This window comes from Bubalus bubalis, chromosome 3 (assembly GCF_019923935.1).
Source record: "Bubalus bubalis isolate 160015118507 breed Murrah chromosome 3, NDDB_SH_1, whole genome shotgun sequence".
In the NCBI taxonomy this organism is placed as follows: domain Eukaryota; kingdom Metazoa; phylum Chordata; class Mammalia; order Artiodactyla; family Bovidae; genus Bubalus; species Bubalus bubalis.
The window spans coordinates 157,268,528-157,412,706 of NC_059159.1; the positions used below are offsets into that span (position 1 = coordinate 157,268,528).

Sequence of the window (144,179 nt, forward strand, 5' to 3'; positions counted from 1 at the left end):
GGACTGGTAACCATAGACACCTGGCAGCCATGGCACCAGTGGCTGACTGCAGTTTTGGCCCTGGTGGCTCAGACAGTAAAGCATCTGCCTACAATGCGGGAGACCCCGGTTCAATCCCTGGGTCAGGAACATCTCCTGGAGAAGGAAATGGCAACCCACTCCAATGTTCTTGCCTGGAGAATCCCAGGGATGGGGGAGCCTGGTGGGCTGCCGTCTATGGGGTCACACAGAGTCGGACACTACTGAAGTGACTTAGCAGTAGCAGCAAAGAGCCTGGGGGTTGCAGGCCATAGGGTCCCAAAGAGTTGGATTCAACTGATCGAGTGGCACACACACATACACATACATATACCTTTGTGGTGCTGGGTTTTGAGATGTTTTCAACTTGATCCAGGGGATAAATGATCAAATTATGCAGAATTAACTTGATGATTAATATTAGATGCATATTGATAATGTTTGTATATGCATTATGGAACATGCTGTCCAAAATTTATTTTTTTATAAAGTAATTCTGAACTAGGGATTTTTTGCTCTTCCCCCACCCCCTGCCTCAGGGACATTTGGCAATTCTGGAGACATTTTTGGTTGTCACAGTGTGTGTGTGTGTGTGTGCTACTGGCATTTATTAATAGTGGGTAGAGGACAGGGATGCTGTTAAACATTCCATAAGACATCCCACAGGACTATAAATTATTCAGTCCAAAATATCAAGAGCATTGCTGTTGAAAGACTTGGTGTATGACAATTAGTTTCACATGTTTTTGTACTAAAAATGCTTCAAATATGTTTAGTCAAAACTCTTTTCCAGATTTCATATGGTTAGGCCAGTTTTGCATTCTATTATATAACCAATACTTTTATAATTTGGATTTCTTTTATCTGCAATAATTATGTAACTTTGTAAACTGCTTCTAAAAGTCAGGGAAGGTTTTAATTTTCATGAATAATTTCCCCAAATCTTGCCTTTCCCTGTTACCAATTTAAAGTCTCCCCTCTTTTCATTGCCTGATTCATTCTGTTCGGCCCATTTCATTAGAACAACTGAAAGCACTGACCAGAAGCACATACCGTGAGCACAGTTAAAATGTAGATAGAAGGTGTCTTTTTGTGAGGTTATGATTTCGTTTCTCTTAGATTAAAAAAAATTCTTTAGGCTCTAGGCAAAAGGTGGGGGGGCATCTAACTTATTTTTGATTTTGAAATGAAACAAGTTTCAGATTACTTGTAGAGTCTGAAATGATCCGTTCTTTTCTGTTGGAATTAATATGTTTAGGGTAAGCAAAATGTTTGATATATCTTTATATATATATCAAACATTTTGATATATCTTTAAAAAAAAAACAAAACTCTAGGGCTTTTCACTCTTGCCCTATTGGTGTTAGTAATGAATTTAATTATGCCTCAGAGTGATGTTGGCATAGACATATGATTTAGAGATATTATAGTATTTTAAGTCCAAGGACAAAACACATACTTTGTGGGGTTTAAGACATTAAAACTAGATTTTTGGGAAATAACATCAAAGTTCTGCCCCTAAATTCACAATACTAAAATTCCAAAGATAAAGAAATGTATAAAAATTGTGGAAAGAACATACTGAAACATCAAAATGTAAATAATCACGAGTTGCTTTTTTTCCTTAGTTTGGTACAAAGTCATCTGGTAAGATTAGTAGTAAAGAACCAGTCTGCCCGTGCAGGAGGCATAAGAGAGCGGGTGTGACTCCTGGATGGGGAAGATCCCCTGGAGGAGGGCTGGTGACCCACGCCTGTATTCTTGCCTGGAGAATCCCATGGCCAGAGAAGCCTGGTGGGCTCCGGTTAATGGGGTCACATACAGTCGGATACGACTGAAGTGACTTAGCACGCACAACTCTGAGCGTCTCCTCTTGTGGACTGCGTTTATCCAAAATTATAGAACGTTATACTAAAAAGGCTGAATAAAATGTATGTAAACTAAACCTTTAAAAAAAAGCTGCCTTAAAAAAAAATTGTAAAGGATCCCAGAGTCCTGAGACTTTTTGTGGCTTTAATTTATCAGTATTTAGCATATTAGAAATAACTAAGCAACATTTTAAATAGTTCTTTATTCGTTTAAAAAAAACAAACGAATTAAATGTTGACAGAAATAAAGCATTTTTTATTCATTACTTATGTTGCATTCATCTGCCTATTCTCCAGATCTGGCACAACCCCCTGCACCGAGAAGATGCTGGACCCTTATTAGGAGAACAATGTTCGGCTGTGGCGGGGGCAGCCGGCTCATCCCGCTCACCCGCCAACCGCCCGCGCGCCCGAGGCTCCCGAGACACGCGGCCCCGCCCCTCCGCGCGCCAGCCTCTCGAGCCAGGGCGCACGCGCAGGGCTCCCGGAGGCGCGTCGAGGAGCGCGCGGCCGTGGCCGTCCCCTCCCCCCACCCGTCGCCGCGCACGCCGGGAACCCGTCTCCGCGGCTGCTTCGGCTGCGGCGGTCGGTAGTCGCGATGGAGTCTCCGTGGAATGAGCTGACTCTTGCGTTTTCTCGCACTTCCATGTTCCCCTTTTTTGATATCGCCCACTACCTGGTGTCAGTGATGGCGTTGAAGCATCAGCCGGGTGAGTGTTGGGCGCCGAGGATCGTCCCCCTCAGGGACCACTCACCGCGGGGACGGCCTGAGCTGGGTGAGCGGCCGAGCTGCCTCGCTCCGGGAGTCCTGTAGTCAAGCTAGAGGGGCGCAGGGGAGAGGGGGCCCGTCCGACCGCCGTATAGAAGGGGAAGCTGAGGCCGCGGAGGAAGGTGGCCCCGGACCCCGCCAAAGGAGTTACGGGGGAGAGTGCGGGGCCGTCCCACTGCCGCGGGCGGGACTGACGGGACAGGTGACAGGGCGGCCGCAGCCACTTTTGGCAGTTCAGCTCTGCCCTCGTTCGCCCTGGGGTGGCGCCGTCTCGCGGCGGTGCCCCCTCTTCCTTGGGAAATATTTTAAAAGGACCTGGGAACCGAGCTCCCGCAGATAGCGGGTCTGACTTCGTCGCTTGGACTAGTAACTGGTTCTGGACTGCTCTCCGGTTGTGAAAGTTGTGTAAACACTGAAATAAAAAGCCTCAAGTAGGCACCCCCTACATTCCCCGTAACGCACAGGTCTCCCACCTTGCTTAGCATGTTAGACGCAGAGATTGCTGAGAGGAGAGTGGATTCCCATTGCGGGTCATATGAGTGACATTGCACAAGGAGAGCCGTTTGGTGTAGTTTCACTGCCAGTAGAATGGGGATGTGGTCTTAAAACAGTTTTGAGTTCCTTTAAGTGTGCATACAGGGAGCAATGTTTATTTTTTCTTGTGTTTTTCATTCAGGATATGTTTGCTCCTGTATTGCTTGACTTTTGCAGTTGTTTTGCCTGCCTTTTCGTTTTGTGCTCTCTTCTTTTTTCCGGAGGTTAGGTGTTTTCTTTGCCTTACTTTCTCCATGTTTATGCTGCCTTTGATGTGCCTTGTCCTACAGTCAGTGAGTGAAGGCTCCAGGATGATGCTGTGCCTCTTATGGGCTGATTTTTCTTTTTAAAACATTTTAAAATTAATTTTAAAAATTTTGGCCGAACCAGCATGGCATGTGGGATCTTAGTTCCCCAAACAGGGATGGAACCCACACCCCCTGCATTTTGAAGCCTGGACTCCTAACCACTGGACCACTAGGGAAGTCTCTGGTAGTTTTTTTTTTTTTTTTTTTTTAACTCATGGACCTCTGAAATGTTTTTAATTTAAATTGAGATTGGTAGCTCAGTCTAAATCATTGTTTGATAGAAGTTTTGACCTGGATAAAGGGAATATTAGTATATTAAATTGGAATGGATAATCATAAGAGACACTTTACATGATTTGAAAATAAATATATTTTATCACTTTACCGTATTTAATACTTGATCTTTTCTTATATAGGTTAGATCAAAGGTTCTCCAAGTATGGTCCAGGAGCCCTGGGGTTCCTGACATTTCCAGCTGAAAATTATTTTTGTAATAATATGCACGTGTTGTCTTTTCACACTCATTTTCTTACAAGTGTACAGTGGAGTTTTCCGGAGGCCAAATGACCTTTCATACTGTAACAGGTTGAATGCAGAAGCAGGTATGAGAATCCAGCTGATTCCTATTTGAAGGCAGACATTAAAGAGATTGACTCAAAAAATGTGACTTTTCTCACTAAATATTTTTTGCTTTGGAAAATAGTTATTTTTCATGAAGAATACATTATTTGTTAACATTCAGTGCATTTATTATTTAAAAAATGAATACATAAAAAACTATTTAGAGATTTTCTCATTTAAAATTTTTTTGATAGTTTTATTTATTTATTTTTGGGTATGCTTGGTCTTTATTGCTGCATGAGCTTTCTCTAGTTGCAGCAACCCGGGGCTACTCTCCAGTTGCAGTGTGGGTTTCTCTGCAGTTACTGCTCTCGTTGCAGAGCACAGGCTGTAGCGCTCAAGGGCTTCAGTAGTTGTGGCTCCCAGGCTCTAGAGCACAGTTTCAATAGTTGTGGCAAATGGGCTTAGATGCTCTGCAGCATGTGGGATCTTCCCTGATGAGGGATCAACCTGTGTTTCCTGGATTGGTAAGCAAATTCTTCATCACTGAGCAACCAGGGAATCCCTGATTTTTCTCATTTATAATTTCTAATATGCTAGATATTGATACCTTGAATAAACAGAAGCTCTTTGGGATTTTCAAGAATTTTTTTTTTGAGTCAGACTTTTGGAAAGTTTAATTTACATATATTCACTCCTTTAAATATAAAATTCTGTTATTTTGGACAAACATACAGTCATGTACCTACCACCACAGTCAAGATATAGAACAGTTTCATCATCCATCCCAGATTCCTTCCTACCCCTTTATAGTCAGCCCTCCCCAAACCCCTGGCAACCATTCATCTACTCACTATTTTGGGGGGCTGTAGAGGAGTCCTGCGGAGAAGGCGATGGCACCCCACTCCAGTGCTCTTGCCTGGAAAATCCCATGGACAGAGGAGCCTGGTGGGCTGCAGTCCATGGGATCGCACAGAGTCGGACACGACTGAAGCAACTTAACACAGAGGAGTCCTGAAACCAAAATCTTTAAGGACCACTGGACTAACTGGACACTGATACAGTATTCCACCTGGTGTAAAAATGTTATATTCTAGTACTAGTACTTGTGAACATATAAAAAGTATAGAATTCACACTAGCGTGTGAGATGAGTGCAATTTGTGTCGTAGTTTGAACGTTCTTTGGCATTGTCTTTCTTTGGGATTGGAATAAAAACTGACCTTTTCCAGTCCTGTGGCCTCTGCTGAGTTTTCCAAATTTGCTGACGAATTGAATGCAGCACTTTAACAACATTATCTTTTAGGATTAGAAATAGCTCACCTGGAATTCCATCACCTCCACTAGCTTTGTCTTAGTAATGCTTCCTGAGGCCCACTTGACTTCACACTCCAGGATGTCTGGCTCTAGGTGAGTGATCACACCATTGTGGTTATCTGGGTCATTAAGACCTTTTCTGTACAGTTCTTCTGTGTATTCTTGCCACCTCTTCTTAATATCTTTCTTTTGCTTCTGTTAGGTCCATACTGTTTCTGTCCTTTAGTGTTTCCATCTTTGCATGAAATATTCCCTTGTAAGTTTCATTGAGTTACACAAAACTGTGATCCACATGATCATTTTGGTTAGCATGAGGGCGATGTAGAAGGACGTGCACTCATCTGCTGTGAGTATTTGGGAGTGTCTGGCAGAGGCTTGGGTTGACAGCGGCCTGCTGTGAAGTCAGAGGCACTGGCAGCAGCAGTCCTGGGAGGTGCAGCATGCTGCCATAAGTCCTTTTGGAGAAGATTGGTATTACCCCTTTAGTTTTGACTAATAGTATAGGGTTTTTTTTCATTTATTTTTTCTGTTTTCCTGGGTATCTTATTGGGCTTCCCTGGTGACTCAGCTGGTAAAGAATCTGCCTGCAATGAAGGAGACCTGGGTTCACTCCCTGGGTTGTGAAGATCCCCTGGAAAACGATGATGCTGTGAAAGTGCTGCACTCAATATGTCAGCAAATTTGGAAGACTCAGCAGTGGCCACAGGACTGGAAAAAGTCAGTTTTCATTCCAATCCCAAAGAAAGGTAATGCCAAAGAATTCTCAAACTACCACACAATTGCATTCATCTTACATGCTAGTAAAGTAATGCTCAAAATTCTCCAAGCCAGGCTTCAGCAATACATGAACCGTGAATTTCCAGATGTTCAAGCTGGTTTTAGAAAAGACAGAGGAGCCAGAGATCAAATTGCCAACATCCACTGGATCATTGAAAAAGCAAGAGAGTTCCAGAAAAACATCTATTTCTGCTTTATTGACTATGCCAAAGCCTTTGACTGTGTGGATCCCAATAAACTGTGGAAAATTCTTCAAGAGATGGGAATACCAGACCACCTGACCTGCCTCTTGAGAAACCTGTATGCAGGTCAGGAAGCAACAGTTAGAACTGGACATGGAACAACAGACTGGTTCCAAATAGGAAAAGGAGTACATCAAGGCTGTATATTGTCACCCTGCTTATTTAACGTATATGCAGAGTACATCATGAGAAACGCTGGGCTGGAAGAAGCACAAGCTAGAATCAAGATTGCTGGGAGAAATCTCAATAACCTCAGATATGCAGATGACACCACCCTCATGGCAGAAAGTGAAGAGGAACTCAAAAGCCTCTTGATGAAAGTGAAAGAGGAGAGTGAAAAAGTTGGCTTAAAGCTCAACATTCAGAAAACGAAGATCATGGCATCTGGTCCCATCACTTCATGGGAAATAGATGGGGAAACAGTGGAAACAGTGTCAGGCTTTATTTTTCTGGGCTCCAAAATCACTGCAGATGGTGATTGCAGCCATGAAATTAAAAGACACTTGCTCCTTGGAAGGAAAGTTATGACCAACCTAGATAGCATGTTGAAAAGCAGAAGCATTACTTTGTCAACAAAGGTTCGTCTAATCAAGGCTATGGTTTTTCCAGTAGCCCTCTATGGACGTGAGAGTTGGACTATAAAGAAAGCTGAGCACTGCAGAATTGATGCTTTTGAACTGTAGTGTTGGAGAAGACTCTTGAGAGTCCCTTGGACTGCAAGGAGATCCAACCAGTCCATTCCAAAGGAGATCAGTCCTGGAGTGTTCATTGGTAGGACTGATGTTGAAGCTGAAACTCCAGTACTTTGGCCACCTGATGCAGAGAGCTGACTCATTTGAAAAGACCCTGATTCTGGGAAAGATTGAGGGCAGGGGAGAAGGGGACGACAGAGGATGAGATGGTTGGATGGCATCACTGACACAATGGACATGGGTTTGAGTGAACTCTGGGAGTTGGTGATGAACAGGAATGCCTGGTGTGGTGCGGTTCATGGGGTCTCAAAGAGTTGGACACGACTGAGCGACTGAACTGACCTGAACTGAACCCACTCCAGTGTTCTGGCCTGGAGAATTCCATGGACTGTATAGCCCATGAGGTTGCAAAGAGTCGGGTATTTTATTAGGAAGTTGGAAAATGCTGTTTTAGGAGCTGTTTGTTAGAAACCATTTTTGCAGAATATTTTTGTCACTAACTTTAATTTCTTATGCTTTTAATCTGTCCTCTTTTTTTCTTATTTAAATTTTCATTAAAATAAGCACATTTCTTCAATCCTGCACTGATATTGATCTGAAATTACTCAGATTGCTATTTTCTGTTAGACATCCTGAATATTTAATCTACAATGATTTTTACTTGATTTTTCAGACAAAATCTCTTATAATTTTTTTAATTCTCTGACCACTATTTTGCTAACTTCCCTCAAATCATATGTAATTCATTAAGCAGCTATTCAATTTATTAGGTACTATGTTAGATGTTGAGGATACTAGAATGAAAGATGTTCTTACATCCCTAGAAGAACTTGATTGTGCTGTTGTCATTGTCATCTTTTCCCCTTCCCCTGCTCATCCTCCCTTTCCTACTCTTTCCTTACAGTGTCACATAAGGTTGTAGTACCTTTCTTTTTTTTTTAATATTTACTTTATTTTTGGCTGCACTGGGTCTCTGTTACTGTGCGCTGACTTTCTCTAGTTGCAGAGAGTGGAGGCTACTGTCCAGTAGCAGTGTGTAGGCTTCTCCTTGCAATGGCTTCTCTTGTTTTAGAGCACAGGCTCTAGGCCTGTGGACTTCAGTAATTGTAGCACATGGGCTACATTGTGATGCACAGGCTTAGTTGCCCCACAGCATGTGAGAGCTTCCCAAACCAGGGGTCGAACCCATGTCGTTTGCATTGGCAGGTGGATTCTTAACCACTGGACCCCCAGGGAAGCCCCTACGACTGCCTTTCTTACACAATAACAATATTCATTTCTGATAACATGCAAAACATTTCAGTATCTTAATTCTAATCCTCATATATCTCTTTAGGTAGGTAGTATCGAACTCATTTTACAGATGAGGAATACTTTTATAGGAATGAAATAACTTTACTTGGCTCAGAGGTTAAAGCATCTGCCTGCATTATGGGAGACCTGGGTTCAATCCCTGGGTCAGGAATATTCCACTGGAGACAGAAATGGCAACCCACTCCAGTATTTTTGCCTGGAGAATCCCATGGATGGAGGATCCTGGTGGGCTACAGTCCATGGGGACACAAAGAGTCAGACATGACTGAGTGACTTAACTTTTCTTTCTTTCTTTCTAAGTCACATAGTTTAGTTAATTATAGAGCTAGTTCTTGGGCTCATTTCAAAGTTCTTAACTTTTCTCTAACTCTCTCTTTGCAGATTCTGGTTTCTCAACATTTAACCATTTCTCAATAAGTTGTCATTTGACATGGTTGTTTTCTCCCATGGTTGTGGTGGTTTCTACATCACCAATCAGTTTCTCATTTGCTTTCAGGAATTAAATCCAGAAATAATGTTTGTCGTTGTTCCTTCACATAATCTGTGAGAGATGAAAAGATAAATAAGATAGGAATTTATCAGTTTTTAGGATTCTGGGAAGGTGGCAGCATAATTTTGCTATCTTTATGAATTCCCATGTAAAAACATGCAGAAAAGTGCAAAAATAATTGTAAAGAACAGCTTAGTGAATTTTCAGAATACGCACAACTAAATTAAGCAACATTCAGAGAAAATAGAACATCTGTGATATCCTCAATAGAACATCCATGCCCCCTTTGTTATACCCTGCTTTATAAAGCCAGAGCAGATTCTGCCCAATGCGGGGTAGAAAAGGATGTTTCAGAAATGATAGTCCATAATTTACTTCTTTGAGTTCAGAGAATCTTACTTAAATATCTTTAATATTTTTTAATCTAAAGGAAAGTTAGAATATTTAAGTGACTTGACCAAATATTAATCAAGAAGTGTTCTGTAGTAGAAAGAGTTCATAAAGTCAGAAGTCAGAAGACCAGTGTTTAGTTCAAACTCTACCACTGTCGAGGTAGCTTGGGATGAGAACTTAAAACTCAGTAGCTTATGCAGTGAGTGAGCTGGACCAGAACACCAGCTGAGCAGTGTGTCCTCCTCAGGAATCTCAGTTTTGACTCTAAAAAGCGCTTTGTCCAAGCTTCTAAGTTTTAATAATTTGAGCCTATCCTTTGTTCCCCCAGGAGTGGTAATATATTTCTGTATTTATACCTCTATGACACCACAGTATTTACTTTTTACCTTTTCAGATCTTTTGATTTTGTGCCCACTTCTTTATATTAAGTTCTCTTTATATTTTCTGTTTCCTGACTGGACTCTGACTGGTGCAGAAACTTAAGGGTAAGGTTTAACTTCATGCTTGCTGGTTGTCATTATGTTGTGTTAAAATAGCTAAAGTGCTGGCTACTACCTGTTTGTAGATCCAGTCAGCATAATGCCTTCAGTGTAGTGGGCAGTTGTGACGTTCTGTGGACTCTTAGTAAGATCAAAGTCTCTGTGGACTTTTTTGGAGAGCAGGAGCATTGACAGAAATCTGTGACAAGAGTGTGATAGTGTACTGTTAAACTTGCCAGGTAAAAGCAAAGTGCTTTTGGGATTCTTTGCAAATTAATATGGAGAAAAAAGCATTTCTTTACCAGGTTACAGGGATTAATACTAATTTGTTCCAGTAAAAATACTGTATTTTGAATACCAGCTGCAGTTGGAGTTACTACCTGTCTGCATTTATTTATAATTCAGTTATTTTTCAAGACCCATCTGCTTTTCACATAGTCTAAACAGACAAGTTGTTAAATGGAATGTGATAGCTATCATCATCTTTCATGTTTTTTGATCATGGCACTCATCTCTAATACTGCTTTTTAAAAATATCTTGATGAGAAGGAGAAGAAACTCTAGTGGCTTCTACTTGATTGTGCGTGTGTGCTCAGTTGCTCAATTGTGTCCTAGTCTTTGCAACTCTGTGGACTATAGCCCGCCATGCTCCTCTCTGTCCATGGAATTTTCCAGGCAAGAGTACTGGAGTGGGTTGTAATTTCTTCCTCCAAGGGATCTTCCCCAGGGATCGAACTTATGTCTCCTGCATTGATGTATACTTGAAAGTCACTTAGTCATGTCCAACTCTTTGGGACCCCATGGACTATATAGTCCATGGAATTCTCCAGGCCAGAATACTGGAGTGGGTAACCTTTCCCTTCTCCAGGGGATCGTCCCAACCCAGGGATCGAACTCAGGTCTCCTACATTGCAGGCAGATTCTTTATCAGTTGAGCCACAAGGGAAGCCCAAGAATACTGGAGTGAGTAACCTTTCCCTTCTCCAAGGGATCTTTCTGACCCAGGAATCGAACTGGGTTCTCCTGGTATGAGAAAGACCCTCCCTTCAACTCTTTTTTCTTTTCTTTTTTGGTCTAATAAAACCTTAGTTTCATTGATTTAAGACCGTTGGGGTTACAAGTACCTTTTCAGTGCTGTGATGTGTCACTCTCATCCCAGCCTTGCAGTAAGAACTCAAAAGAATTATATCTTGGGCTCAGAGAATTGAGTCAGAAGTAGCCCAAGAGTTGCATTTTCCTGGCCTCTTTTCTCTGTTGTTCTCTGATTCTTTACCAACTGAACTATCAGGGTAGTGGATTCTTTACCACTGAGCCACCAGCGAAGCCCTGTGCTTGATCATTCCTACCATAATGATTCTTACTCTGTGGATTAGAGAATCAATATGGTGAGTGTGCCAGTTGCTAAGTATGTCTGTTCTAGTTACACAGTGGGGAACTGGGGGACAGGGTGAATCTGTGGATTTACTTGGCCCACTATGATTTAATCTGAAACTCCTTAAATTGTGTCACAGATAATCTGTAAACCTCTGTTGCCTACATGATTATTTTTAAATAATTTTGATGAAAAAATGTACTTGAGGCATATAAGATATATTATGTTACTTTTTCTTTTTTTTTAAAAGAGATAAATCTATAAATGGGAAAGACTAGGACAGTTTAATATGCAATTTAAAAATACTGAACATCTGGCGATAAGGCTTTAAGATGGCTAGAACATTCCCCTGCTCTCTGGAAGTCACATCAACTACCAGCAAGCTTAATGATGTTTGAAAATAGCTACAGTGCAACTAATTCTTAAAAATAGAGATATATTAGACTGAGTATTTTACTGGAGTAAAATTAGACTGAGAATATCAAAATAAAGAAATCATGTGTGCAGTACATTAAAAAATGTCCTCCTAAGCTTTGTTTTAACCGAGTTAATAAAACTATTTTAAACATAGTCTAATAATTCATTTGGCCACAGAATGGGATTATTTTGTGGGTGTGATTTTAAGTGAATTTAACAGAATAAAATGTGACTTTATTTCTCAGCTTTCATTTCATAATGAAACTATTTTGATGTTAAAGTCCTTTGGTGGTTGTATGTTTAAATGTCTTATACTTTGAATTAGATTCAGGTTTCAGTGTGACAAATTTTGCTAAGAGTTTGGGGGAAATAATTCTACTGATAATGTATCACAAACATCTTAAGGTAGGACAGATAATTTTTTTTTCTCTTTTGAATGTCAGTATGTTAAAAATAATGTGTCTAACATAGCTTATTTCTTAGCTAAAAGGATACACCTTTGTTAAAAACTGAGGAGAAATTAGCGATATAGTAACATTTTTTCTCCTAAAAATTATTTATATGCCCTAAAGATACACAGCTGTTTCTTTTTTTTCCTGTATTTTCTTTTTCTTTGTAAGCTAAATTTTGAAAGCATTATATTTTTATTTTGGCCATGTCATGTGGCATGCAGGATCCCCTGACCATTGATCAAATCTGCACCCCTTGCAGTAGAAGCACAGTGTTAGCCACTGGACCACCAGGAAAGTCCTTGTATTTTCATAGTTTAAGTTCACATTAAACTAACTCTGGTGCCAGTAGGGTATATATATACAAAGGAACATAATACCCAAATACTTTATTGTGAGATTGTCTCATGGTGAAAAATGTATTACCACAATGTTTGTACTGAAGAAAGATTTAAAGAAAAACCTGTTTGAGTTAGAGAAATTTTTCTGGCTGACATAATTTTGAAAATTAGGCATAAAAGACTGGTATGAGAAAGACCCTCCCTTCAACTCTTTTTTCTTTTTTGGTCTAATAAAACCTTAGTTTCATTGATTTAAGACCGTTGGGGTTACAAGTACCTTTTCAGTGCCGTGATGTGTCACTCTCATCCCAGCCTTGCAGTAAGAACTCAAAAGAATTATATCTTGGGCTCAGAGAATTAAGTCAGAAGCAGCCCAGGAGTTGCATTTTCCTGGCTGCTTTTCTCTGTTGTCAGTAATCAACCCATCAGCACTTAAATCAACACGGTGTTGGACGTGTACTGGGTAGTATATATGTGTTTTTATGCATATTCTCTCATTTTAAATTCTTATAAGTTATGTATTATTTTCACTTTATGAAACTTGAAGTTTAAGCAAAGACAGGTTAAAGGTCCTACAAAGAGTCACAGAACTGGTACATAATTACAGCTGTCTCTCTTTGTGACTTATGATAAAACTAAGGGACACTAATGGTAGTAAAATTGTCATTCTTATATTTTTGAAATATTGCATATACATTTTTCTGTAGTACAGTAAACATTTATAGAGCATCTACTCTATACAAAGTTTCATAAGTGTCTCAAGGGGTAAGAGTCTTACAGTGGAACTAACATTTGTGAACAAATCTAGAAAATGATATGTTTCAGCAGGAAAGGATAAAATACTGGTAAGTTGAGGGAAAAGGAAAGTTATTTTGACAGACTAAACTGGAAATGAATATTACATGAGTAAATAATTTATGTGAAAGCATCAAATATAGTTAACTTGATTTGGATTGTTTTAATAGTCAAAGGAAAATGTTTTGGATCTCTTTGAATTTGTCTCCAGTGGTCCCCTAACCATTTTGGCACCAGGAACTGGTTTCATGGAAGACAATTTTTCCTTGGATTGGGGTGCAGGGGGATGGTTTCCAGATGATTCAAGCAAATTGCATTTACTGTGCACTTTTTTCTATTATTTCTTATTTAGCTCCACCTCAGATCTCAGACATTAATTAGATCCTGAAGGTTGGAGACCTCTGGTCTAAGCCAAATTGTTAGTGTCAAATGGATGATAGTAATGGGGATAGAGACATATTTCCTAATAGTATATTTACCAAAAGTAATCATTTATTTTGGAATGTGCCTTCATAGTACTGTGCAGTGATGGACCCATTGTATTAATAGCTCTCATCAGTTAAGAGCTCCCATTTCCAGAATGTGTCTGCAGAGCTAATCTGGGTATATCTGAGAGAGGAAGACACACACAAGGCAAGGTTGAGGGAGAAGAAGGTCTTGAGGGGGAGAAGGAGTGTATATGTGTAAATAAGCATAGGAAAAAAGACTCGAAGTTGTCACTATAGAAAATGAGTATGATTAAAGAGTAGAAGTAGAGAAGAAAGGGTAATTTTATTTCTGTTTACTTCCATAGTATCTCTCTTCCCAAGTGACGCTAGTAGTAAAGAACCTGCCTGCCAATGCAGGAGTTGTAAGAGACTTGGGCTCAATCCCTGGGTTGGGAGGATCCCTTGCAGTAAGAAATGGCAACCCACTCCAATATTCTTGCCTGGAGAATCCCATGGACAGAGGAGTCTGGCAGGCTGTGGTCCATGGAGTCACAAAGAGTCAGACATGACTGAAGAGACTTAGCACACACTTCTATGATAGTGATAGCTAATACTTGTTGCTTACTATCTGCTAGGTCCCCATTCTAAGTTTTTAAAATGTACTCACTCATAGTCAGTACATGGGGAAACAGTGGAAACAGTGAGAGACTTTATTTTGGGGGGCTCCAAAATCACTGCAGATGGTAACTGCAGCCATGAAATTAAAAGATGCTTACTCCTTGGAAGAAAAGTTGTGACCAACCTAGACAGCATATTAAAAGGCAGAGACATTACTTTGCCAACAAAGGTCTGTCTAGTCAAAGCTATGGGTTTTCCAGTAGTCATGTATGTGAGAGTTGGACTATAAAGAAACCTGAGCGCTGAAGAATTGATGCTTTTGAACTGTGGTGTTGGAGAACACTCTTGAGAGTTCGTTGGACTGCAAGGAGATCCAGCCAGTCCATCCTAAAGGAAATCAGTCCTGAATATTCATTGGAAGGACTGATATTGAAGCTGAAGCTCCAATAATGTGGCCACCTGATGTGAAGAATCGACTCATTAGAAAAGACCTTGATGCTGGGAAAGACTGAGGGCAGGAGGAGAAGGGGACGACAGAGGATGAGATGGTTGGATGGCATCATCGACTCAATGGACCTGAGTTAAGTAAACTCTAGGAGTTGATGATGGACAGGGAGGTCTGGTGTGCTGCAGTTTACGGGGTTGCAAAGAGCTGGACACGACTTAGCGACTGAAAAATAACTAGTCAAAAGCAAAAACTATAGACACTAAGATGCTGAAGTTCAGTTCTGGCTCCATCTCTTCATTCTTTCTGTAATTATTTCTCCACTGATTTCCAGTAGCAATTGGGCATCTACCTACCTGGGGAGTTTACCATTCAGTGTTGTATCTTTTTGCCTTTTCATACTGTTCATGGAGTTTTCAAGTCAAGAATACTGAAGTGGTTTGCCATTCTCTTCTCCAGTGGACCACATTTTGTCAGAACTCTCCACCATGACCCGTCCATCTTGGGTGGCCCTACATGGCATGGCTCATAATTTCATTGAGTTAGACAAGGCTGTGGTCCATGTGATCAGATTGGTTAGTTTCCTTTGATTGTGGTTTTCAGTCTGTCTGCCCTCTGATGGAGAAGGATAAGAGGCTTATGGAAGCTTCCTGATGGGAGAGACTGAGTGGGAAATTGGGTCTTATTCTGATGAGTGGGGCCATGTTCAGTAAATCTTGAATCCAATTTTCTGTTGATGGGTGTGGCTATGTTCCCTCCCTGTTATTTACCTGGGGCCAAACTATGGTGGGGCCAAGCCTATGCCCCAACCAGTAATGCTGAAGAAGCTGAAGTTGAACAGTTCTATGAAGACATACAAGACCTTTTAGAACTAACACCCAAAAAAGATGTCCTTTTCATGATAGGAGACTGGAATGCAAAAGTAGGAAGTCAAGAAACACCTGGAGTACAGGCAAATTTGACTTTGGAGTACGGAATGAAGCAGGGCAAAGGCTAATAAGAGTTTCGCCAAGAGAACGCACTGGTCATAGCAAACACCCTCTTCCAACAGCACAAGAGAAGACTCTACACATGGACATCACCAGATAGTCAACACCAAAATCAGATTGATTATATTCTTTGCAGCCAAAGATGGAGAAGCTCTATACAGTCAGCAAAAACAAGACTGGGAGCTGACTGTGGCTCAGATCATGAACTCCTTATTGCCAAATTTAGACTTAAATTGAAGAATGTAGGGAGAACCACTACACCATTCAGGTATGACCTAAATCAAATCCCTTATGATTATACAGTGGAAGCAAGAAATAGATTTAAGGGACTAGATCTGATAGACAGAGTACCTGATGAACTATGGACGGAAGTTCGTGACATTGTACAGGAGACAGATCAAGACCATCCCCAAGAAAAAGAAATGCAAAAAAGCAAAATGGCTGCCTGGGGAGGCCTTACAAATAGCTGTGAAAAGAAGAGAAGTGAAAAGCAAAGGAGAGAAAGATACAAGCATATGAATGCAGAGTTCCAAAGAATAGCAAGGAGAGATAAGAAAGCCTCAGCGATCAATGCAAAGAAATAGAGGAAAGCAACAGAATGGGAAAGACTAGAGATCTCTTCAAGAAAATTAGAGATACCAAGGGAACATTTCCTGCAAAGATGGGCTCGATAAAGGACAGAAATGGTATGGATCTAACAGAAGCAGTAGATATTAAGAAGAGGTGGCAAGAATACACAGAGGAACGGTACAAAAAATATCTTCACGACCCAGATAATCATGATGGTGTGACCACTCACCTAGAGCCAGACATCCTGGAATGTGAAGTCAAGTGGGCCTTAGAAAGCATCACTACAAACAAAGCTAGTGGAGGTGATGGAATTCCAGTTGAGCTATTTCAAATCCTGAAAGATGATGCTGTGAAAGTGCTGCACTCAATATGCCAGCAAATTTGGAAAACTCAGCAGTGGCCACAGGACTGGAAAAGGTCAGTTTTCATTCCAATCCCTAAGAAAGGCAATGCCACAGAATGCTCAAACTACTGCACAGTTGCACTCATGCTACTAACGTAATGCTCAAAATGCCAAGCCAGGCTTCAGCAATACGTGAACTGTGAACTTCCAGATGTTCAAGCTGGTTTTAGAAAAAACAGAGGAACCAGAGATCAAATTGCCAACATCCACTGGATCATTGAAAAAGCAAGAGAGTTCCAGAAAAACATCTATTTCTGTTTATTGACTATGCCAAAGCCTTTGACTGTGTTCAGTTCAGTCGCTCAGTTGTGTCTGACTCTTTGCGACCCCATGAATCACAGCACGCCAGGCCTCCCTGTCCATCACCAACTCCCGGAGTTCACTCAGACTCATGTCCATCGAGTCAGTGATGCCATCCAGCCATCTCATCCTCTGTCATCCCCTTCTCCTCCTGCCCCCAATCCCTCCCAGCATCAGAGTCTTTTCCAATGAGTCAACTCTTCTCATGAGGTGGCCAAAGTACTGGAGTTTCAGCGTTAGCATCATTCCTTCCAAAGAAATCCCAGGGCTGATCTCCTTCAGAATGGACTGGTTGGACCTCCTTGCAGTCCAAGGGACTCTCAAGAGTCTTCTCCAACACCACAGTTCAAAAGCATCAATTCTTTGGCGCTCAGCCTTCTTCATAGTCCAACTCTCACATCCATACATGACCACAGGAAAAACCATAGCCTTGACTAGATGGACCTTTGTTGGCAAAGTTAATGTCTCTGCTTTTCAATATGCTATCTAGTTGGTCATGACTTTCCTTCCAAGGAGTAAGCGTCTTTTACTTTCATGGCTGCAGTCACCATCTGCAGTGATTTTGGAGCCCCCAAAAATAAAAGTCTAGACTTGGATTACTGTGATATTGAATGGTTTGCCTTGGAAATGAACAGAGATCATTCTGTTGTTTTTGAGATTGCATCCATGTACTGCATTACGGACTCTTTTGTTGACCATGATGGCTTACTCCATTTCTTCTGAGGGATTTCTGTCCGCAGTAGTAGATATAATGGTCATCTGAGTTAAATAGACAGCAAAAGAGACACTGATGTATAGAACAGTCTTATGGACTCTGTGAGAGAGGGAGAGGGTGGGAAGATTTGGGAGAATGGCATTGAAACATGTAAAATATCATGTATGAAATGAGTTGCCAGTCCAGATTCGATGCACGATACTGGATGCTTGGGGCTGGTGCACTGGGACGACCCAGAGGGATAGAATGGGGAGGGAAGAGGGAGGAGGGTTCAGGATGAGGAACACATGTATACCTGTGGTGGATTCATTTTGATATTTGGCAAAACTAATACAATTATGTAAAGTTTAAAAATAAAATTAAAATAAATAAATAAAAAAAAGTCTTTCTACTTAAAAAAAAAAAAAATTCACCCATTCCAGTCCATTTGAGTTTGCTGATATCTAGAATGTCGACATTCACTCTTGCCATCTCTTGTTTGACCACTTCTAATTTGCCTTGATTCATGGACATTCCAGGTTCCTATGCAATATTGCTCTTTACAGCATCTGACCTTGCTTCTATCACCAGTCACATCCACAGCTGGGTATTGTTTTTGCTTTGGCTCCATCCCTTCATTCTTTCTGGAGTTATTTCTCCACTGATCTCCAGTAGCATATTGGGCACCTACTGACCTGGGGAGTTCCTCTTTCAGTATCCTGTCATTTTGCCTTTTCATACTGTTCATGGGGTTCTCAAGGCAAGAATACTGAAGTGGTTTGCCATTCCCTTCTCCAGTAGACCACATTCTGTCAGATCTGTCCACCATGACGCGCCTGTCTTGGGTTGCCCCATGGGCTTGGCTTAGTTTCACTGAGTTAGACAAGGCTGTGGTCCTAGTGTGATTAGATTGACTAGTTTCCTCTGAGTATGGTTTCAGTGTGTCTGCCCTCTGATGCCCTCTTGCAACACCCACCATCTTACTTTGGTTTCTCTTACCTTGGGCGTGGAGTATCTCTTCACAGCTGCTCCAGCAAAGTGTAGCCGCTACTCCTTACCTTGGATGAGGGGTATCTCCTCACCGCCGCCCTTCTTGACGTTCAACGTGAGGATCCCAATAAACTTTGGAAAACTCAGAAAGTGATGGGAATACCAGACCACGTGACCTGCCACTTGAGAAACCTATATGCAGGTCAGGAAGCAACAGTTAAAACTAGACATGGAACAACAGACTGGTTCCAAATAGGAAAAGGAGTACATCAAGGCTGTATATTGTCACTCTGCTTATTTAACTTATATGCAGAGTACATCATGAGAAACGCTGGACTGGAAGAAACACAAGCTGGAATCAAGATTGCTGGGAGAAATATCAATAACCTCCGATATGCAGATGACACCACCCTTATGGCAGAAAGTGAAGAAGAACTAAAAAGCCTCTTGATGAAAGTGAAAGTGGAGAGTGAAAAAGTTGGCTTAATGCTCAACATTCAGAAAACGAAGATCATGGCATCTGGTCCCATCACTTCATGGCAAATAAATGGGGAAACAGAAGGAACAGTGTCAGACTTTATTTTTCTGGGCTCCAGAATCACTGCAGATGGTGACTGCAGCCATGAAATTAAAAGATTCTTACTCCTTGGAAGGAAAGTTATGACCAACCTAGATAGCATATTGAAAAGCAGAGACATTACTTTGCCAACAAAGGTCCATCTAGTCAAGGCTATGGTTTCTCCAATAGTCATGTATGGATGTGAGAGTTGGACTGTGAAGAAAGCTGAGCACTGAAGAATTGATGCTTTTGATCTGTGGTGTTGAAGACTCTTGAGGGTCCCTTGGACTGCAAGGAGATCAGTCCTGGGTGTTCATTGGAAGGACTGATGCTAAAGCTGAAACTCCAGTACTTTGGCCATCTCATGTGAAGAGTTGACTCATTGGAAAAGACTCTGATGTTGGGAGGGAATGGGGGCAGGAGGAGAAGGGGACGACAGAGGATGAGATGGCTGGATGGCATCACCGACTCAATGGACATGAGTTTGAGTAAACTCCGGGAGTTGGTGATGGACAGGGAGGCCTGGCGTGCTGTGGTTCATGGGGTCGCAAAGAGTTGGACACGACTGAGCGACTGAACTGAAACTATGGTGGAAGTAATGAGGATAATGGTGACCTCTTTCAAAAGGTCCCATGCATGCACTGCTACGCTTGTGCCCTCAGCCCTGCAGCAGGCCGCAACCGACCCATGCCTCTGCCGGAGACTCCTGGACACTTATAGGCAAATCTGGGTCAGTCTGTTGTGGGGCCACTGATTCTTTCTCCTGGGTCCTGGTGCACACGAGGTTTTGTTTGTGCCCACCAAGAGTTTATTTCCCAGTCCTGTGTAAGTTTTGGCGGCTCTATGGTGGTGTTAATGGCGACCTCCTCCAAGAGGGCTTATGCCTACCCAGGTCTGTTGTACTCAGAGCCCCTGCCCCTGTGGCAGTCCACTGCTGACTCGTACCTCCACAGGAGACACTCACAGTTCTCTCTCAGGCTTTATGGGGACTCTGGAATTTGCCTTATTGGTTAAAAAATATTTTATCCTAGTATTTTGTTATATAGAGGTTAAAAAAATTTTTTTAACAAGTTGTCTTTTTATGACTGTGCTGGGTCTTCCTTGATGGGGGTGGGTTTTCTGGCATTGCAGTGAGTGGGGGCTATTCTCTAGGTGTGGTGCACGAGCTTCTCATTGAGGTGGCTGTGCTTTTTGCAGAGCATGGGCTCTGGGTCTCATCGGCTCAGTAGTTGTGGTGCACAGGCTTAGTTGCCCTGTGACGTGGAATCTTTGTGGACCAGGGATTGAACCCATGTCCCGTGCATTGGCGGGTAGAGTCTTAACCACTGGACCACCAGGTCACTGGACCACCAGGAAGTTCAGAAGTTTTAAATTTTGATGGTGTCAAACTTATAAATCTTTTTCTTCATGGCTTCCCCCCCCCCCCCCGTTCTTAGATTACTAGATTAAAAAAAAATGAATGTTAAAATTTTTATCAAGTGATTTTTTAATGTCTGTCTAAAGGCATCATCATGTTAATTTGTTAGTATAGTGAATGATTTTAATGAATTTGTGTTAAACCTTCCTTAAATTCTTTGGATAAAAATCTACCTGGTTATGATTTGTGATCCTTTTGAAAAACTACTAATTTTAATTTGTTATGGATATATTTGTGTACTGTATATGTTAAAATTATAGTGTGCCTTACAGTGTCTTCTTTTTTTTCTTCCCTCCTGCTTTTCCCTCCTCCCTTTTTCCTGACCCCCATCCTCCTTCCTCTCTCAGTCTCTCTTCTTTATTTTTCTTTACAGTTTTTTTTATGTTGGAGTTATGTTGTTTCACAGAATATATTAAGTTTTTCTAAACTCTATAATGGATATATAATATAAAAATGAGTAATAAGAAATTATTTGGTATTTGTCCATTAGTTTATCTGGGTCTAACACCTTTCCTAGGATAGATCTTGGACTACCCTGTAATTTTTTTTCATAGTTATTTGTGTGTTCAAGTTTCTACCTATTCTTAAGGGGATTTTGCAGTATATAGTTTTTTAGGAAAATTGTCCATTTCAATTTCCATTTCAACTATATGTTCACCTTTATTAGATTAAATGTTTTCTTATAATAAAAAAAATCTCAAATTATTTCCATTTTTTGCTTCTAATATTATACATTATTTTCATTCCTTCCCCTCTCCACACCCATTTTTCAGACTTACTGAACAATATTCTGTTTTATTTGTCTTTTCCAAGAAAAGCTTTGGGTTGGCTTTATTGCTTGCCTGTCTGTAGCATCTATTTAATTTCTATTTTCTTTTATTTTTTTTTTATTTTTTAAATTTTATTTTATTTTTAAACTTTACATAATTGTATTAGTTTTTCATTTTTATAATTTGCTTTTATTTTTCTGTCTGGGTAAAAAAAAGTTTTTGTATTGTTTCCTGTAATAATTTTGCTTATAGAAAGTTGCTGGACTAGGTCAAGGAACTCCCATGTACTTTACCCAGAATCACCAACTGACATTTAGCCCCATTTATTTAATTTTTCTCCCAGCTTTATTGACCTATAATTGACAAAATTATATATATTTAAAGTGTACAATGTGATGATTTGATATACATAGTACATTGTGTGGAGAAGGCAATGGCACCCCACTCCAGTACTCTTGCCTGGAAAATCCCATGGACGAAGGAGCCTGGTGGGCTGCAGTCCATGGGGTCGCTAAGAGTCGGGCACGACTGAGCGACTTCACTTTCACTTTTCACTTTCCTGCATTGGAGAAGGAAATGGCAACCCACTCCAGTGTTCTTGCCTGGAGAATCCCAGGGACGGGGTAGCCTGGTGGGCTGCCGTCTATGGGGTCGCACAGAGTCGGACACGACTGATGCGACTTAGCAGCAGCAGCACATTGTGAAGTACCACAATGAAGTGATTAACACGTTTATCATCTCACATAGTTACCTTTTGAGTGTGTGTATGTGTGTGTGTGGTGACAACACTTAAAATCTACTCTTTTAGCAAATTTCAAGGATATAATGTAGTATTATATAGTAGTATTAACTACAGTCATTATGCTGTATATTAGATCCCAAAACTTATTCATGTATGATTAAAAGTTTGTACCTTACCATTTCTCTGAATGTTTTTATCTCTGTAGAGTATTTTTGCAGAACCACTTGAGTGTAAATTGGAGCATTTTGCCCAGTTACTTTTGACTGCTTAAGTGTGTTGATTTTAAGAGTCACAATACAGTTACCAAAATCAGGAAGTTTTAACAGTGATACAATACTATTATTAAAGCCACAGTCCATGTTTAAATTTTATCAATTTGTTGTCCATAAAGTTCTTTTATAAATGTTCTTTCTCATTCTGAAATATGATCTAGGGAAATGAATTGCATTGCATTTGGTTGTCTCTTTAATGTCATTTAATCTGAAACATTTAATCAGCCTTTTTCGTGTGTGTTCTTAGACCTTTATGTTGTTAAAATATAGGCCAAGTGTTTGTTAGTTTTTTTTTTTTTTTTTTTTAGAATAGCCCTCAATTTGAGTTTGTATAATTAAACTAGTTGAGGTTATACATTTTTGGTATAGTAGAAATACTACAGTAGCAATGATGTGTCCTTAGTGCATAGTATCAGAGATCACTTGAAATTGTCTGTTTATAGTGATGTCTGCAAGGTTTGCCCAGTCTAAAGTTACTGTTTCTCTCTGTAATAAATAATCTGTTAGGAGACATTTGAGATGGTGTAAATACCTATTTCTCATCAGCCTTTCACCTCTGAGTTTATTTTGTCATTCTGTTTCAAGTCTGTCATATTGAAACTTTAGTTTTCCAGCTTTATTTTCTAAAGTACTTAAGATTATAAATTTTTCTTAATATATCACTTGGACATATTAACTGACGTACTTACAGTAGGTTTGGAAATGAAAGGAGACAGTAGATGGGGAGATTGTCTATATAATAATGTACTACTAGGAAACTGGCAATAAGATCCTGAAGTGAAGTTGCTCAGTCATGTCCGACTGTTTGCGACCCCATGGACTGTAGCCTACCAGGCTCCTCCGTCCATGGGATTTTCCAGGAAAGAGTACTGGAGTGGGTTGCCATTGCCTTCTCCAGGAGATCTTCCTGACCCAGGGATTGAACCTGGGTCTCCCTCATTGTAGGCAGTCACTTTACCATCTGAGCCACCAGGTAAGTCCAATAAGATCCTAAAGAGGTATTTTAAAGATTCCCCACGTCACCCATGTCTTAACAAAAGTTTCCAGTGTTGATTTAAATAACAGGAGATACAGTTTATGATGATCATGATTGTCATACTTACGAGTAATAGTAAGTTCTAGAAAATTATGAAATTAAGAAGTGTGTTTCTTTAGTGCCACTGGTACCTCAGGACTTGTTTAGTGTACAGTATCTCAAACATTTACTTTATCATTTCAGGAGCTGCAGCGCTGGCATGGAAAAATCCTCTGTCAAGCTGGTTTACTGCTATGCTCCACTGCTTTGGTGGAGGAATTTTATCCTGTGTACTGCTTGCAGAGCCTCCACTTAGGTTTCTTGCAAACAACACTAATATATTACTGGCATCTTCAATCTGGTAAGCTGTCATTGTGGTGAACTATTTAAAAAATTGTTCTGTAAATTGTTAGTAAATGGTATTTTTTTCTTTAAAAAATATTTTATGTTCTTAGAAATTAATACATTTGCAAGGGAAGGCACCCAAATTATGCCAAAGGTTTTAAATGCAAAGTATATCTCTTTCTCACCCTTCTCCCCTCTTCTCTCTCAGAGGTAGGTATTGTTACCATTTTCTTATGTCTCTTTAGTGGAAGCATTTCAAGTATGAAAGGACATCAAATATTTGACCCCCAAAAGTTGATCTTGTGAACCTAACCTATGCTCATAGTTATACAACTTAATAATCAAGAGTGTGACCAACTACACAAAAAGTCCAAGTGATTATGATATTTCTGTTAATTGTTCTTGTCATACTCTGATTTTTCAGAGCCTTATGAAATTTAACATTACTTTTGTTTTGAAGTGAAGAAAAAAACGTTAATAGGAATTGCTTTGGATTCTTGCAAATTAAACTTCAGTTATCTTTAAGAGGAGTGATCTTCCAAGTTAAAAAAAAGTATAGTACCAATCAGAGAGCTTTGTCAAACCTAAAGCAGAAACTTTTGATTAAAAATCAAATCAATGAAATATGTAACATTAGGAACATTTGAAGTCAATTTTTATTGTGATAAATTTTTTTTAATTTTTAAAAACTTATTTATTTTGCTGAGTTGGGTCTTAGTTGCAGCATGAGAGATCTTCATTGCATCTTGTGGGAGCTTTTTATTGTGGCACATGGATTCTCTAGTTGTGGCAGTTGGCCTTCTGTAATTTTGACACAGGGGCTTCAGTTACTCCATGGCTTGTGGGATCTTAGTTCCCTGACCAGGTATAGAACTACCTCCCCTGTATTGCAAGGCAGATTTTTAACCACTGGACCACCGGGGAAGTCCCTATTGTGGTAATTTTAAATATGTGCTCAGTTGCTAAGTGATGCCTGACTCTTTGCGACCCCATGGACTGTAGCCCACTAGTCTCAGACTTTGTCCATGGGATTTCCTAGGCTAGAATACCGGAGTGGATTGCCATTTCCTTCTCCATTTAAATATGTAACCAGTTATAAAAGGGGATATTATAAATAGTGGTAGCAATGGAAAAAATAGTGGGAACGTGTAGCCATAGAAACTGTTTGGAGTAGAACAGTAAGTTTGATAGCAAATACATATTGAGCTGTTACCATGTGTCAGCTAAAATTCTTTATATTCATTGTCATATCACAAGGGTCTAATGAAGTAGCTCCTATTATTTCCATTTGAAAAATAAGAAAACTGAGGCAAAGAGAAACTTCGCTGTTACTTTCATGTTTAGTAAGTGATTGAGCTAGGATCAAAACCAGGAAGCTTGCCTATAGAGCCCTGACACTTAACAACCACTGTCTCTCATTTATTTGCTTAACTATTTCTTTAAGTATAATCCTCCAGTTACTGTGTGTTTTAAAACACTTTCTCAAGGACTTTTATTTCTATAGCTATGTTTTAAAAGGATATTAACACTTTGGGGAATTTTTTTTTTTAATGTGTCTCGATGCTGAAACTATATGAAAGTAGGATATCCAGACTCTGACACTTTTCATCACTTTCACTTCTACTCCTGTATACTAACTACCCCTATTGCCTGGACAGTTGCTGTAGCTTCCTAAGTGGTCTAGCTGCTTCTTCCATTATCCCCCCCTGAGTCTTGTCTTTATTTTTGCTGCTGTTTATTAGTTGCTGTCGTATCCAGCTCTTTTCGACATAGTAGATAAAAGTGATTATTTAAAAATAATGTATTAGAACATATTACTTCTATGATCAGTATTTTCTTATCTTATTAAGAGGAAAATTCAAAACTCTTAGCGTACCCTGTAAGACTGTAAAATCTTCCTTTCCACTCTGTGTTGTAATGTCTTTCTAGTCTATTCTTGCTCAGTCTGTTCTAGTCACTTCGGCTTTGCCATTTTTTTTGAGCACAAAGATATTGCTCTATCTCAGTGCCCTTGTGCTTGCTCTCTTTTCTCTGCGATGTTTTTTTCCCAGGAGGCTCGTATTTTCTTTTTTTGGAGAGGTCTTCTCTAAAAAACATACCTCCTCTCCCGTGACTATCTCATCATACTTCTTTTTTTTCCTTCCTAGATTTATTACTGTCTGATATGTTATCTGTTTATTTCTTTTTATGATGGTTTGTCTCACTCCACTGGAATAGCAGCCTATCAGAGCAGGGACTTTGTTTTGTTGATTGTGTGCCAAGTACTACTGTTCCAGGCTCAGTAAGTACATTGCTAAAGGAATGGACTGCTTGTGTTACATGGGAGTTCTGTAATTGAGTGGCAAGAAATTACAGATCTTGATTAGTGGTTCATTAAATGAAATAAAATTGCTTGTCTATAAATATATACTTTCTTGGCTGAAATTATGTTAGAAATGGAAAATAAATGTATTTTTTGTAGTTAACTAATAGTATAGTATTTAGTTGTTAACTTGAAATCTTTTATTATTCCCATTTAATATAAGAGGAAATTGATGCTTGATATATTGATAAATGACAGGGTCTCAATTTCAAATTAGCATAATCTTAACCAAGAAGAACTTTCATTATAAACAATATGTGTTTTTTAATTTAAAAGTTTCAGTTAATATTGAGTAGGTGCAAAGGAATATTTATAATATATGCAGAGGACAAAGAATAATGACACAATAAAAACTTTTATATCCATTATTTACATTAAAAAAATATTCAGTTCAGTTCAGTTGCTCAGTCATGTCTGACTCTTTGTGACCCCATGAACTGCAGCATGCCAGGCCTCCCTGACCATCTGGAGTTTACTCAAACTCATATCCATTGAGTCGGTGATGCCATCCAATCATCTCATCCTCTGTTGTCTTATAAAAATATTTTATTAAAAGTAAAAATTCAGAAATCCAAGTATATCACCCAATGAATTATTGCTGTGTATATCCTTGAAACCATGACCCAAGTCAAGAAATAAAGAACTTTGTCATCTGTCCCAGAAGTTCCTTCTGGGTGTCACAGTCCAATCACTACTCCCTTTCCACCATAAATAAAAAAAGAAGAAAAGACTGACTATTTCCATTTTGAAATTCTCAGTTAGTTATCAGACGAAAAGTCATTAAGAGTGCTAACGTCAGCAAAAAAAAAAGCTTATCAGACATTTTGGGTCTCTCCTGGTCTTGCTAAATAAAGGGATCTAACCTGAATTTGATTTGGATTCTTTCTTCCAGAAGAAAGTACAAGATGAATCTTATATTAACTAGCAAGGAAGCTAATCAGTCTCAAGAGCCAATCTGAAGAAATTCCCCCTGGTCAATGAAGGGACAGTTTGAGGTTTAATAATAAAATTGCAGTTTATTGAAACCCATAAAATATGCTTAATCCATGAGCTCATACTTACTTAAAATTTCTTTTTAAATAACAGGAACAAAAAGAACTGGAAACTTTTGGAGAACAGCAGGGGACGAGTTCATATCCTGAAAACTGTAAACAAAGAGCAAGAATCAAGTATATATCCTTCCTTTCCTATATGAAGTATACAACTAGGTAACCAAATAATAGATGATAGCACACCATTATCCTGACTTTTATGTTTTACTTTTATGTTATGTTTCTTTGCATACAAAATTTTATCATCCAGATGTTCATTCCAAGACACTATAATTTAGTTACTCATTAAAAATTTTAATGTCTCTTAAGTCTGTTTGATTTTATCAGTTTTCCTTCCATTCCGTTTTTCCTTATAGTTATCTCATGAAGAACCAGAGCTATTTGAAATGTAGACTTTTCTATACTAGTGAGTTTGCTGATTGCATACTCATGGTGCAGATCATTATATTCTTCTATTCTCTGTGTTTCCTGATAATTGGCAGATTGATCCAGAATCCAGAGTGGATTCATATTCAGTTCAGTTCAGTTCAGTTACTCAGTCGTGTCCGACTCTTTGCGACCCCATGAACCGCAGGATGCCAGACATCCCTGTCCATCACCAACTCCTGGAGTCCACGCAAACCTATGTCCATTGTGTCGGTGATGCCATCCAAACATCTCATCCTCTGTCGTCCCCTTCTCCTCAGTTCAGTTCAGTTCAGTTGCTCAGTCGTGTCCGACTCTTTGCGACCCTGTGAATCGCAGCACACCAGGCCTCCCTGTCCATCACCAACTCCCGGAGTTCACTCAGACTCATGTCCATTGAGTCAGTGATGCCATCCAGCCATCTCATCCTCTGTTGTCCCCTTCTCCTCCTGCCCCCAATTCCTACCAGCATCAGAGTCTTTTCCAATGAGTCAACTCTTCTCATGAGGTGGCCAAAATATTGGAGTTTCAGCTTTATCATCATTCCTTCCAAAGAACACGCAGGACTGATCGCCTTTAGAATGGACTGGTTGGATCTCCTTGCAGTCCAAGGGACTCTCAAGAGTCTTCTCCAACACCACAGATCAAAAGCATCGATTCTTCGGCGCTCAGCCTTCTTCACAGTCCAATTCTCACATCCATACATGACCACAGGAAAAACCATAGCCTTGACTAGATGGACCTTTGTTGGCAAAGTAATGTCTCTGCTTTTCAATATGCTATCTAGGTTGGTCATAACTTTCCTTCCAAGGAGTAAGCGTCTTTTAATTTCATGGCTGCAGTCACCATCTGCAGTGATTTTGGAGCCCCAAAAAATAAAGTCTGACACTGTTTCCACTGTTTCCCCATCTATTTGCCATGAAGTGATGGGACCAAATGCCATGATCTTCGTTTTCTGAATGTTGAGTTTTAAACCAACTTTTTCACTCTCCTCTTTCACTTTCATCAAGAGGCTTTTTAGTTCCTCTTCACTTTCTGCCATAAGGGTGGTGTTACCTGCATATCTGAGGTTATTGATATTTCTTCCAGCAATCTTGATTCCAGCTTGTGCTTCTTCCAGCCCAGCGTTTCTCATGATGTTCTCTGAATATAAGTTAAATAAGCAGGGTGACAATATACAGCCTTGATGTACTCCTTTTCCTATTTGGAACCAGTCTGTTGTTCCATGTCCAGTTCTAACTGTTGCTTCCTGACCTGCGTACAAATGTCTCAAGAGGCAGGTCAGGTGATCTGGTATTTCCATCTCTTTCAGCCTTTTCTTCTCCTAGATCCCTTTAATTAACAAGACCATGAGAGACCAAAATGTGTGATAAGCTTCTTTTTTTTATTGATGTTAGTACTCTTTTAATGACTTTCATCTGATAACTAATGGCAATAGTCTGTCTTTTCTTCTGTATATTAATTGAAGTAGTAGTATAAATAAATACTTCCCACTAATCATCCATTATTTGTTTACCCAAGTTGTATAGTTCATAAAGGAAAGGAAGGATAAATACTTGATTCTTGCCTTTTATTTACAGTTTTCAGGATTATGAATTGGTCCCCTGCTGTTCTTCAGAAGTGACCAGTATTTTTTTGTTGTTGCTGTTGTAATTTAAAAAATTTTTAAGTAAGTATGAGCTCATGGATTAAGTGTATTTTATGGGTTTCAATAAATTAGAATTTTCTTATTATTAAAGCTCAAATTGACCCTTTGTTGACTAGTGGGAATTTCTTCGGATTGGCTTATAAGACTTTGATTAGCTTCCTTGCTACTTAATTAATACAAGATTCACCTTGTACGTTCTTCTGGAATTCACTGATTTCGGTAGGAAACTCTGGTTCCTTTTAGGAGAAAAGGTATTTCAAGGTCACAGTCTGAACGCTGCTGCTGCTGCTGCTAAGTCGCTTCAGTCGTGTCCGATTCTGTGCGACCCCAGAGACGGCAACCCACCAGGCTCCCCTGTCCCTGGGATTCTCCAGGCAAGAACACTGGAGTAGGTTGCCATTTCCTTCTCCAATGCATGAAAGTGAAAAGTGAAAGGGAAGTAGTTCAGTCATGTCCGACCCTTAGCGACCCCATGGACTGCAGCCCACCAGGCTCCTCTGTCCATGGGATTTTCCAGGCAAGAGTACTGGAGTGGGTTGCCATTGCCTTCTCCGAACTATTTATGTATTCTAGGTCTTTTCAGTGCACAGAGCTAGGAAAAATAAGGATAAAATAACTCACGAGTTCATTGATACTTCTAACTGAAATTAAGGATCATAGAATTTATGTAACTTTTCTCTGTTACATATGTATCTTCTTTCTTCTACACTAAGAATTTTGAATTAAGAATTCAGTATCATGGTAATACAAGTCTATGCCCCGACCAGTAATGCTGAAGAAGCTGAAGTTGAATGGTTCTATGAGATCTATAAGACCTTCTAGAACTAACACACAAAAAGATGTCCTTTTCATTATAGGGGACTGGAATGCAGAAGGAGGAAGTCAAGAAACATCTGGAGTAACAGGCAGATTTGGCCTTAGAGTACAGAATGAAGCAGGGCAAAGGCTAATAGAGTTTTGCTAAGAGAATGCACTGGTCATAGAAAACACCCTCTTCCAACAACATAAGAGAAGACTCTCCACATGGACATCACCAGATGGTCAATACCGAATCAGACTGATTATATTCTTTACAGTCAAAGATGGAGAAGCTCTGTACAGTCAGACAAAAACAAGACTGGGATCTGACTGAGGTTCAGATCATGAACTCCTTATTGCCAAATTTAAATTGAAGAAAGTAGGAAAAACCATAGACCATTCAGGTATGACCTAAATCAAATCCCTTACGATTATACAATGAAAGTGACAAATAGATTCAAGAGATTAGATCTGATAGAGTGCCTGATGAACTATGGACGGAGGTTGGTGACATTGTACAGGAGACAGGGATCAAGACCATCCCCAAGAAAAGAAATGCAAAAAAGCAGAATGGCTGTCTAGGGAAGCCTTACAAATAGCTGTGAAAAGAAGAGAAGCAAAAAACAAAGGAGAAAAGGAAAGATATACCCATTTGAGTGCAGAGTTCCAAAGAATAGCAAGGAGAGATAAGAAAGCTTTCCTCAGAGATCAGTGCAGAGAAATAGAGGAAAACAATAGAATGGGAAAGACTAGAGATCTCTTTAAGAAAATTAGAGATACCAAGGGAACATTTCATGCAAAGATGGGCTCGATAAAGGACAGAAATGGTATGGACCTAACAGAAGCAGAAGATATTAAGAAGAGGTGGCAAGAGTACACAGAAGAACTGTACAAAAAAGATCTTCATGACCCAGATAATCACGATGGTATGATCATTCACCAGGATCCAGACATCCTGGAATGTGAAGTCAAGTGGGCCTTAGGAAGCATCACTACGAACAAAGCTAATGGAGGTGATGGAATTCCAGTTGAAGTATTTCAAATCCTAAAAGATGATGCTGTGAAAGTGTTGCACTCAATATGCCAGCAAATTTGGAAAACTCAGCAGTGGCCATAGGACTGGAAAAGGTCAGTTTTCGTTCCAATGCCTAAGAAAGGCAATGCCAAAGAATGCTCGAACTACTGCACAGTTGCACTCATCTCACATCCTAGTAAAGCAATGCTCAAAATTCTCCAAAGCAAGCTTCAACAGTACTTGAACTGTGAACTTCCTGATGTTCAAGCTGGTTTTAAAAAAGGCAGAGGAACCAGAGATCAAATTGCCAACATCTGCTGGATCATCAAAAAAGCAAAGGTTTCAGAAAAACATCTATTTCTGCTTTATTGACTGTGCCAAAGCCTTTGACTGTTTCTGTCACCACAAATTGTGGAAAATTCTTAAAAGAGATGGGAATACCAGACCACCTGACCTGCCTCTTGAGAAGTCTGTGTGCAGGTCAGGAAGCAACAGTTAGAACTGGACATGGAACAACAGACTGGTTCCTAAGAGGGAAAGGAGTTGGTCAAGGCTGTATATTGTCACCCTGCTTATTTAACTTATATGCAGAGTACATCATGAGAAACGCTGGGCTGGAGGAAGCGCAAGCTGGAATCAAGATTGCTGGGAGAAATATCAATAACCTCAGATATGCAGATGTCACCACCCTTACGGCAGAAAGTGAAGAAGAACTAAAGAGCCTCTTGATGAAAATGAAAGAGGAGAGTGAAAAGTTGGCTTAAAGCTCAACATTCAGAAAACGATCATGGCGTTTGTTCCCATCACTTCATGGCAAATAGAAGGGGAAATAGTGGAAACAGTAAGAGACTATTTTTCTGGGCTCCAAAATCACTGCAGATGGTGACTGCAGCCATGAAATTAAAAGATGCTTGCTCCTGGAAGAAAAGCTATGATCCACCTAGACAGCATATTAAAAAGCAGAGACATTATTTTGTCAACAAAGGTCTGTCTAGTCAAAGCTATGGTTTTTCCGGTGGTCATGTATGGATGTGGGAGTTGGACTATAACGAAAGTTGAGCACCAAAGAATTGATACTTTTAAACTGTGGTGTTGGAGAAGACTCATGAGAGTCCCTTGGACAGCAAGGAGATCCAGGCAGTCCATCCTAAAGGAGATCAGTCCTGAAAATTCATTGGAAGGACTGATGCTAAAGTTGAAACTCCAATACTTTGGCCACCTGATGCAAAGAATTGACTCATTTGAAAAGACCCTGATGCTAGGAAAGATAGAAGGCTGGAGGAGAAGGGGACGACAGAGGATGAGATAGTTGGATGGCATCATTGACTCAGTGGACCCGAGTTTGAGTAAACTCCGTGAGTTGGTGACGGACAGGGAGGCCTGGCGTGCTGCAGTCCATGGGGTAGCAAAGAGTCAGACACGACTGAGCCACTGAACTGAACTGAAATGAAGAATTTTGATTCTTAAGGGCACAAGACATGATAGAATTAGGATATTTCAACACTGCCCATTTATTCTGTATCATTCACGTATTAACATAACAGTTGTGGAGTAATCATATGAATACCACCACTGATATTACTGAAAATATAATTTTTTTGCATATACTCTTTTCATTATCTTCTTATTTTTAAAATAGATGTACTATTCTACACTGTCATAGTAATAGTTTTTATGTACTATACTCTTCCCTTCTTAATTCTTTTTCAGTCTTTGTTTTATAGCTAACTGTATATTTAATGTTATTTTATCAGTCCTTATGTCTGTGTCTGTAGTAATTTTGGTTTTCTGAAGGTTTTTTCTCTTAATTCATTCATCTGGAATACTAGTCCCCAACTTCTCATGTGTTGATAAGTTTCTGCTTTTTGTACCTGAAAGTCAGTTTTATTGGATATAGGATCATACTTTCTAGGTCTGAGTATTGTAAATATGTTACTCAGTTTTCTTGTTTATGAAGCATTCTGTGAAAAACTGATGATTTAATTTTCTTTCTCTTATAAATCACATGCTCTTCTTTTCTAAATGCTCCAAAGTTTTTTTTCTGGCATAAAAGTCTAGTAATTTAAATTAAATGTTACTAGATATTGGTCATTTTGGGGTCAATATTTTTAGGTATGTGGTCTGTCCTTTTTAGTAGCTGTGTGTGTGTGTGTGTGTGTGTGTTTTAAATTGAGAAAACTTTTATTATATGTACTCTTCTCTTGCTTTGAATTTCTCCAGAAACTCCTGTTGGCTCTTTTTTGCCTTTCTTCAATGAACCTTTTTATGTCTTTAAAATTCTTTTTAAATTTTCTTTTTTACCTACTCTTTTTTTAGAAGGCACTTTGGTTTTCCTTCTAGTTTGGTCGTCATTACTGAAATAATTTTTTAATCTTTTTTCTTACTCTTTGTGAGTATTTTATCTCCAGTTCTCAGTTTCTCTATTTTTGATGTGCATTGTTCTTTTATGTGTTGTATCGCTTTCTTAATGTCTTTACCTTGTTTTGAAATAGGTTGCAGTTTTGATCTGTTTTGTGAGCACATTTACCTGAGTACTTTCTTTATAGGGATTTTTTTTCTCTTATAATAATAAATTTATATAGGGTTTGACCTTGATAATTTTCTGTTGGTCATTTTTATGTGGAATCAAGTTTCTTGAACTTTTAAGATAAAGTAAAATTCATGAAAGATTCTCTGACTTCATAGAGCTCCTGCATTGGTTGTTGTTATATAGTATTCAAAAGATGATGACTTGCTTTCTGAGATTTCACCAGTCTTTTCCTCCTCCCCAGTTTGGTCTGTACCTTCCCCTGCTTTTGTTGTTCTGTCCTGCTCAGTTTTTTTTTTTTTTTTCTTTTTGACCACAGCCCGTGACATGTTTAACTTCCCTGACGGTTGTCAAACCTGAGGCCTCTGCAGTGGGAGCTCAGAGTCTTAACCACTGGGCCACCAGGGAAGTCCATACTCAGTTTTGATTCTCATTATGGCACTTGTTCCAGAAGGGAGCCTAGGTGGATCAGTTTTCAGAGTTCATGGGGGCTACGTTGGTTGAACCCCTGTGGACCTTATCATGGACTCGTTGTCTCACCTAGTATTGGAAATGTCAGCATCCTTCCAGTTTCAGCTGTTGTTGTTTTCCAAGTTGGCCTGCTGTGTTTTCTAGTGAATACCCATTAGTTATTTTGAAGCTGTTTTGTTCTTAGGTCCATTAGTTGCCACTTACTTTGTTCTTCCTGTCAAGCAGTTTAGGTCTGTGGGTGCTGGTGATTTGCCTCTACCCCTTTACACTTTGGGATTTGAAGGGATACCTTGTCACATAGTTTTGTTGCAAGTCCTGTGGACGGGATTTTGGCTTTGCTCTCTAGTTGCCCTGTCTGTTTTTACATGGGGATTTGAAGAGATCTAAATCTGTGTGACTACTGCTGCCACCATCTTCCCAGAACACTTGTCATTAGTTTTGATGTCCCTTGTGTGAGCTTCCACGCTCAGCCCAATCCCACCTCCTTTCTTCCGTCAGTTCAGTTCAGTTCAGTCGCTCAGTCATGTCCGACTCTTTGTGACCCCATGAGCTGCAGCACGCCAGGCCTCCCTGTCCATCACCAACTCCCGGAGTTCACTCAAACTCATGTCCATTGAGTCGGTGATGCCATCCAACCATCTCATCCTCTGTCGTCCCCTTCTCCTCCTGCCCCCAATCCCTCCCAGCATCACAGTCTTTTCCAATGAGTCAACTCTTTGCAGGAGGTGGCCAAAGTATTGGAGTTTCAGCTTTAGCATCATTCCTTCCAAAGAACACCCAGGACTGATCTCCTTTAGAATGGATGACTGATCTCCTTTAGGATGGACTGGTTGGATCTCCTTGCAGTCCAAGGGTCTCTCAAGAGTCTTCTCCAGTGCCACAGTTCAAATGTTGTACCTGTCATTTCTTTACTTTTCTGTGTAGTTCTGGCATATATTATTTCTAAACAATGTATTTCGTGACAGTTTTATAAATGGAATCATATATATGTATTTTTCATTGACATGCTTTTTTTGTTCAGCCTTTGTTCCTGAGATTCAGCTTTATGGTATATGGTTATAATTTACTAATTTTCTCTCCTGTATAGCTTATCAGAATGAATTGTGGTCATATTTCATCCATTTCTTTGTTGACAGAATTATTTCAAGGTTTTTTTCTATTACAATGTTGTTAGGAACATGATACACATGATATACCAAGAGATTTTTCTCTTGGTATAACTTAAGAATATATTTATTGAGTTATAGGGAAAGTGATTTTTAAGCTCTACTAGATAATGACAAATCATTTCTCAAATGATTATGCTAATTTACATCTCCACTGTAGTGCACTTAAATCTAAGAACTGAACTGCACCAATAACTTAAATACTCATATTTCTCTCATCCCATCTCCCTGGACTTTTCATACAGATAATTTCTACCTTGTTTGTGTTTATCTTACTTTTTTAGAAAAAGGTGTATATCTTACATATGAATATCTAAACAGTATATCTTTTTAGTTTTATTTGTTTTTTGCCCTGTTTTAAAATGGAGTGTTATACTTTATATAGTTCTCTAGGGCTTTTTTCACTCAGCATTATGTTACTTAGATTCATCTGTGTTTTGTTTGTAGCTGTGGTACATTCCTTCTCATTGCTGTATAATCTATTATATTAATATCTATATTCATTCTTTTTCTGATGACCTTTTTTATTGGTTCTAGTTGTTTTGTTGGGTACTACTAAACAACAACAATAGCAGCCACTGATGTAGTATTTACTGTTTCAGACACTTTTCTAAGTGCTTTACATTTGTGCTCTCATTTAACCTCATAGGAAATCAGTGAGGCAAGTTCCGTTTTATTTTCATTTGGTAGATAAGGGATTTGAGACAACGTGCCAAGGAATGTCTAGTAGCTGGAGTCAGGATTCAGACCTAACCTACCTAGTCCTTTAGTCTGCACTTGCACAGCATTTTGTTTTGGATTTGGGAAATACATTGTCTTTGTGTTCACAGACCCTTAAATACAAAAAAAATGGTGCTTGCTTAAAGACACAGTGTGTTTTAATGTTTTCTTTCTTCAGGTTTTAATGTTGAGAACAAGTTTGTAATCTTTGCTTCATTTGATTTTAATTTGAGAGATTAAAATGTTTGTGATTTACTTTTAACTCTAGCAAACTAAACTAAGGGAGTATGTGAATACACTTATCCGGAAGGTCATCTTTAGTATAATAGCTCATAGTGCTCATATCTGGAAATTAGCACCATCTGCTGGCAAAGGGAAACAGTAACTTGGTATGTCATGGTATGTTTAGTGTTGTTTGGAAAACAGTATAGCCTTTCATGGGATTTTTCCTTTTGAAAACTGTTAATGGGAGGAAGTAAATATTTTATAATTCTTCTGTGTATTGATTTTTATGCCCCAGTTTATTTTCCTTTAACTTCTAAGTATCAGTTGTTATATATTGCACATTTACATAACTGAGACTGCATTTTTATGAGGAAAAAATACAACAAAAAGTATAGTTATATAAGTCTTGTCATTCTGTAATAGTCTTTTTCAGAGAATATACATAAAGTTATTAATTTGTTAGAGTAATGAGAGCAAGAGAAAAGCTATCTTATTGGACTAACATGAATTGCATTTAGTTTATTGCTCTCTTTTGACTTGGTGAAGTTATCCTGGTTTTGGTAGTCAGAGGAGGGGAATTAAGGGAAAATGAAGGCTGAGTTCTCAGTGATTAACCATGGGAAGCTCAACTCTTGGTATTAAACTAAATTCTCATTTCATCTTCCTATTTTTTAACTGTTTCAACTTTCATTTGTCAGTGGCCTCGCATCCTGTTTGTATCCTATTTTAGACTAACTTGTTATTTAGCACTATTCCTTGTCTTTTTTTTCTTTCTGTTAATCTAAGTGACTTAAAAATATATGAGAAATAAATTGCGTTCTTGTTCCATTTCATGTTATGTTGCAGTCCTTCTTTTCTGATATGTTTTCTTTAAGTGCTTTAAAGTTAAAAGTTCCTTAGATGCTACAGTTTTAATTAAAGGTGAAATTATAATCTTTACAGAAGGAGGAACATGATGATTCCTTAATGAGTGTTGGTTGAGTGAGTCATCCAAGAAATTTTAAAAAGCTAACGTGTTATAGAGCGGGAATGGCTGTTTAGGGAGCCTCTGGTCTGATTTCCTTACTTGTAAGTCTATGGAGCACAATAAACAATTCTTCTTTTGCCCTGTGGCTATTTAACACTTGAAATGAGAACTATTTTTGTTTGAAATACTAGTGTGTTATAGGTATACTTTAGAAATATCTGAAATGCAATAAAGACTTATTTATTAGAAATAGCAATAATTATAGATTTTTAGACCATATGCCAAAATGTCACATAGCTGGATATAAAAACTCCAAGATTGGAACTTCCTTGGTGGTCCAGTGGTTAAGATGCAGTGCTTTCACTGCAGGGGGCATGGGTTTGATCCCTAGTTAGGGGGAAAAAAATGTCAAGATTGCTCTTGTAGTTTAGGCTTTTGACTCATGTTGAAGATAGTTTCTGTGTGGAGAATGAAAATGGGGTCATTTGTATTATTTTTGTTTTGTTGTGTTTTTGTTTGAGTATTTTGAGCATACATTATTTTTATTTTATTTAAAAATATACTTTAAAAAATTGCTTAAGTGTAACTCTTTTCTTTTTCTGGCACCTAACCTACTTCCTGGAAATTTGTTCTACCTTTAAAGAGAGAATTTAAAGAGAGGCTTTCAAAATATTTTATAAACATGTAAAGTTTTTATATCATACCAGTCATTTTCAAGGAGAAGGCAATGGCACCCCATTCCAGTACTCTTGCCTGGAAAATCCCATGGACGGATGAGCCTGGAAGGCTGCAGTCCATGGGGTCGCTGAGGGTCGGGCATGACTGAGCGACTTCAATTTCACTTTTCACTTTCATGCATTGGAGAAGGAAATGGCAACCCACTCCAGTGTTCTTGCCTAGAGAATCCCAGGGACGTGGGAGCCTGGTGGGCTACCTTCTATGGGGTCGCACAGAGTCAGACACGACTGAAGTAATTTAGCAAGTCATTTTCAAAAAGCTTTTAACTATTCTTAGGTAATTTCTTTCTTTCTTTAAAGCTCTTTAATTATCAGATGGTTTTTTGATATATTTTGTGTTTTGCCTCCTGCTAATTTATTAACAAGAATACACAGAAGAACTGTACAAAAAAGATCTTCACGACCCAGATAATCATGATGGTGTGATCACTCACCTAGAGCCAGACATCCTGGAATGTGAAGTCAAGTGGGCCTTAGAAAACATCACTACAAACAAAGCTAGTGGAGGTGATGGAATTCCAGTTGAGCTATTTCAAATCCTGAAAGATGATGCTGTGAAAGTGCTGCACTCAGTATGCCAGCAAATTTGGAAAACTGAGCAGTGGCCACAGGACTGGAAAAGGTCAGTTTTCATTCCAATCCCAAAGAAAGGCAATGCCAAAGAATGCTCGAACTACCGCACAATTGCACTCATCTCATATGCTAGTAAAGTAATGCTCAAAATTCTCCAAGCCAGGCTTCAGCAATACGTGAACCGTGAACTTCCAGATGTTCAAGCTGGTTTTAGAAAAGGCAGAGGAACCAGAGATCAAATTGCCAACATCCACTGGATCATGGAAAAAGCAAGAGAGTTCCAGAAAAACATCTATTTCTGCTTTATTGACTATGCCAAAGCCTTTGACTGTGTGGATCACAATAAACTGTGGAAAATTCTGAAAGAGATGGGAGTACCAGACCACCTGACCTGCCTCTTGAGAAATCGGTATGCAGGTCACGAAGCAACAGTTAGAACTGGACATGGAACAACAGACTGGTTCCAAATAGGAAAAGGAGTACGTCAAGGCTGTATATTATCACCCTGCTTATTTAACTTACATGCAGAGTACATCATGAGAAACGCTGGGCTGGGAGTAGCACAAGCTGGAATCAAGATTGCTGGGAGAACTATCAATAACCTCCGATATGCAGATGACACCACCCTTATGGCAGAAAGTGAAGAGGATCTAAAAAGCCTCTTGATGAAAGTGAAAGTGGAGAGTGAAAAATTTGGCTTAAAGCTCAACATTCAGAAAACGAAGATCATGGCATTTGGTCCGATCACTTCATGGCAAATAGATGGGGAAACAGTGGAAACAGTGTCAGACTTTATTTTTTGGGGCTCCAAAATCACTGCAGATGGTGACTGCAGCCATGAAATTAAAAGATGCTTACTCCTTGGAAGAAAAGTTATGACCAATCTAGACAGCATATTGAAAAGCAGAGACATTACTTTGCCAACAAAGGTTTGTCTAGTCAAGGCTATGGTTTTTCCTGTGGTCATGTATGGATGTGAGAGTTGGACTGTGAAGAAGGCTGAGCACCGAAGAATTGATGCTTTTGAACTGTGGTGTTGGAGAAGACTCTTGAGAGTCCCTTGGACTGCAAGGAGATCCAACCAGTCCATTCTGAAGGAGATCAGCCTGGGATTTCTTTGGAAGGAATGATGCTAAAGCTGAAACTGCAGTACTTTGGCCACCTCATGAAGAGTTGACTCATTGGAAAAGACTCTGATGCCAGTAGGTATTGGCGGCAGGAGGAGAAGGGGACGACAGAGGATGAGATGGCTGGATGGCATCACTGACTCGATGGACATGAGTCTGAGTGAACTCCGGGAGTTGGTGATGGACAGGGATGCGTGGCATGCTGCGATTCATGGGGTTGCAAAGACTCGGACACGACTGAGCAACTCAACTGAACTGAACTGAATTTATTAACTGTTAATAAATGATTTAATTCAGGGCTACTTTTTTTTATGCTCTGTTTTAGGTGAGGGGGTAACACAGTGAATGATTCCTGTCATTAAGGACTGTTATAATTTATTATAAAGAAAAGGTATAGAAGAGCTATGTTGTATATAGGAACCATCAGAATTTAGTCTGAACTGAGACTATTAAATAAAACTCCCAAAGTCAATGTATATGGTAGTATTTGAGTGCAATCTTCAAGAAAAGGAAGAATTGGTAAGTGGAGTTGAAGAGAGGGTGCTTCAGGCCTAACAAATCATTGCATCTTATACTTGGTCTCTGAAGTAATGTTTTGGGGAACCGGTTTCATATTCCATGAGTACTTTTGGGAATTTTGATTTATGAACCATGAATTAAAATAAGATTAACAACTTCTTTTAGAAAAGATAGAGTACCTCTTTTAAGCAGTATATTCCTCATTGCTTCCAGATAAATATTCTGCTTTAAGCACAAAATTGTCTGCCAGAGAGTATTAGGAATATGGGGGTGGGGGAGTGCTATGTCTTCCTATCAATAGTACTGTTAAATTGTTGAACAGATGCTTAGAACAAATGAAGCTGCAGAAAATAATTCACTTGAGGAGTGAATTATTCTTAAACTAATATCACAATTTAATTGGTTGAAACTTAAACTTACTCAACTGAGGTGAAGAACAAGCTTCATATTCTTTTAACTGTATGAAAATGTGTTTTTCCTTAACATGAATGAATCTGTCTTGTTGAGAGCTATGACCTTTCTCTGTATAGGTTGCAGTTTATACACAAAGGGGCACAGGTAAAGATGTAAGTGGGGTTGAAATGCTGCTCCTTGCTCAGCTACCAAAGGCTCTTTTCTAATTCCAAAGACACTCTACCTAGAGAGGGCTTCCCTTGTGGCTCAGCTGGTAAAGAATCCACCTGCCATGTGGGAGACCTGGGTTTGATCCCTGGGTTGGGAAGATCCCCTGGAGAAGGGAAAAGCTGCCCACTCCAGTATTCTGGCTTGAAGAATTCCATAGACTGTATAGTCCATGGGGTCACAAAGAGTCGGACATGACTGAGTGCCTTTCACTTTGTATCTAGAGATACTCCAAAGCAGAAGTGATTATCAAGTTCAAGTTCAGTTGTTCAGTCGTGTCTGACTCTTTGCGACTCCATGGACTGCAGCACGCCAGGCCTCCCTGTCCATCACCAACTCCCAGAGTCTACTCAAACTCATGTCCATTGAGTTGGTGATGCCATCCAACCATCTCATCCTCTGTCGTCCCCTTCTCCTACCACCTTCCATCTTTCCCAGCATCAGGGTCTTTTCCAGTGAGTCAGCTCTTCACATCAGGTGGCCAAAGTATTGAAGTTTCAGCTTCAACATCAGTCCTTCCAGTGAATATTCAGGACTGATCTCCTTTAGGATGGACTGCTTGGATCTCCTTGCTGTCCAAGGGACTCTCAAGAGTCTTCTCCAACACTACAGTTCAAAAGCATCAATTCTTTGGTGCTCAGCATTCTTTGTAGTCCAACTCTCACATCCATACATGACTAATGGAAAAAGCATAGCTTTGACTAGACCTTTGTTGGAAAAGTAATGTCTCTGCTTTTTAATATGGTGTCTAGTTTGGTCATAACTTTTCTTCCAAGGAGCAGTCTTTTTTTAATTTTAAGTCTGCAGTCACCATCTGCAGTGATTTTGGAGCTCCCAAAAAAATAAAGCCTCTCGCTGTTTCCATTGTTTCCCCATCTATTTGCTATGAAGTGATGGGACCAGATGTCATGATCTTAGTTTTCTGAATGTTGAGTTTTAAGCCAACTTTTTGACTCTCCTCTTTCACTTTCATCAAGAGGCTCTTTAGTTCTTCGCTTTCTGCCATAATGGTGATTACACACTTGCTTTATATTGTTGGTGCATTCAGTACTTAGCTTCTAGAGTAGTACAGACACAGATTAGGAACTTACTGCATATATAGAGTACTCAGAAGTACAAAATTTATATTCCTCTTTCGTTATGAGTTTTTGGCAGATTTTTTTATGTGCTTCATGTGATTTAAAAAATTCACTTTGGAACTTCCCTGGCAGTCCAGTGGTTAACACTCTGTGCTTTCCTGCAGGGAGCATGGATTGTTCCCTGGTTGGGGAACTAAGATCCCACTTGCCTCATGAAGCAGCCAAGAAAAAAAAAACCGACTTAATTCTGATCATTTGTGGTCTTCTTGCAGTCAAATTCCATGTTTATTTGGATAATTCCATTTGTTGTGTTTTATCAGATTGTTATTGCTGATACGCTAGATTTTTTTGTTCTGATTACAGTCATATTAAAATATTTAAATTTTAATTTCAGGTATATTGCATTTTTTTGCCCATGTGACCTAATTTCCCAGGCATACTCATTCCTACCTGTTCAACTCTTGGCTGCGGGAATGAAGGAAGTGACCAGAACTTGGAAAATAGTAGGTGGAGTCACACATGCTAATAGCTATTACAAAAATGGCTGGATAGTCATGATAGCTATTGGATGGGCCCGAGGTAATATTAACAACGTATGTTCATAAATATTCTGTTATTGGTGTACTACAAGTACTGAATAGTTCTTTGGTTACATTAATGGGGACTACATACTTTAGTAACAGAAACTTCTTTGGAAGATGAAAGCTTTGTTTCTGTTGGCTGGTTAATTTAATTCAAAACTGGCACTCTTAACTATTACTAGTCATCAGCCATTATTTTACAGCTGATTGTCTTAAAATATACAATATATATTATTGGTTTGATTAATAGCTGTAACCAGAGAGATTCATAGTTAATTAAGGTGTAGCTGTCACCATATAAAAAACAAGTTTACATAAGAAATTATGTGGTTTCTCTAATTAAAGAAATTTTGCTCTTTGTTTTTTCTGTATTTTTTTTCCATCTTGAATAATCTGAAATAGTAAATGTGATTGATTATGGGTTTATGTTCACCCTATATTATCTACCTTTATTGTTCTTTTGTAAGTTGAAATTAAATTTTAAGTGTGTTGTTACAGTTATTGCACCTAAAACTAAAATCAGAGAAGGAAATGATAAAGCAGAGGAGTTTATTTTTTCAGGTCAGAAACAAACCTCAAGTTACATCTCTGTCTGAGACCCCAGTTTTAACCTTAATTGTAGTACAATAGACAGCTGCCATGAAAGAATTGCAGTTGTCTTGGTACCATAAATGTACAAAGCAACTTTTTTCTTCCTACCTACAATTATAGCTTGGAATTTTAAGTCAGGAGACAGAATTATGGCTTCATTTCATATATTTTCTCAAGAATATTTGGTTAAGTATTCTTGTTTTTGGAGAAGGCAATGGCACCCCACTCCATACTTTTGCCTAGAAAATCCCATGGACGGAGGGGCCTGGTAGGCTGCAGTCCATGGGGTCGCTAAGAGTCGGACACGACTGAGCGACTTCACTTTCACTTTTCACTTTCATGCATTGGAGAAGGAAATGGCAACCCACTCCAGTGTTCTTGCCTGGAGAATCCCAGGGATGGGAAGCCTGGTAGGCTGCCGTCTATGGGGTTGCACAGAGTCGGACACGACTGAAGCGACTTAGCAGCAGCAGCATTCTTGTTTTGGTGGCTCAGATGGTAAAGTATCAGCCTGCAGTGCAGGAGACCTGGGTTGCATTCCTGGCTCAGGAATATCCCTTGGAAAAGGGAATGGCTACTCACTCCAGTATCCTTTCCTGGAGAAGTCCATTGACAGAGGAAACTAGTGGGCTATAGTCCATGGGCTTGCAAAGAGTCTGCATGACTGAACAACTAACACATTCCTATCTTATCTTGGCCTTTTTAGGTGCAGGTGGTAGCATTATCACGAATTTTGAGCAGTTGGTAAAAGGATGTTGGAAACCAGAAGCCGAGGAATGGCTGAAGATGTCCTAGTGAGTTTGTATAGACTGTACTGAGACGTGGTCTTTTATCTTTAGATTTTACCAAATTTATTTTTAAAACATTTTGGACTCTAAATGTGAATGAAACAAACAGAAAGACAAATAAAATGATAATGGGGAGAAAACCAGGAAACCTATTTTTTTTTTTTTTCAGAAAGTCTACTGTCTTAAATGTAGCTTTAAAAATAAATATTGATTACTTTTTCTGTGGGTTCCTCCTCTTAGAAAATAAAACCAAACAAAAGCTCTTGGATTGTTGTAGGATTGTGGGAAGAGAGTGTATTTATGAACTGAGAACAGGAGCAGACTTCTCTGGAATCAGTGGCAGGCTCTTGGCATTTTCATTAATGGCTACATCATTGCCCAGATTCCAAATTATTCATAGTTCTGGTAATAAAATGTCAAACTTATGTGAATAGTCAATACATTATCATAAAGCTCTGTTAGTTACTTTAAAAATGAGAGTTGAGTAACTACATACAAAAAATAATAAAAAGAGGACATAACCCATTCTGTGTTTGTACAATTCATACTACCTTTTGCACCCATTTAGGAGAATCTAATTGTTAGATTTCTCTACAGACATTGACCCAATCAAATAAGTCACGAATGTATTCCTGATGCAACTGAAAATGAAATAGAGAAATATAGTTACCATTTGCACAATTCAGTAAGGAAAGACTTAGGCTTTAATGGCCATAATAAGCAAGGTGAGGAAGACTTAATGTAAAATAAACTCATTAGAATGGATTAAAAATGAAGGTTGAGAAGTAGTATGAATGATGAAGTATGTGTTTGAATGAACCAGTAGATTTCAGGATGTTTAACTTAGAATGTATCCCTTAAAGCTTGAATGAAGTAATTTAGAAATGGAACAAAGGAAGCTTTGATTGATAAATAAGTAAATAAGTTATAAATAAGACATTAGTGAAAGGGGACATTTTTCTCATTTTGAGTGTATGCCTTGAAATTTCTTCCATGAAACATTTCTCAAGGCTGTAAAACTGAAATCAAATTGTGATTCTCCTGTTTTTAAAACCCTGTGGTGTCCGCCCAGCTGGTCTCTGAGACCCTCCAAGATATGTGTCTCCACCACACCCAATTTGCTTTGACTTCAGCTCTCACTGTTCTCTCCCTTGCTCACTGCACTGTATCCTTGAACAAGCCAGGTGTTGTCTGTTTTAAAACTAACTTCTCTCTCTGTCTAGATATTTTTCCTTAGGTGGCTAGCTCCCTTATCTACTTTGCTCAAAGTACTTTTTCAGAGCTTAACTTCTCAATGAAAACTACCTTACTTAAAATTGAAACACTTCCCTCTATTCCCCCCACCTAGCATTTATCATATTTTATAATTTACTTATCCATTATGTTTGTTTTTCTCTCCCCTTGGCTTTCCCTCATGCTTCAAAGAATACCAGAGGCCAAGTACAGGGATTTTCTCTCTTTTGATTGCTTTTATATCTGAAGCACCTACCACATAGTAGATAGTCAGTAAATGCTATGTGAATGATTGAATGATTTAACAACTAGTTTGTCAAGTGAAATCATGGGGTCCATTATGATATTTTATGTATGCATGTATGTGTGTGTGTGTGAAACTTGGAAAATAGTAGTTCTGTGTGTGTGTGTGTGTGAGAAAGTGGAAGTGTTAGCTGTTCAGTTGTGTCCGACTCTTTTGCTACTCCCATAGACAGTAGCCCGCCAGGCTTCTGTGTCCATGGAATTTCCCAGGCAAGAATACTGGAGTGGGTTGCCATTCCTTTCTCCAGGGTATCTTCCTAACGAGGGATCGAACCCATGTCTCCTGCATTGGCAGGTGGATTCTTTTACCACTGAGCCACCAGGGAAGGCCATGTGTGTACTTATGTATACAGTCCATGGGATCACGAAGAGTTGGGCATGACTGAGCAACTGAGCACGCATGCACACAAATATGACACGGGATCCATGCCATTAGTCTAGATGATCCTCCACAGACTTTTCCTGGATAATCTCATCTTTATTCCTGGCTTCTGCTGTGAGAGCTGAATGGGTCTGTGAATTACACACTGAATCTCTTAACACTAGCAAAAGTTGCCTAGCCACACCCATAACTTTCTCTCCACAGCTAGCTTTTCCTAAGAATAACTCTCCTAATTTTGTCATTTTTTACAGACTGGATAGGCTGATAATTTCCCAAATCATCAAGTCTTGTTTTTTTTGTTTAGCAGTTATTCCCTCAATTCAAAACTTTCCTCTCACACTTCATTGTAAGAAGCAAGAAGAAACCAACTCAGACCATCAGCAGTTTGCTTCCAAATCTCAACTAAATATCCAAGTTCACAGATTATGCTTTCCACAAAACTGTAGCACATATAACTAAATACCTTTCTTTCCGTTTCCAGTATCATGTTCCTCATTTCCTTCTGAGACCTCACCAGCACCTCTAATGTTTGTATTTCTACCAACATTCTGTTTATTCCAACACACATATTCTCTAAGACCATAAAGGGTTTCTCCACTATGCAAAAGTATTTGGTAATAAATATATGGATATATATATATGTATGTGTTGTTTAGTCACTGAGTTGTGTCCGACTCTTTGTGACTCCATGGATTGTAGCCTGCCAGGCTCTTCTGTCCATGGGATTTCCCCAGCAAGAATACTGGAGTGGGTTGCCATTTCCTACTCCAGGGTATCTTCCTGACGCAGGGATTGAACCTGTGTCTCTGTGTCTCCTGCAATGGCAGGCAGATTCTTGACCAACTCTACCACCTGGGAAGCCCATGTGTCACACTTGCTGCTGCTGCTGCTAAGTTGCTTCAGTCGTGTCTGACTCTGTGTGACCCCATAGATGGCAGCCCACCAGGCTCCCCCATCCCTGGGATTCGCCAGGCAAAAGTACTGGAGTGGGTTGCCATTGCCTTCTCTGTGTGTCACACATAGGAAGCCCTAAAGATTTTTGAAGATGTTATATCAACAGAATCACTGTCAGGTTGGACTGAAAAGGACAGAGATAAGATGAAATAAAAGAATTCAGACTGTCAAAATTCTATGGTTAGTAACAGGCTGATAAAACTTCTTAGCTGTACACATAGGCTACCATTCAGGGAAAAGGAAGTATGGCTTTAAGGTGGGAATTGTGGTCTTAGAAACCAAGGTTAGACCCATAGGCTGGAGTCACAGGTGAATAAGCCAGAGTCATGAGTGCAGAGATTAGAGCTGCAGACTCGGAGGATGGACTCCTTTAAGCCATGGAGAGTTAGTCCTGGGCCTTGAAATCTAATGGAATTTGACCTGCTGAATTTTGAAATTGCATAGGTCTGTGATCACTTTCTTCTTTACATTTTCTTCCTTTTGGAATGGCAGTGTCTGTAGCTGTTATCCTTGCCTGTTCCACCGTTGTATTTTGGAAGCAGATAGCTATTTACTAGATTCACAGGAAATTAATAAGCATAAGAATTTTCTGAACGCATTCTGATCTTCCTAACTAATCTCACTGTCTTCTAAATCTTAATGCTGCTTCAACCACCTGCTCCAATTTATTGTTTTCACGATCCTTGCTCCTCCAATTCATTGCTTGTGAATTTATGCTCTAAGAGAACACCATCCAAAATACAGTGTGTGTATGCTGAGATGCCTTTGATGAGGCACTCTGTTACAGAAACTGAACTATTAGAAACAGAGTAGCAAAATGACATTAAGACAATGTCTTAGTGGAATTAACAAATTTTTAAATCTCATCCTTTTAAAAAAGTCAGTTTGGTGTACATTTTATGATACAATTGTATAGGTACATAATTATAAAATAATTGATATATATTAAGGAGTGTCTTAAACACTTTTACCATTAGAGACGCACAGTCAAAAAGCTTGTGGACCACTGTCCTAAAACAGGAACGCTGCCCAGTTATTGGTAAGCAAGATCCAAATCCTGTTACCCCAGCCTAATTCTGTTTTGAACTCAATCCTTAGTTTGTACTAATTAAAGAAAGAACTTATTTTTCACAGAGTTACTTATAGGGACTTTTACATTCGTCATATTTTACAGTATGGCTTTCTGAGAGTTTATTATTTATCTTTTTCTAGTTGTAAGCATAAACAGCTAGAAAATGATGTTACTGAGATATACTTTAAGTGTGTGGCAAATATATGACATGAAAATAGTACTTCTTATTTGTAGATTAATATCTTATTATAGACTTTAAATTTAAGATATTGGCTAATGCTAATGTTTTGTACAGGAGTTAGCTAAGTAATGTGCTGGTGCTGGCTCATGCTGTTTTATGAAACCGATTATGCACAGCAGCCTGAAATGGGCTCTGGGAGTACAGTTGGCCCTGTATATCCAAGGTTTCTGCCTTTGTGTATTAACCAACTGTGGACCAAAAATATTTGTTAAAAATTCCAGAAAGTTTCTGAAAGCAAACTGAATTTTTCATATGCTGAGAGCTGTTTATGTAGTATTCATATTGTATTTACAACTGTTTACATGGCGTTTATATTGGTATTATAAATATTCTGGAGATTATTTACAGTTTGTGGGAGGATGTGCATAGATTATATGCAATTACATCAGTATATATAAGGGACTTGAGCATCAATGAGTTTTGATATTTGTGGGGGGGTCCTGCCAGGAGAAAATATCAATAACCTCAGATATGCAGATGACACCACCCTTATGGCAGAAAGTGAAGAGGAACTAAAAAGCCTCTTGATGAAGATGAAAGAAGAGAGTGAAAAAGTTGGCTTAAAACTCAACATTCAGAAAACGAAGATCATGGCATCTGGTCCCATCACTTCATGGGAAATAGATGGGGAAACAGTGGAAACAGTGTCAGACTTTATTTTTGGGGGCTCCAAAATCACTGCAGATGGTGACGGCAGCCATGAAATTAAAAGACGCTTACTTCTTGGAAGAAAAGTTATGACCAACCTAGATAGCATGTTGAAAAGCAGAGACATTACTTTGCCAACAAAGGTCCGTCTAGTCAAGGCTATGGTTTTTCCAGTGGTCATGTATGAATGTGAGAGTTGGACTATGAAGAAGGCTGAGTGCCAAAGAATTGATGCTTTTGAACTGTGGTGTTGGAGAAGACTCTTGAGAGTCCCTTGGACTGCAGGGAGATCCAACCAGTCCATTCTAAAGGAGATCAGCCCTGGGATTTCTTTGGAAGGAATGATGCTGAAGCTGAAACTCCAGTACTTTGGCCACCTCATGAGAAGAGTTGACTCATTGGAAAAGACTCTGATGCTGGGAAGGATTGGGGGCAGGAGGAGAAAAGGACGACAGAGGATGAGATGGCTGGATGGCATCACTGACTCGATGGATGTGAATCTGAGTGAACTCTGGGAGTTGGTGATGGACAGGGAGGTGTGGTGTGCTGCGATTCATGGGGTCGAAAAGAGTCGGACACGACTGAGCGACTGAACTGAACTGAACTGTATCAAATTGCCTGCGAATACCACAAGGTATTTACACCTTGGAAAATGAGGAACTGCTACAGATCAAGACTTTCTTTTCCATTCCCCATCCCACCTGAGGAGCTTGGTTAGCACTGTAAGATTTTTCAGGATTAATAAGCTTTTCTCAAATCATGCTATAGAACGTGGGACTTTCATATCCTTTTGAAACAATGTTATATGGTCAATTCAGAAATATTGCATATACAAAAGTACTGTCTTATCAGAAAGTCACAGTATGTATGAACATTCTAAAATCTGATACTTTATGCTGAGAAGAAGGGTGTTTAACTTTATATAACTCAGCATTTCCAAAAGTTTATAGAATTCATTTTTGTGTTACATCTATTAATAACTCATTTAATTAATATTTTGAGACTACTCTGAGAAATATAGAGATAAATCATGCTTAATACTTACTGAGTTAAAATGTGTTTTATTTTCAGCCCTGCCAAGGTAACCCTGCTGGGATCAGTTATCTTCACATTTCAGCAAACCAAGTATTTGGCAATATCAAAGCATAATCTTATGTTCCTCTTTACTGTGTTTCTTGTGGCCACGAAGGTAGGTGTTCAAGTAGCAATAAATCAGTATTATAGATTATGTGTAACCAGAATTCTGCATAAGGCAAATAACAGAAATAATTACTTTGTATGATAGTCTAAAAATATCAGTTTTGGGGAGTTTATTCAGCACATCCATGACTTACTGAAACATAGCTCTTCTATGATTCCTCGTTTGATTTATGCTGAGGCTATCATGAAGGATTTGCAGATAGCCTTTTAATACATCTGCCTACAATGCAGGAGACCCAGGTTTGATCACTGGGTCAGAAAGACCCCCTGGAGAAGGGAATGGCAACCCACTCCAGTATTCTTGCCTTGAGAATTCCATGGATAGTGGAGCCTGGCAGGCTACAGTCCATGGGGTCACAAGGAGTCAGACATGACTGACTAACCCTTTGACTTTGTAATACGCTGGAGGCCAGAGAGTAGCAGGAATAGCCAAGGCTAATCAGAGACTGCAAAGTATTGTGTCATTTGTAAAATGAGGTACTTTGCGTAGGTGTTCTCTGAAGTTCTTTTAAACTTTTAATATTTTTATATTAGTACATATTTGTGGTTAATCTCTTTAATTACTATTGCCTGATTGGATGTTTTATCCCTTCTTAAAGATAGGAAATAGTACGATAGCATAGGTTTTAGAGACAGACAGTCTTAAATTGAAATCCTAGCTTTGTTGTCTAATCACTGAATAGGCAAGTTACTCAGTATCTCTGAACCTGATTTCCTCATTTTCACTGTATCGATTGTTGACAGGATTGGAGATGACATGTATTATTCTATGACTGTGTCTGACACATCTTATGAATTTTACTTGCAGCTTTATGATGAGACTAATTCTGATTATTATTCTTAAATTCTAGTATTCTAGTCTGGAGAATTCCATGGACTGTATATCTGTGGGGTTGCAAAGAGTTGGACATGACTAAGTAACTTTCATTTTACTTGGTTATTTTGGCCAAGTTTACTTTCTCAATATTATATATTGTTCACTGGTATACAGTTGATTTTTAAAGTATTATTTAAGCCTAGAGAAATCTTATAGATAACTCTGTCAGCCTAGATACTTCTGGCTAAAAACATACCTATGAGATGCTTAGAAGGAAAACAGAATATGTTATTTAAATTTATATCTTAGAAAGAACCAAATCACTGTAGAGATCATTTTTTTTACCAGTATTCGCTGCAGTAGAGGTCATCTGTGGTGGTTGTACTTCAGATGTCTAAGGCAAAATCTCTTCATATGTGCCCTCTTCTTCCAGTCATTAAATTTTGAGCTGTTTTTTTTTTTTTTTTTTTGGTAATAGCTTTACTGAAGTACATTTTACACACTATACAATTCATCCATTTAAAGTGTTCAGTTCAGTGGTTTTTGGCACAGAGATGTGCTGCTGTTACCACAATTGATATTAGAACGTTTTTATCACCCCAAAATAAACCTCATACCCATTAGCATTCCCTTCATCTTTTTTCACATTCCGCTTAACTGTAGGCAACCAGTGATCTACTTTATGCCTATAAATTTGTCTATTCTAATATTTCATGTAAGTGAAGTCTTAAGACTTGGACCAGTGGGGAAGTCCTCCCCAAAAAAATCTTTTTAGAAAATGATTTGTTTTAGAACTGCATTGTGGACAGTATATGTGGTTATTATATAACTGTATGTTATTGTTTGATATTTGTTGAGACTTCATTTTTATTGTTATTGATGAGATTTTGTAATTATTATTTGTATGTGTAAAAAGTAAATATATTCTTTATTTTGAAGGCATAGGGAGTCTACCTTTATCTACATATATACTTGTTCGTTATGTTTCAGATATATAGTTACATTTTCCCTGTCTCATCTATTAATTTTCTCTTTTTCAGAGGGAAGTATGTTTAATTTATCCTTTCTTCTCCTCTTGTTTTTTTCCTTCCATTCTTTCCCTCCTTCCTGTCTTTTTTTCCTCCTTTCCTTTCTTCCATAGCCCAAGCAAGTTGAACATTCTTTGAATGTTCTGTCCTCGTGGGGGGGCCCCAGTTTCTTTCAAGGAGGACTTATTTTACTTTTTCCACTTTCAAATCCTTTGTGATTGTTAAAACTCAAGTCTCAGAGGAAAGAAACTTGTGCCAACTGAGACTCTTGGTATGGGGAAGGCACATGGGCTTTGGAATTAGACAGACATGTTAAAATCTAGGCTTCACAATTTTGAGTAAGTCATTTATGTTTCTCAGGCTAGAATTATACATAACCCAGGGGATATATTTTGACATTATGTACAGTCATATTATAAATATGATACATTATGTATTGTTGATTAGTCTCAATGTTAATTTATTTTAAATGTTTTAAAGTTGAATATATTACAGAATAGAATCCAAAATTCACATACATTTTTAAGATAAAAAATGACATATTTGGCTTGTCTTTGGTTGTTGTTTTGGCTATTGGGATATTTGTATATTGGGATATATTTGGCTATTGGGATTCCCTGATAGTTCAGTTGGTAAAGAATCCTCCTGCAGTGCAGGAGACCCCAGTTCAATTCCTGGATCAGGAAGATCTGCTGGAGAAAGGATAGGATACCCACTCCAGTATTCTTGGGCTTCTGTTGTGGCTCAGCTGGTAAAGAATCCGCCTGCAATGCAGGTGACCTGGGTTTGATCCGTGGGTTGGGAAGATCCCCTGGAGAAGGGAAAGGCTACCTATTCCAGTATTCTAGTCTGGAGAATTCCATGGACTGTATATCTGTGGGGTTGCAAAGAGTTGGACATGACTAAGTGACTGTCATTTTACTTGGTTATTTTGGCCAAGTTTACTTTCTCCCACCAGAGACAACTTGAGAAAAGTTTCAGAAGTATGAAATATCTTTTGGTTCCTCGGTGTAAGACATTATGTGAAATAGTGTAATTGTGAAATAAAACAAAAGGAGACTGGAGTGGTCAAGAATGATTAAAACTGAAAAGAGGCTGTTGAATTTTGAAATTAAGAGGTATTTGATAACCCTGGTAAAAGTAGTTTCAATGGACTGTTAGAGAATAGAAAAATATTTTTAATAGAGTGGGTGAATAAGAGGAAGTAAAGACATAGAGTATGAACTACTTTAAAGGGATTTAGAGTTGAAACAAAAACAACTTGGGAGAGCAGTTTAGCAGTATCTGACGAAGTTGGAGATTTATGTATCTTGTAAATTAGTAATTCCATTTCTGGTTGTAACCTATATGAGTCTTTCAAGGGATACAGTACAGAGCCCAGCTTTATCAGGATCTCTTAAAAAATGTTTTAGCAAAGAATAATTTACAAAAAACTTAGGAATGAGCTCCTTTAAAAAAAAAATCAACTTTACAGTAGGAAAAGGAGTACGTCAAGGCTGTATATTGTCACCCTGCTTATTTAACTTATATGCAGAGTACATCATGAGAAACCCTGGGCTGGAGGAAGCACAAGCTGGAATCAAGATTGCCGGGAGAACTATCAATAACCTCTGATATGCAGATGACACCACCCTTATGGCAGAAAGTAAAGAGGAACTCAGAAGCCTCTTGATGAAAGTGAAAGTGGAGAGTGAAAAAGTTGGCTTAAAGCTCAACATTCAGAAAACGAAAATCAAGGCATCCGGTCCCATCACTTCATGGGAAGTAGATGGGGAAACAGTGGAAACAGTGTCAGACTTTATTTTTCTGGGCTCCAAAATCACTGCAGATGGTGATTGCAGCCATGAAATTAAAAGACGCTTACTCCTTGGAAGGAAAGTTAATGACCAACCTAGATAGCATATTCAAAAACAGAGACATTACTTTGCCAACAAAGGTTCGTCTAGTCAAGGCTATGGTTTTTCCAGTGGTCATGTATGGATGTGAGACTTGGACTGTGAAGAAAGCTGAGCACCGAAGAACTGATGCTTTTGAACTGTGGTGTTGGAGAAGACGCTTGAGAGTCCCTTGGACTGCAAGGAGATCCAACCAGTCCATCCTAAAGGAGATCAGTCCTGGGTGGTCTTTGGAAGGAATGATGATAAAGCTGAAACTCCAATATTTTGGCCACCTCATGCAAAGAGTTGACTCATTGGAAAAGACCCCAGTGCTGGGAGGGATTGGGGGCAGGAGGAGAAGGGGACGACAGGATGAGATGGCTGGATGGCATCACTGACTCAATGGACATGAGTTTGGGTGAACTCGGGGAGTTGGTGATGGACAGGGAGGCCTGGCGTGCTGCGATTCATGGGGTTACAAAGAGTCGGACACGACTGAGCGACTGAACCGAACTGAACTGAATTTGCATAATACACTCATTCTAGAGTTACAGTAAATTTGTATACCACTACAACCAAGATATGGAATATTTCCATTACTTGGATAAGTTGCTTGTGCTCTACTCAAGTAAATCCCAGCCACCACCCATGATGAAATAATACAGTATGCATCTTTGGTGTCTGGCTTCTTTTGCTCAGCAGAAGGTTTTTGAGATTTACCCATGTTGTTGCATATTCCTTTTTATTGCTAAGTAGCATTATATTCCACAGTTTGTTTATCTAAGGAGAGTAAAAAAGTTGGCTTAAAACTCAACGTTCAGAAAACTAAGATTAGGGCATCTGGTCCCATCACTTCATGGCAAATAGATGGGGAAACAGTGGAAACAATGACAGATTTTATTTTTGGGGGCTTCAAAATCATTGCAGATGGTGACTGCAGCCATGAAATTAAAAGACACTTAATCCTTGGAAGAAAAGTTATGACCAACCTAAATAGCATATTAAAAAGCAGAGACATTACTTTGCCAACAAAGGTGCGTGTAGTCAAAGCTGTGGTTTTTCCAGTAGTCATATATGAATGTGAGAGTTGGACTATGAAGAAAGCTGAGCACCGAAGAATTGATGCTTTTGAACTGTGGTGTTGGAGAAGATTGTTGAGAGTCCCTTGGACAGCAAGGAGATTAGCAGTCCATCCTAAAGGAAATCAGTCCTGAATGTTCATTGGAAGGACTGATGTTGAAGCTGAAATTCCAATATTTTGGTCGCCTGATGCAAAGAACTGACTCATTGGAAAAGACCCTGATGCTGGGAAAGATGGAAGGTGGGAGGAGAAGGGGATGATAGAGGGTGAAATGGTTGGATGGCATCATCGACTCAATGGACCTGAGTTTGAGTAAACTCCAAGAGTTGGTGATGGACAGGGATACCTTGGCATGCTGCAGTTCATGGGGTCGCAGAGTCAGACACGACTGAGTGACTGAACTGAACTGTGTTACCTGTTAATGGATTTTGGATTATTTCCAACTTTTTATTATTTGACTAAGGTTGTTATGAATAAAGCTGCTATGAATATGTTTACTTTGTGTGGAGATACGTTTTCATTTCTCTTGGATAGATAGTAGAATTATTGGGTCATATGGAAAGCTTATGTTTTAACTTTTTAAAAAATTTATCTTTAATTGAGGTAATGTTGGTTTATAACACACAAGTTTCACGTGTACATTGTAGTTCTATTAGTGCAGAGACTACAGCTGTACGCTTACCATCAAAAGTTTACTTTGGGGAATTCCCTGGTGATTCAGTGGTTAGGACTCTGCTTCCACTGCTGGGGCCTGAGTTCAATCCCTGGTGGGGAACTAAGAGCTCACCAGCTGTGCAGTATAGCAAAAAAAAATTTTTTTTAATAAAAAAAAAATATTTTCCATCTGTCACCATACAGTTGATTTCCTTTACTCATTTTTCCCTCCTACTTTGTCAGCTTTGCCTATCTTTTCAAAGAAACCGCTCTTAGTTTGATCTTTTCTATTGTCTTTTGAGTGTTTTGTTTCCATTCTGATTTTTATTATTTCCTTCTTTGTACTTCATGTTCTTCAACTTTCTTTTGGTGCAACGTTAGATTGTATAGTTGAGATTTTTCTTGTTCCTTGAAGTAGGCCTTTAGTACTATAAACTTCATTCTTAGTACCACTTTTGTATCATCCCATAGATTTTGGTGTATTGCATATTTATTTTCATTTATCTTCAGGTAGTTTTTGATTTCCCCTTTGATTTCTTCATTGACCCATAGTTGTTAAGTAACATGTTGTTTAGTCTCCACATATTTGTGACTCTGTCCATTTTCTTCTGGTAGTTTATTTCTAGTTTTATACCATTATGATTGAAAAAGATTCTTGATCTGATTTCAGCCTTCTTAAATTTACTGAGACTTGTGTCCCAACATATGGTCTATCCTTGAGAAAATTCTGTGTGCAGTTGAGGAGAAGAATAAGTACTCTGCTGTGTTTGGATGGACTGCTCTATGCAAATCTATCAAATCCATCTGATTTAATGTTTCATTTAAGGCTGCTGTTTCCTTATTGACTTTCTGTCTAGATGATCTATCCAGTGATGTAAGTGGTGTATTAGAGTCCCCTACTATTATTGTGTTGCTATCAATTTCTCCCTTTCAGTTCAGTTCAGTCGCTCAGTTGTATCCGACTCTTTGCGACCCCATGAATCGCAGCACGCCAGGCCTCCCTGTCCATCACCAACTCCCGGAGTTCACTTCAGACTCACGTCTATCGAGTCAGTGATGCCATCCAGCCATCTCATCCTGTCGTCCCCTTCTCCTCCTGCCCCCAATCCCTCCCAGCATGAGAGTCTTTTCCAGTGAGTCAACTCTTCTCATGAGGTGGCCAAAGTACTGGAGTTTCAGCTTCAGCATCATTCCTTCCAAAGAAATCCCAGGGCTGATCTCCTTCAGAATGGACTGGTTGGATCTCCTTGCAGTCCAAGGGACTCTCAAGAGTCTTCTCCAACACCACAGTTCAAAAGCATCAATTCTTCAGCGCTCAGCCTTCTTCATAGTCCAACTCTCACATCCAGTGACCACAGGGAAAACCATAGCCTTGACTAGACGGACCTTTGTTGGCAAAGTAACGTCTCTGCTTTTCAACATGCTGTCTAGGTTGGTCATAACTTTTCTTCCAAGGAGTAAGCATTTTTTAATTTCATGGCTGCAGTCACCATCTGCAGTGATTTTGGAGCCCCAAAAAATAAAGTCTGACACTGTTTCCCCATTTATTTCCCATGAAGTGATGGGACCAGATGCCATGATCTTAGTTTTCTGAATGTTGAGTTTTAAGCCAACTTTTTCACTCTCCACTTTCACTTTCATCAAGAGGCTTTTTATTTCCTCTTCACTTTCTGCCATAAAGGTGTTTCTCCCTTTAGGTCTGTTAATTGCTTTATATATTTTGGTGTTCCTATGTTAGGTGCATATATAATATTAATAACTGTTAATGTCTTCTTGATGCATTGTCATCTTTATCATCAAATACTGTCCATCTGTGTCTCTTGTTAAATTTTTTGACTTGAAGTCTGTTTTGTCTGATATGAGTATGGCTACACTTGTTTTTCTTTTGGCTGCTGTTTCTGAAGTATCATCTTTCATTCCTTCACTTGAAGCCTATGTTTGTCTTTAGAGTTGAGGTAAGTCTTCTAGAGCACATATAGTTGGGTCTTGTTTAATTCATCCAGCTACTTTGTCTTTTGATTGGTAAATTCATTTATGTTTAGTGTGATTGTGGATAGATGAGGACTTAGTACTGCTATTTTATCTTTTGTTTTTTGATTGCTCTGTATCTCCATTGTTTCTTTTCCTTGTGTTTCTGTCTACCGTTTTGTTTGCTGGTTTTCTATGATGTTCTCAGTTTCTTCTTTTTCTCTGTTTCATGTCTTGCTCTAGATTTATGTTTTGTGGTTCACATGAAATCATAGGTAATACCACGTCATAAATAATCCTTTTCCATGGATAGCATTTTATTTTCATTTACTTATGTAAGTTCTATTCTTTTTTCTTCTCCTTTTGTGTTTTTGTCATCTCAGATTTCCATTTTATGTTGTGACTTTGTTACTTTATTGTAATAGCTGTAGTTATTTTTCTTCTCCTTCTGCCCTTTAACCCCAATACTATATTAAATTTTAAAAAAGTATTTTGGTATTGAGTTGCAATTTTCTGATTCTGTTTGTTACCTTACTGAAAATATTGTGTGCTTTTACCTGTTTATTTCTTAAATTTCTTGTAAGGCAGCTCTGGTGTTAAACTCTCCAAGTTTTTGTCTGGGAACAAACAAAACCAAATGATAACTTTGCTGGATAGAGTATTCTTGGCTGACAGTTTTTACCTTTCAGTATTTTGAGAATGTCATTTTACTTTCTCCTGGCCTATAGTTTCTGCTGAGAAATCTACTGATAGCCTAATGAGGGTTCCTTTGTAGGTTACTATTCTTTTTTAAAAATTATTTCTTTGACTTTTGACAATTTTAATATAATATGTTTTTGAGAAGGTCTTTTTGCACTGAGGGAGTTGGGTATTTTTTCATGGATTTAAATATCCACTTCTTTCTCCAACTTTTGGAAGTTCTCAGCTATTAATTTTTTTTAAAAAAGGTAAGTTGCTCCCTTCTTCCTCTCTTTTCTTTCTGGATTACCGATTTCCCTAATGTTGCCCTTCCTAAGAGTCAGATCTCTCTCATAGAATTTTCCTATTTTTAAAATACCTTGAGTCTCTTTCGTCTTCTACTTCTGTCATTTCTAGATTTTTATCTTCAAGCTCACTAATTCTCTCTTCCTCATGATTTGCTCTATTTCCAGTGCTTTCTAATGCATTCTTCTGTCTCATTTAGTGTGTTCTTCGGCTCCAGAATTTTTGTTTGGTTCTGTTAATAGAGTGGATTATACTGATTTATTTTTTTAAATGTTGTATAAACCTTTCATTTCTGTCATAAATCTCACTTTGTCATGATGTATCTTTTGTGCATTGCCGATTCAATTTGTTAATATTTTTCAAGTATGTTTTTTTCCATTGTGTTCATGAAATATATTTTCTTTGTAATCTGTATGGTTTTGTATCATCGTAAGACTAAGCTTATTAAATAGGTTGAGAAATGTTCAATTCTTTACTCTCTGAAGGAGTTTAGGTAGATATGGCATTATTTTAGGCATTTGATATAGGACAGTTCACATTATCTATTTTATTTGTGTTCATTTTGGTAAGTTGTACTTTTCACTCATTTCTTAAGTGCCATTTAAACTTTTGATTTTGTTAATGTGAAATTGTTAATAGTAGTTCTTTGTTATCCTTTATGTATCTATAGTGATGTCTTCAGTTTCATTTCTGGTATTGATCGTTTGTATCTTTATCTCTCGTTTCAAATTGGTCTAACTAGAGGTTTATTAGTTTCATCAGTTTGTTTGAAAAATCTGGCCTTTGCTTCCTTGTTTTCTGCTTTTTAAAATTTTCTTGACATATAATTGACTTACAGTGTTGTCATTTTTTAGATGTACAACAGAGTGATTTATATATATATATATTCATATATTATTTTTTTTCAGATTCTTTTCCCTTATAGGTTATTCAGTTCAGTTCAGTCGCTCAGTCGTGTCTGACTCCTTGCGACCCCATGAACAGCAGCCCACCAGGCCTCCCTGTCCATCACCAACTGCCGGAGTCTACCCAAACCCATGTCCATTGAGTCAGTGATGCCATCCAACCATCTCATCCTCTGTCGTCCCCTTCTCCTCCTGCCCTCAATCTTTCCCAGCATCAGGGTCTTTTCAAATGAGTCAGCTCTTCGCATCACGTGGCCAAAGTATTGGAGTTTCAGCTTCAACATCAGTCCTTCCAATGAATATCGAGAACTGATCTCCTTTAGGATGGACTGGTTGGATCTCATTGCAGTCCAAGGGACTCTCAAGAGTCTTCTCCAACACTATAGTTCAAAAGCATCAATTCTTCTGCGCTCAGCTTTCTTTGTAGTCCAACTCTCACATCCATACATGACCACTGGAAAAACTATAGCCTTGACTAGACGGACCTTTGTTGGCAAAGTAATGTCTCTGCTTTTTAATATGCTGTCTAGGTTGGTCATAACTTCCCTTCCAAGGAGTAAGCATCTTTTAATTTCATTGCTGCAACCACCATCTGCAGGGATCTTGGAGCCCCCCAAAATGAAATCTGTCACTGTTTCCCCATCTATTTGCCATGAAGTGATGGGACCAAATGCCATGATCTTCGTTTTCTGAATGTTGAGCTTTAAGCCAACTTTTTCACTCTGCTCTTTCACTTTCATCAAGAGGCTCTTTAGTTCTTTGTTTTCTGCCATAAGGGTGGTATCATCTCTACGTATCCTATTTCCAAAGAGAACTGGGCACTTTTTCAGTCTTTTCTGGATATTCTGGCATGTTTGTTTATTTTCAGTTTTTTTCCCAGCTCTTTTAGCATATTGATACGAACTTTTAATGGTAGTTTCTCTAACTCTGTAATGGAATTTGTTGATAGTTTTCTAAGATTGTATTTGGTTTATGGATTATCTTAGGGAGGTAGTTACATTACACAGGGACAAAAGCTAGAGACAGGAGAAAGGACAGAGTCATGAGATTTTCTAATATTTAGAGAAGGAAGATCCAGAGTGAGAAACTGGAAAGAAGCTGCTAAAAACCAGGAGATGGTATTAAAGGGATGGTCAGTTATGCTGAATACCTTTGAGAGGTGTCTTCAGGTCAGTCAGAGCCCATGGAGAAGGAAATGGAAACCCACTCCAGTATTCTTGCCTGGAGAATTCCATGGACAGGGAAGACTGGTGGGCTACAGTCCATGGGATCACAAAGAATCGGACATGGCTGTGTGACTAACACTTACTTACTATTGAGATAGTATATTGTTGAATAGAATATCATGTATTGTTGAATACATGAATGAGGGACAATGATATTAAGCTCTTTGGGGGATACAAATGGACACATAAACTTTGACTACGACAAAGACTCTTCAAGATGTTATTGTCTAAAAAGAAATACAAAGCACCATGCTTTTAAACTTCATGAGAATAGGGACCAAGTTTGTTTTATTCATAACTGTATCCCTAGCGTTGTGTCTGGTGCCTATAGTAGATTTTTAATATATATTTGTTGACTGACTGATAAATGGCCAAAATGTTCTTTCATAGCTCTCTCTGTATTTAATTCAGTTCAGTTCAGTCACTCAGTCATGTCCGACTCTCTGCGACCCCATGAATCGCAGCACGCCAGGCCTCCCTGTCCATCACCAACTCACGGAGTTTACCCAAACTCATGTCCATCGAGTCGGTGATGCCATCCAGCCATCTCATCCTCTGTTGTCTCCTCCTCCTGCCCCCGATCCCTCCCAGCATCAGGGTCTTTTCCAGTGAGTCAACTCTGCATGAGGTGGCTGAAGTATTGGAGTTTCAGCTTCAACATCAGTCCTTCCAACGAACACCCAGGACTGATATCCTGTAGGATGGACTGGTTAGATCTCCTTGCAGACCAAGGGACTCTCAAGAGTCTTCTCCAACACCACAGTTCAAAAGCATCAATTCTTCAGTGCTTAGCTTTCTTCACAGTCCAACTCTCACATCCATACACGACCACTGGAAAAACCATAGCCTTGACTAGATGGACCTTTGTTGGCAAAGTAATGTCTCTGTTTTTTAATATGCTGTCTAGGTTGGTCATAACTTTCCTTCCAAGGAGTAAGCATCTTTTTATTTCATGGCTGCGATCACCATCTGCAGTGATTTTGGAGCCCCAAAAAATAAAGTTTGACACTGTCTCCACTGTGTCCCCATCTATTTGCCATGAAGTGATGGGACCAAATGCCATGATCTTCGTTTTCTGAATGTTGAGCATTAAGCCAACTTTTTCACTCTCCTCTTTCACTTTCATCAAGAGGCTCTTTAGTTCCTCTTCACTTTCTGCCGTAAGGGTGTTGTCATCTGCATATCTGAGGTTATTTATAGTTCTCCCAGCAATCTTGATTCCAGCTTGTGCTTCTTCCAGCCCAGTGTTTCTCATGATGTACTCTGCATATAAGTTAAATAAGCAGGGTGACAATATACAGCCTTGATGTACTCCTTTTCCTATTTGGAACCAGTCTGTTGTTCCATGTCCAGTTCTAACTGTTGCTTCCTGACCTGCATATAGGTTTCTCAAGAGGCAGGTCAGGTGGTCTGGTATTCCCATCTCTTTCAGAATTTTCCACAGTTTATTGTGATCCACACAGTCAAAGGCTTTGGCATAATCACTTATTTATCTAAGTCTATACTACTATGTGAACAATTTGCTTGCCCAGCTTACTGAAGAGATTTATAAAAATGAGGTTATAAAAATGAGGATCTGAAGATTTGACAGTTGTTCAGGTTAGTAATTATTAGTGTCTGAGTGAATGATATCACCAAAGGAGAAGTATAGAGTGACAGAAAACCTGGTTGAATGTACCATATTCTAGAAGCTTATTATAGGGCAACATTATTTTCATTAGAGGGTGCTGGAGAACGTTTAATGGAATAGACACCTTACAGTTACACTGCAAAGGATGTTTGAATTTGGGCAGATGGAGACAGGAAAAGTATGTTCTGGGTGGAGAGAAAGATTACATTTGCAAATTTTGCTTACACAGATGTATTATAGTAGTCTTTGAATTATTCATGTGATTAGAAATTGTTTTTTCATTGTACTCTATACTTATTGCTATGCACTATAGAGGATATAAAAGTATATGAGTCCTATTTGTGCCTTTGAAGAACTTATATTTTAGATCACATTTTTCTGGGCATATTTTGAAATGATACAATATGAGATATAAAGAATGTGGAAGAGCTTCAAACAATTTCTTTACTGGAATTAAGTTATGTTTTAGAATAGGGTTTAAATATCAGAGTATCTTTAAAGTTTTTAGACTCTTTGGTTTCCTTCCCTTTTTAAGTTAGAGACTGTGAGTCAAATGCTGTTTAATTTAGGTAATATGCTGTTTCTTTTAATAACTTGCTGAGTAGGGAGAGTTTTATGTTTTATTTGTAGAAGAATAAGGGTTCATTTCATTTGTCACTGTTACATTTGTGTCACCTTGCTGAATCAAGCCCTAAGAGGAGGCTGAATTCACAGAAATCTGTCCATGAACCTCATAAGTCTATCTCAGCAGTAATTTCTGATGTCAACAGTATTCCTCAGCTGAGTGATGAGTCTACTGGGAGTGGAAATTCTATTAAAACTTGACTTTGAAAAATACTTAACTATAGTTCACATTCTCAGGAATTACTTTAGTTCCTGACACTCTTTTTTTCTGGATTTTATAAAAATACATTGCTGTTTTCCAGACAGTGGACCCTTGTTTAATCTGAACTCTTTTGCATTTTCTTGACAGTCCATGAAGTCAAGCTATGACCAGAATAATTATCATAGTACATGTCGTTGTAACTGTTTATTCTAAAGAATAATTTTATCTAAAGAAATTCTTCTTGGATCTTAACCAGTAATGACATAAACTCGGATGTTAACATTGTATTTGGAGTCTTCTCATTCTATAGTCTCTCTAGGTGATCACATTCATATTTATGCCTTTATCTTTTACTTGTGTTGTAATGACTCCAAATCCATTTCTTAACATTTCTGGGCAAGTGTCTATTATTGCACTTACTCCATTGCTGTTGTATTATTACTGATTTACTTATCTGTCTGACTAGTCTGTAAGATCTTTGAGGTCAGGGATTACACTCAACATTCTTTTCACAGCCAAGTTTAATCCACAAAGCCTGTTGGTTTTAGGCTTTGTTAGTGCTTGCTATTGTAGTTCAGATTTGCCTTTCTAGAATGTGATCCTTTTGGGGGTCTCAGTTTAAGCCTGAGTTGTACCCCTGGGCAGCTCCATCTTGCCTGACTTTGAACTCCAACCTGTCTTCCTAGCATCAAGCAGCAGGCTGCTCAGCTCTTTGGCCTCCTAGCTGTTGTTCTCTCCTTAAAAGAAAATGCCAAGATAAATGTGAAGTTCATTTTGTTCAACTTCCTTTCTTTTAGGGATCATAATCCCACCAGGTTATACCTGGATTGGTTGTACTCCAGTGCCTTTTAACAGTTGTTTTATGTATTTATGTCTTTTATATTGATTCTGTTGGGATACTAGTCTGATATAAGCTATTTAGTCATGGTTGGTCTGGAATTTATGTACATGAGCAAAAGTGTTCATTTTTATTTGTTTATTTTTATTGAGGTCAAAGGGGCATAGCAAATTCAGTTATTTAAAATTATACAATTCAGTGGTGTTTAGTACATTCACAATGCTATGTGTGTGTGCACGTTTTTTTAAACTTAATATCAATGATAGTATATTAGAGCTTTTGTTCTTTGTCGCATTTTCGTCTAACTATCTTAAGAATTTTTCCATATGACTTTATTATTTATTACTTTTAACAATTACACAGTGTTTATTTTACTTATACATTCTTCTGTAATGGACACCTACTTTGTCTCCAGCTCCCTACTACCTAAACTATATTGCAGATACTAGGAATTTACTCTTGATTCCATTGTCCTTAAGAAAGCTGATTATGTAGGTACCTCTTGTGAATATTTAATTCCCAGAAATACCTAGTTTGATTCATTATCTACGATCTGCTGGAGGAATTGACTTTTGAAAATTCATAGACTTTTGGGAACCTTTCTGAATCGTAAAGTTCTCCCAGATTCATTTTGGTACCAGGATAATTTCTTGAGCAAATCTAAATATCTCTGAACATTGTATATTTTGCCAGATAATAGGTTGGTACCGCTCTCCATTCTACCTCCCGCTATCTCAATTTATATATGGGAAATTTTGGATGGCTAAAGACTTAGTACATTCCCTCCTACTGGCACTATTCTGTACTTTACTGGAAGACTGTGACTTTAGATAGTGGTAGACTGCAGTATATTTAGTGATTGAAGTCAAAATCTGAGTGTTCCAAACTACTTTACCACTTATTAGCTCTGTGACTTTGAACAAGTTACTTAACATGTCAGAACCTGAGTTCTACATCTTTATGATGACAGTAATGATAGATTAGTTTTTGGATTACATTTAAAGAGAATAAAGTAATACAAACACATTATCACACAGCTCTAGCACGTGTTAAGTGCATAGTAGTAATAGCTATTATTGGTCATTTGGTGTATATTATTTTGTCTTCTTATTTCCTTTTGTTACTAAATGTATTTTTTGTGTTGTTGTTTATGCTGCTCATTTGGCACTCACAATGTGGTATCTTTTATTAAGGAGTTGTGTTCTTTTCCATTAGTTAAGTGTAAAGTTATAGAGAACAGATTTTTTTTCCCCTAGAATCTAGCTTAATTTGCTTCTCCTGAAGATTAAATTAAGAATGCATTTTGAACACAGAACTTCAATATAGAAAATAGGAAATTCAAGAAAGTACTAGAGTCACAGAGCTGAATACTATCATAACTGAACTAAGACATTTACTAGAGGGGTGCAACAGCAGACCAGATGGAAGCAAAAAGGATCAGTGAACTTAACCACCAGGCAGTAGACCTCACCCATTGAGAGCTGCAAAAAGGAAGGAGAACAAAAGAAAGTGAAGATAACTTCGAGAATTTATGGAACAATCTCAGGACTAACATTCATGTAACAGGGCTCCCAGAAGGAGATAGGAGAGAGGAAGGGGCAGAAGAATTATTTGAAGAAATAATGCCTGAAAACTTCCCTAATTTGGGGAAGGAAACAGACATGCAAATCCAGGAAGCCGAGAGCATTCTACACAAGAGGACCCCAAAGAGACCTACACCAAGACATATTATAATTAATGATTCTTTTTAAAAATATTAATTGATTTATGGTTGCACTGGGTCTTCATTTCTGTGCGCAGGCCTTCTCTAGTTGTGGCGAGTGGGGGCTACTCTTGATTGCAGTGTGTGGGCTTCTCATTGAGATGGCTTCTCTTGTGGAGCATGGGCCCTAGAGCATGCTGGCTTCAGTATTTTGTGACACATGGGCTTAGTTGTTCCGTGGCATGTGCAGCTTGCATGTGGGATCTTCCTGGGCCAAGGATTGAAACCCGTGTACCCTGAATTTGCAGGCAGATTCTGCAGTGGACCACCACTTCCAGTGGACCACCAGGGAAGTGAACATTATAATTAAAATGTCAACAGTTTAAGGCAAAAAGATTCTTAAAAGCAGCAAGAGAAAAACAATGTGTTATGTATAAATAAACCCCCATAAGACTATGAGCAGATTTTTCAAGCAGAAACTTTTCAGGCCAGAAGGGAGTAGCATGATATATTCAAATTACTGAGGGGAAAAAATTCCAGTCTAGATTACTCTACCTGGCAGAGTTACATTAAAAATTAGAGGAGAGTTAAAGAATTTTTCCAGACAAGCAAAAGTTAAAGGAGTACATCACCACTACATTGGCCTTACAGGAAGTGTTAAAGGGACTTCTTTAAGCTGAAAGAAAAGGATGCTAATTAGTAACCACAAAACATGAAAATATGAATCTCACTGGTAAAGAATAATAAATATATAGGAAAGGTAGTAGCTTAATCACTTATAAAGCTAGTATGAATCTTAAAAAATAAAAGTAGTAGAACCATAACTACAACAATGAGGGAATACATACAAGATAAAAAGAAGTAAAATATAATATCAAAAACATAAAAAAACATTGAGGGGAAGAGTAAAAATATAAAGCTTTAAAATGCATTTAAGTTGTCAACTTAAAGTAGACTGTTATTTATGTAAGTTGCTGTATGAAAGTCTCATGATAAATACACAAAAGATGATGAGAAAGTAATCTAAGCATTCTAAAGAAAGTCATCAAGCCATAAGAGAAGAGAGCAAGGAATGAAAATACCAGAGAGGAACTACAAAACAGCCAGAAGACAATTAAGTAAATGACAATAAGTAGGGTTGCAAAGGGTAGGACACAACTGAAGCCTTAGCATTCACATACTTATTATTTACTCTAAATTCTCTATTTAGAATACATGAAGTGACCGAATGGATAAAAAAAAAAAGTAAGTCCCATTTCTGTGCTGCCTGCAAGAGATTCACTTCAGATGTAAGGAGAGAAACAGACTGAAAGTGAAGGCATGGAAAAATATATTTTCTGCAAAGGAAAGCCCAAAGAAAGTTGGGGTAGCTCTGCTTATATCAGATAAAATAGACTTAAAAAAAAAGACGAGAAAGAAGGGTAGTAATTAATGATAAAGGGGTCAGTCTAACAGGATATATAACATTTGCAAATGTTTTGTTGTTATTCAGTCACTATGTCTGTCTGATTCTTTTGAGACCCCATGGACTGCAGCATACCAGACTTCCCTGTCCTTCACTATCTCCCAGAGTTTACTCAAATTCATGTCCATTGGCTACAGATATTTATGTATCTACATAAATATATAAAGCAAATAGTAACAGACCTAAAGAGAAATAGGGGGCTTCCCTGGTGGCTCAGACAGTAAAGAATCCACCTGCAATATGGGAGACCCGGGCTCGATCCCTGAGTCAGGAAAATTCCCTGGAGAAAAAAATAGCTATCCACTCAAGTATTCTTGCCTGGAGAAGTCCATGGACAGAGGAGCCTGGTGGACTTCAGTCCATGGGGTTGTAGTCGGACAGAACTGAGTAACTGACACTTTGTAAAGAGAAACAGACAGCAAAACAGTGATAGTAAGGGACTTATCAAAGTCTCTTCACTTACCATAATGGATAGATTACGAGACAGAAAATCAAGAAGGAAACATTGCCTCAAAGGACTTAACATTGCCTCAGACTTAACTACAGATTAGATAGGACATTTCATCAGAAAGCAACAGAATACATTTTATTTTCATGCACACATGGCATATTATCCAGGGTTCATATGTTAGATCATAAAACAAGTCAATAAATTTAAAAAGATGAAAATCATATCAAGAATCTTTTTCTACCAGAATAGTATGAAACTAGAAATCATTTACAAGAAAAATACTTTAAAAATCACAGACGTGGGAATTAAACATAATACTATAGAACAACCAGTGAGTCAATGAAGAAATCAGTGAATAAATTTTTTTAAAAAGTGCCAGTCCAGGTTCGATGCACGATACTGGATGCTTGGGGCTAGTGCACTGGGACGACCCAGAGGGATGGTATGGGGAGGGAGGAGGGAGGAGGGTTCAGGGTGGGGAACACATGTATACCTGTGGCGGATTCATTTTGATATTTGGCAAAACTAATACAATTATGTAAAGTTTAAAAATAAAAAAAAAAAAGTACCTTGAAACAAAAGTAGAAAAACAACATACGAATCTTACGAGATGTAGCAAAAGCAGTTTTAAGAGGCAACTTCATAGTGATAAATGCCTGCCTCAAGAAATGAGAAAAATCTCAAACAACTTAACTTTATACGTAAAGGAAGTAGAAGAAGAAGAACAAATGAAGCCCAAAGGTAATGGAAGCAAGGAAGTAACATAGAGTGGAAATAAATGAAATACAAGCTAAGAGGACAACAGAAGAGATCAGAGTAAGAGATGGTTCTTTGAAAAGATAAACAAGATGAGCAAACTTTTAGTTAGACTCACCAAGAAAGAAAAAGAGAGAACTCAAATGGACTCAGTTAGAAACAAAAGAGGACATTACAACTGATACCACAAAAATACAAGGGATTGTAAAAAACTACTGTGTGCACTTATATGCCAACAAAATGGACAAGCTAGAAGAAATGGATATATTTCTAGAAACATATAACCTACCAAGACTGAATCACAAAGAAAAAGAAAATCTTAACAGACCAATTACTAGTAAGGAGATTGTATCAGAAATCAGAAATCTCCCAACAAAAGTCCAGGACCAGAGAGTTTTTCTGGCGAATTCTACCAGACATTAAAAGAATTAATACCAATCTTTCTCAAACTCTTCCAAAAATAAAAAAATGGTGGAATGCATCCAAACTCATTTTACAAGGTCAACATTACCCTGAAACCAAAAATCAGACAAAGATGCTGCAAGAAAAGAAAATTACAGGGCAATATCCCTGATGAGCATAGATGCAGAAACCAACAAAATATTAGCAGACCAGGTTCAACAATACATTAAAGAAATTATACACTGTGATCAAGTGGGATTAATTCCAGGGATGCAAGAATGGTTCATCATCTGCAAATGAATTGATATATCACATTAACAAAATGAAGGATAAAAATCATATAATTATCTCAATAGAGGTAGTAAAAGCATTTGACAGAATTCAACGTCCACTTACAATAAAAAACTGGGTATAGAGGGAATGTACCTCAACATAATAGAGGTTATATATGGCAAGCCCACAGCTAACATCATAAGTGGGCATTATGCCAGGTGAAAAAATGAGACAAAGACAAATACACTATGATTTCATTTATATGTGGAATCTAAAAAAATCCAAGCTCATAGATACAGAGAACAGATTAGTTGTTGCCAAAAGGCAGGGGGTAGGGGTTGTGAGGCTTGGTGAAATAGGTTAAAGGGAGTCAGAAGGTCCAAACTTTGAGTTATAAACAAATAAGTCATCAAGTGTGTAATGTATAGCATGGTAACTGTTGTAATATTTGAAAGTCATTAAGAGTAGCTCTTAAAAGTTCTCATCACATAAAAAAATTGTATATGTAACTGTGCATGATGAATGTTAACTAGACTTACTGTGGTGGTGATTTCACTTTATATATAAATATTGAACCATTGTGTTGTATTCCTGAAACTCGTATATTGTTATATGTCAGTTATACTTCAATAAAAAAATGTGTTTTGACTCTTTTCCTCTTTTCACTTTCTCCTCTCAGTTTTAGGAAACAGAAAACATTTGTATTTAAATTCAAAATTGAACTTTTTTTTTTCAGATAACCATGATGATTACAAAGACTGCCCTTGTGCCTTTTGCTTGTTTTGAAGATACATTGAGTCGGATGCTGTTTGGCTGGCAGCAGCAGTTTTCACCATGTGAAAAGAAAAGTGAAACAAAATCGTCTTTCAATGGTACTGGTTCATCTACCTCAAAACCTGTAGCTAATGCTTCAGATAAAGTTAAAAAGAAACATAGTAAGAAGACTGAGTAAATTCACTTGATGAGCTTGAGAAAGCAAAAAATTTTCTTTTTCTTATCTACCTGTCAGATTGTGATAAACATTTCTTGTAAATGATGTAAATAAAGATTATAAGGATTGGAGGTGACAAAAAGAAAGAACTTCTTTCTTTTTCAGGGAGACTGTCCCTTTCTGGATTGTAATTTCCTGAGTGTTATTAGTATATCATGTGAAATTGTTTTTCTAAGTTATATATAAAAGATTCTATTGTGATTTTTAAAAGTTTTATATGGATAAAAGAAGGCTGGATTTTTAAAAAATGTTAGAAAAAGTAAACCTATTGTCATTGCAAAATAACAAAAATTAAATTTTTATTGTTGAGATATTTCATAAATCTTTATTTGAATCTATTTGAGCTTTAGTTCAGCAAAATTAAATTTTTATTTCACATTACCATTATAATTCCTAGATATGAAAAAGATATGTTTAATTTTGAGTACTGGGAAGAGTAAACTTTACCTAAATCACTTTATATTATGAATGAAAATAAATTACTAGCTTAGATCTCAGAAATGAACATTGTATTTTTTTCCCATATTAAATGGAAATATCTGAAATTTAATTGTTTTCTCCTAGAATTTTTCAGTGAGAATAGAATATTATTAGTCTTAATTTTAAGTGTGTTTCATGCCCTTGTTTGTACTATTTCTTTTTTCTCAAAAAAATCAGGGGCATAATTTTTAATAAGTTACTAAGTCCATGTTTTGCTTTGTAAGTTTTGAGGAGCTTATTTTTTTCTCTCTCCTTAAAACACATTTGTTTTAACTGTGGGAGAGATTCTTCGGAGCATTTCGTATATTGTTTTGTTTGTTTGTTTGTTTTTTAATTTTTTTTTACCTTACAGTATTGTATTGGTTCTGCCACACATCAACATGAATCTGCCACGGGCGTACATGAATCCGCCATGGGTGTCGTATATTCTTAAGGATTATTTAAATTAAAAAAAATTACCTCTATGTTTCCTTTCTTATGATTACTGGTCAGTTTTCTAGTAGAATGTCTCTTACTAGTGTTACGTATGTTTGTTATGTTTTAATGTACATGTGCATGTATTATTAATCTTATTTTACATTAAAACTAGTTACAGCTCTAATGAGAATTGTCCTGGGGCATTTGACAGCAACCAGCTAATTAAGAAGAAACAAACTAAAATCTTGTATGGTAGTAGTCTACTTGAGTAAAGAATGATGACTTTACATTTTGTACCTTATTGGCAAAAATAATTACAATAATATAATAATAAGTAGAAAAGTCATTAAATAATGTTAAACTTTCTTTATTTTATAGTTTAAAATTCCAGTTATAATTTTAAAAACTCTGTGACTGACATGATTTCTTCTGCTAAGACCATGAGCCTGCATAGAGTTAGTATGTATCAGGCATTTTTGGATGACATAGAAATATTCAAATCATATTCAGTTTGAAAGTCTTGGTTTTTAAAATTAAAAAAAATAATAAATATAAACACCAGCAGGTACTATACTTTTACTTGCTAAGAAAGTTTTTTTGTGAGGGGGGAGGACCTTTGATAGCTTTGGAATGATCAGAAGTTAATTTTTTAATATTCTGACAAAAGTTATTAAATATTTAAGGGTTCTGTATTATATTTGATACTTTTATAGTTAAAAACTTTTCAGAATTAAAATGTTGCTAATTACTGGCTTAGTTTTGAAGTTTGGGTTTAACTAATTGAAATGTCAGGAATCTTATTTTACACTTGTGTTAAAGATAAACTTATTGCAATAAATTATTTAGTACCAATGGAGTATTATATTATTTTTATTTTTTTTTCTATTTTTTTTGATATAGGAGTTTATAGCTCCTGTGGCCTTTTGGTTGATTTGATATATATCCAAATGTTACTGTCCACATGAGATATACAAACTTTATTAATCTTTGCAAGTATCCATAACCTTTAATTCAGGATTTTTAAGAGCTCTACTGGAGGACATGGCTTTGGCCTGAAACCTCCCACTCTTCATGCTGCCTGCAGAGACTTGACTGGATTTACACAGCAGATTGTTACATTCCTTACCCAACATATAGCATGAATGAAGCCTGTGGACCTGCTTCACACAGACAGATAGGTAGCACTGAGAAAATTAAGATCTGGTAGGTTTTCTTAAATAAGAGGAGACAAGAAACTGGCAAGAACATGGGCTGGCTTAACTCAGTGATCTCAGCCTCTAGTAAAATAAGACCAAATTAAAATCAAACTCTTGATTTATCAGATTCGTCACTCTTCCTTGCTGAGGGTGTAATGGCTGGAGAGGGACTCCACAGATAATGTGGAGTGAATGGATTTCAGGGAAATTCCAGCTTTGCTGTAGGCAGAAAGCAAAATGTGGAGAGACGAGGAGAGACTTTCCCTCTTTGGTGTATTTTTTTTTTTTTTTTTGGTCTATTAAGGCGTACGTACATCATTCTGTTAAAATCTACCACAAATCACAAGTTGATTGCAAATGAGTGATACATTAGAAGTGGAATAACATGTTCAAGAATACCATCTCTCCCCCCACTGCTTTCTTGTTGTTTACATTTTACTGGTGATGAGGCATAGAATAAGCAAGCAGATATGTTCTTGGGGTAATACTAAAGGTTATGAATATATATTAAGCAGGACCCAGTGACAGAAAGTGAGAGAGCTGGGGGTACTTGTTAAGTAGGAGTTAGAAAGGCCTTTCTGTTAAAATTGTGTTTTACTGGAGAGGAAGTAGGGGAATAAGTCAGGCAAACATCTGTGTTAAGTTCAAGGGTCATTCTGTTTCTTCACTTAGTTGAGTTAGATTATGTATTTTCCCCCCAAATTATTGAATTTATTTTTCTTATTTAGTACAATTGCACACTTGTTTTTAACCAACATATTTCTTTGATAAGATTTTTCTTGTCTTTACAGTTTATTCTTTTTTAAGTTAAAATTCACATACAATGAAAGCATATATTTAAAGAGTTGGCAAATGCATGCAACTGGTACAGTCTAAACTCCTATCATTACTAGTGCCTCAGGAAGTTCATTTCTAGTTAAGCGCCCTCCCCACAACTGAATAGAAATAAAATCATGCAGTATATTCTCTTTGGCATAATACATCTTTCAAACAGCATAATGTTTTTGAAATTCATGCATCTTGTTGCATTTATCACTAGTTCATTCCTCTTGAATTATTTATAGCATTGTACTATATGACTATGGCACAGTTTCTTTATCATATTGATGCCCATCAAGGCTGTTTCTAGTTTGGGATGTTCTGAACAAGCTACTGTGAACATTTTTTTGTACAAATCTTTTGGGGAACATGTGTTTTTATTTTTGTTGAACAAATACCTTGGAGTAGAATTATGTTTTATTAAAAAAAAAGGCAACTGCTAGATGTCTTTTCCAAAGTAGTTGTTCCATTTTACACTTCACAACAACGTATGAGAGTTCCAGTTGATCTACAGTCTTACACAGGATTAGTGTTGTCAAGCATTTTAATTTTGTTCATTTCCAATGAGTGGTTTATAGTTTTTATGGTTTTAATTTTCATTCCCTTAATGATTAACATGACGTAGAGCACTTTTTTGTGTGTACTTATTGGCCATTTGTATATCTTGCTCTGTAAAGTGTTTCTTTGGATGTTTTGCCCATATTTTATTGAATTTATCTTTTTATTATTAAGTTGTCCTTCATGTATCTTGGATATCCATTCTTTGTTAAGTAGGTGTTTTGTACATATTTTTGTGGGGGCTATGGAATGATGCTAAAGCTGAAACTCCAGTACTTTGGCCACCTCATGCAAAGAGTTGACTCATTGGAAAAGACTCTGATGCTGGGAGGGATTGGGGGCAGGAGGAGAAGGGGACGACAGAGGATGAGATGGCTGGATGGCATCACTGACTCGATGGATGTGAGTCTGGGTGAACTCCGGGAGTTGGTGATGGATGGGGAGGCGTGGCGTGCTGCGATTCATGGAGTTGCAAAGAGTTGGACATGGCTGAGCGACTGAACTGAACTGATTGATGGACTACCTATATAATGATGTCATTTTTATAACGATGTCATTTAATGGGCACACATTTTAAATTTCAAAAAACTAATTTCCCAGAATTCTGTTTTACAGTTATTGTTTTCTATGTCTTAAGAAACTTTTACCTACCTCTAAGTTACAAATATGGGCTTCCCAGGTGGTGCTAGTGGTAAAGATTCTGCCAGCCAATGCAGGAGATGCAAGAAATGCAGGTTCCATCCCTAGGTTGGGAAGATCCCCTGAAGTAGGAAATGGCACCCCACTCCAGTATTCTTGTCTAGAAAATTCCCTGGCAGAGGAGCCTTGTGGGCTACAGTCCATGGGACTTCAAAGAGTTGGATGCAACTGAGCACACAAGTCAAATACATTTGCCCATCTGAGGAACCCCAAATAAAGGATGCCTCGCTTTTATTCTGAAAAGCACTTAAAAGAGGAACACTTTATGCTATTATGTAATGATTCTATTATTTGGGCCTAATTTTTGGTTCTGCTTCTCAAAAATCACTGTACATGTTATATATGCAGCCACTTTGTCTGTAGGAATTTATAATGTGTAAATTCCTATAATGTATTTAAAGAATACACAAGACTTTTTGTGTTGTGCTTAGTCACTCCGTCATGTTCAAGTCTTTGTGACCCCCATGGACTGCAGCCCGTCAGGCTCCTTTGTCCATGGGGATTCTCCAGGCAAGAATACTGGAGTGGGTTGCCATGCCTTCCTCTAGGGTATCTTCCTAGCTCAGGGATCAAACCCAGGTCTCCTGCACTGCAGGCAGATTCTTTACCAACTGAGCCACCAGGGAAGCCCTAGATATTGGAGTGGGTAGCCTAGCCCTTCTTTAGGGGATCTTCCTGACCCAGAAATCAAACTGGGGTCTCCTGCATTGCAGGTGTATTCTTTACCAGCTGAGCTACCAGGGTATGTCTGTTTAGGGAGTTTGTATGTAGGCTTGTCCTTGGTTTATCACAACTTTGGTATTTACAAGAGATGGTGAATAAGAATCTGACAATAAAAATCCTCTAAGCTCAGTCTAGGTATGGGATTAGTTGGGAAGGTAGTGATCCGTATTGAAATATACAATCCAAATGCATCTAGTGTGAAAATCAGTACAGCTTTGTTTACATGGCTGTCTGTTAATCCATGACAATACAAAGTTATATGGCACACTGAATTGAAGTTGAAAACTATTGTTTTTTTTTTACTACATTTAGTAAAGAGGATTAAGATTTAATTGGGATAAAAATAAGCAATTTTTATGGTGGGATTGTCGTTTGGTGTCGGGGAGAGAAGGGGAGACTGTCCTGCTGTATAAAATAACTTTAGATGTATTTTCATCCCTGTAGAATGTATTAGTAAAGAGAATAAAGTTGATAATGAATATTTTTATTTTTAGAAATATTTTGTGTAATCATATGAAGTTTGATGTAAAAATTCAGTCTATCTCAGTAAAATAGACTGTAGACTAAAACCTTTCTTGAGGATAATATGAAGTGAAAGGAATAGGCTACAGTGGCTGATAAGCAACACTGTTACATTGACATCTTAATGAGATGTGAGGAGAAGTACATAACATCTTGATTAAATTTCCAGAGGACATTTGGTATTATGAAAACCTGTGTAAGTGACAGGAAAAATTCGAAGGACTAATAGTATGGTTGGGAAATGATTCAGCTTAAAAATGTTGAAGTATACAGCTGGGAAGATTATATGAGGTCTAAACCTAAGGAAAAATGAATTTATTTTATAAAAATATGAATAACAAATTAATGAAACATTAGCTTGTTATGGTCTTCATTTTGAGCAGCTGGTATTTTGGGGGTTATATTACTGAGGAAGAGAACAGTTTGTGTTAGAGGATACATAACTGTCTTTGCCATGTCGGCTTACCTTAAAGGACTGTTTTGAAAATAAGGTATATAAAAATGTGTTTAAAACATTATTTCACAGAGAAGCATCTAGTTGATTTATGGCTATAACCAGAGTTCTGCAGTTTGGAGTGCAGAATACTGTGCCGCAGTCATTTCCTATGTATAATATTTAAATACCACAGGTCAGTAAGATTTGTTCAGAAGTCTCTTCTCTTCATTACTCTGTTACTGCGTTTTATTTTACTGTTATGGTGATATAATGATATTATTATGGAGGAGCTCACTTGTTCTGTATGGCCTTCTGACTCATGCACTTAAGTAATTCTTTCATTGCTATTACTGCACTACTATGCCAATTACTGCATTCACCTTATGTCTTCATGTTCTTAGTTGAATGCAAGTCCTCAGAAGCTCACATTATACTTCTTTCTGATTGCAAGTAGGTATTATGATAAGTTTTATGGTAATTAAATTCAGTTGAATACAATCTTTTAAAATCCTTCTGTCTCCCTCTAAAGTGGGTATGTGTTCAAGACGCTTCAGGTTTGGTCCTGCCTGACTCCTTATCTTGAGCAGTGTTACTCATGTTGTTCTTTGTAAAAAAGACTTGAAATCAAACTGTCCAGATTCTTTTAAGTTGCAGCCCCTGTCTGAACCGAATCTTTGGGGTTCTAGACATTTAAGTTCATAAATGTTCTAGTTTTTTATACCCAAATCAAAACTTTTTTTTTTGACATTAGCCATCCTTACCAGTGTGAGGTGGTATCTCATTGTAGTTTTGATTTGCATTTCCCAAATGATTAGTGACTTTGAGGATCTTTTCCTGAACTTACTGGCCATTTGTAAATCTTTGAAGAAATCTTTATCCAAGCCCTTTGTTCGTGCTTTAATTTGGTCGTTTCTTTCTTTTTTCCCCCCTGTCTCTGAGTTTTAGTTCTGTATATATTGGTTGTATAAATCCTTTATCAGATATATGACTTACAAATATTTTATCCTATTTTGTGGGTTACCTTTTTACTCTTAATATTTTACCTATTTTACTCTTAAATGTGGTGCACACATTTAAAAATATTTATGAAGTCCATTTTGTCTACTTTTTATTTTGTTGCCTTTGCTTTTGGTGTCATATTAAAGAAATCATTGCCAAATCCAGTGTCATGAAGATCTGTCCTATTTTTCCTTTTAAGAATTTTATAGTTTTAGGTGTTATATTTAGGCCTTTGATCCACTTTGAGTTAATATTTGCATATAGTGTTAGGAGGGTCCAATTTTTTTCTTTTGCATGTGTTCAGTTTTCCCAGCACCATTTATTAGAAAGGCTGTTCCTTCCCCATTGAACAGTCTCTGCACTCTTGTCAAAAATATGACCATATATGTGTTTAATTTCTGGGGGCTCGATTCTATCTAGTTGGGTGTATATGTCTGTATATCTGCTAGTATGAACACTCTTGATTACTGTAGCTTTGTATCAGGTTTTGGGATCTTCCCTTGGAAGGAAAGTTATGACCAACCTAGATAGCATATTGAAAAGCAGAGACATTACTTTGCCAACAAAGGTCTGTCTAGTCAAGGCTATGGTTTTTCCTGTGGTCATGTATGGATGTGAGAGTTGGACTGCGAAGAAAGCTGAGCGCCGAAGAATTGATGCTTTTGAACTGTGGTGTTGGAGAAGACTCTTGAGAGTCCCTTGGACTGCAAGGAGGTCCAACCAGTCCATCCTAAAGGAGATCAGTCCTGGGTGTTCTTTGGAAGGACTGATGCTAAAGCTGAAACTCCAGTACTTTGGCCACCTCCTGCGAAGAGTTGACTCATGGGAAAAGACTCTGATGCTGGGAGGGATTGGGGGCAGGAGGAGAAGGGAACGACAGAGAATGAGATGGCTGGATGGCATCACCTATCTATGGACAAGAGTTTGGGTGAACTCCAGGAGTTGGTGATGGACAGGGAGGCCTGGTGTGCTGCAATTCATGGGGTCACAAAGAGTTGGACACGACTGAGCAACTGAACTGAACTGAACTGAACTGGTGGCTCAGACAGTAAAGAATCTGCCTCCAGTGCAGGAGACCTGGGTTCGATCCCTGGGTCGGGAAGATCCCCTGGTGAAGTGAATGGCAACCCACTCCAGTGTTCTTTTCTGGAAAATCCCATGGACAGAGGAGCCTGTCAGACTACAGTCCATGGGATCACAAAAGAGCAGGTTTTTGAAATGTGTAAGTATTCTAGCTTCATTCTGTTTTAAGATTGTTTTGGCTATTTGGGGTTGCTTGAGATTCTATATAAATTTTAGGATGAGTTTTTCTAAAGAAATCAAGATATTGACAGAAATTCTATTGTAGGTCATGGGCATTATTGACAAAACTTCTAATCCATGAACGTTAGATGTGTTTCCATTTATTTATGTCTTCTTTAACTTCTTTCAGCAATATTGTTATAGTTTTTATTGTGTAAGTCTCTCACCTTGGTTAAGGTAATTCCTAAAAATTTTTTTCTTTTTTGATACTATTTTAAATGGAATTGTTTTCATGATTTCCTTTTCAGATTGTTCCTTTTTTAGTGTATAGAAATGCTATTAATTTTTGTGTGTTTACTTTTTATCCTGTCTTTTTGATGAATTCATTATTTTTAACTTTTTTGTTGTGATATTTAGAGTTTTCTACATAGAGCACCATCAGCAGATAGAGAGTTTTATTTCTTCCTTTCCATTTTGAATGCCTTTTATTTCCTTTTCTTTCCTAATTGCTTTGGTTAGGACTTCCAGTACTAAGTTTGAGAGAAGTGGCAAAAGTAAACAACTTTGTTTTTTTTCCTGATCTTTGGTGTAAAATCTTAGCCTTTCAGTATCATGCATGATGTTCTTTGTATGTTTTTCATATATGGCTTTTATTATGTTGAGGTAATTTCCTCCTATTCCTAGTTTATTCAGTGTTTTTATCATGAAAATGTGTTGAGTTTTGTCAAATGCTTTTTCTGTATTTGTTGAGGTGATCACATGGGTTTTTTTTCCCTTCATGGGATTAATGTAGTATATTACATTGATCAGTTTCATATGTTCAACCATCCTCGCATTCCAAGAATAAATCTCACTTGGTCATGGTATACGATCATTTTAGTACGTTGTTGAATTTGGTTTGGAAGTGTTTTGTTGAAGATTTTTGCATCAGTGTTCATAAGGGATATTGGTATATAGTTTTGTTTTTTCTTGTAGTATTGTTGCTTAACATTGGGATCATGGATCAATGCTGGCTATCAAGATAATGCTGGCCTCTCATAGAATGAGTTATGAAGTGTTGCCCTGTCTTTAATTTTTTGGGAAAGTGTGAAAAGGATTATTATTAGTTCTTTTATGTGTTTGATAGAATTCACCAGTAAAGTCATTAGATCTGGGGCTTTCTTTGTTGGGATTTTTTTTTTTATTACTCCGTACTAGTTACAGGTTTTCTCAGATTTTACATTTCTTTGTGATTTAGTCTTTGCAGGTTTTATGTTTCTAGGAATTTGTTCATCTAAGTTATCCAGTTTGTTGGTATACAGTTGCTTATGGTACTCTCTTACAGTCCTTTTTTATTCCTTTAGAATTCCTTTATTCCTTTTCATTTCTGATTTTGGTAATTTGAATCTTCTCTCTTTTTTTTTTTCTCAGTTCATCTAGCTAAAGGTTTGTTGATTTATTTTCATTACTTTTTATTATTATTTTTCTGTTCTCTATCGCTGCTACACTCTATTTTGTTTCTTCTGCTAGCTTGGGTTTAGTTTGTTCTTAAGATTTATAGTTTTTTAGGTTGTAAAGTTAGATTGTGGATTTTAAATCTTCCTTATTTTGAATGTAATCATTTTGGGCTATAAAATTCTCCCTTTGTCTGGCTTTCACTGTGTTCTGTAAGTTCGGATGTTGTATTTTAGTTTCACTTGTCTCTAAGTATTTTCTAATTTCTCTTGTGATTTAACCTTTGGTCCATTGTTTAAGAATGTGCTGTTTAATTTCCACAAATTTGTGGATTTTCCAATTTAATCCTATTACTGATTTTTAAATTTCATTCTGTTGTGATTGGAGAAGATACTCTGCATAATACCTATTTGCCTCTCTTGTGACTTAATTTGTGATGTAAGATATACTCTATCCTGGAAAGTGTCCCATGTGCACTTGAGAAGAATGCATGTGCTCTTGTTGGGTAGAATATTCTGTATATGTCTGTTAGCTCTGGTTGGTTTATTGTGCTGTTGAAGTCCTCTATTTTCTTACCTTTTTTTTGGTTGTTCTGTTAATATTATTATGAGTATGGGGTATTGAAGTCTTCAACTATTGTTGTAGAACTGTCTATTTCTCCCTTCAATTTTGTCAACTTTTTCTTCATGTATTTTGATGGCCTGTTATTAGCTATGTAAGTATAGTGAATACAATAATGATTGTTGTATCTTCATGCTCTATTGGATCTTGCCTTAATGTATAATTATTAATGCATAATGCCCTTTGTCTCTTACAGCTGTTTTTGATTAAAGTTATTTTGGCATGCTCTGTTTTGGTTATTATTTGCATTACATGCCTTTTTCCATCCTTTTACTTTCAGTCTTTCTGTCTTTGGGTCTAAAGTGAGTCTACTGTAGAGGGCATATGGTTGGATCATTTTTAAAATCCATTCTACCAATCTCTGTCTTTTGATTGGGGAGTTTAATCTGTTTCTACTTTATTGTTAAACAGTGCTAACCATCGTCTGAATCTTTTGGAAAATTAATCTTTTTGCAATAGTAACATCATAGATCACTGATCACAGATTACCATAACAAATAAAAATGAAAAAGTTTGAAATATTGTGAGAATTACTGAAATGTGACATTGAGACACAAAGTATGAGCAGCTGCTCTTGGAAAAATTCACTGACAGACTTGTACTATGCAGAGTTACCAACAAACTTCAATTAAAAAAAAAAGTACAATATGTGTAAAGTGCAATAAAATGAGATATGCCTGCAATTAGTGATGTAGAAGGACTTTCTCTTGTCACTTTCTATTTGTTTCATGTATGGCATATAACTTTTTATTCATTATTTCCTGCATTACTTTCTTCTTTTGCATTTAGTTGATTTTGTGTAGTGAAATGTTTAAGTTCCTTTCCCTTTTCCTTTTATATATATTCTACAGCTATTTTCTTTTTGGATGCTATGAAAATTCCATTTAACATTCTGAAGGTATAACATTCTTATTTGAATTTATACCATCTGAACTTCAACAACAGAAAAACTCTGCTCTTTTAATAGCTCTATTTCCACCCCTTTTGATTGTTGATGTCCTAAAATTACATCTTTATACATTATGTGCCCCCAAATATAAACTAATAATATAAATGCATCAGCTTCTTAAGTAGAAAACCAAATGTGGAGTTACAAACCATAGTTACAGTATTACTTTTGAACTAATAATTGTTTTTAAAAGATATATCAGTCTCTTACATTGTGGAAAACAAAATGTGGAGTTTTCAACCATTATTACAGTAATATCAGCTTTTATCATTGTACATCTATTTGCCTTTATTAATTCTATATTTCTTTGTATCACCTCAAGTTACTGTTGAGTATCCTTTCATTTCACATAGCAACTCACTTGAGTATTTCTTTTAGGGAAGATTTAGTGGTAACAAACTCAATTTTTGTTTATTTGAGAATGCCTTGATTTCTTGCTCACTTTTAGAGGATATTATGCTGGATGTACGGAGAAGGCAATGGCACCCCACTCCAGTAATCTTGCCTGGAAAATCCCATGGGCAGAGGAGCCTGGTAGGCTGCAGTCCCTGGGGTCGCTAAGAGTCGGACATGACTGAGCAACTTCATTTTCACTTTTCACTTTGATGCATTGGAGAAGGAAATGGCAACCCACTCCAGTGTTCTTGCCTGAAGGATCCCAGGGATGGGGGAGCCTGGTGGGCTGCCATCTATGGGGTCGCACAGAGTCGGACACGACTGAAGTGACTTAGCAGTTATGCGGGATGTAAAATTTTTGGTCATCAAGTTTTTTTCTTTTAACATTTAGAATATGTTGGTCTACCTCTGGCCTCCAACATTTCTGATGAGAAATCTGCTGACAGTATTATTGAGTATCCCTTATGTATGATGAATCACTTCTCTCTCGGTCCTTTCAAGGTTGTCTTTTGAAAGTTTGATTATAATGTGTCTTGGTATGAGTTTCTTTGAGTTAATCTTACTTAGAGTTCATTGAGCTTCTTGAATGTTTATGTCTTTCATCAAATTTGGAAAGTTTTCAGCCATTTTTTTCTTCAGATACTGTCTCTTCTTTCTTGCTCTCTTTTCCATTTGAGACTCCTACAATGTGGATAATGTTCTGCTAGATGGTAGTCAAGAAGGCTCTGTTCACTTTTCAGTCTTTTTTCTTTCTGTTCCTCTAATAATTTTCATTGTCCTATCTTCAGTTTTGCTGATTATTTCTTCTGCCTATCCAAATTTGTCTTTGCCTCTGTCAAGTAAATTTTAAATTTCAATTATTGTACTTTTCTGCTGCAGAATTTCTTTTTGTTTTCTGGCTTTCCATCTAGTGATATTTCCTTTTTTTTTTTTTTTTTTTAACACATTGTTGTCTTGGCTTCTCCACATCTTCTCTTAGTTCTTTGAGCATCTTTAAGACTTTTTAAAAGTCTTTATCTCATAAATCTGCCACCAGATTTATGAGTCTGTTTCAGTGACAGTTTCTGATTATTTATTTTGAATGAGCCACACTTTTCTGTTTCTCTTGTGAATTTTGTTGACAGCTGGACATTTGAATCTAATAATGTTGTAAATGCAAATCAGGTTCTCTCCCTTCCTAGGGTTTGGTGGTTTATAAGAAATTGTTTTTGTTTATTGTTTTGTTTTGTCTTGTGTTTGTTGCAGATTATTTTCGTGTTAGAAGTTAGCCTGAGGTATAAACATAGATCTTCTCATGTCTGTTTTCAGCCTGTGCCTTTTACTGGGCATGCACAGTCACTTTCTCATTTCTTCCATAGATACAATTGTTTTTGAATGTCCTAGCCGTATATGTCTGGATCCTAAAAGGGGGAAAAGAGAAAAATGAAGAGAGGAAAAAGGGCACTGGCCCTGCATATCCCCTAGACGTTATTTAATTCGGGGGGAAGGGGTGAAACAAAAATGGCTGCCTACTTTGCACCTTTGTGATCAAAAACATCAATCAGCAAGCAAAACATCGATTCCTGGTATTTGGAAGACAGTCTTTTTTGCCAGCCCTGGCTCCTGCAACTTGTGTGCAGGTTGTTCCTGGAACACATGTATGAATGCCTGAGAGGGCTAGGGTGGGGAAATGACTAGCTACTATTATGCTAAGAGTAGAAACTGACTAAAAAGAAACAATCTGTGAATTATTGGAGTCCCAGAAGAAGAAGAGAGGTAGATGAAGAAAGAAAGTTTATTTAAAGAAATAATGGCAGAGAATGTCCCAAATCTGGGAACAGTTTGGATATTCAAATTCATGAAGCTTGTAGGTCACCAAACAATCTCAACTTAAAGTGATATTCTCCAAGGCACATTGTGTTATAAGAAAGCTGTCAAAAATTAAAGACAAAAAGAGAATCTTAAAAGCATCAAGAGGGAAGAAAGTTGTACTTATAAGGGAACTCCTATAGGTCTACTGGGAGATTTCTCAGCAGAAACTTTGCAGTCTATGTGAGAGTAGTATGATATATTCAAAGTGAAATATATACAACTGAAAGCAAATCTATGCAACTGAAAGGAAAAAACTGCCAGCCAATAATATCTGACTGGCAAACTTGTATCTCAAAAATTAAGGCAATATAAGTACTTTCCCAGACAGACAGAAGCTGAAGGGAGTAGCTCACCAGTGACCTGCCTTGTAAGAGATGCTGAAAGAACTTACTGAAGCCAAAATGAAAAGATGCTAATTAATAACATGAAAATGTGAAAAGATGTTAATTAGTAGTGTGAAAATATACATGAAAAGGTAAGTATGTAGTCAAAATCAGAATACTCTAATACTGTAATATAGTGATGTGTTAACCATTTAACTCTAGTATAAATGTTAAGAACAAAACTGTTAAAAATAATAATTTATGAATACATAATATAAAAAGGTAAATTGTGATATTGAAAACATGAAAGGGAAAGTAAGAGAGTAGTTTTGTATATCAGTTCAGTTCAGTCATTCAGTCGTGTCCAACTCTTTGCGACCCCATGAGTTTTGTATATAATCGAAGATAAATCATTATCAGTGTAAAATAGACTGGTGTATCTATAAAATATGTAAGCCTCATAGTAACCACAAAGCAGAACCTACAGTAGATAAACTAACAGTAAAGATTAGAGAATCAAAGCATATCAAAATGAAGAATTATCAGTTCACAAAGGAAAGCAGCAAGAGAAGAGGAAAGGAATAAGGGAACTAAAAAGCATCCAGAAAACAATAAGATGTCATTAGTAAGTCCTTACTTTATTAGTAAGTCATCAAAAAATAACTTGTAAGTGGATTAAATTATCCAATGGAAAGTCATAGAGTGGCTAGATGAGTAAGAAAATAAGACCGAACTATGTGCTGTACGTAAAAGATTCACTTAAGCTTTAAGGATACACATATGCTGAAAGTGGAAACATAGAAAAAGATATTTCATGTAAGTAGAACTCAAGAGACCAGGGATAACTATATTTACATCAGACAAAATAGACTGTAGGTCAAAAACAGTAACAAGAGACAAGGTCAATAACTAATGATAAAAGGATCAATTCATTAAGAGGACATTCAATTCATTAAGAGGATATAACATATTTATATGCACCCCACATGAGAGCACTTACGTATATGAAGCAAATACAGATCTGAAGGGAGTAAGAAATACTATAAGAATAGTAGGCACTTCAGTCCTCTATTTTTAACAATGCATAGATCGTATAGACAGTAAATCAATAAGAAAACAGTGGGTTTGGACAACATTATAGACGAAATGGGCCTAATAGACAAATACAGAATATTCCATTGAACAGCAGCAGAACTTACTTCTCAAAGGCATATGGAACATTCTCCATCATAGTCCATACGTTAGGCCACAAAACAATTTCAGCAAATTTAAGAAGACATAAAACCTCACTGAAAGAAATGAAAGGAGACCTAAATAAATGGAAAGATAACCCATGTTCATGCATTAGAAGACTTCAACATTGTTAAGATGACAGTATGTCCCAAAGCACTCTACAGACCCAAATGCAATCCCTATAAAAATTCCAATAGTCTTTTTTTTGTTTGTTTTCAAAAAATGGAAAGGCCAATCCTCAATTTATATTGAGGTTATATATGTGTTCAACAACATGGACTTCTCTCCACAGCCATCCTGGCTGTAGCTGCTGCTGAGTGCCCAATCTGCCAGCCATAGAGAACAGTACTAAGCCTACATCATGGCACCAGTTTGATTGCATTGGACTGCTTCCATCATGGAAGGGGCAGCACTTTGCTCTTACTGGAACAGACACTTTGGACATGGATTTGATTTCCCTGAATGCAGTGCTTCTACCAAAACAGAATGCCTTACGTACACCATAGTATTCCACATAGTATTTCTTCTGATCAAGGAATTCCCTTCATGGGAAATAAAGTGCAACAATTGGCCCATGGTCATGATAATTCACTGGTCTTAACTGTGTTCCCCGTGCTTCTCCCTTGTGTCTCATCTGTGCACTCTGCTGGTTCAGGTTCGAAGCCTCTCAAACATGGCCAGAAGAGTATATTTCAGATACGGATCCAGGACACAGCTAACAGTGTTTATAACCTGGGTTAACAGAAGTTCCATCTGGTTTCAGAAGTTCCTGATTACCCTAAAGAAGGCAATTTCCACATCTTCTATCACAACAACAACAAACGACTCTAGAAAAGCAAAGGAAGTGAGTAATATGTTGATTGGAATTCTTTTGGATCCTGTCATCTCTTCACAGAGTGACAACTAAAGTTACAGGCTTGCATTCCCTCACTGAGGGATACCAGGCAAGCCACTCCCGGATGAGCAGATTGAGAGAAACAGGCTCAGGGCTGTGCGTGTGTATGCATCCTCATCTCCTTGCCTTAAATCCAGCTTCTTCACTGAGTTCATAGACTGTCATGCTTATTTAGATGGGATTGGCAGATAAGCTGGGATCTCAGCCATGCATGCATGGTAAGAGAAGCCAGCAAGTGGAGACTGAGTGCACGGCCAGGGAGGTTAACTCATCAAGGAGGAGGGTCCTCGTGGATGATTCTCTAAAGGGTATTTAGTGAATTGGGAGTTGATCCACTTGTGTTAGTTGGTTATGCCAACTGCAGTAACCAAAGTTTCCAGAATATATAATGGCTCAAATACATTCAAGTTGATTTTTAGTTCCAAGAAGAGTTCAAGACATTTCAAGTTGGTGGAGAACAATGCTTTGCACAGGCATTCAGAGAGCCAGGCTGATAAGCTTTGCAGTTAAAAAAAAAAAAATGTAGTATAGTTGATTTACAATATTGTGTTTTAGGAGCAAAGTGATTCAGTTATTTTTTTTTTCCCCTCAGATTATATTCCATTATAGATTAAGTGAAAGGTGTCACGAATTTGGGTGCCATCCTTCTGCAGGGGCCATGCTCATCTCTGTATCAGTCCAGTTTTTAGTTTATGTACTGCTAAAGTGAGCACAACTTTGCCATTTTCAATAAATGACTTTCAGGGTTGCCCTGGAAGGGGAAAGAGGCACATACAAAGTTTTTATGAGCTAAACTTGAAATACCATGACTCACCTCCCTTTGGTAAAACTGAATGATACAGCCACATCTAACTGAAAGAGACTGGACTATGAGCCCAAGAAGAGGAGATGAATTTGGTGAGAACTAGCAGCCTTGGACTGGAGAAGGCAATGGCACCCCACTCCAGTACTCTTGCCTGGAAAATCCTATGGGCGGAGGAGCCTGGTAGGCTGCAGTTCATGGGGTCGCGAAGAGTCGGGCACGACTGAGCGACTTCATTTTCACTTTTCACTTTCATGCATTGGAGAAGGAAATGGCAACCCACTCCAGTGTTCTTGCCTGGAGAATCCCAGGGATGGGGGAGCCTGGTGGGCTGCCATCTATGGGGTCGCACAGAGTCGGACATGACTGAAGCGACTTAGCAGCAGCCTTGGACACAGCTGTGTCCAGCGGGCAGTGTTGTGGTGTCTGGAGCAAGGCAGCAGGAGCTAAAGCCAAGATTTTGCTGGAATTCAGACAGGAGGCAGCATTCTGTTAGTGCTGTTCTGCCCAGTCTGAAGTAAGATGTTAGCCAGCGGCAGGTGTGGAGATAATTTTGGTGGTGGGACTGTTATGGATACTAGTGCCTAGGCCCTGGAAAACGGGGTGGGAGGGCTCCTGGAATCAAGTAGAGTGAGACTTTCAGACCTGAGCCTCAGGGACTGAGAGTCAAGTCCAGGTTCGTGCTGATACTGAAATCCAGTAATATGGACAGAGATTTGGGAGAAGGCTTACATATGAAGGCTTACCTTGGGAATTCTTCGCCTATGACAAGAAACTTAATCCCAGGAACCCTGCTGGTGAACCTCAGACTGTCGGTCAGGCTTGGTTCTGGGACAGTTTGGGGAGGGTCCTCCTCCTGAAATTTTCTTTAGTGCTGTCTTTTCCAGAAGGGCACTCACATACACCCTTTAAAGGGTTTGATGTCCTCACAAGAGGGGTGTCCTGGTCTACATGGCTTCCTCAAACAGCCATACTCATAATCCCCAGCTTTTAGGAATTTACATTAAAATAACCCTGGGATACAGGTCACAATTTTTTCTTGGGAGGGGCTGAGTTTTTGTTGCTGTACATATCTAGTTGGGGTGAGCAGGGGCTACTCTCTCATTGTGGTGCCTGGGCTCTAGAGTATGTGGGCTTCAGCAGTTGTGGCGCATGGGATTGGTTGCCCCATAGAATGCGGAATCTCCCCTGAGCAGGGATCAAACCCGTGTCCCTTGCACTGGCAGGTGGACTCAACCACTGGACCACCAGGGAAGTCCTAGGTCACAAATTTCTGATGTATAGTCTCATAGGGCACATTCTGTCTTACAGTTTAGGCATGTAACTTAGTGGCTAAATAACTACTAAATTCTAAATAACCAGTAGAGCTGCATATAGAGAGCTGGGACTTGAATTGCTTGCTTTGTTTGCTTTCCTCTTTGGAGGTGGCCAAAAAAAATCTTAACAATGGCTTAGGGCTTTCTGAACATTGTCTTTTAAGGATGATACTGCATGTACTGTCTAGAGATGTTGTTGGAACAGATGTTGTGAGAGGTTCTTACACTCTTAATATGCTGAGAATGCCCATATATCCCCCAAGCGTCATCACAGAAAATCCTCAAACACAATCATAGCACTACAGGGCGTTGCCTTCCACTTGACCCTTCCATTTTCTTGATTGTTCAATGCACAAGGGTTATTAAGAAGCTGAAAGGTGATTGTTACACTGCATCATGTCTGCCAGCTATGTGCTGGCAGATTTTTGCAAACAGATTCAGGAAACCACTGTAGGTTAATGACATAATAGGATGTGGAAAAATTCTGGTCTTGTTCTATAAAATAGCTAACCTAGCTATTTTATAGAACAAAATGTGGGATGCTAAAGAATGTGGTAAACTAGAGTATTGGAGCATAGACTCTAGTAAATCTGCCATTTAATAACAACTTGACCTTGGGTTGATTTTAACTGTTATCAGAATGGTAAAGAATCCTCCTGCAATGCAGGCGACCCTGGTTCGATTCCTGGGTCAGGAAGATCCCCTGGAGAAGGGATAGGCTACCCACTCCAGTATTCTTGGGCTTCTCTGGTGGCTTAGCTGGTAAAGAATACGCCTGCAGTATGGGAGACCTGGATTCAATCCCTGGGTTGGAAAGATTCCCTGGAGAAGGGAAAGGCTACCCACTCCAGTATTCTGGCCTGGAGAATTCCATCGACTGTATAGTCCATGGGGTTGCATAGAGAGTGACTTTCACTTACTCTTATCCTCACCTGAGACATGGGAATTGTAATGGTATTCACTTCCATGGGACTAAATGAGACAGTGTATGAAAAATGTTTAGCATGATGCCTGGCATGTGGCTGACCTTCAAAAAGAAAAAAACACGGTACCTATTATTATCAGCTAACACTTTTTAAAACCCCGTCATTTGAGGAAAAAATGGGAGATTAAGCACCACTAAATACAAACACTTGTTCTTAAGGGTTATAACTGAATCCTTGAAATTCTGGTGGTAAAAAGGAACATTTTTGATCATCTCCACCCACCCAGAGACAATCTCAGATCAAGCAGAGTAAATAGCCCATACAAAAGTCTAGAGTAGAGGTTCTTGCATGACATCCAGGTCAGGTGTATCAACATCACAGGGAATTTGCTAGAAATATACTTCTTGTGGAGGGAACCCTAGACTTTCTAAATCTAAAATTCTGGGATAGGGCCCAGAAATATGTGTTTTAACATGCCCTCTCAGGGATTGGTAGCTCAGGTTTGTGGACCCAGGTGTAGAACCTCCAGAGATAGATTTGTTGATAAAATGCAGCTGACGGTGCTTGCAGAGAACTTCTGTGAGTTCATGAGGTCAGATTTCATTCGTGGCTGCCTTTTGTGGTCCCCGCCCAAGTCCCTTATACCCCCTGCCCCGCCTCCTCCCTGTGACATCTTGGTTAATAGTCCCACCATCCACCCAGCTGCCCAATCTTCTAGATTCTTTTACTCTCTCACTTTTCATCCCACCAGGCACTAGGAACCTGTTGATTTCCCATCCTGAACACTTACTGTCTGCCCCTCTCTCCCACTACCTTTTATTGGGTGTAGGAGAAGAGTGCCATATTTTTGATGTTTCTGATCTTTGCTTTTTAGTTTCCCCACTCTCCTCCACGCTGCTACAGAGCGACTTTATAAAACATGGATGGACCGGTTGCTCCAAGGCTTAAAATCTTCCAAGTGCTGCAAACACATCCTTACTGTGATACTCCAGGCTCTTCACTTCTTGCCACGGACTCCGTTTCTAGCCTCCTCCTCTTCCTACCCCTCTCATACTGTATACTCCTGCCACTCTGTCTTCTGTTCTGTCAGTTTCAAGCTCTTTCATACCCTCTTGCTCTGCATATCATCTTGTCCGCTGCTTTGCATGTTCTTATTATCTGCTTACTGAGGTTCTAGTTAACAGTTCAGTTCCCATATCGCCGACACTGGAAACCATCCTTAACTCTTCTGTGCAGATCTGGAATCTTTCTTTTTGGTTCTCCAGCTAGATTCCATTTTAAAAGACATTCACCATTCATCCTGATGGTTTTCCTGCTAGACTGTGAGCTGCTTCAGGGCCAGAGAATTTATTGTCTTACTCATTTCCTCACTCCGGCTCTCCGCACTGTGCTTAGCACTTATTAAGTAGCTGCTTAATAACTATTTGCCGAAGAATTAAGGAATGAGAGTAAGTATGTAGTTACAAGAGGATTTTCCTTTTAAGGAACAAAACCTCAGCTGCCCAGGCATAGAATACTGCCTTTGAGAGAGTATTTATGTTCTGGATCACGGCAGCCGTGGAAGAGGAATACGCCTCTCAGGGGAAGCCATGGGGGAGTCTGGGCAGGTGAAATGTAATTATCCAAGCTGGCCCTGGGCCAAGGCTACTCAGCGCTGCAGCGAGGCCAGGGCTCAACACAAATGGGTACGACCTTCATCTCACATCTCTTCTGAAGAGCTGCTCCTCCGGCAGCCCCGAGCCCCCTAACAGCTTGCCAGGGCCTGGGGTCAGTCTCACTCACAGGGAAGGGGCACCCGAGCCCCGTGACCCCGCTGAGCTGGCTGCTTGCCTCTCGGCTGCCTTTGGTCTAAGCACACAGCCTGGTGTGGAAACGGAAGCTGGCCTGTGATCTCTCGTTCATCCCTTTCGGCCGCACTGCTCAATTCCTTCCCGCTGAAGTTAGACCGCGCACTTGCCTTTGAGGACACAAGACCCTAGCACATAACAATAACTTGACCTCAAGTTACTGGCAGCTGATTTCCTCACTGTGTGTGCGTGTGTGTTTATTTCTAAAAACAATAAATTCCCCTACCCAAATCACCAGGCGATACGTGTACAAATGCACAAAACTGAAAAGCCTTTTTTTTGCAGATGACCTTAACTCTTTTATGGAAGAAAGTGCAGGTTAAACAAAAAGTGACTGAGCTAGGATTTAAACTCAGGAAATCAGACTCCATGATTCGAGCTCTGAGAACCGCCCCCCCCCCCCCCCCCCCCGACTCGGTGGCAGGTTGACCTCTCAGAAGAGCTACCTGGTCCACGTGTGCTGTCTCTCAGTAAGTCTGACTCTTTGCAGCCCCGTGAACTGTAGCGGGCCAGGCTCCTCTGTCCAACTCCAGGCAAGACTACTGGAGTGGGTTGCCATTTCCTCTTCCAGAGGATCTTCCTGACCCAGGGATCCAACCCGCGTCTCTTGGGTCTCCTACGTTGACAGGAGGATTCTTTACTGCTGTGCCTCCCGGGCTACACCTGAAACTAATGTAATATCCTTAAATCAACTATATCTCACTTTAAAAAAAGATTTACTTGGGAGGGTTGGGATAACAGAAGCTGACAAGCAGGGCCAGGACTCCTGGGCCCTTGTTTTTTCATATCACTAAAACCATAGAGCCTTGGCACTTGCACAAATAAATGACCTTGGAGACAGCCACAGGAGGCAGACAGAGGGATGCAGAGTGAAGAGCAAGGCACGTCCTTTATACAAAGCAATCTTGCGTTCAGGCTGTACTGTGCCTCTCAGCCATTCTCCAGACAAGATTTTATGCCCAGAGCAGAGACTTTCCCCTAAACAGCAATATTCCTGTATGTTCTACTTTTCATTTCCTTGATTCTCCCTCCAAAGGTCTCCAAGCAATTTACAAACTGTAGGTTGTGTTTGCAATTCGGAGCCTTAAAGTTTATCTGTCTTTCTCTCCCCTCTCACTTTTTCTTTGTCTTTTATGATTGTGATTGAAAAAGAGGAAGAGTTGGGAGACCAAAGCTCATGAATGTATATGAAGCCATTATATCTGCCGGGTGAGATGCGTGCACAGGCACTGTTTTTTAAATGGTTGTCTCCACATCGCCAGAACTGCTTTAGAGCTTTTCCCTCCAATTGCACAAATTCATTATTTACTCTTTTACTGCATCTATTTATAAGTCCACATGGACCCTCTGGGAGGCCCAGTTCGAGCCTCAGAGCTCCCGTAATGAAGCCTAGCTCACTCTCCTTTGATATATCTCCCTGCTACTGCTGCTTGGGGAATAGAGAGTGTGCCCACCTGGTTTTTGGAAGGTCATCCTGACTGAGGACAAAGGATTTTAAATTGTGCTCTGTGGAATCCTGGAATCCTGAGTAGGCTGCCTAGAGTTCTAGGAAATAACAATAATAAAATCAGCCATGGACATTCTTTTATTTTTCAAGGCACTATGATTTTATTTTGGTTGTTAAACTTTTTCTGGGGTTAAAATAAATATGTAGCGCAAGCCAACTGGACTCCCTGCAGTTTGTTGTCAGAGTTACCATAGGCGTGGACCGAGCAGGTACTGAGGACATTCTCTGGTTCTGACTTGTCCCAGAGAGAGGTTTTTTTTTTTTTTTTTTCCTCTCTGCACTGGCTGGGTCTTTGTTGCTGTGTGCAGGCTCTCTAGTTGCTGTGAGCAGGTGCTGGTCTCTAGTTGTGGTGCGTGGGCTTCTTACTGCAGTAGCCTCTTGTGTTGTGGAGCATGCGCTCTAGGTGCCTGTGACGCATGAATTTAGTTGCCCCTTGGCACGTGGGATCTTCCTGGACCAGGGATCAGGCCCGTGTCTCCCAGGGAAGTCCCCCAAATAGAGATTTGTCATTTGACTAGGATGTCAGCCCCTAGAATACCTGGCAATAATAGTAGGCACTCAATAAATATTTGTGGGATGAATAGATGAATTTTCTGACCACCCTATGTCCTCTGACGGCCCTACCTGCAGCTTCATTCTGCTTCGGACCTTGTGTCTATTTTGACCAAGGGCAGCTTTGCTCACATGCTTAGAGTCAAGGTCTTCAGGCCTGATTGGGACCAAGAGACCCCATCGCGACTCCCCTGGTCTCCTTTCCCGCACGAGATTTGCTCTCAAGGGAATTCCTGAGTGCTTGGCTCACCGTTGGTCCCAGCTCTTCCCTCTCTGTTCTGGTGATGGCTCAGGTGGTAATTCTGGTCCCTGTTCTTTAGTTCCTCTGATTCAAGGACAGAAGCTCTGAGGTTCTGTCACTCTTGGGTTTTTCTCCAAATAAGTGCCTATTCTCTTAACTCGAGAGTCTTGGCCACCAACTGAGATAACCAGGTCTCTGGAATTGAGAACTTTGTGGCCTGGCTGTTTCCTGGAATATGCTTCTCTAGGTAGCCAGACTTCCCAAACAGAGAGCTGAGCACCTGAGTTTGCGGACAGGACTGCCAGGGCTTGACTCAGTTTCTCTTCTAGCCAGTTGCTCCAGTCCCTCAGCCTCCAAACTCTCCAGAAAAAACAGACTAGAGGGGAGGGAAGTCTCTAACTTCTGCCCCACTGCTCATATGTAAGTTAATGACAAGTGCCTCAACTAACACATATGTGACTCCTTGGGAACATTTTGGAGTTCCTGGCCTGTTTGCTCTCTGAGGTTGCATTTTTAAGAAATGGACAAATTTATTACCCCCAAATTTCTTTATTACAGTTACCTTGGGAAGAGCACACAGAGTGAGAGAACCTTGCTCCTTAGAGGACTCGACCCACTTCCCTCAGTAGGGAGCCATCCTAGTGTGGCTCTGAGGCGGGAGGAGCAGAAGCCCTGCTGGGCATTTAGGTGGAATGGTTCCACGAGGAAGGAGAATAAAGACCTCACATGGACAGGGTATCTGGGGAGGGTTCAGAGAGAGACGTGAAGATGTTAGAGGAAGCAGCTCTGGAATCTAAGAATTAGGGTAGAAGGGAAAATTTTTAAGATATCTTGTTTGGATTACGATTGCAATCTTCTTCAGAGTTTTTAAAGACCACAACAAAAGGTTCAAACTATTTTGGCTGCTAGATTAGCTTACTTGAATGAGATACCACGCTGTAGTCGAAAAACTTGAGAACCAGGGATTTCAAATGTTGAGTGCCAAGCTACTGTGGATATAGCAATGGATGAAACAGACCCAAAATGCCTCCTCGTAGAACTTCCTGGAAGAGATAGACAGTACATACAGTACATAAATTATGTCATCTATTGTAAAGGTGGAGAAGCTGTAGGGTATTCCATGTTGAAAATTTTAAATATGGTGAGCCAGGCAGGTATTTGGGGGCAGAGTCCCAGAAGAGTTAGAGTTAGGTCATGTTTGCAGGACACCAAGGAAGTCAGTGTGGCTGGAGTGGAGTGATGGAGGTGAAGCATGGTACAGGGGATTTCCTTGATCATACAGGAGTTTGCAAATGTCTTTAACTCTCTCAGGAGGGCTCTGAGTAGAGCAGAGAGCTCTGATAAATATTATGTCTAAAGTTTTAAAAGGAGGAAAAATGGACAAGGAGGCAGATATAAGGAGAACAGTTAAGAATTACTAGAAAAATTCAGATGATAGAGATGTTGGCAGTGAATATAGTGAGAAGTGTGTGCATTTGTTAGCATTGCACATCCACTTGTTTATTAACTTAACACATCATTTAATAAATGAATTAGTAAGTATTTATTGAATACCAACAGAGATTACATCTGAAATGGAAGACAAATAATTATCATAAGCTCATCTAACTCCAGAGTTCTAGGAATCAGAGAAGACAGCAATGCTCCTTCCTGTCATAGACAATATTTAGAAGCATAAAAAAGTATTTGGCAGGTGACATTCCTGTTTTGGGTAGAGAGGACAGAGCAAAGGCAGAAGCCCAGAGCATGGAGAATGCTGAGGAATACAGTGTTGGAGCCTCGTGGTGGTTATGCACCAAAGGCAGGTGGAAGACAACAGAGAAGGGTGCGGTGATGAGAAAGCTGCTGGGCTGGGGTTGGTGGTGGGACTCCCCTTGGCAATAGCAGTCAAAGGGCACCAACTTCTCTTAGTCTCACCTGTCCCGGGAAAAAGAGACAGCTAGAGTGCCTGCAGCCAAGTGGGGTGCTAAGGCTGAGGGTCAGGGCCAAAAGAGCCCTCAGAGATCCCCCAGCCACATCTTCTCACTATCCGGAGGATGTGTGGAAGCTCAGAGAGGGGAGGAAGTCTCCAAGTTCACCAGTTAGAAAGTGGCAAAGCTGTGCTTTTAAGCCTGGACAGAGCTCTCTCCTATTGCACTTGAATATGTCAGAAGGTTTCTTCAATCTCCTCTCCTGTGCTCAGTGGAATATGACCCTTTCTCTTTGGCATTTATTGCTCAGGATCCATCTCTGCTGATGAGCTGGTTTCTGTCATAGACTTCACCTCAAAGTCACACTGGCCTTGGGCTCTTCCTCAGGAATTTTGACCTGTGGCCCTTTGTGCACCTCTGGCCATCTGCCTGGATTCGTGACTTGCTGTCTTGCTTGTGTGACTGCTCCTACCTGGTGACCCGTCTAAGGCTATGCCCAGCTAGATTCTCTACTAATCTCCCATACAACACACTCTATCAAAGCTTCACTTCTGTCCCACCCCAAACTCTAAACCCAGCTTGTGAGGGCTCCAATGTCTGGATACATTCTTTCCATTTGTTCTTCTTTTCCTTTTCTGCTTTTAATTCTCCTTTTCCTTTTAAGAGGTATCCTCTCCCTCTTACATTCCCTCTCTTGTTGATTATCCCACTATTTATAAAAATGTCCAGGCACTGATCGAATAATTGGCAAGAAATAGTCGCGTAGGGAATGAGGGGTAAGGAGGGAAAGAGGCTGTGAACAGTCATACTTCATCGTTGATTTTTGTCTCATCTGTGTTTCTCATAACAAATACGGGCTAGAGTTTTTAATTTGGCCTAGAATGTGGAGGGTAGAGTGGAGAGTAGAGCTGTTATGTCTCCTCTGCCCCTTCCTCTCTGTCCTCCTCCTCCTCCTCCTTACTATGCATTTTCACATAATAGACAAAGATGTCCATTCCTAAGATTGTGGCTTCAGACTGCCAGTATGAGCTTCCTTTTCTTTAACCCGCTGTTCCTGAGCCAGGCCATCTTGGTTTGTTTATTGGAACCCCATTGCGTCATTTTTCTTGGTTTCAAGTTTTGATCAACCTTCAAGTATTTCTTCTATTCTGATGGCCACCAATATTGTACCTCCGGCCCAAATATCTTTCTAGATTTAAGACCTTAAAGATTGTCACGAAGCTATCACTCTCATGGCTGTTGTAAATTTGGGGCTGAGTTCTAATCCCATTATTGTCTGGCTATCATCTAAGGTCAGTTTCTTAGCTCTTGAGCTCCTTCTTTCTCTGCTGAAAATAGGAAAGAATAGGAATACCCACTGTGAAGGCTGGTGGGAGGAAAAAATGATACAATGGATGTAGAATTGTCTTGTAATTGGATGTTTTAAAAAATCTCTAAGAATAGCTTTGTGAGTTGTATTTGCAACTTCAGCAGATACCCGCTAAATTTAGACATTGCCCCTGCAATAGACATATGTTGCCACCAGGTGGCAGGAGAAACCTGTGATGCAATCAAGGAGAACACACGTTCCAAAAGCAGAATGAGATAAATTGTGCTTGTTAAAAGAAGCCAATTTAGTGATTATTAAATAAACAAAAAAAGCCTATTTACAAATCACAGTGTCCCCAAATAAACCAAAGATAAAGCTTCTAATACAATGTGTCTCAAACAGTGTTTTAGGCAATGGTGACCATTTTCTAGATAAAATCATGTACAAAATCTCATAGATGAAATAGATGAGAGTGGCAGAAAGAGTGTACTGTTTCTGAAGTAGGGCAGGGACACTGGGAGTCTGTTCTCTCCTCCTCCTCTTTCATCCATGAGCCACCTTTGCTGAACTTCAGGGCTTCATGGGACACAGTTTCATTTTTAAATTATTATTATTAAATTTTTATTTTTATTTTACTTTTACCAAATGGTTCTTTATGAGAAAATAGCTTCATTGTAACTTCATTTTAACTCAATATCTTAGGCTATTGCCTAAATTATAGGTTATATCTATTAAATGTATTCTCTAATAACCCTTTTCCCCCCACCCCTTTATTGCCCCTTCCCCCTTCCCTCTCCCCACTGGTGACCACTCGTTTGTTCTCCATATCTTTGAGTCTGCTTCTTTTTTGTTATATTTGGTAGTTTGTTGTATTATTTTAGATTCCACATGTAAGTGATATCATATAGTATTTGTCTTCCTCTGACTTAGATTTATTTTTTTATTGAGGTGTAATTGACATACCTTATATTAGTTTCAAGTATACAACATAATGATTCAGTACCTGTGTATATTATGAAATAATCACTACAATAAATCTAATTAACATGTCGCCAACATAGTTATAGAATTTTGGGACAGAGTTTTAAGCCACTATTCTGATATTTTCCCAACACACTCTTAAAACATTCTTTTATCATTATGAAAAAATATATGGTAGTTTAAAAAATACAGAATTTTAAATAGTTTATATAAAGTATAAATTATCAATATATAAAATATATAAATATAAATTATAAAATTTATAGAATTCATAGAACAAATGGAATTTTTATAGACTATCAAGGATTATGACATAATTATAAAATTTTAAATTTTAGAATAAAAATGTATTATTTTAAGGCACTTAAAGAAAGTGTCTTAAATAATATTCTTTTAAAAAATTTTTATCGAAGTATAGTTGATTTACAATGTGTTAATTTCAGCTGTACAGCAAAGTGATTCAATCATATGTATATATATATATATATATGTGTATACATTCTTTTTCACATTCTTTTCCATTATGGTTTACTACAGGATATTGAATATGCTTCTCTGTGCCATATAGTCATACCTTGTTGTTTATTCATTCTATATAATGGCTTGCATCTGCTAGTCCTAAACTTTCAATCAGTCCCTTCCCCACCTCCCTACCGCTTTGGCAACCATGTCTGTTTTCTATGTGAGTCTACTTCTGTTTTGTAGGTAAGTTCATTTGTGTCATTTTAGACTCCACATAATTGATATCATATGGTATTTGTCTTTTTCTTTCTGCCTTATTTCACTTAGTATAATAATCTCTAGGTCCATCCATGTTGCAGCAAATGGCATTATTCCATTCTTTTTTATGGCTGAGTAGTATTCCATTGTTTGTAAACACCACATCTTTATCCATTCATGTCAGTGGACATGTAGGTTGCTTTCATGTCTTGGCTATTGTAAATAGTGCTGCAGTGAACATAGAGGTGCATGTATCTTTCTAAATTATGGTTTTCTCTGGATATATGCCCAGGAGTGGGATTGCTGGATCATATGACAAATCCATTTTTAGTTTTTTGAGCAATTTCCATACTGTTTTCCATAGTGGCTGCACCAATTTACAGTAAAATAGTATTCTTAATATTCTCTGCAGCTCTCTGTCTGTTAGGTTAATTGTTGGAAATTCTCTGCCTAGGTTTCAGTTCCTGAAGGCATACTGAGCATAGCGTTCAACCCCTTTCACCCTTAAGAAAATCAACATGATTCATTAAAATGAGAAAGTAGTGTGGCATGTTAGAACATCAAATATTTTGAAGAATTTCTAGAAAATAGAAGGCAGATTGAGTTTAAACTCATGGGCAAGCCAGAATGGAGAGGGCCAGGGCTCAGTCTTGCCCTAAAGACAGCAGCAGAACAGAGGGGAGGCAGGTTTCTTTGGGAAGGGGAGCCTGCCCACTTGCCAAAGTCAACAGTATGGAGGAACACAGCATGGGAGTTGGAGGAGTGGCCACAACATAGATTTAAAAAAAAAAGTCTGTAGGATGTCTGGCTTGTTTAACTTCCCTCCTTTCCCCCATTAAATCTCCCTGCAGAGTGGGTGTCCTTTCCATCTAAGGCTGAAGAGAGAAGCATATTTTCTGACGATATCAGGAAATCTGCATGCAAGAGGCCAGGCCTCACAAATTTTATCAGTTTTCTTTATCTAGACATTGGGGCCAATGGGCACTGGAGATGTTGCTGCCTGTTCCCCAGCCTCACACCTTAAAGTGATGCTTCCCAGTGAACACACTCCACCTGTAGAGGGAGAGCCCACATTCATGCCTCTCCCTAAAGGGTAGGGAGGGGAACGCTGGTAATGGTTAAGCAAACACACACTCATCATTAATCATTTGTCAACCTAGTCCTTTATTCAGCAATATGAATACAACCACAGATCACCAGATGCATGAAGAAAAGAAGCAAAAAATCATAATGCAATAACAGAATTGATCCCAGAGAAAACAGGGATAATTCAGGGAAAAGAAGAAAAGTTGAGTTTGGAGGCCAGACACCTGGATTCAGGTTTAGACTGTGTCACAGCTGGGGAGATGGCTTGACTTCTCTGGGTCTTAATTTCCTTCTGGCTCTGAAAATCGTAGGAGCAGGAATGTACCCAATGAGGGCACAGCATGAGGTATTTTCCTCTCTTTGATGTTACAGATATTGATTTCACAAGTGGCCCTGTTTAATCTCCAGGTTGCTGAATCTCTGCATTTATAACCCGTTGCTACTGTTTCATCTCCAGGTTGCTGAATCTCTGCATTTATAACCCGTTGCTACTTTTTTCTCCTGTGGATTTGAATATAGGATATGAAGGAGTTGAGGGGACACCCTCTTTTACTACTCATCACCCAAATACTGACAAGTCTCTAAGCAGTTCTTTCTTGGTAATGCTTCAATCCTGGACAAGTATGTTATCTCTTTCATTAAGATGAGAACAGAAAAAAATCAATATAAGGTTTATGGAAAAATTCTCAGCACAAGAGAAGCATGGTAATGTACTGTGACTAAGCAAATTCACTTTCCTCTGAAATAACTTTCTTATGAGAAACCAAAAATACATTAAAAGGTATAATTCCTAACAAGATAGACAAGGTACTTGCTTTTATTTAACTGACCAAGCTGGTATGGAAGGGAAAGGAATAAGAAAACAAAAGGATGCATACAGAGGAACAAATAAAGTAACTAAAGTTCATATAGGAACCAAGAAAGTGGAGACCATATACTATTAAAAGAAGCAATTAAGTGAGGTGGAAGACAAATTTTAGATGTTCTTAGAATGCAGAAGAAAGGGGCAAAAATATTAGAGCAATATCAAACAAAATGACATCTATAAGCAAGAGAAAGGAGTTGTTTTTTAGTTGCTTCTGTCATGTTCGACTCTTTGCGACCCCATGGACTGTAGCCCGCCAGGCTCCTCTTTCCATGGGATTTCCTAGGCGAGAATACTAGAGTGGTTTCCCATTTCCTCCTCCAGGGGCTCTTCCCCACCCAGGGATTGAACCTGCATTTCCTGCATTGGCAGGCGGATTCTTTTTTTTTTTTTTAAACTTTACAAATTGTATTAGTTTTGCCAAATATCAAAATGAATCCGCCACAGGTATACATGTGTTCCCCATCCTGAACCCTCCTCCCTCCTCCCTCCCCATACCATCCCTCTGGGTCGTCCCAGTGCACTAGCCCCAAGCATCCAGTATCGTGCATCGAACCTGGACTGGCAACTCGTTTCATACATGATATTATACATGTTTCAATGCCATTCTCCCAAATCTTCCCACCCTCTCCCTCTGCAACAGAGTCCATAAGACTGTTCTATACATCAGTGTCTCTTTTGCTGTCTTGTACACAGGGTTATTGTTACCATCTTTCTAAATTCCATATATATGCGTTAGTATACTGTATTGGTGTTTTTCTTTCTGGCTTACTTCACTCTGTATAATAGGCTCCAGTTTCATCCACCTCATTAGAACTGATTCAAATGTATTCTTTTTAATGGCTGAGTAATACTCCATTGTGTATATGTACCACAGCTTTCTTATCCATTCATCTGCTGATGGACATCTAGGTTGCTTCCATGTCCTGGCTATTATAAACAGTGCTGCGATGAATATTGGGGTACACGTGTCTCTTTCCCTTCTGGTTTCCTCAGTCTGTATGGCCAGCAGTAGGATTGCTGGATCATAAGGCTGTTCTATTTCCAGTTTTTTAAGGAATCTCCACGCTGTTCTCCATAGTGGCTGTACTAGTTTGCATTCCCACCAACAGTGTAAGAGGGTTCCCTTTTCTCCACATCCTCTCCAGCATTTATTGCTTGTAGACTTTTGGATTGCAGCCATTCTGACTGGTGTGAAATGGTACCTCATAGTGGTTTTGATTTGCATTTCTCTGATAATGAGTGATGTTGAGCATCTTTTTATGTGTTTGTTAGCCATCTGTATGTCTTCTTTGGAAAAATGTCTATTTAGTTCTTTGGCCCATGGCAGGCGGATTCTTTACCACTGAGCCACCAGGGAAACCTCTATAAGCAACAGAAAGAAGAAATTAACTTCATAATTAATAGGCACTCTAGGAAAAGAATCCAGAACAAATGGAGTAGAGGAAATAGAGGAAAATATGAAAAAAGGACATATGGATTAAAAAACTTTAAAAATTAAGAAAATTGAATTTCAAAGAAAAAGAAGTAATCATACAAGCATCCTGATAAGAAGGAAAAAACCCAGTTCTGGCAAATGACCAAAAAGTAGATTGATTTTAGAATTCTTGGCAACAGTAAATGTTAGAAAACAATGTCATAGTGTATGTAGAACTTACTGGAAAATGCTGTGGCTCTCATATGAAGGGTATAAGAAGACACCATCAGGTATGTTTGGTACCTGGAGAGACATAACACCCATATAATATTGCTTAACAAATTAGTGACAAGGTGTTCCAGATCATTAAGACATATTTTACACTGTGGTAAGCATTGAATATATTAATTTAGTGATAAATGTATTTGCACAGAAGGCACAGGACTATATATTAAGAAATTATACATATTTTATATATCTAAAGGAGAAAATAATATTATCTGAATTCAAAATAAAGAATGGAGGGCAAGGGAAAAATACAGTTGCTGATTTTCATGTCTTTAATAGAGTACAGTAAAAATGACAGTCTGTATTTGGTAAATAAAGATAGATTTGCGAGTGCTTTTGAAAGTTTTACATGCAATTCACTACTAGATTTTCAAAAGTTTTAGAAGAGCAAAATAAAGTTTAACCTACAGAATACTAGAACAGAAAGGAAATATCAAAGAAACAAAAACCAGAAAGCATAAAATGGCATTGTTGTTGAGTTGCTAAATCGTGTCTGACTCTTTTGCGACCCTGTGGGTCTGCCAGGTTCCTCTGTCCATGGAATTTCCCAGGCAAGAATACTGGAGCAGGTTATCATTTCCTTCTCCAGGGGATCCTCCCAACCTGAGGATCGAGCCCGCGTCTCCAGTATTGGCAGGCAGATTCCACTGAGCGACCAAGGAAGCTCCAATGGCATTAGAGAGACCAAATATAATAAGTATGAGAGTAAATGTAAAAAAGCTTAAAGTTTACTGTTTAAACAAGTTAAAATTTCTGAAATTTGATCACAAAACTCAGTGGTTTGCTATATTCAATAATCAAATAAAATGTAAAAATATGTCAGGAAAACAGAAACAAGAAAGAAAGTAGAGTGCTTATAGTAACTGTTAACCAAGTCAGAATTATCTTATACTGCTGCTGCTGCTGCTGCTAAGTCACTTCAGTCATGTCCGACTCTGTGCGACCCCATAGACAGCAGCCCACCAGGCTCCCCCGTCCCTGGGATTCTCCAGGCAAGAACACTGGAGCGGGTTGCCATTTCCTTCTCCAATGCATGAAAGTGAAAAGTGAAAGTGAAGTCGCTCAGTCGTGTCCAACTCTTCGCGACCCCGTGGACTGCAGCCTACCAGGCTCCTCCGTCCATGGATTTCCCAGGCAAGAGTACTGGAGTGGGGTGCCATTGCCTTCTCCGGTCTTATACTGCTAGAACAGCTGATATAGATCTGTGGTTCTTTGAGTTAAGCTGCTTCGGAATCACCTGGAGGGTCTGTTAATAAGCAGATCCTAGGCCCCACTCACAGAGTTTCTGATTTATTAAGTCTGGGTTGGGTCATGAGGATTTGCATTTCTAAGAAATTGCCAGGTGAGGCTGATGCTGCCAGTCACTGAGAAACAGAGGAGAGTGGAGATTTGATAGTAATGAAAGTGCATATGCTAAGGAAACATCAAAATATACATAGCAAAAGCACTGGAAATATTAAGAAAGAAAATAACACATTTCAACACATTGTTATTCTTAAACAGAAGTAATTTTTAAAGGGATGAAGTTATCTAAATATTAACATTATTATATAATACATATTATATTATTATATTAATATCATAGCAAATAACATCCTTTCAAGGATGCATGGAATATTTGATTTAACCACAAATTAATGTACTTTTATAGACCTTTATAAATAATCCATTTATAAAGATTGAGGTAGAAAAATATATAATTAAAGTTTTCAGAAAAAAATATTAATTTTTTATACCAAGAAGCTAGAAAAAGAATAAAAACTTTAAAGAAAGTATAAATAAGTCAGTTATAAAAAAATATACTTACAAGTAGAAAACTGTGGAATTTGTAGATTTGTCAGAATTGGCTCTTTAAAGAGACAAACCTGGAAATTTTAATCACAACAGAAGTGGAGAAATTATGTAAATAAAAATGTAGCTCAGAATAGTAATAATAGATATACAGAATATTAACAAATTAAAAATCAGTCATGTGAACAGCTGGAGCAGAGTAACTTAGAAATGGATGGTTTCCTGGGGAGGGAGGAAATGATCAAAATTGATTCTAAGAAATAGCCTGAATGGCATGATAATCAAGGAAAAAAATAGAAATAAAATTATTAAATCTCAAAAAAAAGAAAACATACTCTAGGCTAGAGGTAATTATGGATAATTCTTCCCCAGTTGATAAGAATTGGAGATTTTCATATCATTTGTGGGTTTGATCCCTGGGTCGGGAAGATTCCCTAGAGTAGGAAATGGCAACCCACTTCAGTACTCTTGCTTAGAAAATCCCATGGAGCCTGGTGCAGGCTGCTGTCCATAGGGTAGCAAAGAGTCGGACACGACAGAGTGACTTCACTTCACTTCACTACTTGTATTGTTTTAGAATATGGAACCTGATGAGATTAAAGCCAATCACAAAGTAGCATAATCTAGATATTCTCAACCGAGATGGATTAAAAGGAAACCTGGAGATCATTCTTAAGAATCTGAAATCTTATGAAAAAAAGTGAATGGAGAATGACATAACAAAACCAAATAGGGCTTATTCCATGGAGGAAAGGATTACTTTCAGGACTTTATTACAATAAGACATCATATCCATAGTGTCACAGTGGGATCCCTGAAAAAAGATGTCTAAGCCAAAATCATCTTTGGTATAATCGGTTGTTGTGATCAAGAGTTTCCATTAATCTCACAACTTCAGTGGGAGTATGTACACTTCCCAAAATAGAGGATTTGATGGGTTCAGTTTGCTCTCACACATATGGTGTATACCTCTAAAGCAGTGTCTATATCAAGCCATCTTAAGAGTTCATGGGGCTTCTCTTGTGGTCAGACGGTAAAAAATCTGCCTGCAATGCAGCAGACCAGGTTTGATCCCCGAGTCAGGAAGATCCAGCTTTCTTCATACCTTGGAAGCTGCTCCCTGCTACCATCAGCTATGACTGGAGTGGCAAGGTTGCATATGTGACATATGTACTTCAGCCAGGCCATGCTTGTGGATGAGACCTGCTTGGGGTCCCTTTTCTCAGGAGGAAAGTGAATTGGAAGGCAAACTATGGACTTCTTTTGCAATGTGTGCAGTTCATGGGCATCTACTTTCTGAGCCATATAGCATCTGGGATAGAAAAAAACCCAGAAGAAAGAGGTTTAGAAAGAGCAATGATGAAGTGTGACACATTTCTCCATGCAAGAATCCTTACGAATAGAGGTGATGGCACTGAACTTCCTACAGCTATGTGGGTTGAGGTTTTGAGCTATTTCTCTTGGCTATTAACAGAGTGACTTAAAAGCCTAGAAGTGGTGCTAGGACTATGTGATATCCAAATGCACAATAATGAAGCCAAACCCCTATTGCATTCAATATAGGAAAATTAACTCAAACTGGATTAATAACCTTAATGAAAGCAGTACTACTACAAGATTCTTTAAAAAAAATAGGCCCAAATCTTCATGATCTCAGTTTTCTATATATGGCATTGTTTTCTATATATGGCAGCAGAAGCACAAGCCTCAAAGTAAAAATAGCAAATTGGACTTAATCAAAGTTAAAAACTTTTGCTTCAAAAGTTTTCAAAGGACATCATCAGTAAAATGAAAAGACAATCCACAGAGTGGAAGAAAATTTTTGTCAATCATAAATCTGATAAAGGACTTAGATCTAGAATAAAGAATTTTTACAGTTCAATAATAAAAAGACAACACAATTAAAAATGGGCAAAGGAGGTGAATAGATATTTCTCCGAAGAAGACATACCAATGGCCAATACACATAGGAAAAGATGCTGATTAAAGAAGATGCAAATCAAAATCACAATGAGACACTGCTATATTCCTACCAGGATGGCTATAATTTAAAAGACAGATAATAACAAGTGTTGGCAAGGGTGTGAAGAAATTAGAACACTCATATACTGCTAGTTGTTATGTAAAATAGTGCAGTTACCTTGGAAAACCAGTCTGTTCCTGAAAATGTAGATATAGAGTTATTCTATGACCCAGTAATTCTGCTGAAGACAGACAAAAAAAACAAACTTGTGCATGAATATTCATAACAGCATTATGTATTATTAAAATATGTATGTGATTTATTATTATTATTATATAATATTATATATTACGAGTACATAATAGCCAAAAGGTGAAAACAACCCAATTGTCCATTACTGGATTCTGAAAAGTATTGAAAGGAATGAATCTAAAAAATACAGTACATGAAAGAACCCAGCCACAGATGACAACATATTTTATGATTCCATTTATACAAAATATCCAAATAGGCAAATCTGTGGAAACAAAGTGTATTATTGGTTGCCTATGCTAGTGGTTGATGGGGGATAAGGAGTTTAGGGATTCTTAAGGGGTAAGTAGTTTCTTTTGGGGTTGATGAAAATATTTTAAAATTATTTTGTGATAATGGTTGCATATCTCTGTACATATACTAAAAAGCATTGAGTTGTGCACTTTATCTGGTAAATTATATGGTATGTATATTATATCTCAACAAAGGGGCTTTCCTGGTGGCTCAGTCAGTAAAGAATCTCTCTGCAATGGACAAGAGACCTGGGTTTGATCCCTGGGTCGGGAAGATCCCCTGAAGACGAGAATGGCTACCCACTCCAGTATTCTTGCCTGGAGAATTCCATGGACAGAGGAGCCTGGCAGGCTATAGTCCATGGGGTCACGAAGAATCTGACACGATTGAGCACAAAGCTGTTATGAAGGTTAGAATACTGCAGACATTAGGGTCATATGCAGTTTGAATCTCAGTATATCCTGCATGTCTTCTTAAATTTAAAAAATGTTTATTTTTCTACTTTGCTCTTCTACTTCAGTAATCTGATTTTCTGCAGTATCTATTTGCTTCCATTACAGCTTTAATTCCCATTTCATTTTTATCTCTATCCAGTCTATCTTGGAGGAGAAGGCGATATCACCCCACTCTAGTACTCTTGCCTGGAAAATCCCATGGACAGAGGAACCTGGTAGGCTGCAGCCCATGGGGTCGTGAAGAGTCAGACATGACTGAGTGACTTCCCTTTCACTTTTCACTTTCATGCATTGGAGAAGGAAATGGCAACCCGCTCCAATGTTCTTGCCTGGAGAATCCCAGGGACGGGGAAGCGTGGTGGGCTGCCATCTATGGGGTCACACAGAGTTGGACACAACTGAAGTGACTTAGCAGCAGCAGCAGTCTGTCTTGGTGTCAGATTATTACTTCTTCATGACTCTTTGTTTTAGTTTCATAGATGCAATATATCCTTGAATCTTGCTGAGAGTAGACATAAATGCTTCAAAAATGTCTCCTGCTACTTGGAGTAAATCTCTTTCATAAGAGGAATTTTTTAAAAAAGATATTCTCTCCCTCTGACCTTCAGTATTATTTATTTTGTAGATGTGACTTTACTGTTTTCTCCACTTGGGGCATGCCATCTCCAAGACAGCACTGCAGGGCCTTCCACAATGAACACTAATTAGCCGTTTCCTAAATGTTGTACATGCCCTGGGGTAATGCCAGTCTTAGTTGTCTTCCCTGGGATCAGTGTACAAATAGCTAATGGAGTGTTAACTAAAGTTTGTTTGCCATTTTCATTGAAATTTGTGAGTGGGGATATCAAATGTCTGCTGTAAGATATCAGATATCAGCTCTATTTGCCAGTCCTTTTTTTTTTTTAATCTGTTAAAAGGTTTGATATTGAATTACCTCGACATAATTTAGGAAGATTGAGAGTCACAGATGTATTGGTAGGAATTCACATAATTGGAAAAGCACTTGGAAAACTTCAGCTTTGAGAGAAGAATGCCTTATCTTGTGATAGTAATTGCGGGAAGAGGCGACAAGAAGACTTTTATCAGAAACACTGGTTAGCTAGACAAGTGGATCTCAGATTTGATTCCTACCATATTCAAAATGAATTCCAGATGGATTCAAGAGTTTAAAGAATGTATAGTAAGAAAATGAACAAAAGTAAAATAGAGTTGTTACCATTTTTTTTCCTCTGCAGCAGAATACCTTACCAAGCACTGAGGTCACAGAAAAATAATCATTTAAAGAGTTTCAAGTTTGAGTCCATAAAATGAAAACTTTTGTCCATCAACAAAAATAACCAGAATTTAAAAGGTAAACCTACTTTGAATGGTAATGATAATGACAAAGCATGATCCTAGCATTTAATATCTACATGGAACCTTAGGAATTATCAGGTTGGCCAACAACTTCATTCAGGTTTTTTGTACTATGTTGTGGAAAAACCCAAATGAACTTTCTGGCCAACTTTCTGATCAATTCTTTGGTCATCTTCCTCCCCGGGTGCAGTGTAGGCTAGTAGACCCGTAGTGGATTTCTGACTAACCTGAGCTATGGGAAGGCTGTCAAGTAAGTGTGCTGGTTAAGAGTATGGCCTTTGGAGTGTCTAGGCTTGAATGTGAGTTTCAGTTTTACTACCGACTAGCTGTCTTTGGGGTTGCACAGAGTCGGACACGACTGAAGCGACTTAGCAGCAGCAGCAGCAGCAGCTGTGTTGCCTTAGGGAATTCATTTCCCTCTGAGCCTCAGTCTCTTCATCTGTGACATGGAGGATAATGACCATTTCTCCCTTACAAGGTTATAGTAAGGGACAGTAAGAGGAGATAAAAGACTTAAAATCCCTAACAACACCTAGCACCTAGAAAGGGCTTGATAAATGGTACCGCTTTATTGATCATCACTGTTACCCTCATGCTCTTCATCATGGATCTTTACCATTATCCCATCCTCATCAGTCTTCATCATCCTCATCATGACCTGTGTTTGAATCCTCCTTCAGGTTTCCTGAGGGTCAGAAGCTTTGGTGGATGAGATAAAATGGGTCAGATTGGGCAGAACATCACATGTCCTTGCTACTGTTCTGCCCTGGTTCCTCTCCTCACTTGGCTGGTTTCCTGGTTTGGTACTACCCTCTAACTCCGACATTCCATCCCCTAGCCAGTCCTGATGTGTTAGGGCGCTGTGTGACATTGGGAATGTTATGAAACCTTTGTTTCTTCCAGTGTCCTCACTTGGAAGTTGGGAATAACAATTGTACATGCCAGTTGTAATGAGGATTTTAAAAAGTGCATGATGATGAAATTTAGCATAGTAGCAGACATGTTGTAGGTCCTCCAAACTCTTAATTAATTTTGCGAGAGGGTGACTTGCTCAATGTCACATATCTGATTGAACTAAGGAATGCCCTTGGGCACCGTGTCTAAGTATTGTTAGATTTATGGCCTGGACTGATGTTAAATACAGAAGGACTGGCTGTTGCTTGGGTGTTCTATGCTTGACCCGGTTCTCTCTGAGCGCCGTTTTCATCCACTTCTGAAATTCCTATGGCGGCTTTTCCTCACTCAGTAGCCTTTTGGCTTTCTGTGATAGCTTACTTTTCTTTTGTTTCTTTTCAAATTACTTATGACCACTTGGTTTTTTATTTTTTTTTTTATACATAATTTAAAGAACTGAAGCTAACACCCCTCCCCCATGTAACAGTTGGCAAAAACACTAAAAATATGCCAAACCTTAATTTTATGTGTGTACTTTTTTTTTTACCCCTTAAGAAATAATAAAAAAAAAATTATACTTGCAAAACATACAGTGTGGGTCTTGAATCAAGTAATCAAGTTACTTCTGCCAGATGCCTCTGACAGCACCCAAGAAGGTCTAGATTTCTGGGAATTGCATTTCCGTGTGCGCCTGTCCACATGTCTGCACTTTGTGTGTATGTAAGGTGTGGGCTGAATGCAGCTCCCCGACCCCAGGACACAATTCCTGGTGTTAAAAAACAATGCCGAGGACATTTTGGGGGGTTTCAAACAGCATATTTTTGTCTCAGCAGTCTGATGCTGAAGCAGACCTCCTCTGGAAAAGCAAGTCTGTTCCTTGTGCAGTTTATCCCCAGCCCCCTCCCACCCTAGCCATATGCCTTTTCTATCTAACTCCCTTCTCTTGGATGCCATAAGGTTTGGCAGAATCTTGGCATGGGGCTCAGAGATCTGAAATTATGTTGGGTGTGATGTCTGACCATCCTCTCCTTGTCTGTCCAGCTTTCCTTTCCGTGGTGAAATGGATATGCGTGGTGATGTGGATTTTGATGTGTCCCTCTGGCAGTTGGAACCAGTTGCATCTCATTGATACTGACATGCTCAGTCTGATTTAAACACTGCCTTTTAATTTAAAGCATTTTATTGGGAAGGTGTTCTTAGCATATGTTCCCAAATGACATTATTCTTCTGTAGCTGTAATTCAGTGGGAACTAGATTCAGTAGGAGCTGGATCATTGCCCCTTGAATGTGATTCCTCTACTTCTAAGACGTAGTGCCACAGTGTTAGGCATCACAGATGAATGGTTGTCCTTGTGTTATTAATATTTAATACAGAAGATGTACTGCAATACTTTGGCCACCTGATGTGAAGGGCTGACTCATTGGAAAAGACCCTGATGCTGGGAAAGATTGAGAGCAGGAGGAGAAGGGGATGACAGAGGATGAGATGGTTGGATGGCATCACCGATTCAATGGACATGAGTTTGAGCAAACTTCTGGAGATGGCGAAGGACAAGGAAGCCTGGCGTGCTGCGGTTCATAGGGTCGCAAAGAGTCAGACACGACTGAGCGACTAAACAACAACGTTGTTATGGCCCCTATGCTGTAAACAATTCAGGGTCATTCGTGAAACACTCTAGAAAGACCACAGTATTATAGCTGCCATCTTGCTTCCCTGAACTCTGCCTTCCTCAACAATTTCCCACTGGGTTCCCTGACATCATCCACCTATAGGATTTCTCTTCCTCAAGTCCTGAGCCCATCATGATTAAGAAAGCTCCTGTACTCCTTTCCCTTAACACTATGGTCCTTAAAAGGAATTCACCTGTACCCTAGATCCAGGCTCCAGCAGCTAGCCACCACTCTTGGTTTCTTCTTTGGCCCATCCCCTAAGCCATTTACTAAAGTCTGTTTGGTGGTAACCAAATTTTGGACCTATGCACCACTAGGAGCTGGTTCAAGGTACCTATGCAGTCCTTCCTTCCTTCCTTCATTCATTCACTTAACCATTCAAGAAAGATTTGCTGGATCTCTGCTCTCAAACAGACTTTCCCCCAGGCCTTGCAAACTAGACAGAAAAGCAAGGGGACAATTACACAATAGTAACATAAAGGCTAAGTTAGAGTGAAGCCCAGAATGCTGTGAAGAAGAGATTCTTAACCTAGTCAAGGGCTGAACAGAGAGCACAGAGAGGGCAGTTGTGCAGATGTTTCGTTGGAAGCAAATTCATGGAACTGAGTCTGCACACAGCCAGCACTTCTGCTTCTGTCCATGGGACTTGTTTCTGCCTTAGTTCTCTTCCTCATACTTTGCTGGTTTCTCTTTCTAATTCTCCAGTCCCGCCTTTGGTTGGAAGATCTTGACTAGAAGTGAATTTGACTAGACCCCAAGTTCCATGCCTAATTCCCACTGGTACCCCCTTCCCCTCCAATACCTGAGCCTTGGACTCCCATTGCTACAGCATCTTCATGTGTGGTCAGACTGGCCCAGACAGGTATGTGGAGAACCAGACTTTAGGAGCTGGGTGGGGGGGTCACACACTGGTCCACACCAGCCTGTCCTGAGCCAGGTTAGCTCCCTCAGACCCTTCTCTTCGGTCTCATATTCTGGATTCTCCTCCCAGCTCCGAGTCCACATTTAACCCCTGTCTCCTGCAAGGTTCCAGCATACCTTACATCTGAGCACAACCGAACTACAAGTATAATTTATATATATGTTGAAAGAGCTGAATGTTGTAGAATAAAATCTGAAAATAATTTTTTTTTCCCAACTAAGACTCTTTAAATCAATACCCACTTCCTATTTGTGGGTAAAATCTCAGAGAATGAGCCTTTCTGGCAATTTCACGTATCAGAACAGACTCATTTTTAGAGTACTATCAAGTTCTGTTTGATTTAAATTAAAATTTCACTCTCTTTACCCAATTCTCTTTGTCCCCCAGTCCCCAGCTCAGGGCAGACTCAGACTCAGCCTCCTGCCTTGGAAGGGAGGTCTGTTTTTTCACCTTCCCTTCCAACTCCTGCCCTCCTCTCCATTCACCTGCTTCTGGGGAGAAGGAATTAGAGGAAAGTAGTAATTCTTGACACTTGCTGGCATAATTGGGTCTTGATGTTCTCAGTGTGGCAGATGCCCAAATGCTCAAGGAGAGATTCTGTGAGTCCCTGAAGCCCCACCCCACCCAGGGGATGGAGGGGCAGCGTATTTCTGGCATGGATGATGCAGCCTCTGGCTGGCTAACAGCCTCCCCTCAGTTCTGACTCAGAGGGAACCAATCTGGACTCTTCCCACTCTCATGTCTTCAGCCTGTGGGCCATCCTCCTGTATGGCTCCAGCCCAGTACTCTTAGTGGAGTCCACCTAACCTATGGTAAACCTACACCCGTGCCTCACCTTCTGGGTAGGGGGTTCTATCTCCACTCTGCAGTCACAGGCAGTTCCCTGGGGGTTGAGGTGGGCTGAACACCGAAACCCTTGTCATTTCCTTCCTTCATGGAGAGGGGACGGGCATGTCACATACTTCCTGCCGGATGGGCAACCCTTGTCCACAAAACCCTTCCTCCGACTCTCCTAAGCTTGTCTAGGCTGAAGGTGGGTGATAAACGGAGGGCCCCGTGATCCATTTGTGGCCACTTGTGACCTTTGGGCTTCAAAGAAAATTCTGAGACACTAGTGATATTCCCTGGAGAAGGCAATGGCAACCCACTCCAGTACTCTTAACTGGAAAATCCCATGGGAGAGGAGCCTGGTAGGCTGCAGTCCATGGGGTCGCTAAGAGTCAGACACGACTGAGTGACTTCACTTTCACTTTTCACTTTCATGCATTGGAGAAGGAAATGGCAACCACTCCAGTGTTCTTGCCTGGAGAATCCCAGGGATGGGGGAGCCTGGTGGGCTGCCGTCTATGGGGTTGCACAGAGTCGGACACCACTGAAGTGACTTAGCAGCAGCAGCAGCAGCAGCAGCGATATTCCCATCTAACAAGAGATATGGTGTGGACTGTTAATTTGAGAAAATGTACCAGACAGGAACAGGCCAGGCTTGGAGGAACCTGATCTTGAACCAGTTGGATTCATGAACTGAGACCCCCCCCCCTCACTCCGAAGGAGACTTCTGGAACCACGGCTGGTGCTGTCTTGGGGACTTCCTGTTGCCATCCTGAGTCTCTATCAGCACATTTTGAGCCACAGGATCTGGAGGGAACCCAGTGGAGAGCCGGAATTGAATTGTGAAGTGGATTAAAGTGATGCCTGCTACCGCTGTGGGCCACAAACATGCAATAAAGAGAAAACCGGCTCTGGACAAAAGCTGGTCATGGCGACTGGCTGCGGGTGTGCCTCCAGAAGACCGGACTTGGTGGACTGGCCTCACCTCCTGCCTAAGCCCTTGATGGTGGTGAGCTCGGGGAGGGAGGAGGAGAGATGGAGAGAGTGCATGTTGAGATTTAGTGCGCTTAAGTGAAAGCCCACTAGAAGAAATTTTGAGTCAGGAGTGGAGGGAACAGGGTGGGGAGAGAGGAGGAGGTAGGAAAAGGGATGGCAAGTGAGAGTGAGCGAGAGAGAAGGAGAAAGCAACCTGGAGCAAGAAAGCCACAGCATAGGTCCAGAACGACCTGCACTCTGGCCGCCTTGCCCGGGGTGTCGCGGAGCACATGCTGCCGGTTCCGTGACCCCGCAGGCCTGAGCTACAGGGTGTATCCTGGCCTCCCAGCCACCCTCATTCGACTCCTCGTCCAAGTGGCGGATAGGATTAGTATGACGGGTTCAAAGTAAGGGACTCCAAGGGAAATGCAAGTAAGGGCTTCCCGGAGGTGCAGGTATCCAGCGGGGGGGGGGGGGGTGGGGGGGGGGGTGTTAACAGTCCGGGATGCGGTGACTGGGGAAGGGGGCCTTCAGGAGGAGGGAGCAGCAGCAGGAAGGACACAGACCCCCACCCAGCAGGAGAGTAGACTGGACAGAGGCCAAGAGTCGGGTCAGGGGTCAGAGATCACCATCACCTTGGCTGGCTGGTTGCTTGCGTTCTTTGACCTTTAATAATTTCCAAGCTACCCAGTGTAGTTGGAGCCCAGGCCCTGACCCCTCCTGCTTAGCCCGCAGCGTTACAGTCTCCGTTACAGTGAGTGAACCGGCTTACCTTCCGCGCGGCCCCTCCGACCCGCCGAGGTGTATCTTCGCCTCCCCTCTCCGCTCCTCCTCCTGCCCAGCCCCGCCCGGCTCCCAGGTGGACGGTGTGTCCGCGGAGAACCTTCGCGGCTGCTGTAGTCATAGTCGCCACCAGCGCACCACTGAACGAAGGAGTGCAGAATAACGAACAGGCAAGAGTGTGGCTGACTCGGGAGTCTGAAAGCCTAACTTCATCATTTTCTCCTGGACAAATAAGTCACTTACCTTCTTTGTTTCCAATTTCCACTTAACCCCCCTGGTGATTGTTTAAGAGTCCATTGAAGTCGCTGCTGCGTAATGCACAAATATCAGCCATTTAACAAAAACTACAAGGCAGGGGTCCCCAACCAGGTCCATGGGCCGGTCCCGACCCCGAGGCCTGTTAGGGACCAGGCCGCAGGGCAGGATGCCAGCATGGGTGAGCGAGAAGCTTCGTCTGCCGCTCCCCATCTTTCCCCATCCATCGCATTACCTGAGTCATTCTCCGATCCTGTCGGGGGAAAACTTGTCTTCAGCGAAACCCGTCCCCGGCGCAAAAAGGTTGGGGACCTCTGCCCTAAGGCAATGGTGTTAACTGCATAGGATTGTTTTCTAGCTAAGAAATTTTCCGAAATTACTTATCATGGCCTTACGTGTTACATCAGAGTTTTTCAATATTTCTCAAAGGTAAGAGTTACCTGGAACTCTGCTTAGAAATGCAGATTGCTGGGCTGCTTCCCAGAATTAGAATTTCTAGGGGGCAGGCCCGGTGATCTTGCTTTTAGCAAGCATTCCAGATGATTCGGGCAGCAGTCTGGTTTGGGAAATCGGGCTCTGTGATGTTATATAAAACTCAGGTGCTGGGAATCCAGTAGAGGAGGTCAGAGTGAGACATGTAGGTTGAAGGTGTGTGATAAGAGATGTAGCCAATGATTTATTAGAAGTGAAGTCGCTCAGTTGTGTCCAACTTTTTTCGACCCCGTGGACTGTAGCCTACCAGGCTGCTCTGTCCATGGGATTCTCCAGGCAAGAATACTGGAGTGGGGTTGCCATTTTATTAGAAGTGAAGCCTTATTTTTTAAGCGTTGGGCAGTATAGTTATTGTTTTTTTGTCCCGGTTGTGAATCCGAGTCTTTGCACTGAGGAACCAGACTGCTCTTCTTCCTGTCACTCTCATCCTGAAGATTAACAGCCATGTTCTTCAGCAGCTGCTCCTGTGGGAGAAAGGCCAGGGCACTGACAGCATGAGGACAAATAAAATCAGAGTCTTGAGGGGATAACCACCATCTCATCCTCTCTGCAGCATCATTCACTGTAGTCAAGCTGTGGAAGCAACATAATTGTCTGTTGATAGATGAATGGATAATGAAATTGTGATAAATACACACAACACACACACAATGGAATACTATTCAACCTTAAAAAAGAAGGAATCTTGCTATTTCCAATAACACTGATGAGCCTACAAGACATTATGCTAAATGAAATAAGCACTGAAAGAGAAATGCCACATGGTCTCACTTATATATGGAATCCAAAACGGTCAAACTCATAGAACCAGACCAGGGAAAGGGTGGGGGGAAGAGGAAATGCTAGTCAAAGGGTACAGAATCTCAGTTTTGCAGGATGAGTAAGTTATAGAGGTCTAAGGTACAGCATGGTGGGATTATGGTTATAACACTGTATTATGATATTAATATTATAGATCTTCAGATGTTCTAACCACATTTAAAAAAGGTAACTGTGAAGTAATAGATGTGTTAATTAGCTTGACTGTAGTATTCATTTCATAACGTGTATATCAAAACATCATGTTGCACTTTAAATATATACAATGTGTATAGAATAATAAAATGTTAAAAAATAGAGGTTTACCAGCACTGACAATAGTTTCAGGCTCCTGCCGCAGCTGCTGCTAAGTTGCTTCAGTCGTGTCCGACCCTGTGCGACCCCATAGACGGCAGCCCACCAGGCTCCCCCGTCCCTGGGATTCTCCAGGCAAGAACATTGGAGTGGGTTGCCATTTCCTTCTCCAATGCGTGAAAGTGAAGTCTCTCGGTCGTGTCTGACTCTTAGTGACCCCATGGACTCCTAGTAGACCCTTAAAGACTGCTGAATGAATGAGCTAGTAGATGGAGGCCCAGAATCATTTTGTGATGGCCAGGAGTTCATCCTAAACTGGGACAGCTCCTAGCAAAGGATGCGCTAGACAAACAATCCGGTTGTATCTTCCCAGGAGTGCTGTTTTCATTGGCAGTAATCACAGCCAGCACTAACTGAGCAGACTCCACTCGCCAGGCATTGTGCAAAGTGCTTCATTGCCGGCTGGGAGGCAGGTGCTACTGGTACCACCTCAGAGAGGGTAAGTAAATCCTTAAGGATCTGCAGCCAGCGGGAGGGGACCTTAGATTTGAACCCAGGCAGCCCGACTGCAGTGCTAGAGTTATTATCGTTAATATTTTATTTATTTATTTGGCTGCACCAGGTCTTAGTTGTGGTGCACGGAATCTTTTAGTTGCAGCGTGCGAACTCGAGTTACAACATGTGGAATCTATTTTCCTGACCAGGGGTTGGACCTGGGCCCACCTGCCGCACAGCACCTTAGCCAGTGGGCCACCAGGGAAGCCCCTGGTGCTGGAGTCATGAGTGTGGCCCTGAGCCGTACCTCAGGCGCCGTGTGAGTTACTGGATATCTTTTACTAGAGGAATCAGGTTGGGTCCTCAGGTTGCAATTTGAAATGGTGCTTTGCAGACAGTTCATGAGGCTGGAGGCAGGGTGACTGCTCAAGAGATCAGGGCAGAGATAAGGAGGTCTGGATCAGGACAGAGGCTAGAGGGCTGGAGGGGAGACCCTGGAGGGGACATCTGACCTCACACCCACCTTCCAGCCCCACAGCCCTGCACGTCTGTCTCTGATTTATGGTCTTCAGGCCCAGGGCACCACGTTCAGTGTGATGAACCTTTGCTGACCCTGTAAGTCTGCTGCGCTCCCGTGCTCTTGGGGCTGGCACCTGGTGAGGAATAATGGACTATTCTGTCTTGGTAAGGACCTTTCAGTGTTGGGTCTGCCTTGACAAGCTTTACCCCTCGCATAGCTTTCAAGATTTATGAGGTTGATTTGCAGTCACTGGTCACTTTCCTGTTCTGAATTCTCTAATGCCTTCTCTCATGTTTTCTGCTTAAGAGTCCTTATCCTTTTCTTCTCTTTATATTTTATTCTGCTTGAGTCATGACAGTTTCCCTCTTTATTGCATTGCTTCAAAGAAACCCTTTCCCTCTAACCCAGTATTGTCCGTCAAAGCAGCTCCAAGTGTAGAAAAAACTGGAATCTAGAATCTGAAAAACCTGTGCCCAGGGAACATTTGATAATTAGCTTGAGCCGTGATCTCCTTGACTATAGAGTTGGGATCATTTACCTCTCAGAATTGTTCTAAAGGTTAAATGAAAAGATGTTTGTATAAAAAGGTTCTGTAAATCCTAGGACGTTATGCAAATGTTGATTAACTTTGTTTAGTTCAGTTGTTCATAATTTCTTCCCATTCAGTCATCTCCTATCTGCCCTGTTCTTGTGATACCTTCTCTCTGGCTGGATGACAGGAGTTACTAACATGTATAACACCTGCCTGGGATGGCGGGTAGGACCTGATTGAAATCACCTGGTCAGAGAGACCCACTGGATCACTTTCTCTGCTGGAAGTGGGCTTCTCCCTTCCAGCGTGGTCAGAAGACTTTCTTCACCACTCACGGAGACAGACAGTTTTCATATTGTACTTTCTTTTCTGAAATTAATTATAGCAGTACTTTTCTTTATTAAAAGTTAATTGTCAGTCACATTAGGGAATTATTTAATGATTTGGTAGTTGCTTTGCCAAAAATACTTGAGGCCAAAATTAGTGGACTCATGGGGAGGTGAAACATCTTGAAATTTGCAAGTTGGGTTTGAATAGTATTTTCCTAATTCGCTGGGTTTCAGGAATAACCTGGGGTGCTCTCGAAAGCACAGAATTCCTGCCCTCCCCCCACCCTTGAGGGCATGAATCAGCTAATTCTTAGCATCAGGCAACTCTGGAAAGCACTTATTTTGTACATCTGGGAGATAATTTTTATACCTGTCTTAGTATTCCTGCCTTATTCCTAAATCTTAGTTTTAAAAGCTAACAAACTCAACATATATATTATTTTAACAAATCCAGTGTGTGTTTTTTTTTGTTTGTTTTGTTTTTTTGCGTATCCCCTACATACTCATATACAGCAAAAGTGAAACACACTCCCCGGTTTATAAAAATAAAAAATTTATAATATTGAGTTATGAAGTTAGTTTAGTTTCTATTGTCTTTCTGTTTTGGGGCTTCCCAGGTGGCACTAGTGGTAAAGAATCTAACTTGGGAATGGAAAGGTGAACTCCCTTGCTTTTCTTGTTGTTGTTGTTATTTAAAAAAAATTATTTAATTTTAATTGAAGGATAATTGCTTTACAATACTCTGTTGGTCTCTTCCATACATTAACATGATTCAGCCACAGGTATACCTAGGTCCCCTCCCTCTTGAACCTTCCTCCCATCTCTCCCCCCAGCCCCTCTAGGTTGTTACAGAGCTCCAATTTGAGTTCCTTGAGTCCTATAGCAAGTTCCTAATGGCTGTCTATTTTACATATGGTAATGTATGTTTCCATGTTACTCACTCCAAGCGTCGTACCCTCTCTTTCCTCCTCCCCACCACCCATGTCTGTAAGTCTTTTTTCTGTCTCTGTCTTCATTGCTGCCCTGCAAATAGGTTCATCAGTACTATCTTTCTAGATTCCATATATATGCATTAATATATGATATTTGTTTTTCTCTTTCTGCCTTACTTCACTCTGTATAATAGACTGTATCCCTTGCTTTCTTAATTCCCCAAAAGAATTTGTTCAAGGAAATATTTTTTTGTAGCTACAAAAGTAATCAAGGCTGTTAGCAGTGAGGTTATCATTTTAGTGGTTTCTGACTGAAAAGGATTTCCAACTATTTCAGTAGGACTAATTTGAAGACTCAGATTAAAGACATGGGCACTGTGCTGAGTGCTTTCTCATATGTAATCTCATTTAATTTACATAGCAACTTTGCAAATATATGATCACCATTTTTCAGGTGAGCAAATAAAGGTTCTGAGAGTTTAGGGAATTCACCCCCAAGTTACATTGCTAGTAAGAGCTGTGACTTTCTTGAAAACCTCATCATCAAAAATCACAGTTATCCTTGAAACGAATTGCTCTTGAGCCTGAAGAGTTGAATTTGGATGTGCTTTTTTGAGAGATTAATGATTAACCTTAGAATTTAGAATAACAGCATGGATGTTGGTAACATGCAGAAATGTATTTGCTGTAATAGAGAGAGAACAGATTTGAATAGTCAGAAAAAAAAATGGCATTTAGGAGTTTTGTGACCTTGAACAAGTTACTGAACTTTCCTGAAATTTGGTCTCTGAAAAATGAAGACAGTAAGTGCCTAATTCACTCTTCAGAGATGGTTGTAAGAAGTGAATGAGACTCCAATTTAAAGGGTCTAAGAGTGCTTGTCACACAGTTAGTGCTTAATAAAGTTGAATTCTTTCTTCCTTCCTCCTCCTGGTCACAATTTGAATATCTGCGGTTTAACCCTGTCATTATACATTTTATTCTCAGGCTTTCTACCAACCCTTTTCTAACTGTAATAGGATTCTTAAGAATAATATTTAAATGTATCCATAATAACTAACATTTATGGAGTGTTTTACATGCATTATCTTTGAATTCTCACCACAGGTTTTTGAGGAAGATAATATTTTAATTATCATTTTCAATTTACAGATGAGGAAGCAGGCTGAGAGAGGGAAGTGATTGTCCAAGGAAACACACATAGTAATGGCAGATATGAGATGAGACTAGATCCACCTTATATGCTTTTTTAAACAATATTTGTATTTATTTATTGGGCTGTGACAGGTCTTCATTGCAGCATGTGGGATCTAGTTCCCTGACCAGGGATTGAACCCAGATCCTCTGGACTGGGAGTGCGGTGTCCTACCCACTGGGACACCAGGGAAGTCCCCCGCCTTATATTTTTAGCTACCATGTTCTGTTGCTTCCAGAAAGATAATCACTTGCCAATTTTTCCTAGTCTGGAGAGAGAGGTCCATGCGGAGGGGAGGAGGGTGGTCAACACCAGTCCTCTGGTTCTCTTGAGCCCGGGACTGTCAATTTTGGTTCTGAAGAATGGGTTGACTTGTTCATGTCTTTCTTTGGGAACTGGCATCTTGTGATGACTAATCTCATGTGTCAGTTGGACTAGACCATGGGATACTCAGAATAGACATTAATTTCTGAGTGTATCTGAGAGTATTTTTGGATCTGATGAGCATTTGAATAAGGGGACTCAGTCAAGCAGATTGACCTCCCAAATTTGGATGGACATCATCCAAATCCATTGAGGCCCTGAACAGGACAAAGAGGCAGAGCAAGGGGGGGAATTCTCTCTCTCTGCCTGACTACTTGAGCTGGGACATCAGTGGTTTGCCCATAGGCTGGGACTTGTGCCATCAGCGCTTTTGGTTTGTTCAGACCTTTGGAACTGGAGTGAAACGTACACCATTGGCTTTCCTAGGTTGGTCTTTAGCTTGCAGGTGGCAGGTCATGGGGCTTCTCAGCCTGCATAATCACAAGAGCTAATTCCTCATTATCTGTCTGTCTCTCTATCTGTTTCTTTCTCCTGTTGGTTCTGTGTCTCTGGAGGGCCTGGACTAATACACATCTAATCAGGCTAATTTCTAATGTGATGCTTAATCTCCTATTATGATTTCCCCTGAGTTTTCTTGTAACTTTTCTAAGTAGCCATAGGAGCAGTGGCAGCAGAACCAGCAAGAGTGATTTTGATCAAGTATGTACAGTTTCTGCAACTTTCTCCAGGGCTTCTGGAGCACCAAGAGGACTTTTCAGATGAAGGCTGCATCTATATTACTAATGCCAGTGTTTGTCACTGATTTCTTTTTAATCTCATAGGTTTATTCTCCCTGACAAAGCTACCTCCCAGATTTTTCAGCTTTCTTTACCATTTGTTCTAGTACCACTGCTTCCTCTTCTGTATGCCTTCTTGGTGAGTAAGAGCAACAGCTGGTGTGACTGGAGCCCTTTATACTGTATAAAGCACTGTGTAGTTTAATCTTGTCCCCACACTTTCATTGCCCTTGCTGTGCCTTCTGTTTGGAGCACACTGCCCCTTTTAGGTCTGGCAGACTCCTATTCAGGTTCCCAGGTGGCTCCGTGGGAGAGAATCCGCCTGTCAATGCAGGATGTGCAGGTTTGATCCTTGGGTCAGGAAGTCCCCTGGAGAAAGAAATGGCAACCCACGCCAGTATTCTTGCCTGGGAAATGCCATGGACAGAGGAGCCTGGTGGGGCTACAGTCCATGGGGTCACAAAAGAGGCAGACACAACTTAGTGACTAAACAACAACTCCTATTCACCCTGTAAGACCTAGGTCAGATATCCTGTCTGAGGCTTTTGAATGTCCCAACATTCTGCCACTTTGATAGCTTTGAACATGCCAAGCATATCCAACTTTGGACCTTTGCATTGAGTATTCTCTCAGGTTGGAATATTCTTTTCCCAGATTTCTGCATGACTTATTTCATTTCAGATTTCACTCAAAACTTACCTCCTCTGAGAGAGAGGCCTTCATCCTTCATAGACATTAGCCTGTTACTAATGTTCACAAATATTGATTAATTTAGCTCTCTAAATATCTGGTCCCATCATGTTATGGGAAATAGATGGGCAAACAGTGGAAACAGTGTCAGACTTTATTTTTGGGGGCTCTAAAATCACTGCAAATGGTGACTGCAGCCATGAAATTAAAAGACGCTTACTCCTTGGAAGGAAAGTTATGACCAACCTAGACAGCATATTGAAAAGCAGAGACATTACTTTGCCAACAAAGGTCCGTCTAGTCAAGGCTATGGTTTTTCCAGTGGTCATGTATGGATGTGAGAGTTGGACTGTGAAGAAGGCTGAGCACCGAAGAATTGATGCTTTTGAACTGTGGTGTTGGAGAAAACTCTTGAGAGTCCCTTGGACTGCGAGGAGATACAGCCAGTCCATTCTGAAGGAGATCAGCCCTGGGATTTCTTTGGAAGGAATGATGCTAAAGCTGAAGCTCCAGTACTTTGGCCACCTCATGCAAAGAGTTGACTCATTGGAAAAGATTCTGATTCTGGGAGGGATTGGAGGCAGGAGGAGAAGGGGACAACAGAGGATGAGATGGCTGGATGGCATCACTGACTCGATGGATGTGAGTCTGAGTGAACTCTGGGAGTCGGTGATGGACAGGGAGGCGTGGCGTGCTGCAATTCATGGGGTTGCAAAGAGTCGGACACGACTGAGCAACTGAACTGAACTGAACTGAATGCTAGGTGGAAAAAAAGAAAAGATTAATTGACTATAGGTATGTGGGTTTATTTATGGCTGTCTATTCTGTTCCATTGATCCACATGTCTGTTTTTGTGCCAATACCACACTATTTTGATTACTGTAGCTTTGTAGTATTTTCTAAAGTCTAGGAGGGTTATACTTCCTGCTTTGTTCTTTTTCCTCAGGATTGCTTTGGCAGTTATGGATCTTTTATGGTTCCATATAAATTTTGGGATTTTTTGGTAATAGTTTTGAGAGAAATGTAATTTGATAGAGATTGCTTTAAATCTGTAGATTGATTTGGGTGGTGTGGCCAACAACTCCCCATTTTTAAAGTGTGGGCTGCACATAATTTCCTTTCAAAGAGTAAAGTAGGGAAGTGACTAAAAAGAAAAAAAAGAGAGAGAGAATAGCATTATAGCAGAGAAAACTGACAAACACTACCTCATCAGGTGATTAGAGTCAGTATCAACAGTAATGTCACATTGACTGTTTACACCCAGGTATATGATGTGATGAGAGGGGGTGCGTTACCTCTCTGGTTTCCCTCCCCAATCATAGCCACAGACTGATCATCAGGAAAACATCAGATACACTTCAGTAGAAGGGAAACCCATAAAATACCTGAGCAGCTCTCCTCACAATGGTCAAGGTCATCAAAAACAAGGAGAATCTGGGAAATTCTCACAGCCAAGAGGGGAGACCTGATAGCTAAATGTGATATGGTATCCTGATGGGATTCTGGAACAGAAGGATACACTAGGTAAAAACTGAGGGAATCTGAATAAACTATCAGTTCAGTTCAGTCACTCAGTCGTGTCCGACTCTTTGCGACCCCATGAATCGCAGCACGCCACGCCTCCCTGTACATCACTAACTCCTGGAGTTCACTCAGACTCACGTCCATCGAGTCAGTGATGCCATCCAGCCATCTCATCCTCTGTTGTCCCCTTCTCCTCCTGCCCTCAATCCCTCCCAGCATCAGAGTCTTTTCCAATGAGTCAACTCTTCATGAGGTGGCCAAAGTACTGGAGTTTCAGCTTTAGCATCATTCCTTCCAAAGAAATCCCAGGGCTGATCTCCTTCAGAATGGACTGGTTGGATCTCCTTGCAGTCCAAGGGACTCTCAAGAGTCTTCTCCAACACCACAGTTCAAAAGCATCAATTCTTCGGCACTCAGCTTTCTTCACAGTCCAGCTCTCACATCCATACATGACCACAGGAAAAACCATAGCCTTGACTAGACGAACCTTTGTTGGCAAAGTAATGTCTCTGCTTTTCAATATGCTGTCTAGGTTGGTCATAACTTTCCTTCCAAGGAGCAAGAGTCTTTTAATTTCATGGCTACAGTCACCATCTGCAGTGATTTTGGAGCCCCAAAAAAATAAAGTCTGACACTGTTTCCACTGTTTCCCCATCTATTTCCCATGAAGTAATGGGACCGGATGCCAAGATCTTCGTTTTCTGAATGTTGAGCTTTAAGCCAACTTTTTCACTCTCCACTTTCACTTTGGTCAAGAGGCTTTTTAGTTCCTCTTCACTTTCTGCCATAAGGGTGGTGTCATCTGCATATCTGAGGTTATTGATATTTCTCCTGGCAATCTTGATTCTAGCTTGTGCTTCTTCTAGCCCAGTGTTTCTCATGATGTACTCTGCATATAAGTTAAATAAGCAGGGTGACAATATACAGCCTTGACGCACTCCTTTTCCTGATTGGAACCAGTCTGTTGTTCCATGTCCAGTTCTAACTGTTGCTTCCTGGCCTTTAATAAAAATATCTACATTGGTTCATAAATTTTAATAAGTGTATTTTGGGAATGTAAGGGGAGAGGGTGTTTAGGAACTCCCTGTATACTGTCTTCCTAATTTTTCTGTGAATTTAAAACTGTTCCAAAAAATAAAGTCTATTTAAAAAAAAATGCAGATCCTGGATGAAGTCACTGGGGGTGGGGCCCAGGAAGCTGCGGATTTCCAGGTCTAGAGGCTTCCCAGGTGGCGATAGTAGTAAAGAAAAAGTGAAAGAGAAAGTTGCTCAGTCGTGTCCCACTCTTTGCGACCCTATGGTCTGTAGTCCATGGAATTCTCCAGGCCAGAATACTGGAGTGGGTAGCTTTTCCCTTCTCCAGGAGATCTCCCCAACCCAGGATTGAAACCAGGTCTCCCAAGTTACCAGCTAAGCCACAAGGGAAACCCAAGAATATTGGAAGGGGTAGTGTATTCCTTCTCCAGTGGATCTTCCCGGCCCAGGAATTGAACTGGGGTCTCCTGCATTGGCAACCCATTCCAGTGTTCTCACCTGGAAAATCCCATGGACGGAGGAGCCTGGTGGGCTAGAGTCCACAGGGTTGCAAGGAGTCCGACACGACTGAGACTTCACTTCACTTCACTTCTCCTGCATTGCAGGAGGGTTCTTTACCAACTGAGCTTTCAGGGAAGCCCTAGTAAAGAGCCTGCCTGCAAATGCAGGAGAAATAGGAAACTGTGAGTTCGATCTCTGCATTGGGAGGATCGCCTGGAGGAGAGCATGGCAATTCACTCTGGAATTCTTGCCTGGAGAAACCCATGGACAAAGGAGCCTGGCGGGCTGCACAGAGTCGGACACGACTGAAGCGACGTAGCGCACACACACACGTACTTACTATCAGTCAGTGTTTAAAAAATCACTGGCTCGTCATACAGTTGGTTGCTTGGCTGCTCCCCACTTGGACATGATTTAATCAAAGTCATGGAGCCTGTCTCCTAGTCTCTGAGACCCTGGGCTGATACAGAACCTGGCTCAGGAAAGTGCTCCATAGAAGTGGACTGAATAATTAGTATTAACGACCAGTTCTGCATCTGTGATGGCACCCGTGGAGAGAAACAGTTAAAACAATAACCCCCTAGGTTCAGTTTCAACTAATCTTAATGACACAGCACTTGCTTGCAGTCATTTCTCTCTTGACTCCATCAGGAGGCATTTACCCTGGGCCGTGCTGCAATTGTTAATGATTCCTGGTCCCCATTGACTGGTCTTTGCAAGGCTGGAGTTGCTGCTTCCAGTCTTGGGGCGTGTTCTCTGCTCCCATGGGTGCTGGGGGAACGAGAAGGCATACAGGAAGGGGTGAGGGCCAGTCATCTGCAGATGTCCAGGTGCATGATGAGGGAGGTGCTAATTGAGCAGGACTGGGAATCAGCCAGGCCACTGCCAGGGCCACCTGCCTGCTCATTCACAGACTCTTGTGGGGCACTGGCTTCCTGCTGCCTGGCTGGAAGCTTGGGCCAGAGAAGCTCAGCAGCCTGGGGAACCTCTGCTGTAAACTCCAGAAGTGCTGGAATCTCCTCCCTCCTCTCGTGGCTTCCCTGTGGCCTGGTCTCATTTCCTGTCGTTTTCTTCCCAGGTTGGCTGTCATTTCCTGGCTTTGATCTTTGGCTCTGGCTTCTGGTCCCAGTTTCTTTTTGACTCTGGGGCAGCAGCATCTAAGCAGACTGAGCCTTTGCTGTTACATTCTCTGGCGCTGCCCTGGGATGACCCATTGTGTTCTGTCTTTGGAGGGACCACGTGAACTGTCAAAACAAATTCAAGAGCAGCTTTCAAAAGGGGCTCCGATGCGTGAAACAGGAGCAGCAGCTGCCTCACTCTGGGCCAGGCAGTGTGGTTTGCATGTATTCTCCCAGGTGCCCCTAAACACCAGCCCCATGAAGAAATATAAATAGGCCCATTTCTCAGGAGGAGAAACTGAGGGCCAGAAAAGTTCAGTCCCTTGCCTCTAATAAGTGGTGGAGATGGGCTTTGAATGCAGGTAGTCTCATGCTAGTGTATAAAGTATGTTGATCCTTAACAGAAACGTATGCATTAACAGAGACTAAGTAATGGTGACTTAAAATAGGTTTTAAGTGACTTAAGGAAAAATGGTGACTTAAAATAGGTTTATTTCTTTCCTAAAATTCCAAGCTAGGACAAAGGGATGGAGAGGTGGGTGAGTGTAGCAGACGCATATGTATGATGAGATAGCCAAGGCCCCTCAAGACTTATCACATCTGTCCACCCAGATTATTGACATTCTAACACCTGTACCTGCCTGGGGCTGTCTCTGACCCCAGAGCACTCTGCCTGGAGTCAGAGTGCCCCCTTCTCTTGTATCCCTCAGTGAGTTTCCGCAGCTGTTGGTACATAACTACCCCAGCTCCCTCGCTCCTTGGGCAGGACATCTGAGTCACATTCTTCTCTCTCCCAGTATTCCCCATTGTGACTGAGGTCCAGCTGCCCATATGCAGTCAGTAGGTAATGTACACCTCATTGATTTCTCTCTCCCTTCTCTTTTTCACTTCCCCACCCCCTAGTGGTGATTCCTGGAATCGCCTCTGAAATCAGTGCAGTGGAATCTTTCAGTTCAGTTCAGTTGCTCAGTCGTGTCCAACTCTTTGCGACAGGGCAGCCCAAACCAAGTGCAGCTATGGTGTACTCTGCAGAGCCTCAGGGACCCAAGTTCCTTCTATATTGTTGCTGCACCACCCCTCCCACCCCACCAGGGTGTTATCTTCATCTACATGATCAAAGCTGGTGTATTACGAATACATCCATTTTCTCATTCCTGAGAACAAATAGAAAGTGAAGAGCAAGAAGCTTCTTTTTAAAAAATGTTTTATCGTGACAAAAGTCACATAAAACATAACATTTTAACCATATTTAACTGTACATTTCAGGGGCACTAAGTACATTCACACTGTTGTTCAACTGTCACGACCATCCATCTCTCAAATCTTCACTTTCCTAAGCTGAAACTATTAGAAGGGATGGGGGAATGGATTGAGAGGATTAGGATTGATACATACACAGTACTGTGTATAAGGTAGATGACTAGTGAGAACCTACTGTATAGCACAGGGGGAAAAAAGGTGCAGTCTGTTTGCGGGACATGCATTGTTAACTTTAAAAATGCATTCCAATATACAGTAGGTGCAGACAAGCACTGTTTGATTTCACTTATATGTGCTCCCTAAAATGGTCAAATTCATAGAATCAGAAAGTACATTGGTAGATGCCAGAGGCCAAGGGTGGGGAGGTGAGGGCGTGGGAAGGGGAATGAGGACTAAATATTAGTACAGAAGAAGGTTCTTTTGAGTGACATGACCCAGGAGTAGTGCACATCACTTTCCCTTATATCCCATGGGTCACAGTCTCGTCACATAGTCATAGCTGTCTGCAAGGGAGTCTTTGTGCTCAGTGAAAACTCCAGAGTTCCATCTCTAAAAGGAAAGAGTGGAGGATGGATTAGCATTAGATGGGCTTCCCCGGCTCAGTGGTAAAAAATCTGCTTGGCAATGCAGGAGACATGAGTTCCATTCTTGGGTCAGGAAGATCCCCTTTAGAAGGGCATGGCAACTCACTCCAGTATTCTTGCCTGGGAAATCCCATGGAGAGAGGAGCCTGGCAAGCTGCAGTGGGGTTGGAAAAGAGTCAGCATGACTGATCAACTAAACAACAATAACAAAGATACTATACTATACTGTTTCTAAGCAATTGAGGGGGAGGAAGTGGGGGTGTTGGGTGGATTGTGGTGAGGTTAAAGAGGCAACCTGGGTGAGAATATGCAGGAAGCTGTTAGGCAGGTTAAGGAATTATGGCTCTCTTTGCTGGGCAACCCACTCCAGTATTCTTGCCTGGAGAATCCCCGTGGACAGAGGAGTCTGGTGGGTTGCAGTCCACGGGGTCACAAAGAGTCAGAAACAACTGAGCGACTAAATACAAATGAAGAAACACTTCTGTTAAATAAGGGCTTCCCTGGTAGCTCAGCTGGTAAAGAATCTGCCTTCTATGCAGGAGACCTGGGTTCTATTCCTGGGTTTGAAGATCTCCTGGAGAAGAGAACAGCTACCCACTCCAGTATTCTGGCCTGGAGAATGCCATGGCCAGAGGAGCCTTGCAGGCTACAGTATTCTGGCCTGGAGAATTTCACGGACAGAGAAGCCTGGCAGGCTACAGTCCGTGGGGTTGGAAAGAGTCAGACACGACTGAGTGACTTTCACTTGGGGGTGATCGTGGGGGACGGTCACTGTTTTCCACAGACCTGTGACCTGATGGAGTTAAATTTTTAAAAAGAGTGCTCTGTTAATGGATTGGGAGATTGGAATTGACATGTATACACTTCTGTGTATAAGATAGATAACTAAGGAGAACTGTCTGTATAGCATAGAGATCTCTACTGAATGCTCTGTGGTGACCTAAATGGGAAGGAAATCCAAAAAAGAGGGGACTATATGTATGCTGCTGCTGCTGCTGCTGCTAAGTCGCCACAGTCGTGTCCGATTCTGTGCATCCCCATAGACAGCAGCCCACCAGGCTCCCCCGTCCCTGGGATTTTCCAGGCAAGAGTACTGGAGTGGGTTGCCATTGCCTTCTCCGGACTATATGTATACATATAGCTGATTCACTTTGCTGCACAGCAGAAACTAGCACAACATTGTAAAGCAACTATACACAGGGAAAAAAAAGGTCCTCTGTTGACAGCGAGCAGTTGAGTTGACCAGGGAGGACTGGAGTCGGGTCAGCAGGTGGCTGACTTGTGCAAGGATCCAGCAGAGAGCCTAATCGGGGGCACTGACAGTGGGGACAGAGATGAATTCAGGGTATGTTTAATCGGTATTGAGATGAGAGTTCAGGAAAGCATTGAGGGTGACATTTGAGTTTCAAAGCTAGACTCCTGGGTTTTGTATTCAGAGATCCGGGACACTGGGGAGCAGTTTCAGCTCAGCCTAGAGGCAGTTTCTTACACGAGAGAAAGTTGCTTTTCTGTGGTTCCAGGCATGCCAACTGAGTGGCCTGAGACAGCCAAGTCACACAGTTTCTTTGCTTGTGAGACAGGGATTCTTAGCTTTTGTGGAGTAATTGCTACAGTGAATAAAGGGATGATGATCCTTTGCATGCAAAATCAATTCAGTCATGTCCGACTCTGCGACCCTGTGGACTCTAGCTGGCCAGGCTCCTCTGCCCCTGGGATTTCCCAGGCAGGAATACTGGAGTGGGTTGTCATTTCCTTCTCCCTTCCTGACCCAGGTATCGAACGCGCGTCTCTTAAGTCTCCTGCATTAGCAGGCAGGTTCTTTACCACTAGCACTACCTAGGAAGCCCATGATCAACTTTGAGGGTGAGTTAAGTGGAAAAATTTTATAATGAGGAAGACTCAAGAAAGTATTGAGAAGGCTGAGATCTAAGAGGGAGCATATCACATAGGGACATTTGAAAGTGGCAGCTTTCAAAGAGGCTCTTAGCGTATTTGTTGGTATGTTCTTGTTGTTCAGTCACTCAGTTGTGTCTGACTCTTTGCGGCCCCATGGACTGCAGCATGCCAGGCTTCCCTGTCCTTCACCATCTCCTGGAGTTTGCTCAAACTCTTGCCCATTGACTCAATGATGGCATCCAACCATCTCGTCCTCTGTTGTTCCCATTTCCTCTTGCCCTCAATCTTTCCCAGCATCAGGGTCTTTTTTAATAAGTTGGCTCTTCGCATAAGGTGGCCAAAGTAATGGAGCTTTGGCTTCAGCTTCAGTCCTTCCGATAATTATTCAAGGTTGATTTCCTTTAGAACTGACTAGTTCGAGTCTTGGACTTGAACTGACCTTGGACTTGAGTGTCCAAGGGACCCTCAAGAGTCTTCTCCAACACCACACTTAGAAAGTATCAATTCTTCAGTGCTCAGCCTTCTTTATGGTCCAACTCTCACATCCATACATGACTACTGGAAAAACTATAGCTTTGACTAGACAGACCTTTGTTGGCAAAGTCATGACTCTGCTTTTCAATATGCTGTCTAGGTTGGACATAGCTTTTCTTACAGTGGTTGGAAAAACAGACTTTGGTGTCTAGCACCTAAGAGCGCCAAACCTGAGCTCTCCCAAACCAAACCTCTCCCACCTGAGCTGTGTGACCTCAGGCAAGTTACTCAACCTCTCTGAACCTCAGGTGCCACCTTGGGAAAGCAGAAACAAACATGACTTTGTCACAAGACTGTGACTATTACATGACAGTGTGTGATGTGCCCAGCACAGAGCCTGGCACATAGAAAGGTGCCTAACAAAGGTGAATTTCCCCATCTGTCTAAGAAGAACCGAAAGATCTATTTGATTCTGTTGGTTTAGTTAAAAAAAAAAAAATGGGGCCGGGGGCGGGGGTGTGAATTCAGACAGGAAAAATCACCCCCTCTGATATTTGGAATTCAGTCAAGAGAACCTGGTTGTCTGACTCGAATCTTCTTTTTCCACCAGTTGTGTTGGCATGGTCTCAGCATAGCCTTTTCAGAGCCACTGGCTAGAATACCAAAAGAAGAGACTGTGGAAGTACAAGGCAGGATTGATACGGTGACTTTGGAAACGTAAAATAGGGTGACATGAAATCGATTAAATCATGTTTCCCCTCCCACCTCAGTGTAATGACTCCAGGATTGAGGGGGAACGGCTCCAACAGAAGGGAGAGGGAGCCATAGTTGCGGTCCATACGCCCGCTTCATTCTGCAGTCACGCCTAGCGGCCCATCTGTTCGTGGCTGCCTGGTCTAGCCAGGGGGCTTATAAAACGGTATCCACATCTACAGATGCCTTCACTCAGCAGCTGGGAGGATGAGGGAGACCCTCATCCAACACTAGGCGCTTTCTGTGGCACCTTCACGCCTCTCTCCACTCCTGTTTTCTCCTGTTTGCCTTTCAATGTCACTTAAATATAGTTCTCAGTTATTGTTATTTGTAGCAGAATGTAAAAAGGAAAGGATGCTAAAATTGATGGAATTCCTGTTCTGTGCTAGGTACTCACTCGCTGGACACTGTGTCTAATATGTCATTGTCTAATCATTCCCATCAGGTAGGCATGATGAAGAAGCTTAGGCTCTGAGAAATTAAGTCACTTTTCCAAGTCCATATACTAGGAGATGGTGGCACTGGCATCGGCCTCTAGTCTCTCTCTGCAGAGGTTTTACTCTTGGACTAATGATGAATAACAATTAGAATACCCTAACACACCCACCCACCCACATTCACACCCTATCATCACCACCACCAAGAGAGGCACACCCACCCACACAGATACACACACACCCATCACCACTACCATCCTGCCAACCAACACTTTCTAGGTTTTTGTCTCTCCTAACAGACGCTCTCTTACTTTCAGTTTGAACTGAATGACTTCTGTGATGCTAAAGAATGAGCTCCCTCTAGTGGCAGAGTGTGGTTTGGCACAACCTCACTTTCTTCGGGACACAGGTAAATATAGAAAGACAGACACTTTCTTTCATATACTACAGTCTTGTCAAAAGACACATTATTGAGACTTTCTTAATACAGTGTAAAGAAGGAATCCAGATCTGGGCAGATCCCCATTGCAAAGTTAATGCCAAGGGGAATGATGACCTCTTTATCCCAGCGTAGCGAGAGGACAGTGGCATTAGCGTTTTCACAGAGTTCTGTGATTTCCTGAGTTTTCACACAGTGTCTCAGAATCGTCACAACATCCCTGGGAGGCGGGCGTTCCTACTTTATAGTTAAGTGAGCTAGAAATCAGTGTTGTTAAGTGGCTTTTTCAAGGTTACACAGCTGGTCAGTAGAGGAGCCATAATTCTAATTTGGGGGTTCTTGTACTCTTTAAACTACACCAGGGAGGTTTTCCAGTACAGAATCAGTTCTTTATCACGGTGGGTTGTCTGTCAGGTGAGGGACAGGTAATCATGGTGATAGATATCAGGATTAAATGAGACAGGTGAAATTATAACAGATGGCTATAATTTCCTGTCACTTGTCCCGCTCGCCTCTGGCCCATCCTCTCACTGTGCCAGAAAGATTAAAATAAAAACCACAAATTGCACTGGATCCTTGCTAGAAACCCCCCACGGCTCCCGTGACTCTCAGGATAGAGCCCGAACTCTTAGGCTTGGCACTCACAGCCTTTCCCAATCAGAACTCTCCTTACCTATCCAGGCAACTTCTCTTTTTGCACCTTAACTTTCTGTCACATTAGGAAACTCACCTTTTTCATCTTTCCCGACAAATATTAGCCCCTGTTATATCCTGTGCCACCTTCTCCATCCGGAGTGGTTCTACTAACTTTCCTTTTCCAGGTGAGATGTCACCTCTCTCTGAAGGGTCGTGGAATCCCACGGATTACGCTCTGTGCTCCCTTCTCGGCTCTTCTCACATTTGATACGTAATGTGACTTTAAGTGCCTTTCTCCCTCTCTGCCTCTCTGTGTTTCCATCTCTCAGTTGCTGCTTAGTTCACATCTGGGTCCTTAGCACCTGACATAGTTCCCGGCACATGAGGAGTTGACGAGACGTTTGTTGAGCGTCTACAGGAAAGGTACAGAGTACTTTCTTTGGGAATTATGGACAGAATCCAAGCCTGCTTGATGTGCAAATGGTGTTTAGAGCTCCTTGACAATTTGTCATAAAAATTTGTTGTGAGCCTGCATTCAAATGCCTTTGGCCATGGTGTTAAATTCAGTGTAAAAATAAAAAGTACTTTTAGGGGAAAAAAATGATGCAAATAAGACCACTTGGTTAACTGTGGGGCTTTTTTCACCATACTTCTACAAATGCTTTTGAGCATGAGGAAGAGATGGGAGTTTGTGGCTTCTTCAGTCAGTCGGCCTTGAAAGGTCTGGGCTATTGTACAGCCCAGATGCGGTTGAGCCGGTCACCACCAGAGGGCGCTGGCGGCGAGAGTGTGCCATCCCCTTCTCCATGGGCTACTGGGGACCACACTCCCTTCAGGAACCCATGGAGATCTGACCCAGCCGCTCCATATCCCACCTTCCCTGAGTTAAGTTTTGAATTATTTTAATGATCATCTATAAAATCTTATGATTAAACAAATTAAGCCAGAGTCTTTGACCCTCCCTAAGCCATAAAGAAAGTTGAGCGCCGAAGTATTGATGCTTTTGAACTGTGGTGTTGGAGAAGACCCTTGACAGTCCCTTGGAGTGCAAGGAGATCCAACCAGCCAATCCTAAAGGAAATCAGTTCTGAATATTCACTGGAAGGACTGATGCTGAAGTTGGAACTCCAATACATTGGCCACTTGATGTGAATAACTGACTCATTGGAAAAGATCCTGATGCTAGAAAGATTGAAGGCAGGAGGAGAAGGGGACGAGGGACGACAGAGGATGAGATGGTTGGATGGCATCACTGACTTGATGCATGAGTTTGAGTAAGCTCCAGAGTTGGTGATGGACAGGGAAGCCTGGCATGCTGCAGTCCATGGGGTCGCAAAGAGTTGGACAGGACTGAGCCACTGAACTGAACTGCTTCTGTGGCATCCTTGACCAATGATCTTTCAGCCTCTGCTTGAAGCTAGTGGCCTTAATGCTCTGGAGACAGGCCATCAGTTGTTATTACAAACACTTTCCTTAAGTATTGATCGAAACTCTGCCTCCGTTAACATCCCCCTGCTAGTTGCTGGGTATGGGAAGAACAAAATCCTCTTTTCTTCCCTCCAAAAAAATATTTTCCCCTGTCACCAGCTTTTGAACCCATCTTGCTCAGAGGCTTTGCTGGTGGCTGCCCATGAGCAGTCTCCTCGTGGGCTTGGAGGTCTGCCTGAGTGTGGGCTGCGCACAGCTGTCCCTGCGAGTGTGAAATGCAAAAGAGCGTCTGCCGGCTGCCCGCCAGCATGGATGTGTCCTCAGCTTCCTCTGGTGGGAGACGGTCAAGGCTGGAAAAGAAGTATTTATTACACACTATGATAACAGGAATTAAAAATGCTCCCTCAATCATAAAAATCAGTGGTTTCATTTGCTGGGTTTGCTGCCAATGCCTGTCCATATGCAGAGCTCGTTTTTATAGTTACACCGATAAGGTGCATATTTCATGTGCTTTTCTCTGCCCAATGAATCTGATTTTTCCTGTCATTTGAAAGTGACTGGAATTATTTCGAAGGCTGTAGGACAGGTCTATGAGGGGAAGCACATTGACTGACTCATGTGTGGCCTGCTATGGGGCAGGCAGATGTTCCCAGGTGATCGTGGTTTGAGAGCAACGGGTGCCAATCCCTCCCATGCCCACAGGCCAGCAGTGGCTGCCAGGGATCTGGCCCAGACTGAGTCATCCCAGTCTGCGAATGGTGTCAATGGGGCTTCGAACACTCCATGGGGTCTGCAGGAGTCCTGCTGCCTTCAGCCTGCTGCCCATGGAGCTTGAGGAGGGCTCTGGTTTGTTCATGTCCACAAAACCCCCACCGCCTGGCTCTGTCTGCCTGTGTCTCTCTGTCCTGGTTTCCAGTCCCCTCACAGGGAGCCCAGCCCAGCCCCTGTGGTCACATGCAGTGTCACCGATGCTGCTGTGCTGGACACTGGGATGACCATTCAGATCCCTCTCAGAAATGCAGGCTGCAGTCCTCCAGCTGCCAGGAGTGTTACCCTCAGACCCCTCTCTAGCGTCACCTCCACTGTAGACAGCTGCCTCGCCGAAGTCCTGGCCCCTTCCTTGGCTGCCCCATGATACAGCAGAGAAATAAAGGCCTTGCCGGCTCCCTGCAACCCTGGCAGCTATGAAGGACCTCAGAGTGGAGGCCTCGGTTGAGGCTCCATCACAGCCCAGCTTCTCCCTCTCCCCAGTTCTGCCCCCTTCCTTCCCTTTCCTTCCATGGATGGTGATCCCCCAGATCACACCCGAGTAAACCTTCTCTATGTATTCTTCAGAGGTGAAAAATGAGGCTTAGAGAGGCCATGGCTTTCCCAAAATCAGATTTCATGATCTCTTTAGTATAGAGCAGGTAAATAAGTCTATTTACCCCTCACTTTTTTGGTATTTGGGGACACTGTGTAAATTTGGAGACTGTTGCAGCTTCCCAGAAAAGATAAGACCAAGTAGAAACAAATGCAAGAAGAACAGGATTGGACTGTGAGGGTATGTGGTGAATGGTACGCAGCCAGCTCCCCTCATCCTGCACTTTCCCCTTCCTCCCCTTCTTGATTTTCTCATGCAGACTCCAGGGCGGGGAGACTCCCTGGACAGTGATCAGAGACCAGAGGGGCTCCTCAGTGACAGAGTGACAGGTCCAGGAAGTTAGGGGCTGGCGGGCCAAACTCACTGTGTGCTTGGACCCTGTGGCGTGCATTTGGATTGTGGCCTTTAAAATCCCAGTGGCTGTGGGAGTCTCTGGCCACCCGATTTTCCCCAGGTGGGTTTGAATCCATTCCTGCCTCACAGGATGCACTGATGCCCTCAACACGTGCCGTCTCCTCTCTGCCCCCAACCCATCCAGTCTGAACCAAGACGAGGGCATTCCTGGCAGGAACGGTGCGGGAGGGTGGACTCGGTGGTGCATCAGCCTCTTTGTTAGAGTAGGGATGGGGCACCCAGCATGGGTCCCTGTGACCCGGCTGTTGCCTGAAATGTGCCCCTTCCCCCTGCCTCCCCTTCTTGTATCAGGACACCCACTTCCAGGAGTGATTTTACTACTCCTGAGTTCCTCTAAATCTTGATGGATTCCCTATGATTGGCCTATGTTCTGGTTTTCCTGCTGAGTTCCTGTGTGGTGGAGGGGGACTCCCTTCTTTAAGGCTGCCTTCCTGTTTCCCGACTCCAGTCCTCTTAGCCTGACCCCCAGTGCCAACGGTGGGCCCACCTTCTGGTTGGGCATTGTCCATTTTTTGTTTATGATTAATACCCCAGGATCCAGCCTTATGCCTGGCACATAGTAAGAGCTGAATACATATTTTTTAAATAAATAAATTGTAAACATTTAAGGGAAAGAATACGGTTCCCCAGGTGTTTCAGTGGTAAAAAAAAAAAAAAAATCTGCCTGTAATGCAGGAGATGCGAATTTGATCCCTGGGTCATGAAGATCCCTTGGAGAAGGAAATGGCAACCCACTCCAGTATTCTTGCCTGGGAAATCCCATGGACAGAGGAGCCTGCTGGGCTGCAGTCCATGGTGTCACAAAAGAGTTGGACACGACTTAGCAACTAAACAGCAACAACAAGGTAAAGGATGTTGCAGGAATGGATGGTGATCAGTTATTTGTTTTCAAAGCCAGCATGATATAAAATGCTTGCACTGTTTTTTACCAAAACCTAACCTGTTAGAGAAACCTAAGACTGATCTCCCTAGATTTTAAGAGGTGCCAGAGGACTTAATTTAACATGCTGCAACTCTTCAGATTTCAGAGCAGTTACCTTGGATGCTTTTGCTGTATAATCCTAAATCCTGTTCACAATTCTGCCATTTGGATTTGGTGTGTATTCCCGTCCACTTGGGGATAAACGGCCTTTTTAATGATTCTTTGATAAAATGACTCCAGCCATCTTTGCTGTTCGAAACCCAAATGCACGCGGATATTTATTTATAAACACACCATCTCATGTGGTGTGAAGGGATTCAGATACTCTTTGGAGATACTTCCACTCTAAGAATTCACTTTTTGAAAATGAAACTTTGTGGTTGTTCCCTGTGGGGAAATTTTTTAAAAATTTTACTTATTTTTAATTGAAGGATAACTGCTTTACAGAATTGTATTGGTTTTCTACCAAACATCAACATGCATCAGCCATAGGTTTATCTAAGTCCCTGTGGGGAAATTTTGTGATTGTTCCCTGTGGGGAGACCAGCCAATTGACTGAGAAAGGGCAAGGACTTCCCTGGTGATCCAGTGGTTAAGACTCCTTGCATCCATTGCAGAGGGCCTGAGTTTGATCCCTGGTTTGGGAACTAAGATCCCATGTACCGAGCAGCATGGCCGAAAAAAAAAAAAAAAGGAAAAAAGACACCTACATATACTGCAGGCTCAATTAAAAAACAAAAATAAAGGGCAATAATAGGGCTGGGCATAAGCTACATGTGAGGCCAACTTGGGGAGGTGGCCGAGGGTAGGAGATTTTCCTCTAGGCCCTCCTTTTGCTGCTGCCTGTTCTTGGGCCATCATTGCAGAATGTCCTGGGCCCAGTTCCTGGAAGTTAGCTTGTGTTCCAGAATGCCTGCCTCCACGTGCCGTGGTGGAGCCACTTCTGCGTGCTCTGGATTTTCACATATTGTTCACATGGCCTCTGTCATGGACTGAATTGTGTTTCCTCTAATTCGCATGTTGAAGCCCTAGCCCCCAATGTGACTGTATTTTGAGAGAGGGCCTTTAGATGCTTCCCTGGTGGCTCAGATGGTAAAGAATCTGCCTGCAATGCGGGAGACCTGGGTTCCATCCCTGGGTTGGGAAGATCTCCTGGAGAAGAGAACAGTTACCAACTCCAGTATTCTGGCCTGGAGAACTCCATGGACAAAGGAGTCTGGCAGGCTACAGTCCTTGGGGTTGCAAAGAGTTGAACACGATTGAGCGACTTTCACTTTCACTTTAGATGATGAAGCCAGAAAGGGAGGCTGGCATCTGATGGAACTGGTGTCCTTATAGCAAGAGGAAGCATTCTTCCTGTGTGAGCACAGAGAAAAGGCCATGCGAGGACTCAATGGCTAGGGGACGTCTGCTGGCCAAGAAGAGAGTCCTCACCAGAAAGCAAGTTTGCCGGCACCATGATTGTGGACTTCCAGACTCTGGAACTATGAGATATAAATGTTTTTTGTGCCACTCAGTCTGCGGTACTTTGTTATGGTGGCTCAAGGAAACTGAGGCAGCCTTCTCATGGGTTTTCTTTCTTCTTTCTCCCTGGGGACATTGTCTTAGTTTCCTAGGGCTGCCAAAACAGATTACCATACCCTTGGTGGTTTAAAGCAGCGGAAATTCATTCTCTTACACAGTTTCAAGAATTAGAAGTCTGAAATCAAGGTGCTGGCAGGGTCACACTCCCTTGGAAGTTTCTGGTTTGGAATCCTCCTTGCTGCTTCCTGCTTCTGCTGGCTCTAGGGCTTCCTTCCTTGGCTCTGCCAGCAGAACTCAGATCGCTTCTCCTTCTCTCTGAATCTTCTCCTGCCACTTGTCATTGGATTTAGGGTCTGCCCAGATAATCTGGGCTTCCCTGGTGGCTCAGACGATAAAGAATCTGCCTGCAATGCAGGAGACCTGAGTTCCATCCCTGGGTCAGGAAGATCCCCTGGAGAAGGGAATGACTACCCACTCCAGTATTCTTGTTTGGAGAATTCCATGGCCGGAGGAGCCTGGCAGGCTACAGTCCATGGGATCACAAAGAATTGAATATGACTAAGCAACTTTCACTTTCAGATAATCCAGGATAATCTCATTTTGAGATCCATAACTTAATTATGTCTCCAAAGACTCTTTTTGCAATAAAGGACATGCTCACAGGTTTTGGGGGTTAGGATTGAGATGTGTTTTTTTTTTTAATTTTTATTTTATATTGTAGTATAGTTGATTTACAATATTGTGTTAGTTTCAACTGTATAAGCAAAGTGGTTAAGTTATACATATACATATATCCACTCTTTTTCAGATTATTTTCCCATATAGGCTATAAAAGAATATTGGGTAGAGTTCCATATAATTTACAGTAGATCCTTATTGATTATCTATTTTATGTATAGTAGTGTGTATGTTCGGAGAAGGCAATGGCACCCCACTCCAGGACTCTTGCCTGGAAAATCCCATGGATGGAGGATACTGGTAGGCTGCGACAAGAGTCGGACACGACTGAGTGACTTCACTTTCACGCATTGGAGAAGGAAATGACAACCCACTCCAGTGTTCTTGCCTGGAGAATCCCAAGGATGGGGAGCCTGGTGGGCTGCCGTCTCAGGGGTCGCACAGAGTCGGACACGACTGAAGCGACTTAGCAGCAGCAGCAGCAGTGTATATGTTAATCCTGAACTCCTAATTTATCCCCCTGCCCATCCATCCCCTTTGGTAACCAGATTCTGAAGCCTATGAGTCTGTTTCTATTTTGTAAATAAGTCCATTTGTATCATTTTTTTGGTTTGTTTTTAGATTCCACATGTAAGTGATATCATATGATAATTTCTAGTTCCGTTTGTGTGAAATATGTGCTTCCGTGTCCTGGTTATTATAAATATTATAGTGCTGCACTGAACATTGGGATGCATTTATCTTTTCAAATTATGATTTTCTCTGGATATATGGCCAGGAGTGGAATTGCTGGGTCATGTGGAGAAGGCAATGGCACCCCACTCCAGTACTCTTGCCTGGAAAATCCCATGGATGGAGGAGCCTGGTAGGCTGCAGACCATGGGGTCGCGAAGAGTCGGACACGACTGAGCGACTTCACTTTCACTCTTCACTTTCATGCATTGGAGAAGGAAATGGCAACCCACTCCAGTGTTCTTGCCTGGAGACTCCCAGGGACGGGGGAGCCTGGTGGGCCACCGTCTATGGGGTCGCACAGAGTCGGACACGACTGAAGTGACTCAGCAGCAGCAGCAGTAGAAGTGGTAGTTCTATTTTTAGGTTTTAAAGGAACTTCCATACCGTGCTCCATAGTGGCTGCACCAGTTTACATTTCCGCTAAGTATGAGGGTTCCCTTTTCTCTATGTCCCTCTAGCATTTATTGTGTGTGTGTGTATGTGTATATATATATATATTTTCATGATGGCCATTCTGACAGGTGTGAGGTGATACCTCTCTGCAGTTTTGATTTGCATTTAACTAGTATTTAGTAATGTCGAGCATCTTTTCATGTGCTTTTTGGCTATCTGTGTGTCTCCTTTGGAGAAATGTTTATTTAGATCTGCCCATTTTTTAATTGGGGTTTGTTTTTTTTTTTGATAGTGAGCTGCATGAGCTATTTGTATATTTTAGAGATTAATGCATTGTCAGTTGCTTCATTTAAAAATATTTTCTCCTCATCTGTGGGTTGAGACGTATTTTTTGGGTCACCATTCAGTCCACTATTGATGGGTTATTTTATATAAATGATGAACAAAATTTTTGTGTTACTTGGTAGATAAGCAGGAAACCCTTTTGACACATATGAGCTTATGAGATCCTGACAAATGCTGAGAGAGTAGCTCTTGTCAGAATCTCTATTTAAGAGGAGGAAAGGGTGTTAGAAGTGACTTGCTTATGGCTATACAGGGAACACATTATGTGGCTATATTTTAATCCAGGATTTCCTTTCTCCAGATTCCATGTTCTTCTCACTCTGCCCCTCAGTATCTCACTCTATATGGATGAAATGAAGATGATAGTGTTAAAAAGAGTAACTACGAACCTGTGTTCAGTACTCTGGGCCTAGCCCTTTGCAAAGAACTTTATTTGCATCAACCCATTTCCTCTTCACCACAACTCTAAAAGGTAGTTGGTTTTAATATGTACATTTTACATCAAAGAAACTGAAGCACTGAGATCTGAAGTTAGTTGTCCAAGCCTCCCAGCTTGGCAAACGGCAGAGCTGGGATTTGAATCTAGGTCTGTCTCAAGACTCTACCCATGGACATCACTAGGTGCCAACACTGAAATCAGATTGATTATATTCTTTGCAGCCACAGATGGAGAAACTCTATACAATCAGAAAAAACAAGACCAGAAGCTGACTGTGTCTCAGATCATGAACTCCTTATTGCCAAATTCAGACTTAAATTGAAGAAAGTAGGGAAAACCACTAGACCATTTAGATATGACCTAAATCAAACCCCTTATGATTATACAGTGGAAGTGAGAAATAGATTTAAGGGACTAGATCTGATAGACAGAGTGCCTGATGAACTATGGAGGGAGGTTCATGACACTGAACAGGAGACAGGGATCAAGACCATCCCCAAGAAAAAGAAATGCAAAAAAGCAAAATGGCTGTCTGAGGAGGCTTTACAAATAGCTGTGAAAGAAGAGAAGTGAAAAGCAAAGGAGAAAAGGAAAGATATACACATTTGAATGCAGAGTTCCAAAGAATAGCAAGGAGAGATGAGAAAGCCTTCCTCAGTGATCTGTGCAAAGAAATAGAGGAAAACAATAAAGTGGGAAAGACTAGAGATCTCTTCAAGAAAATTAGAGATACCAAGGGAACATTTCATGCAAAGATGGGCACATTTAAGGACAGAAATGGTAGGGACCTAACAGAAGCAGAAGATATTAAGAAGAGGTGGCAAGAATACACAGAAGAACTATACAAAATGATCTTCATGACCCAGATAATCACAATGGTGTGATCATTCACCTAGAGCCAGACATCCTGGAATGGGAAGTCAAGTGAGCCTTAGGAAGCATCTGAACAAAGCTAGTGGAGGTGATGGAATTCCAGTTGAGCTATTTCAAATCCTAAAAGATGATGCTGTGAAAGTGCTACACTCAATATGCCAGCAAATTTGGAAAACTCAGCAGTGGCCACAGGACTGGAAAAGGTCAGTTTTCATTCCAATCCCAAAGAAACACAATGCCAAAGAATGCTCAAACTACTGCACAATTGCACTAATCTCACACAGTAGCAAAGTAATGCTCAAAATTCTCCAAGCCAGGCTTCAGCAATACATGAACCGTGACCTTCCAGATCTCCAAGCTGGTTTTAGAAAAGGCAGAGGAGCCAGGGATCAAATTGCCAATATTTGCTGAATTATGGAAAAAGCAAGATAATTCCAGAAAAACATCTATTTCTGCTTTATTGACTATGCCAAAGCCTTTGTGTGATCACAATAAACTGTGGAAAATTCTGAAGGAGATGGGAATACCAGATCACCTGACCTGCCTCTTGAGAAACCTATGTGCAGGTCAGGAAGCAACAGTTAGAACTGGACATGGAACAACAGACTGGTGCCAAATCGGGAAAGGAGTACGTCAGGCTGTATATTGTCACCCTGCTTATTTAACTTTTATGCAGGGTACATCATGAGAAACGCTGGGCTGGAAGAAGCACAAGCTGGAATCAAGATTGCCAGGAGAGCTATCAATAACCTCAGATATACAGAATGACACCACCCTTATGGCAGAAAGGGAAGAAGAACTAAAGAGCCTCTTGATGAAAGTGAAAGAGGAGAGTGAAAAAGTTGGTTTAAAGCTCAACATTCAGAAAACTAAGATCATGGTATCTGGTCCCATCAATTCATGGCAAACAGTGGCTGACTTTATTTTTTTGGGCTCCAAAATCACTGCAGATGGAGACTGCAGCCATGAAATTAAAAGATGCTACTCACTGGAAGGAAAGTTATGACCAACCTAGACAGCATATTAAAAAGCAGAGACATTACTTTGCCAACAAAGGTCTGTCTAGTCAAGGCTATGGTTTTTCCAGTGGTCATGTATGGATGTGAGAGTTGGACTGTCAAGAAAGCTGAGCGCCAAAGAATTGATGCTTTTGAACTATGGTGTTGGAGACGACTTTTGAGAGTCTCTTGGACTGCAAGGAGATCCAACCAGTCCATTCTGAAGGAGATCAATCCTGAGTGTTCATTGGAAGGACTGATGCTAAAGCTGAAACTCTAATACTTTGGCCTCCTGATGCATAGAGCTGACTCACTGGAAAAGACCCTGATGCTGGGAGGGATTGGGGGCAGGAGGAGAAGGGGATGACAGAGGATGAGATGGCTGATGGCATCACCAACTCAGTGGACGTGAGTTTGTGTAAACTCCAGGAATTGGTGATGGACAACGAGGCCTGGCGTGCTGCAGTTAATGGGGTTGCAAAGAGTCGGACACGACTGAGGGACTGAACTGAACTGAACTGTCTCAATCCCCAGCACAAAGTTGTAATCCATGTTAGCTGCTTTCTAGAAAGAATGATGTACTTGACATTTGCAAATACCTATGGAAGAAATCCCCAGAAAGAAATAACAGTCCAGGCCTTGAATTAAGCTTGCAGTCTATACTGTTTGCTTTTTGAGCCTGGAGAAGCAGCACAACATAACCATTAAGGTCATGGAATCTGAGTTAGTCTGTCTGGGTTTGCACCCTTGTTCTGCCAGTTACTTTCTACATGAGACTGAGTGAGTAACTTCACCCTCTGGTCTGCTTCCCTGTAAGTAACATGGGAGTAACAGTCATAGTATCTATTTTATAGGGTGGCTACATGGATTTAATGTGTTATTATTTGTAAATGTTTTAGAACAATGCCTGGTATGTTTAGTTCAGTCACTCAGTCATGTCTGACTCTTTATGATCCCATGAATAGCAGCATGCTAGGCCTCCCTGTCCATCACCAACTCCCGGAGTTCACTCAAACTCATGTCCATCGAGTCGGTGATGCCATCCAACCATCTCATCCTCTATCATCCCCTTCTCCTCCTGCCCCCAATCCCTCCCAGGATCAGGGTCTTTTCCAATGAGTCAACTCTATGCATCAGGTGGCCAAAGTATTAGAGTTTCAGCTTTAGCATCAGTCCTTCCAATGAACACCCAGGACTGATCTCCTTCAGAATGGACTGGTTGGATCTCCTTGCAGTCCAAGGGACTCTCAAGAGTCTTCTCCAACACCACAGTTCAAAAGCATCAATTCTTCGGTGTTCAGCTTTCTTTATAGTCCAACTCTCACATCCATACATGACCACTGGAAAAACCATAGCCTTGACTAGACGGACCTTTGTTGGCAAAGAAATATCTCTGCTTTTTAATATGCTATCTAGGTTGGTCATAACTTTCCTTCCAAGGAGTAAGCGTCTTTTAATTTCATGGCTGCAGTCACCATCTGCAGTGATTTTGGAGCCCCAAAAATAAAGTCTGACACTGTTAGTGCTAAATTAAATCACAGGCAAAACCCAGCAAGCTTCAAGTCGAGTTTCAAGACAGGAATAAGACACACTTTAGGGAACTCATGTGACGGTTCAATGTAAATGCTCCCAGTGCAGTGCTTGGTTCAGCACAGTGGTTCTCCAACAAACGGTGACTGTTTTTACGATACATGGGGAGGTGAAGGTGGCCTTGATCCCTCCTCTGGACCTTCTTTGGCAAAAGCACTGCAGCTTCAGGATTCCAGGAAAGGAGGTCGTCAAACTTCCCACCCTGGTTGGCACAGAGAGGCAGAGCCGTCTTGGGTGCTTTCAATCATAAGTCCTGTTAGAGTGTAGTTTGCTGATGTGGGACTGCAGAGGATCTCAAGCAGGGACCCCTGTCTCTCCAAAGATCGAAGCCTTCTTGAAGTACCAGGACTAGCTCTGTTCAGATTTTCCCTGACTCGTCCTCCAAAAGGCACCCAGGCCAACACCGAGTGTGAGTAAAGTCATCCACAGGGCACTGTGTGTGACAGCATCCCCAGGGCACACGCACCTCGACAGCTCAGTGCGTGCTCCTGGGATTCTGGGGTCTGGAACGGAGGCCATCCACCTCGCCTGCCTCCAGGGGAGTGGAGACACATCGGGTTATCTTCTCAGCTGTGTGATGGCTGATCCTCGACCACTGGGCTCTGGGCTTCATGACAGCGAGAACTGGGCTCAGGTGAGATGCTTAGTGAATCACTGTTTCCAGAATTGAACTGTATGTGTGAAAGAGCAGGGTCAGCTCTGTGGGTGTGTGACCTGTGTAGTTGCCCAGTCAGAAAGGCCCTGATGTTGGCTTAATTCTCTGCTGTCTCTGTCTTGAAACTGTTAATAATTTTAGAAGAAGGGCTCCTGGGAATCATGAATCAGCCCCAAGGAGGCTTGTTTACTTTAAGA

General features: G+C 40.3%; 1 protein-coding gene and 1 non-coding gene across 4 annotated transcripts; one reads left to right on the plus strand and one right to left on the minus strand.

Annotated features, from left to right (window-relative positions):
* Positions 1 to 2,270: 2,270 nt before the first annotated feature.
* Positions 2,271 to 71,321, plus strand: TMEM38B (transmembrane protein 38B). 3 transcript variants are annotated; one of them, XM_025282172.3, is made up of 8 exons: positions 2,297 to 2,596; positions 23,552 to 23,708; positions 25,910 to 25,973; positions 27,141 to 27,262; positions 42,099 to 42,283; positions 43,583 to 43,670; positions 49,569 to 49,686; positions 69,317 to 71,321. In XM_025282172.3, the coding sequence occupies exons 1-8, from the start codon at positions 2,485 to 2,487 to the stop codon at positions 69,530 to 69,532; spliced, it is 1,062 nt and encodes a 353-aa protein (XP_025137957.1). In that variant the 5' UTR covers positions 2,297 to 2,484; the 3' UTR covers positions 69,533 to 71,321. The 3 variants fall into 3 exon arrangements, with proteins under 3 accessions (XP_025137959.1, XP_025137957.1, XP_006058919.1); XM_025282174.3 differs by lacking the exon at positions 49,569 to 49,686 and having other exon boundaries at positions 2,271 to 2,596; positions 69,317 to 69,543; XM_006058857.4 differs by lacking the exons at positions 25,910 to 25,973; positions 27,141 to 27,262 and having other exon boundaries at positions 2,320 to 2,596.
* A 14,651-nt stretch (positions 71,322 to 85,972) lies between these two features.
* LOC112584084 lies at positions 85,973 to 86,077 on the minus strand. Its single transcript, XR_003108438.1, has one exon. It is a non-coding gene; the product is annotated as a U6 spliceosomal RNA (small nuclear RNA).
* Between the last annotated feature and the right edge of the window lie 58,102 nt (positions 86,078 to 144,179).

Bases quoted from the DNA above. Each gene is read 5' to 3' on its own strand.
- TMEM38B (XM_025282172.3), top strand. From the start codon at position 2,485: ATGGAGTCTCCGTGGAATGAGCTGACTCTTGCGTTTTCTCGCACTTCC. The intron at 27,263-42,098 runs GTAACCAAATAA...TTTTAATTTCAG, and splicing joins TATATGAAGTATACAACTAG to GTATATTGCATTTTTTTGCC. The intron at 42,284-43,582 runs GTAATATTAACA...TGGCCTTTTTAG, and splicing joins AGCTATTGGATGGGCCCGAG to GTGCAGGTGGTAGCATTATC.